This window comes from Archocentrus centrarchus, chromosome 2 (genome assembly GCF_007364275.1).
Source record: "Archocentrus centrarchus isolate MPI-CPG fArcCen1 chromosome 2, fArcCen1, whole genome shotgun sequence".
In the NCBI taxonomy this organism is placed as follows: Eukaryota; Metazoa; Chordata; class Actinopteri; order Cichliformes; family Cichlidae; genus Archocentrus; species Archocentrus centrarchus.
The window spans coordinates 4,318,090-4,462,268 of NC_044347.1; the positions used below are offsets into that span (position 1 = coordinate 4,318,090).

Sequence of the window (144,179 nt, forward strand, 5' to 3'; positions counted from 1 at the left end):
ATGAACAGGAGCAGAAGGCAGTGATTTACAGTTAAAGGTTAAGTACGTGAAGTTAATTTATAGAAAACCTTTAACAGACATAAAGCAACAAAATGCTGTTCAACAAAAGGAGAAAACACTGGAAATAATCACACAAAAACATCAGAAAATAAACACTGTAATAACAAAGGTTCCTCAGCAGGAGGTTAAACTGATGGTTTGGGTGTCACAGACTGAAAGGAGCTAGCTGAGGTGGTTTGAGCATCAGGACGCCTCCTGAGGTGTTTGGGGCATGTCCTACCAGGAGGAGGCTCCGGGGGTCATGGGAGGTCAGTGGCTCTGAGCTCTGGTCTCTGCTCAGTCTGATGTTTTTGGATTATTGTTAACAAAATCTAAGCTCTGAGGTCTTTGATAATCATCCTGCTTGTATTTGCATCAGCACAGGGCTGTTTGATTCAGATCATTCAAACATATTTCTGTATTTCTGTGACATTGTCCCCTCCTCTGAAACTCCATCATCAGGGAACCTACAGCTTTATCTATCTTTCAGTTTGAATAATGCATTTTTAATGTAGGCATTCAACATAATACTGTAACTATCAGCCTGCTTTTCCTTTCTTTCTTCTTTCATTCACTGTTTTATTTCTTTGAATTAGATTTTTGAATAAGATGGTTTGAAGTATTTCTCTGTAATTTTATGTATGATTGTATTAAAAGTGTGACAATGCAGAGAAAACAAACTCGTTTGATGTTCTTTAAGAAATAGTTTCATAATCCTCGGCTTCCTCGGGCTGTGTGGGTGTTTGTTGGTCAACTAATCAGAAAGTTCTCTGATTCTCTGCAAACACCCACAGGTGAGAAACTGTGTACGCTTCCTGTTTTCTGATTATCTTAAGCCCCACCCACCTCCAGCCAGCGCAAAGAGCTCAAGCTGCTCTTGTTCATCTTCATGAGAGGAGCTGAGGTGGAATCAGGAAACGCTGTTACAGAAGTCCTGCAGTTTGTTCGGCTGCAGCGCTGCAAACATAAGCACTGCTGCAGGTTATCTTACAGAGAGCCAAACATTTTCTAATTTTGCTGTGATGAACGTTAGCATTAGCATGCTAACTGAGTTCTATCATACTGAGACTGTCTCTGCACTCCATGTCCCACATGTCTGGCCCGTCACTGTGGGTGTGGATACTGCCCGGCCACGCCCCACAGCTCACCTGTAAAGCACCTGTGCTGATTGTTTGTTCTCCACCTCAGTCAGGTGTGTTCTGGTTATTAGTGTGTTGTATGGGTTACAGCACTGAGTCCTCTGAACTAGCGTGTTGGAGTCTGTCTGTAGACAGCCTTCCAGGACTGCTGTCTGCCTCATCGTTGTCCCGTCCTCTCTGCTCTGTGCACCCTGCACCTCCTCTGTCCTCCACGCACTCGGCTCCAGAGCACAGTCTCTTCACTCAGAGAACCAAGGCTGGAGAGTCAGGATTGGAGTTCTCTTTTTGCATTTTTTCTGCATTTTCTCCATGTTTTTGCTAAATAAATAATGACAGTGTAAAATCTCAGTTTGTTGTTCTTTTTTTTATCCTGACGTGTCAAACTTTACTGTACTTCCTTTGACCCTGACTGCAGGCTGCACTGATGCTTCTGCTGTTAAAGAAACACAGAAACAGCCTTGAGACTTACAGGGTGTTTAAAGCTGACTGTCACATTGGGTGGTGGGGGTGCTGTGGGTGGTGGGGGTGCTGTGGGTGGTGGGTTGCAGCATTCAGAGCTCTGGTTCCTGTTTCTGCAGCAAGCTGCAACAGTCATCGCTGTACAGCATTATATATACAGGACCAGTCAAAGGTTTGGGCACACCCAATCATTTAAATGAATGGGTGAGTGTGTATGTATTTGTGAGGTTTGTTTAATGTGTTTAATAATGCAGAACAACACAGAAAACAACACCAAAGTGACACAGAAGAGTGAAGGTGACCATGAATGTGTGCGTCGCTTCACTCTGAGTCCACGTTATGTTTGATTCTTGAGGTTTTCTCACTTTCTTGGATATTTTTATCACTCTGATATTGGTATTTTACTGTCATTATTCTGTATCATTTATTAGTACCTATATTGTCACACACACTGGAACACTGCATGCTTTAGGTGAGTGGAAAGCACTGAGGGCTGCTCGGCCCAGGGCCTCGATTTTTTCTCTCAGTAAAACCACACTCGAGTCTCACCATTGTGCACTGTGCACTTCTGACACTATCACCAACTCAAGGTCAAGTTGCTTTGAACTGTGTGTCCTGAAGTGGGGGTTGAAGTCCCACCTGGGTTAATGTAATAATGTAAGGGAGTAAATTTGTGTACTAAGATAAGACCGCCCTAAAAGTGTTTCTAGCAGTGGCGGATGCTGGTCTTTCAAGGAGGGGAAGCTCAATTTCGGCCTACATCATAAAATGTGTCGGTTTATTTATACAGCAGCACCCGCTGGACAGAAACTGCGATAGAAGTCAGAAAGAGTGATAGAAGTCAGAAAGAGTGATAGAAGTCAGAAAGAGTGATAGAAGTCAGAAAGAGTGATAGAAGTCAGTCTCCAAACACAAGCAGCTACAAAAAAAACACCAGAAATAGAAGCTCGATTTGTCGCTAGTCGTTTTTAACAAAGAAAATGACGCTAAGAGGTTTAGGAAAGTCTCCGGTTCAACTCAGAACAGAATGAAAATTTTAAAATGCTCTCACGGATGTTTACACCAAAAGATCGCTGATTCGCTCATTTCGCTATCAATCAAAAAGGGATTCAGCCCAGCATTTATCCAATGACTCGTCTCACTCTTTTTTTCGCTATTGAGCTCTGTGAATGCTCAGCGTCCACACTGTTTAAAGCCCTGTGAAGCTGCGGGAATGAGTGAGAGGAAAGCCGCGTCGTTACCAGTGATAAGAAGCTGATTCTGAACAAAAGTTGAGGCGTTGTAGCGCATATTTAGTCAATGACATGTACACACAACAGTATATGTTTGAGCACCTATTTTTTTGACATTTTAGGGGAAGCTGATCTTCCCTTGCAGTCTTAGAGCAATCGCCTCTGGTTTCTAGTAATGAGAAATTATGGACAGCTGGGTGGGGGGGCGCCTCTGTGGGAGGTGTTTTCAGGTGGGAAAGTTGTTTGTTTTGACAGAGAACTGTGTCATGAAGCCTCTGCAAAAGGATCAAACTAGTACGGTTCATGGTGGATTGGGAGCACCACTCTATGCCCACTGGCCCTGATAGCAGCAGGGGGAGGTGTGAGTTTGGGGGCTAAAAGGCGGTGGTAAAGTTGGGAGGGAGCGCTCTTTTTGTTCTTCCTCTATCACCTCTGCAGCGGCTCTGAGGCGCTCACTCCCAGAAGGCCTTTTTGCTTTCTTGTCCTCTGTTTAACTCTGTGCTTCTACTTCTTCTTTCACCCCATTTTACTCACTTTTTTCACTCATTACTTTCTTCCACTCTTTTGTACTTTACTTCTCCCTTCTTACTGTTTAACTTCACTCACAGTCCTGTCCTCTCCTTCTACTCCTCCTGTTCCTGCATGTGTGTGTGTGTGTCTGTGTGTATCTCACTTACACTTACACTGAGCAAACACTGTCTACACAAGACACTGTCTCTGTTTTGTGTAACTAAGATGTCTGATAAACATCCTGCACTGGAACCTGTTCATCCCAGTGATTTATTGGAAACTTTGGATTTAATTGGGTTTGAATTTTCTGCCAAAAGGAACACGGAGACCCTTAAAAATGTTACCAACAACTTTTCTGTTTGTGTCACTTAACGTCAGTTGTCAAACCCACTGGATGTCACATGATGATTGCTCTTTGAGAGGATGAGGGTCGGTGTTTCAGGGCTTCAGTGCAGCCTGTAGACATCAGACCATGATTTCCCATTTTTGCTGTTTCCCTGCTTTAATTAGGAGCCGCTTTGAAAATGTTCACTATAGATATATAGATATAGATATAGATATAGAGATCTATATAGATATAGATATAGATATAGATATAGATATAGATATAGAGATCTATATAGATATAGATATAGATATAGATATAGATATAGAGATCTATATAGATATAGATATAGATATAGATATAGATATAGATATAGAGAGCAGACATTTGTATATTGTGTTAGAGGTGTGTTCAGTGTTTCTGGAGCTATCCTGGTCTGTCTGAGTATCAACAGTTTTATATTCATATTTTCTTGCACCAACTAAGCAGAAATGATAGAAAATGTGATGAATATTAGACTCACAGATCTGACGCCTTCTTCGAGTTTAAAAACAAGACAATGGCCTCAGAGAGGAGCACTCAGGGAAACACTGCACAGAACCTTACTGGTTCTTGCAGCATAGTTTCTTTCTAGAAGGCTTCCTTCATTCTCTCTGAGGACTCTCACTTTAGAGTCTTTCTCACGTGAGGAAGTGTTTGTCGTGTTTGTCGTGTGCTGTGCCCGTCGAGGGCCTTGTGCTAAACTCGAGGTGTCGTGCGGCTCCACTGTAGTAGGGGGGTGTTTGATGCTGGTTGCTCTGCAGTTAGGTGGTGGGAGGAACAACTTCACCTCTGAAGGACAAGCAAGAATCAGCAGCGCTTCATTTAGCCTTTCACACACTGACATTTTCTCAGTGTCATGATTTATTTTAAATCCAGCCTGTTAAAGGGCAGTGTCATCTGTGTATGAACTGACTACATGTGCTGATTAAACCTAAGACAGTAAGTAGACCCTCTGTGCTGCTGAGATGATGAGAGCAGGTTTTTCAGTGGAACTGTGGAGGAAGATGATACGAGCTGCACGCTGGTGTAAACAGCCTTTTCTGTGGACATAGAGAAACACCTAAAATAACCCTCACATATTTCAGTAATACTTCCAGCAGCTGAGTGATGGAGGAAGAGACTGCATGCTTTTACAGCTGAATCATATGGAAACATCACAGTTTAGATGCATTAACCGAAAATCAAACCAGACGACATAAAGGAAACACACTGTTAGATTTTCTGCTAAGTTCAAACACTACAAACAATATCATCACATCAACACCAGCAGTTTCACTCTGTGTTTATCAAGACTCAATAAAAGTCATGAGTTTCAACAATGTTGGGTCACGTTTGACTATCCACCTATCAGGGTCATGGTGTTCATCCATTAGAGTGCATTCCTGGGAAACTTAAGAGTAGAACAGGGGGCAAAGTGCTCGGTGTTAAAGGTCTACAAGCTGACAAAAAGAGAGGAGGCCAAGCTGGAGGTGGCAGAGCTGGAGATGCTGAGACTGCTTCCACACGTGCATGGATATTTTAATAAACAAGCTTTTTCAATCTGTTTTGGTCTTTGGGACACATGTAAACTGTGTTTCTGCATTTCTGTGTGAACAAGCACAATGGAAAAGTCGTTTGACACCATCAAAGTTGTGTCTCTTTTGCTGACACCAGACTGTGTGATTGTGTACTTGTTATTGTTTGTGGGCTTTTTATATTGCCACCTTTTGCTCTGGTATGCTGTTGACAACACTTGAGAGAGTTTTTTTGTGTGTCTGTGTTTTCATGTAGACTACAAACTCAGAAAATACACATTTCAAGATCTACCTGTGTTTGTGTGGACATAGCCTAATATTTTTGCTGGGAGTGCCTAGGAGGGACACACATTTAAAGGCTGAGATGGTTTGGACATGTGCAGAGGAGGGATGCTGATATAGTGGACAAAGATGGTAATATGGAGCTGAGCAAAAAGAGGAAGACCACAGAGGAGGTTCATGGTGTAGTGAAGGAGGAAGGCTGTGACAGAGGGAGATGTAGAGGGTGAGATGGAGGCAGATGATCCGTTGTGGTACCCTTTAAGGGAGCGACCAAAAGAAGAAGACATTGATAACGCTGCTTTCATTCACTGCAGCCTTTTTAAAACTCAAATATCAACACAGTGTCATCTGCATATAAAATGAATCCACATGTTTGGCATTACATCCATTCTCTTCCACTTATCCTGTTCAGTGTTGTGGGGGGCCTGGAGCCTGGAGCCTATCCCAGCTATCATAGGGTGAGAGGCAGGGTACACCTGTACAGGTTGTGAGCCTGTCGCAGGGCTAACACAGCAAGACAGACAGCCATTCACACCTATGGGCAATTTAGAGTGACCAATTAACCTAACCCCAGTAACTGCATGTCTTTGGGAGGGAAACCACCGCGCCACCGTGCACAGAGGAAGAAACCATGGCAGCAAAACTGAGAGATTTTCATGTGACAGGCAGCAGAGGCTGCCTTTGAGCTGCTCTGTGGGAGGAGCTATGATAAAGCTGCTGAGCGGTCAGATGGTGAAAGGTTTCATAGCGATGGGGTTTGGTTTTCAACGTTGGATTACAGCAACACTTTTCTGTGTCTGTCTGGGTCTGAGGTGTAAGTGAGTCAACACTGTGGTCACAGATGAAAAATCATTTTAACACATTTGTGCAGCGCTGCAGAGTTTGTTTGAGCAAAGTTTACAAAGCTCTTCATAAAATGCATTGAGCTTAATTCATTTTACTGATTTTATTCAAAGGTAGCAAATCAGGCAAATGCAACTCTACAAATGAATAGACAGCATAGGTGCACCACTAAAAGCAGTTAAATTTACTGTTTTCTGCAAGTAAAATATTTGCCCTGGGGCACATGTTCATGTTTATTTATCATGCTAATCATTTTACAGTTATTATAACACTGTATATAGTCAAATTACACGCTAGATATTTGTTGTTCGTGGCAAAGTAATCAGTTACAGCAGTATTAGCATCACTGCTTGGACACCACAGCAGCACTGCAGTAAAAATAGTTGAGCAAAATTTATTTACATACGTAATGCTGCTATAGGCCTAGGCTGCTGGGGGGTTCCCATAATGCATTCACCTTATTTACTTTGTTTATACTCCACTCTGCATTTAATCATTAGTTATTATTAATCTCTGGCTCTCCCCCCTCACAGATGACCCCCCCTCCCTGAGCCTGGTTCTGCTGGAGGTTTCTTCCTGTTAAAAGGGAGTTTTTCCTTCCACTGTCACCAAGTGCTGCTCATAGGGGGTCATACTGACTGTTGGGTTTTCTCTGTATTATTGTAGGGTCTTTACCCACAATACAAAGCGCCTTGAGGTGACTGTTTATTATGATTTGACGCTATATAAATAAAATTGAAACTGAATTGAATTGAGGTGTGAATGTCTGTCTCTGTGTTAGCCCTCTGACAGACTGGTGACCTGTCCTGGGTTTACTGAGTGACCCTTAAAAATGATCAGCAGAAGAAAATGGATGGATTGACTTAAATGTTATAAAAATATGTCCCCAAAGCTGCACAGATATTGATAATCCTGCTATCCTCGGCAGTTTATATAACACGTTTCATCCGAACTGATCAAGGGAACAGACTCATTATAGTGAGATGCTCATGTCTGTGGTATTAATGGGAGTTTAAGCTGGTGTACTGTTAGAAGTAATAGTATTACAACAGTAGTAAAAGGAGCAGTAGTATCTGTACCAGCAGTATTAATTTTGGTGTTTCATTTGGAACAGCAGCTAGAGACGCAGTTTTTATCATACTTATAGAAGCACTGATGGTATAAAATACAGCAGAATGTGTAGTAGTTGTGTGCACGTCACAGTACAGTAATAGAAGCATTAGGGAGGACATATTTTTACCATGAAGACTTCCACAGAATAAAAGCAGCGTCTCACTGATGGCACTAAAAGTGAGGCTCATTTCTTTTGTCTGTCATGGACGGGCTTCAGCAGCTTTGGGGAAGTCTTTGTGACCGCAGAGAAGTTCACCAAAAGAAAGAGAAGAAAATCTGACAGATAACTGAGCGCAGAAACACTCTGAAACCACATCCTCTTCCCCCTCTGCCCTGAAGGAGGCTTCAGGAGAGACATCGCCTCATAACGATCATTTTAAACCCATTTTCATCTTTATTATCAGCGTGGATTCAGTCATTCTTTAGCGTCAGTCAGTCTATTAAAGCCCAAAAACAAACTTAGGTTTATGTTTTCATGTGTGAATCTGAAGTTTTTGACGTCATCGTGAAGCACGAGAACTCATGTGTGCTTTTTAACGTACGTACATTATTCCACAGTGACTCATTCTTTAGCCACCTCCTTAGCCAAGGCTAAAATAGCTAAAATATATGATCATTTTCCTGGTGGGGAGGTGGGTCTCTAATAATAGCCTGACTTTTTATAACCAAAAACTCCGACCACATATACATGTTCAGCTGGTGTGAACATGAGACAGATGGTGTGAACACGGTGTTTTCACCACGGTCGTCAAACTTGTGCAAACATCAACTTCTGACGTTTCGAGTGGAGGAGCATCTGTCAAAGGCTGCAGAGTCCAAGCCTGAAGGTGGCGACTGTAATCAGAAACCCTTCATTTACTCAGGGTCAAACCACGTTTGTCTGTTTTTCTATTTTTGCCCTCAGTAAAATAATACTGACGCACCATCAGCCCCACCTGCCAGGACACGGTGGCTTTGCAGTCTTCACCAAAATGAAAGATTTTGAAGGAAACAAGTGCAGGCAAGTCCAAAGAGCCAGAAGAGGACTGCTAACCATCCAAGCAGCGCTGATGGTGTATCCCTGCAGAAGCAGACTACCTTAAAAAAAAACAGGCACTGATATTTTTCCTTTACAGGTGAAGTCTCCAAAGTCTCTGACTGCACTACATATTTAATAACTGCAGTATTTGACCTACTTCTTACCACAAATTGATCTGATAATAAGGTGGTTTGCTTCATGTGATGTGGGTCTTTGTAAAGTGTGTGCCAGCAGATCATGAAACAATAGCCAGTGTTGGGCTTTTACTAAAAAAAAGAAGAGGTGTATTACTTTGAAACATGTTACAGCAACACTCACAATAGCTGATATCACTTTGACAAACTGATTTATGTACATTTACTTCCACGTTTATTCCTCTAACTGTAACCATGAAGTTAACACCAAGCACTCTGACACTCTGTAGGCGTTCTTGTGGGGATGTGGGGGCTCAGCAGTAACAAACTGATTCAACAAAGCTTTCAGACTAACTGTGGGAGTAACTGTTTCCACAGCCTGACAGATGTGGGTGCTGTAACAGGTGCTGGGGTGAGTTTGTAATCCAGCCTCAGGGTGGTTGGATTTGGTGTCAGGTCGTTGGAGAATTTCCTGAAATTCAGCCTGTTGTGTTGTTTCATCCCTTCAGAGGTCAGAGGTCATGTTCAAAGACCACACAAATCTATAACCAACCCTCTGAAGCTACACCCTTACCCTGAAAATGTGAAAATCTTCACACTGATGCTTCACACTGTCACAGTTCCCATAAAGGTCCTCATTGATGGCTTGGAGACCTTCTGAAGAAGGAAATGGTTTATTTCTTTCTCTTCTTCTTTCTGTGGTTAACCTATAACTAACCACCAGTGTGAAAAGGAGGATGAAAGCTTTCAGTAGGAACTAGCACTAGATCTACCTGTTACGACTTCAGCCTGATCAGGGAAGTCAACAGGTCTCAGCCTGAGTGTGTAACTCGCTGGGAGGACTTGGCTCAGGCTAACTTGGGCCCACAAGTCTTAAAAAGGGTTTCTCAGGATTGTAGAGTCCAATGAAAACTAAGTACACCCCATCATACAGCAGCTTGTAGAACCACCCATAGCAGGAATAACGTGAGCTAACTGTTTTCTGTCTCTCACGTCATTGTAGAGGAACTTGGCCGGCTTGGTTTGTGGACATTTGGATCAGGTCTGGACTTTGACTGGGCCATTGCAACACCTTTTCCAGCCATTCTGTTGTAGGTTTGCTGCTGTGACTGAGATCACTGTCCTGCTGCATGACCACATTTTGGCCCAAGCTGTGCTGCCATGTTCTTTTTAGAAAGAAGAGGCTTTCTCCTGGTAACCCTTCCAAACAAGCCCTACTTGATCGGTCTTTCTTCTAATTGTACTGTCATGAACGTCTGAAGAACGTGAGATGTGGCTCTTGGGTTTTGGCTCTTGACCGTGAGGTGAACATTGTGGGACGTCCACTGCACTTAGTTTTTATGAGTGATCCATAGATGTGTTCAGACTTGGACTCTCATCAAGCATGTGGAGTTTGGGACAGACTGGACAATATACATTTGAAATATAACAATTACACGTCCTGCAGTGCAGGATCCAGGATTGGCGTACCATCACGGACACACCCTTAAATGAAAATTCGAAAGCTTTGCAGTTCAGCATGACTTTAGACTGAACTCACCAAAGATCACGGTGATCCAGTTGAAGGAGGAGTCTGTTAAAGTACCAGGTCTGAAAATAACACCACAGTTACATCTTAAATTCAAAATGGCTGACTTCTTTCTGGGTTTGGGGTAAAGCCAAGCCTATTAAAGCACTTCAAAAACAGTAACCACTGACCAAAGTGCTGTACATAAAGCACATCTGGACAAGAGAAGATAAAATTTAAAAAGGTAATTAAAAAAAATTGTTTTTTAAATACTTAAATAGAATAAAAAATAAATAAATAAATGAAACAACAATAAAATACACAGTTTATCCTACAAAATAAATAAATAAAATAAAAAACAAAACAAAACGGCAGCTCATACTAGTCAAAGGCCAAATGAAAAAGATATGTAAAGCTCCAAGAGGGTTTTTTTTTTGCACATCTTGGGACTTTTTACAGGAGGCCACCGAATTTCAGACTTGTGAATGAAATCTAGTGCAAGACCTGCTTCATTGAAATTTTGTATGGAGCCATTTTTTCACATCCACTCATGAGACCCATAAAACATGAAAGCCTTCATCATGTTGGAGACATGACTTCTTAAGCTTTCTACACCAATCAACAGCTACTTCCTTTTTCCTGGTGAATTGACATGCTACCAGGGCATAGCCTACCATTAAATTAAAACTTACAATTACCACAGCAAAGCATCATCAAGGTCTGAAGTTTACTTAGACCCCTTTTATAAGGTGGATGCAGACAACCTGTGAAAAGAACAACATCAACGCCCAAAGTGTAATTTATGGTCCTACAGATGTGTCTGTCTGAGGGGTTTTCAACCACTGCAAACATGCTCCTGTGTAGTCCTCCAAAGTCACAACTGCACATTTTTGGGCACGAATGACCTAAAAATCATTCAGATGTTGGCTGGTTGATAAGTGTGCTGGAATAGGGAGTGACAGCAGAGTTCACCTGGAGTGGGAGAAGCCAAATAAAAATAAAAAAAGTCATCCATCCATCCATCCATCCATCCATCCATCCATCCATCCATCCATCCATCCATCCATCAACCCTCTTAGCAATCAAAAACAGAGCACGAAAAGCACAGACAGTGGTTGCACTATTGGACTATTGTAATTCATTATTATCAGGCTGTCCTAAAAGCTCCCTGAAAAGCCTTCAGCTGATCCAAAATGCTGCAGCTAGAGTACTGACAGGGACTAGAAAGAGAGAGCAGATTTCTCCCATATTGGCTTCTCTTCATTGGCTCCCTGTTAAATCTAGAATAGAATTTAAAATTCTTCTCCTCACCTACAAGGTCTTGAATAATCAGGCCCCATCTTATCTCAAAGACCTCATAGTATCATATCACCCCAACAGAGCACTTCACTCTCAGACTGCTGGCTTACTTGTGGTTCCTCGGATACTTAAGAGTAGAATGGGAGGCAGAGCCTTCAGCTTTCAGGCCCCTCTTCTGTGGAACCAGCTTCCAGCTTGGATTCAGGAGACAGACACCCTCTCTATTTTTAAGATTAGGCTTAAAACTTTCCTTTTTGATCAAGCTTATAGTTAGGGCTGGATCAGGTGACCCTGAACCCTCCCTTAGTTATGCTGCTATAGGCCTAGTCTGCTGGGGGGTTCCCATAATGCACTGTTTCTTTTCATTCACCTTAGTTACTTTGTTTATCCTCCACTCTGCATTTAATCATTAATTATTATTAATCTCTGGCTCTCTCCCCCCTCAGCAGATGACCCCCCCCTCCCTGAGCCTGGTTCTGTTGGAGGTTTCTTCTGTTAAAGGGAGTTTTTCCTTCCCGCTGTCACCAAGTGCTGCTCATAGGGGGTCGTTTTGACTGTTGGGTTTTCTCTGTATTATTGTAGGGTCTTCAAGTAAAAGTAGCCACAACAACAGTATGAGCAGACCAGCTGTACCATATATTTAAACACTGCTCCCATCTGACAATAGAGGCTCTCTCAGCGTAAACAATGTCTGTGACAGCTTGCAGAGTGCCAACCTGCTACCCCCGCTCAAAAATACAACAAGCATGAGACAAGACGTTATCTGTTCCCACTGGTGGCACTCTATCGCCGCCTATTGGCATATAGATGTGTTGAGAACAGGACTCTTATTACTCTGTGTATTAAAAATATGTTACTTATATGTTCAGAATAAAGATATGATGTATCTGCTGTGACCAGTTGGGGCTGAGGGGAGAGAGACAGGACAAAAGACATGCTGTGGGAGAGAGCCAGAGATTAATAATAACTAATGATTAAATGCAGAGAGGAGTATAAACAAAGTAAATAAGGTGAATGAAAAGAAACAGTGCATCATGGGAACCCCCCAGCAGCCTAGGCCTATAGCAGCATAACTAAGGGAGGGTTCAGGGTCACCTGATCCAGCCCTAACTATAAGCTTTATCATAAAGTAAAGTTTTAAGCCTAATCTTAAAAATAGAGAGGGTGTCTGTCTCCTGAATCCAAGCTGGGAGCTGGTTCCACAGAAGAGGGGCCTGAAAGCTGAAGGCTCTGCCTCCCATTCTACTCTTAAGTATCCTAGGAACCACAAGTAAGCCAGCAGTCTGAGAGTGAAGTGCTCTGTTGGGGTGATATGGTACTATGAGGTCTTTGAGATAAGATGGGGCCTGATTATTCAAGACCTTGTAGGTGAGGAGAAGAATTTTAAATTCTATTCTAGATTTAACAGGGAGCCAATGAAATGTGTTCAGGAGCAGAACTTTGGGAATCAAGAGAAGTTGGAGCCAGATTGGACATTGTATGTGTGACTGACAGCAAATTCCAATTTCATGGCAAACAACAACTTAAAATCTTCTCTATCTAGCATGTATTTGATACTGATCAAATATGAAATTGATCTGATAAAATCTCTAGGAGGAGTTGGGGAGGGGGGGCAATACCTGGAAATGGTCAAATCTGTCCCAAAATTTCATCTTCAGTTCAAAGTGGTGGACCTCCTGTTGGGTTTGGGTTAAAGTTCCCGCGGACATCTTTGTAAGTCTTGAGATTTTACACCTGTGCCAAATTTCATTCACAGAGCTCAAAGTATGAGTCTGTAGTTCTTCATTGAAATCCTGAGGGTGGCGCTCTGGAGCCATTTTGCACCACCCGTGTGAGGACACATTACCCCTGAAACCTGTGCAGAATCTGCTGAGTTTAGGAGCGTGCTCAGCCCTCAGGAAGGTGATTCCTGTGCTGATAATAACCAAATAGTGACAGAGCAGGTCCAGCAGGGCCTTGGTAAACTAATGCTGATGTTTTTAAAATAAAGAAACTCAAGCTCTCAGTAAACTCACTGAACTGAGAACAAAGCATTTAAGGTTTTAAATCTGCAGTGTTAGGTTTAGCAGAGGGATTTGAAAACCTCTGCTCTGATTATTTTAGCTGTGACGCAGTTTATGACGTGTGTGAGGTGATTAAAGTGCAAATTAAGTTTTATTTACTAAAAGTTGTGCGGTCCTGTAATGTACTGCAGTATTCTGTGAACCCACTTGGGGGCGCTGTGGTGTTACAAACGAACGACTGTGCCGCTCAGCTGACCACAGCTCCACTAACAGAAGGATAAGAAGGCGCAGTTGGAGTCCTTTTATTTGTATTTGAAGTACAAATGTAGAGTTAAAAGTAGTACTGGCAACAAAAGGCGCAGTACATGTTTTAATTGAAACAAGTACTGCAGAAGTAGCAGTAGCTGAAGTAGTTTTAAGATGGAAATTTCAGCAGTACTTTGTCTTTTCATACTTCTCCAATTATCCAGGAGTACTAGCACTGGGAGCTCACCTTCCTTTAATATCATAAGTGTGCAGCAGCTGAGGACTCACACCAACAGTTTCACATCAGCTCCTGTTGTTGTTTTGTTGTTGTTTCGTCTCCAGATGTTTTTCTGAAGCAACAAAACAACAAAAATGCAAATAAATAAATGAACGGATTAAAGTTGAATTAAAGTGAACAGAAATGCGCCTAACAGGGAGTACAGAGCTGCATCAAGTCCGAGTCCTTCCACACCGATGACAACGGAAGTAACGGTGTGTGCCTTTCAAAATAAAAGCACAGCGCTTCTTCAGTTAAAGGGTTCGTGTTAAACTCAAAGGGCATTCATTTGTTTCCAGAAATAAGCTGTCCCTTCAAAAAAATAAAGTAATGCAGCAGAGCTCTTTGCTCTCAGACTTCCAGAGTCTTTAAAAGTAAAGCGCCTTTGGCCCCGACGCCTCTCTCCTCTGGAACCAGCTCTCAGTTTGGGTTTGGGACTCTGACACTATCGATATTAAAGATTACTTTAGACAGGTACAGCTGGATCAGGTGACCCTGGTCCTGGTTCCTGTTCTGTTCCTTCCTGTTAAACGCAGTTCTTCCTCCTCACCTTCACCAAGTGCTGCTCGCAGGGAATCGTCTGATCGTTCAGGTTTCTCTCTAATACTGCTGGGTCCTTACTCTGCAATATAAAGCACCTGAGGTCACAGCTGTGGTCAAATAGTCTGATATAAATAAAACTAAACTGAATTAGCTGATCATTTTTAAAGCGTTATTTATAGATTTTAATCAGAACAGGAAACCCTGCAATTCCCACCATGCTTTGCTGCACTGATGTATCCAAACGTTTGGTCAGATTTTAGTTAGATTTTCTGTTGCCTTCACTTGTTTTCTTCATCATTCCAGTTCTGGCTCATCACAGGGATCCATGGGTGTCTTCATTAGATACATTTCTGCTGGCAGTAACACCACGACTGCAGATGTTGCTCCATAAAACTCGCTGAACAATGAAACAGAGAAAACTGTCAGGAAAACTGTCACAAAGAATCAAATTCAGATTTAAACCAAAAAAGGAAGCATTATCTAAAATAATAAAATCAGATTTTTGCTGCAGTTTAGGTTGAAAAAATTCAAATCTGTCTGTTTAACAGCTGCACTGAGGAGGAGCTGTTAAATTGCTCCTCCCTTGACGAGTTTGTTTCCAGGATATTTAAAAAGGAGGAGAGGAGGGCACCAAGAGTGACTTTAGCGGGGGGGTGTTCAGAAACCTCTCTTAGAAACAAAATAAAACAAAATTACACATTTTAATAGGCAAGTCATGGAAGGACAATCCAAGATGGCGCCGCGAATGGATGCCCTGGTACTTCGGTGCGCTCTGTTTTGTTTGTTTTTGTGCGTTATTTCTGTGTCTGGACACTCTTCTGGGTATTCTTACACCAGAGAAGAGCTTTTCAACATTAGGTCCACAACACCTTCGGATTTATTTCCTGTTTTTGTCGCATCTGCGGCGGATTTATTACACACTCTGGCCCAGAAAGTGAGACGCCGAAAGAGAGGGAAGCGCGCTGGCGTGCTTGTGAGGCTAAGGAGACGTGGATTACGCACAGCCTTACCTGGGATTTTCCTCTCCAACGTGCATTCACTTAGGAACAAAATGGACGAACTGACACTGATGAGGAGCATGAATAGAGACTTTTCCAAATCCTGTGTGTTATGCTTCACGGAGTCATGGCTGTGTGAGGAGATACCGGACTGCGCGCTCCAGTTGGAGGGATTTCATCTCCTCCGCGCAGACCGGCAAGCTGCGCTTTCCGGCAAGGCTACAGGTGGAGGAGTCTGCTTCTACATAAACAGTGGCTGGTGTACGGATGTGACAGTGATTGCTAAGCACTGCTCTCCCTCACTGGAATATCTTTTCATTCACTGTAAACCGTTTTACTCTCCGCGGGAGTTCGCTTCATTCATACTGGCTGCTGTTTACATCCCGCCGGACGCGGACGTGCACGATCATCGTACTTGGGGACTTTAATAAAGCCAGCCTGAGACAGGAACTTCCCAAATATAAACAATATATCACATGTCCGACCAGAGAGGAGAAGACACTAGACCACTGCTACAGCACGATAAGCGGGGCTTATCACGCAGTGCCCCGCGCTGCACTCGGCCTCTCTGACCACGACATGATCCACCTGATCCCCGCGTACAGACAGAGGCTGAAGCTCTCAAAACCTGTGGTGAGGACAACAAAGCAGTGGACCCGTGAGGCTGTGGAGGAGCTCCGCACATGCTTCGAAACTACAGACTGGGACTCAATGAGGGCTGCCTGTGACAGTCTGGATGACTACACGGACACTGTAACCTCGTATATCCACTTCTGCGAGGACAGCATTGTGCCATCACGCACCAGGGTGAGTTATAACAGTGACAAACCCTGGTTTACTCCCAAACTGAAGCAGCTGTGGATAGAGAAGAGGGAGGCTTTTAAAAGTGGGGACAAAGACTGCTACAAAGAGGCCAAGTACAGGTTTAGCAAGGAAGTGGCCACTGCTAGATCACATCACTCTGAGAATATACAGCAGCAGATCTCAGAGAACGACGCGGCCTCTGTATGGAAAGGTTTTAGGCAGATTACCAACTACAAGCCTAAAACCCCCCACTCCACAGACGACCTACAAACTGCAAATAGACTGAACGAGTTCTATTGTCGTTTTGATGGTCAGTTCAGCAGCCTTCACACCTCCACCAGTCCCAACTACAATACAGCCAACACAAATATTCACCCCCCAACCTCCCCCACTCCCCACACCTCAGAGAAGCCCACATCATCAAGGACTCCCACCCCAGAGTCCCCCTCCTCCCCCACCCCCACAGTCTTTTGTATTCAGGAGGACCAGGTGCTAAAGCAGTTCAGGAGTGTCAAAGCTCGCAAAGCTCCAGGTCCAGATGGTGTCTCACCTGCCACACTGAGACACTGTGCTAACGAGCTTGCCCCATTGTTCACGAACATCTTCAACTCCTCACTGGAGGCTTGCCACGTGCCTGTCTGCTTTAAAACCGCTACCATTGTTCCTGTCCCCAAGAAGCCAAGGATCACTGGACTAAATGACTACAGACCTGTGGCACTGACTTCTGTGGTCATGAAGTCATTTGAGCGTCTGGTGCTGTCCCACCTCAAGTCCCTCACAGCCCCCCTTCTGGACCCCCTGCAGTTTGCCTACAGAGCCAACAGGTCTGTGGACGACGCCATCAACCTGACTCTGCACTTCATCCTACAGCATCTGGACTCCCAGGGAACCTACGCCAGGATCCTGTTTGTGGACTTCAGCTCTGCCTTCAACACCATCATCCCTGATCTCCTCCAAGACAAGCTGTCCCAGATGAACGTGCCAGATCCCATCTGCAGGTGGATCACTGACTTCCTGACGAACAGGAAGCAGCACGTGAGGCTGGGGAAGAATGTCTCGGACTCCCGGACCATCAGCACTGGCACTCCTCAGGGCTGTGTCCTCTCTCCTCTGCTCTTCTCCCTGTATACCAACTGCTGCACCTCTGACCACCAGTCTGTCAAGCTTATTAAGTTTGCAGACGACATGACTCTCATCGGACTCATCTCAGACGGGGACGAGTCGGCCTACAGGATGGAGGTCAAACGTCTGGCGTCCTGGTGCAGCCACAATAACCTGGTACTGAACGCCCAGAAGACAGTGGAGATTATAGTGGACTTTAGGAAGCACACAGCCCCTCTACCCTCCATCATCCTGACTGACACCCCCATCACCACAGTGGACTCTTCTCGCTTCCTGGGAACTACCATCACCCAGGACCTCAAGTGGGAGCCCACCATCACCTCTGTCATCAAAAAGGCCCAGCAGAGGATGTACTTCCTGCGGCAGTTGAAGAAATTCAACTTGCCAGCAAGGACCATGGTGCAGTTCTATACTGCCATCATTGAGTCCATCCTCACCTCCTCCATCACTGTGTGGTATGCTGGAGCCACCACTAGGGACAAACAGAGACTACAGCGCGTTGTGCACTCTGCTGAGAAGGTGATTGGCTGTAACCTCCCATCTCTCCAGGACCTGTACACCTCCAGGACACTGGGGCGTGCGGGTCGGATCACAGCCGACCACTCTCACCCTGGGCACAGACTTTTTGACCCTCTCCCCTCAGGCAGGAGGCTACGGTCCATACGGACCAGAACCTCCCGCCATAAGAACAGTTTCTTCCCCTCTGCTGTTGGACTCATGAACAATTACCCTAAGACTGTTACCACCACCCTCCACAAACGCTGATGACCCTATGTCTATGCACCTGTCTGACTGCACTGATGTACATATTAGTGGAATATAGTCTACATTCTTTTATCTTTTAATTAGTCTCTGCACTGTATATTTTGTAATTTTGTAATATTGTGCTATAGTTATAGCTCTAATATCTCTGTATATTTGCAATTTGTATACTTGTATATTGTCTTATAGTTTTTATACTTATTTGTTTCTTTCTGTAAGCACGAAGTACCGCAGCAATTTCCTAATGCTGTGAACCTGTTCACCCATATGGCAATAAAAACCTTCTGATTCTGATTCTGATTCTGACCTGGAGCAACAGCAGGTGAGTCTGTTTTTAACTTTTCTGCTTCACACTGCTGGAAAAACCGACTGACTCACATCAGGGGCTCTCCAACATGTTCGGGGTGTCAAACCAAACTAGCAGCTCCTCATCTAAATATGATTTCAGCCTACTGCTCATTGCTTCTTATTTTTATGGGTCTTTTCTTGATGTTTATACTGATCTTAACTACGGATTAACTAAACCCCTTTATGCCTTTTTGTTTCGTGATTCTTCTTCTTAATTATTGTATTAAGCTTGATCACGTCTGTTGATTTTGTGTCACATATGGAATAAAATGCTCCTCATGAATAAAGTTTTACCGGTTTACTACAGCGACGGTCAGGGTCTTATTTTGAAGACACTCACCGGAAACGTGTCTGTTAATTTAGGATGATTTGACGGTGGAGCGCGAGACCAGCGGAGAAAGACGTGGAGAAAGGAGAGAGAGAGAGAGAGAGGCCGTCCGCGTGGAGGAAAAAAGAAAAGAGAGCGGCGGGTGGAGAGGAGGAGGAGGAGGATAGCGGGATAAACCCAGCAGACGCGCGGACGACGGGACGGGAAAGAAAGAAAAGAAAGGTGGAATAACCCGCGAGGTGCGCGCGCGGCGCCCGGAGGGATAATTTTCTCCTTTTTCCTGTTTTTGGGGCTCAAAGTGTTTGGATCTGATCCGCTGCTGCTGCCGCTTCCTGCCGGGACTCCGCGGAGGAACACACACACACACACACACGCACGCACACACTCACACACATAAACACACACACGCGCGCGCGCACACACAGAACTCAGCCCGGTACCGGACGGCACGTGTGCAGAAAGGTGCGAGCCCAGGTGTGAGGTCGTGTATGCGTGGTTTTGTGTGTGTGTGTATGTGTGTGTGTGCAGTTCGGGGTTCGGTTTGGCGTTTTTCCAGCGGAGTTGTGCGCACCTCGGGACACCTTGTTTGCGACCTGTGCGTGCGCGTGCGTGCGCCACGCGCGCGCTCTTTTCGTTGATTTTGGGGGCTTTCTTAAATTAATTGTTATTTTTGATTGAATTTTTGGAGGAACCCGAACCCGCTGAGTGTGTGACAGCGTCAGTGTGCACGTGCGCGCCCACGCCCCGTCCTGCGCCGCACGCGGCAGATCGATGAGGAGGATGGATTTGTGGATTTATTTACCTTGATGGGATTTTTTTTTAATCTCACCTGTGCGGAGCGGATGGATGTTCAGACAGAAGTAAGAAAAACTGGATTTTACTGCACAGGCGCAGAAAACGGTGAGTTTTAGATACTTTTAAAATCGAGTCAAGTTTAAATTTAACGCTTCTATTAATCCTCTAATGTTCCACTGAAGACTGGTTAATATGTTTCTAACTTATATCAATAATCAAACGCAAATGAGTCAAATATTCCTGAAGGAACACTTTAACACATTCTTAACAGAGAATTTTCCTCATCAGCTCTGACATCTTTTTCATGGCTCTTATTGTAGTTTTGTAATATTTACAAGCTCATAAAGTATTTTGGTTTTTGTGTTATTTTTGTGTGTCATGTATTTGTCCTGCTGTGTGTTTGATTTTAGGGCTTCAATCCAAACCGTGTGGCAGCTGCTGCTTTTAGAGTTTCCTGAATGGGAGAATTTGCTGCTTTTCTCGCAGCTTTGTTCCAACCTGTTTCAGTGTGCAGCATTTCCACATTAAACCCTCTAACAGTGACACCACGGGTGGGTTTTCTGTGTGCGCGCCGTCATTGCAGATGTCTGTGTTTTTGTGTAATGTAACAGCGTTTTCCATCCAGCCGCCTCTCATCGCTGCTGTTCCCTTGTTACTCCTGGAAGCTGCAGGTAGGTCATAACTGCAAGCCCTCCTGAAACCCTACACGTACCTCACACCAGAACCTGACACACACCTCTCTAGAAACACAGCTACAGTTTGTGTGGAGACTGTTGATCACCGTTCATTCCTCTGCTTCTTGTTCTGCCGCCATTTTTCAAACTGAGTGGAAGAGACTGGATGAGCCTGAAACTCCAGAGCCAACCAGCAACGCAGGGACGTGAATGCTGGTACCATTATCGGCCATGCTGCTTGTAGGCTGCACCGTAGGCTCTACAGAGGAGGATGAGTCATGAATAATGGGGAAATTATCGTTCAGCGGCGATGGCACACGGGCAGCTTCAGACTGCCTGTACCTGCAGGCAGCGTCTGTCAGACGGGGGCAGTGTCAACAGTATGTGATACAAGCATGTTGTCCCTCATCAGCCGGCCGGGAGGAAAAGTGATAACAAAGAAGGAGCAGAAGTGAGCCCGAGTGTTCAAAGAGTGAAACGTGTTCACTGCAGCCGCTGTCTCTGTGTCTCACTTTGTGCTTTTTGATCTTCAGTGGTTTCCTTTGGTTCGGTTGGGTTATTGAGGTGGTTTGCACTTCCAGTCCTCTCAAACTGCATCATCACAACCTTCACTGCTCTGATCAGCGGTTTCCCGACTGCACAGATCGTCCATGTTCAGCACTGTGCAGGTGGGATTATTGCAGGACTGTAGCACATCTGCAGTGGTTGGAAACCCCTCTCTGTAGGCTCTTCATAGGCAAATACCTCCACCAACACACAAGCCCACAGTAGCAAAGATTAATCAAGAATTAACCTTGGAATACCGGAGCACGGCCATGTCACACTGCAGCTGTGACGCAGCTGATAATCACTCAGGCAAAGTTTGCAATTACATCAGATGCATTCCTCATCACGAATCCCGGGCACGTGTCTTTGAAGTGCCATCTTTTTTTATCTGTCCTCTGTACGGCATCAGACCGGGAGCCTTTCAAGAGTGGAGAGTTCAGTCTGCACAGAATTCCACACGGGGAATTTAAGCAGGTTCCTGAATGCTTCTGTCTGTGCAGTTTGTTGTGGATTAAATAAAAAAGTAAACTTGACAGTATTTTGTGTGATGTCGAGCAGAAGGCTACTACTGAAATCTGCACATTTGGTGAAATCACAAGTCCAACCTGTGTTTGTCCCCAAAGACTTGTGAAGCTGCACAAAGCAGATGAGGAGGGCAGGAAGCCAGGTCCAGCACTGGCACTAGAAGTCCAATCAAATATAAGAGAAGCTCTGCAGACTAAATACTCTGCTTCTGAAACATTCCCGGTGTGACGGAAGCGAAGCAAGAAACAGAACAAACCCGAGCTATTCTCAGGGTTCACCAGGCTGAAGCAGGGACTACACTCACCTGCAGATCGTTCTCTGAGGTCCTCCTGAAGGATGAATATGGAGCAGCTGGATTTTAGTGTACAACACAAACGTAGCAGGCACAACGACCTCCACAGAGAACCTCCTGCTCCCTGTTCTGTACTGCACTTTCAGTCACCTGCCCTAAATGGACCCCAGCAGACTGGCTGACGTGGAGCCTGTAACACCCGTGGAACCCTGGGAGTACACTGGGAGTGGGTGCATCAAGTTCTGGAGCTTATCTCAACCGCTCAAGCTAACATTTCCACCACATGCTCCACGACGCAGTTCTACAAGTGGTTCTCTCTTCACATCACTGAAGATAGAACCTCATCTATTTAGCTGCACAGAGCAGGAAGTCAAATAAAGGAACAACATAGAGAATCTGGTGAAATTTCAAAATAAAAGACCCCCATGCAGAATAAGTACTCCACATGTGAAGGACTCCTGGTGTAATTTGAGGGCAAACAAAAGATGAAACAGCTGATGGAACAATTTCTGAGATGATGCACACTTAGAGAGTACCTAAGTGTGCATCCATAGGTTATTTTTAGTGTGTTTATTTTGGCCCATGGTAACAGTACACTTCCTCACGGGGTTGATTAATTGGGCATCCACGGTAATGGATATCACTGCTGGGCTGAGTCGGCTGCCAGTTGGTGTCTTTGCAGATACGTTTGTGTGGTTCTTCTAATTGTGTTTTGCCAATTTAACAGTTCACCTTCTGGACACTGTGAAAATAGTAATGTGAAAAACAGCCAATAGCAGTTTGAGTTGGGCCACGTTACACATGCGCTTCCTGCCCTGATGTGCGTCTCTCTCTGTAGATGTCCTCAGAGGTTTCTGTGCAGTCGATTGGTGCTAAAGATTGAAAACGACAATTTTAAGAATGGACTAAACACTTCAAGTGTGTTTGTGCGCACTTTATTTAAGAGTTACACTTAGTTTATACAGAGACTTCTAACCAAGGCATCGTCTGTGTGTGTGTGTGCATGTGTGTGTGCGTGTGTGTGTGTGTGTGGTTAATCACTGATTGTTGAACTGAACGTGGCTGGGAGGAAATTTGTCTGCAAAAACCAGCTTTTCACCTGATGTGTTTCCCACAGAATCTGATTGGGTGATTATTATTTCAGTACTGAGACCTTGGCTTCAGATATCTGCTGACTCGGAGTATTTGATCAATATCAGTCTGAAATTAACTGATGGTGGAATTTCCACCTGACCTCAGTGTTTGCCACTGGATTAGATTGATTCATGTCAGTGGCTTTAGAGAAGCGTCATCATCATCGGAGTGTTCCAACTCACTTGACCACAGTTCATGATTAACTTTTGTAAACATACAGTACTGTGCAAAAGTATTGAGCCAGCCCTTATTTCCTTATATTTTCCTTCCAAAGAGCCAGATTTTCTTGTCATTTTTAAAGTGGTCTTGATAAAAAAAGGTCTCCAGCCTTTCTGAAGGTCTTTCAAAGTTTTTCATTGGACATTGGATGCTTTTTCAGGCCAGGTCCGTGTACCTGATCATATTCGGAGGAAATCTGTTTGCTGAGCCACTTAACAAACTCATTATTAAGGCTGAATCTGGTGTTGGGGATCTGATTGGCAGCAGCTTAATTTTTTCAGCACGACAATGGTCCCAAACACATTGCCAGTGCAGTAACAGCATACCTGAAAAACACACAGCAGAACTCTAATCAGTCATGGATTGGCCTCCCCAGAGCCCACACCTCAACATTATTGAAGCAGTGTGGGCTCATCCTAACACAGAACTGGACAAAAGGCAGAAACAGCCAAAGAAGAGCTCTGAATGTCCTCCAAGAGGCCTGGAGAACTGTTCCTGAAGACTGCTTAAAGAAGTGGCTGTGCTGAAGAAGAAAGGTGTTCAATACAAGCTGCTGACTTTCAAGCTTGTTATACCATATATGTTTCTACATGTTTCAATAAATCTCTGCATCTATTTCCCATTTTCCTCTCAAAATATAAAGCACTGAGGGCGACTCAAGACTTTTGCACAGCACTATACAATGTAACATTAGCTGGATTAGTTTTGGTGTTAGTCAGCTCATCATATTACGTTAGCTAACATCAGTTCTGGCTCTATAGTTAGAATGAACTATGATGTTAATATAAGTAACGAACTGTAGACGCCATCTGATTTCTTTAGAGGTTTCCAGAACAATAACTCTCATGATCTCATTCTTCTTTAGCTAAACTACATCCTGTATTGTTTGCTTTAGAGACCTCTGGTGGCAGAAATCACACGCTGTTTCATTTTAAATGAGTCAGCACTTCTTTATGTCCCTGTCCGACTCTCTTCAGTGTCACGTTCTTGTAATATTTCTCTCAGCCCAGTGAATTATCTCTTGTTATGTTCCTGCAGTGACTCACTCTTCGTTTGCTGCGACACTTCAGTGCTTCTTCCTAAATCATGTAAAACCCACAAGGCTCCCAGAGTGTAAAAATATCACTTACGTAATGTAGCCAGTCCTCTGCACTCTGATTTCAGTCATAATTACTGTACGAGTCTGTTTTAAAGTATTTTACAGTTTAAACAGGTTTGAAAATGTATTCTAGTCTTTTTTTGTGTGTGTGTGTGTGTGTGTGTGTGTCTGTGTGTATGTGTGTGTGTTTCTTTCATTAACTGATTGTCTTTGTGGGTTTTGTTTTAAAGCTCTAGTTTTCAGGCTCTAAAATTACCTGCACCTCATTGCCATAAGTATTCAGTCACCATCCAAATCACTGAGTTCAGGTGTTCCAGTCACCTCCACAGGTGTATAAATCAGCACCTGGGCATGCAGACTGCTTCTACAAACATCTGTGAAAGAATGGGTCGCTCTTAGGAGCTCAGTGAGTCCAGTACCGTGATAGGATGATACCTGTGCAGGAGGCTAAATGTTCCACAGTCAGCTGTTAGTGGGATTATAACAGAGTATAAGATTTAGAATGACAACAATTCAGCCACAAAGGGGTAGGCCACATAAAATCACAGAGCAGGGTCAGTGGATGCTGAGGGTCGTAGTGCACAGAGGTCACCAACCTTCAGTCACTGCAGACCTCTAACCTTCATGTGACCTTCAGATTAGCTCAGTGGTTTCCATGGCAGCTGCATCCAAGCCTTACATCACCAAGCTCAATGCAGAGTGTTGATGCAGTGGTGTAAAGCACGCCGCCACTGGACTCTAGAGCAGTGGAACCGTGTTCTCTGGAGGGATGAATGTTCTCCATCTGCCAATCTGAGGGAGGAGTCTGGGTTTGGTGGTTGCCAGGAGAACGGTACCTGTCTGACTGCATTGTGCCAAGTGTAAAGTTTGGTGGAGGGGGGGTTATGGTGTGGGGGGTGTTTCTCAGGAGTTGGGCTCGGCCCCTTAGTTCCAGTGAAAGGAACTCTTAATGCTTCAGCATACCAAGACATTTGGAACAGTTTGATGCTCCAACTCTGTGGGAACAGTTTGGGGATGGCCCCTTCCTGTTCCAACATGACTGCACACCAGTGCACAAAGCAGCTCCATAAAGACATGGATGAGCCAGTTTGGTGTGGAAGAACTTGACTGGCCTGCACAGAGTCCTGACCTCAGCCTGATAGAACACCTTTGGGATGGATTAGAGCGGAGACTGTGAGCCAGGCCTTCTCTCCAACATCAGTGTCTGACCTCACAGATGTGCTTCTGGAAGAATGGTCAGAAATTCCCATAAACACTCCTAAACCTGTGGAAAGACTTCCCAGAAGAGTTGAAGCTGTTATAGCTGTGAAGGGAATGGGAGATCACTCTATTCCGTATGTGTGAAGGCAGACGAGTGAATACCTTTGGTAATATAGTGTATATTCTGAAAGCAGAACGGTGCAATCCATTAAATTTTAATGCCATAGTTTTGGCATCAATCGATTAACATGAAACCATTGAGATTTTTGCACCACATTCTATTTTGCATTAATGCTTTAGACTCATTGTTGTCTTTTTACAATTACCTCAACTTAAAAGTCTAAATTCACTCCTCACTGCACTGTGGCAGGTTATTTCAGCTCACAATAATTTGTTTTATTTGTTTACTTCATGGGCAACATGTGGTGTGGTGGTTAGCATTGTTGCCTTCACAGGTCTGGGTTTGATTCCACCTTGGCCCGGGCCTCGCTGTGTGGATGTTCTCCCTGTGTCTGCGTGGGTTTCCTCCCACGCAGACACAGGGAGGGGTTAGGTTAATTGGTGATTCTAAATTGCCCAGAGGTACGAATGGTTGTCTTTCTCTCTGTGTTAGCCCTGCGACAGGCTGGCGACCTGCACAGGGTGTGCCCTGCCTCTGACCCTGTGACAGCTGGGATAGCCCAGCTGTCACATCCCCTTCTGCTCTGATAAGCAAAAGGGGATAGATGGATGGATGGATGGATGGATGGATGGATGGATGGATGGATGTTTAGTTCATTACTTAGTTAATTTTTAATTAACTAGGTCTGTGAGTTGGTTGCAGGATTATGACATATTTTTAAAACATAATCAAGCAACACTATCTGAAAAAACAGTCACCAGGTTTGAGTCAAGTTTTATTCTCCTTTTTTCTTTGTGTCTGGTTGTGCCAACTGAATCTTTTTGTTGATGTATCTCTTTGGGTGTGTAGCTTCTTGAACCTCAAAGTAATTCAAATATTTATCTTGTGTGGAAATTTTCATGCAGGAAGAATAAAATGGGACACTTTCAAATTGAAGTCATTGTGCAACATGTCGCTATGGTTTCTGGGTTAAATTACACGTTCCCTTGAAATGATGATGAAAGAGTTTGGAGTACATTTGCTCTGGTGGATGTGTCAGAAGTAGATGCAGGTCAGCATAACAGGAATTTCCAGCCTTTTCTGTTTGGGTCTCAGGAACACGGGCCTAGATGCGAGTCAGTGAACCCTGGAAATCATCACTCATGAAGGAAAAATGTATTCCCTGACCGACTGGGGAGTGGTTCTCATGGTTGCTGGTTTTCACAAGGTGACATCTGTTGCAAAGATGGTGCTGCACCATAAACCTCCCTGTAATTGCTTAGGTCACTATCAGATTGCCACAGTCACCCGTGCTTTGCATGGAAGATGCAGACTTATCTGCAAACATTCACCGCCGCTCTCCAAGCTGTACTGACACTTGGAAAAGTGTGACACAAACATGAAGAATGTTCATCTTCAAAGTAGAAGTTGGACTTTACTGTTGCGACCAACACATTTCAAATGCTGCAGTTTTTACTCTGAGGACGAATGGTCTCTGTTCTGCTGCTGCTCAGAGAGCAGTTTGTGTGTTTGCAGACAGGTTGTGACCACAGCAACTTCTACCAACCAAAGCGGACCTTTTTTGAGTGCAGCTCAATGTAGTTCTTTGCAACCAATTTTAATAGTGACAGTATCCAACAACCCTGCAGAATACACTTTTTCCATAATGACTGGTGGTTGCCGGGGGTTAGCAATCAGTGGTTAGCAATCAATCTCACAGCTACTGCTACCAATGTCCTGCAACAACATGCCAACTGGTCAGGAAATAAAAACCTATATGTATGAGGATGTGTTTGTTGGTGTTTACAGATGTTTGAACAGCTGTATAATCAGTGACAGCTAAAGTCTTCAGACCCATCCACATGGTTATTGTCATCACTGATTAATCTGACCTTTTTGCTAATGAAAAGATGATGTAGCATATGAACAAATAGACAGAAATTTCCAAAAAGATGTCTTCAAATATGATATTTTGTCAAATGAAAAATCCAAAGCTATTATATTGCTTTTATGTTTGCCAAAGAAAAGCATCAAATTCACACAATTAAGCAGCTGCGATAAGAAATATTCAAGAACATGAATTCCAGCTGTCGTTGAATCAAGAGCTTTAGACTGTGATGACCCGGATGGCTTTTTTCTGTTGGTCTTTTTTGTGGTGGTCCCTGGGTCTCGGACTCAGGAATGTGTGTTTTTTTGGATTATTTGGGGGGTGCCACGTCTTTTGAGGGATTGAATTAGCTTCTCTCTTCCTTTTCTTGTTCCCCCAGTCTCATTGGTATGTTTCAGTTCACCCGTTCTCCCCAGGGGAAAGTCCACTTTCCCCTCATTACCTCTTGTGTGTTTATTGTCTGCGTCCTCCTCCTGTTCTTCGTCGCGTTCTCGTGTTGTATGGATTCCTGGCAGAAAAGCTTCTTTTGTTATTTCGGGCTGATGCCCTTCCCGGTCATGTTTATGTTTGTAATGTAATTTCGTATACTCCAGCAATAAAAGCTGTTTTGAGTGACCTACTGTCCATCGAGTCCTGCATTGGGGTCATGTTCCTGCCTACCATACAGCGGTGTCAGGACATTTTTTTCTTTTTTTATGCTTTCTTGTCCAAGGCTTTACCTTTAGTGATTTTAAGTTAATTGTTTGTGTCAAGAATTTAAAAACACATGAAGTGGAGGGTTTATGTTCTGAGAACTTAACTGAAGTCTCATATTGTGCTGCATCTCCAAAAACATCCAGCAGACCAAATTTTCCTGGGCTTTCAGCTATTTTTTCTGGCCTCACTTCTGAACCAGACTTCAAAGAAATCCAGTTTTTGGGCAGATGTTTGCAGATTCTCATCTAAATCTTGGGCAAAGTAGATTTTTATTTGATTCCATGCGGCCTGCTATTATGCAGCTGTCATGCCTTCTCTCACATTTTTGCATTTCTTCAGTCCTGAAGTCAAAAAAGCTCTTTTTGACTGCTTTGTTTCAGCCATTTAAATCTGTCTTTGGGTTTGTGTGGAAATGACCTTGATCTTCAGATCCCGTTAAAACGGATTAATGAGAATCAATCCTTATATTCCAACATCACCATCAGTTTAAGGTTAAATCAGGAAGGTTAAAGATGATTTTGGTACCCTCCTTTCTCATTACCAGACAGATTTCCCAGCGATCAGCGGGGCAGTCCAGATAAATCCAGGTTAAATAAACAACGTTTTCCCTGCAGGGGTCATTAAAGTTTCATCTCCGTCTCTCGTCTCGTAAAATTAAAACAAAGCCGAGCAGAGAGTGGGAAGGCAATGAACACGTCCAGAAAATTGCAGCTCAGATTGGCCTCGGTGGCCGACAGCACAGCTGGATCATCAGGATTCTGAGAGGAGCGCCACATGCAGCTGGCTGCAAACACAACAACCTGGAGCATCACGTTTAGTCTGTAAAATTACTCTGAATCCTGTACATCTGTGAGGGACGAGAGGCCGGAGAGATATTAGAGCTGTACACAAATGTTTACGCAGCTCAAAGATAGCAACTGAGCAACTCTAAGAGCATCAGCAGCAATTTACATGTTCTTAGTTTGAGAAAAGTAACTGAAAGGAGGAAGTCACTCTTTTATTAGTCAAAAGAGAAAAAAAGCTGTCACATTTAATGTGAAAAGTGCATATTGTTTTCATATGCTGTATTTTCTGGACCTTCTTTAAAAAGTAGTTGCCGTTTAGCTGTAAATATGTTACGTATATTACAGTGGGGAAATAATTATTTGGCTCGAGTTTCTGTGGTTGTTTCATTCTAATGGAGAGAGACAAAATATCCACCAAACATCCAGAAAAACATTATATAAAAATTATAAATTGATTTGCAGGTCAGGGAGCAAAATCAAAGAAGGGTTTCTCCACCATTTACTAAGTCATGTTTTGCTTGAGCATCAAATCCTTATGAAATGGTTTGTATGTCATTGAAATAACTGTAAGTAAAATAACTTTTATGAAATATGTTTTTGGGAAGCTGGGTTCAGTTTCCTGATTATTGTCTGACCTGCTGAATCAAGAAATGACCTAAATCAAACCTGTCTGACAAAGTGAAGCAGGTCTCATAAAGCCACACATCATGCTACGATCTAAAGAAACTCAAGAACAGATGAGAATCAAAGTTACTGACAGGCATCAGTCTGGAAACGGTTACAGAGCTGTTTCTAATGCTTTGGGACTCCAGTGACCCACAGTGAGTGCATCAGTGACTCACCCAGGAGGTCACAAAAGAACCCAGAACAACATCTAAAGAACTGCAGGTCTCACTTGTCTCAGTTAAGGTCAGAGTTCATGAGTTCAACTAGAAAGACTCTGGGCAAAAATGGTTTCAATGGGAGAGTTTCAAGGTGAAAACCACTGCAGACGACACACAACACAAAGGCTCATCTCACATTATCCAAGACTGATGATCCCCAAACCTTTGAGAAAATGTTCTGTAGACTGATGACACAAAATTGACCTTTTTGGAAGGTTTGGGTCCCGTTACATCTGGCATAAAACTAACAACATTTCATAAAAACATCATTCCAACCATGGTGGTGATAGTGGGATGATCTGTGGCTGCTTTGCTGCTTTAAGACCTGAACACTTTGCCATAACTGATGAATAAATTCTGCCATCAAATCCAGACCATCCAGGTTATGTAGCAGTTCAATGATCGAAATCACAACAGAAAGTGCTCCTCTGAGCGGCTCAAAAAAAAGAGAAAGAAAAAGAAGATTTTGGAGGGGCCCTGAAAAAAATTGAAAAGGTTAGAGGGTTACACATGCTCAAAAACCCTCCAGTGTGACTGAATTAAAACAATTCTTCAAAGAAAAGTGCTGTAAAATTCCCTCCACAGTGATGTGAAGACTGATCCCTGGTTAGCTTCTACAACCTATGCCTATACCTGCTAAACCAGGGCTGTCAAACTCATAAAGCCACACGGCATGCAACAATCTAAAAAAATCACATCAATACGTACCATTGACAGAAGGTTTGCACAGCCTCAGAGCATGGAGGAGAATCCAGGAGACAGGCAGTTACTCTAGGAGAGCTGGACAGGGCCGTAGAAGGTCCTTAGGATGGCCTGAGGCCCACATCATCTATAATGGGTCCTGTGCTCACTGCCCGACACTGTGGAGCATGACTGGCATTTGCTATAAAATACCAGAATAGGCAGGTCCACCACTGGTGCCCAGTGGCTTTTCACAGGTTCACCCTGAGCACATGTGATAGACTAACAGGGTTCTGGAGAAGCCGTGGAAAACGTTATACTGCCTGTAACACTGATCAGCATGACCAGTTTGGTTGTGGGTCAGTGATGGTCTCGGGAGGCAAATCCATGGAGGGCTGCACAGACCTCTACAGCCTAGGACCAGCACCCTGCCTGCCGTCAGGTACAGGGAATGAAATTGTTGGAGCCACTGTCTGACCCCATGCTGGTGCAGTGGGTCCTGGGTTCCTCCTGGTGCCCAGACTCATGTGACAAAGAGTATGGAGGTTCCTGGAGGATGAAAGAACTGATAAATGGACTAGCCTGCCCCATCAATTTCACTTTGATTTTCAGGGTGTCTTTGAATTCAGTCCACTGTGGGTTGATAATTTTCATTCCCATCCAGCGATGTGGCTTCCTTTCATTTCTGACACATTACCCAGTCCATGTTAGTGTAGATTTGATGTGATTTTATAGTGTTTCTTTTAAGAGGTTTTTTCAGCATAGTATGTAACATCCAATATTTATTTATTTATTTATTTATATGACAGTTTTCCCAATTATCAGGACATTATTTAAAAAAATCCTCAAGAAATTGTGCAATAATGTGAGTAAGACACTGTCATCTGACATATGAAGAAAAGATTTTAATCTGTTTATTTTCTTCTTAAGGGAACATTAAACATATAAGGTCTCATTGAGACACTCAGATTCAGTTTTATTGAGACAAATAATAATGAACTTTATTTTTTACACTGTAAAAAGTAGCTGAAACTTGAGCTTTTACACACAAACCCAAAATGCAGATCTAAAAAAAAACAAACTCTCCTTTTCTGGAAATTTGGCCCAAATTCTGCCGATAAATTTCCCAGCGAGCCGATCCAGCTGTGTGGGCGACACTTCCACGCTTTTCTGTCTCTGTGAGGTTTCTCACTGACGTAAGGCTTTCCCACTCTAACGTGGACCCTGAATCTGAAGCAGCCACAATGTCCTCACTGTGATGGTTTAGTAGTGAAATGTGTCTGCACAGACATACAAAGACATGAGCACACACCCAGACACACACACATACACGCACACACACACATGCAGACACAGCTGTCCTTCAGCGGTCTGGAGATAAGAGCCGTTATTGAAATCCCAGCTCCCTAACAGCCATCAATTACTCTGTGTGTGTCTGTGTGTGTGGCAGCTCATGAGGCGGCTCTGCGTGTGTGTCAGCCGAGCAGCGCCGACACGTTTTCTCTCTCCGCTGGATTATGAGTTCCTCGGGAAAAGAGGCGACGTGCCTTATCAGTCCTCCGGCTGGGCGATAAAGCACACGCACACACAGATGTCGAGCCTCGTTATGGGGCTGCAGACAGAGAGCCGTGTGTGTGTGTGCATGTGTGTAAGTGTGTGTGTTTCAGTGTGAGTGCTGCTGAAATGAAGTGCAAACCGTTCATCGCCTCCGCTGATTTTCTCTAACTCGTTTACATCTTTTAGCGTTTTTAACCTTTTATGATTGAAACTAAAATCGAGGAATCAGGTGGAGGTGGACTCGCTTTATTCAGCAGACATTTAGGAAACGCTTCAGCCGCGTGAAGGTAACTTAGAGCTGTTTGCAAACTTAACACATTTGTTCTTCAGCACAGTCTGAACTCTCTGAGGCAGCTTAGTGTTCAGGAAAGTTCTCCAGGCTTCCTGAAGGACATTCAAAGCTCTTCTTTGGATGTTTCTGCCTTTTCTTCTGCTCTCTGTCAGGATGATCCCACACTGCTTCAGTAATGTTGAGGTCCGCCCTCTGGGGAGGCCCATCCATGACTGATATTGTTCCATTGTGTGTTTTTACTGCATTGGCAGTGTGTTTGGGATCATTGTCATGCTGGAAAATGAAGCCAATTGGATGGTTTTGTGTGGTGGATCAACATCTGAATGTACTTTTCTTTGTTCATAACAATTTTAACAAGGTCTCCAACACCTGTGGCTGAAGCAGTGTTGGGGATGAATCTGGACTCGTCCCTCTGTCAGACTTGTTGCTGCAGATCTTCAGTCCAGCTCTTGTGGAATGTGGTGCAGCTCAGCCTTTTCTCCCTGTTTCTGGCTCCCTGACAGCCTCACTTCAGCTGAGACATTCCTGATGAGGCTTCAGTGAGCAGCAGATGATCAGCTGAAGGTGCAGATGCAGCTCTCAGGTGCTGTCAGGTCTTTGCTGTTTCTTAAGGACACGACTTTCAGATACTGTTCATCTGCTGCAGATCTTTTGGTGGTTCTGCTCACTGCATTTGGGCTCTGCTTACAATTCACACATTCAGTTCTTTTTATTTCCAGTGAAATATTAATGTTTGAATCCCTCTTGAATAGAATGTGATCCCGGTTCATTCAGAGGAGGCTTCAGCAGATCTTGATCTTTTACTACACCAACCTAATTAACACAAAAGGTTAAAATGGGGTTTCTGGCATTTTAAATGGTTAAAAGTGTGTGTTAAAGTGTGTAAGACATGGCAGCCGGAGTCTGTTCTCTGAAACCTTCGAGCTCTGGTTAAAAAGAAAAAATAAATGCAGTGAAAATGTCAGGGGAAATGATTTGTGTTACTGAGTGAGACGTTTTTCTTCATGTGGTTTCACTCTGACCTGCTCTCATGTGGTTTTTCTCTCCGTCTGCAGACATGGCGGGCTGAGCGGCGTCCTCGAGGCAGACGGTCCCGTCTGAAGCAGAAACCAGAGGAAGGCAGGCCCGCAGCATGGTGAGGTCAAAGTGCAACTTCAAGTTTATTTTTCTCCGAGCTGTCTTCACCTACAGGCTGAGCTTCGGCTGCAGTCGCTCCCTGCAGAACGAAGTGCTCGAACTTTTTAACTTGACGTGAGCTCGTTAGAGAAAGTCAGAATTTAAAGCATAAAAATGGAAACAAAAGTGTGTATTTGGTGTTCATCATAGGCAGAAACAGGAAACATGGAGTATTGTCATGAAATACCAGAGCAAGCACGTTTTCTACTCTAGCTGAGCACTCAAAGTACTTACAGTACACAACATGTTAGCATTCACCCATTAACACCCTCATGCTTCCTTCTACAGCTAAGTGCTTACTATCTAACATTCAGACTCCAACAGTTACATCAGAGAACAACTTGGGGTTAGGTATCTTGCTCAAGGATACTTTGGTATGCAGACTGAAGCAGTCAGGAATTTAACCACCAACCTTCTGATTAGTAGATGCTCTACGTGATTACAGCCACCTCATAACTTAATATGACCCACACACTGGCATGTCTCCACATCCACTCTTTCACTAATCATAGCTGATAAGACTCCATCAGTGGACGTGTTTGAACTCTATTCAATGCAACAACCAGGAAAAGAGGTTCCACATCATTTAGCAGTTTCCTGAGTTGAATTCTGGAGGAAACTGATTCACTCCATTAGCAAAATAAAACTGTAAAAAAGAAACGACTGATGGATTTGAGCAAATGCACAGAAAGTAGACTTCATTCGCTCTGAAATCCACTAAACATGAGCATCCCTGAACTTGGGATTGTTTTGGTTTTAAAGAACTAAATCAGGGGCCTAAATGAGGAAGGAGGGCTGGTAGCTGCTATATGAACAAACAGGTAGGGGTTGTATATGATGCTAAATGATCAGGGCGCACAGCCAGGCAGAAGAGACAACAACACACAGCTAGCTTGTGTAGCGCGACTCTGGGGCAGTTTGTTTGGTTCTTAATTTGGACGCATGAATCGAGATTCTCTACAATGCCGGGTCTTAACAGCAGGACAGCATACAGTCATATATTATATCAGTCATGATATCCTTCAGCGTCTGTGTATAACTCTCCACTAGCACAACACAACAGAAGGGTAAGCAGGCACCCACTTGTGGGTCCATTTATGAGAGGAACTGAGAAGGAGGCAGGCCACAGAAATGGCAAAATAAAACCAAACCATGTTATTACACCATGAAACATCATGTCACAAAATAATAAACTGAACCATAAAATGTGACAGCACATTTAACCGACTGGCTTCAGCAGGTTTTTATGATCATGTTTTTATTGTTCTGCACACTTAATCAAATTTTAATCTCGATCATGATTTGGGCTTTCCACAATTAAAGGAACGTGACTGAGAGATCCTGAAAACGCTCTGCCAACAGAACACAAAGCAAATCAAGCCCTCCCTAAATCACCACTTGACCACGTGCCTGCACCGTTGTTCCCTGCACCGTCCAGCTTAAAGTTTCCTGGATGAGCAACACTACGTTAAAAGATACACAACACAATTCAAATGTCTGCAGAAGGTGGAGAGCTTATCCCTCAAAGAGGATCATCATTAATTGTCTGGAAATACTTTGGTTGTAGGCCAAGTGATGTTAACCAAGAACAAATGATATGCAAATCATATGCTGTACACTTGTGCCTGCACCGCAAAGCAACACAACTGATTTATGCAGCCTCCTGAAAACACACCACACACTGCAGTACAGATGAATGAGTGAAGGCCAAGAAAAACAGTGCAGCGGATTCTAACATGAATCATCCCACATCAACTCAGACATCCATAAAAGGGAACTCGTGCAACACGTCTGCACATCCATCCTACCGAGATGCACTCACCAACCAATCGAATTCCATTTGGCCAAAGATGAATGTCCAATAAACACGGAGAGTAACAAAGGCTTCAGGAAAAAGGTCAACTTACTGGACAGAAGATGTTTTATCCTCTCTGCAGTTATTTTCCAAAACCTGCACTGTACTCAGAACGTCCCAGAGGACACGGAGCTCACGAGTTTTACTCACAGTCATCATGAGCGGGGGTGAAAACTTTAGATTTGGCTTATAGTACTGATCAAAATCATCGTGGTTATCATGTTAGCCACAATCATGCAGGCCTACTTCAAACTACAATAATAATAACTTTATATATACGGATGTATACAGTAGGGCTGTGAATCTTTGGGTATCCCACAATTCGATTCAGAATCGATTCTTGGGGTCACGATTCGATTTTTTTCCGATTCTTTCAAATCCAAACAATTCGATTCAGAAACGGTTATTTTCCGATTCAAAAACGATTCTCGATTCAAAACGATTCTCTGGATCTCAGGATCTACTCCAGTCTGCTGGCATGAAAGCAGAGTACATTTATAAAGATTTTATAATTGTAAAGGTTTTATCATTAATTAATCATGAATTTGAAGCTGTCTCTCACCACTGCGCTGTATGGTCGCAGGTCTTTTGCGATGAAACAAGCGATGGATTTTGTTATCTTCTTTGCCCGTTCACAATTGTGTGGCAGTTTTTCAAAGTGGTGAAGCGTGGGCTGATCAGCTGGTCGTGTTGGCGCTGTCTTCACTGGATTATCCAATTCTACCAACAACTCTGGGTGATGTCTTACCAGGTGAGAACGGGGATTTGAAGTATTCCCAAATACTTCACCGTTGCAATCTCTGCAAATCGCATGAGTTATGTCATGCCCTTTCTTACCCGGGCCGGGTTGCCGGTAAAATCCAAAGTGTTTCCAAATGGTTGCTTTCAAAGACCGCGGAGGCGGTTGGATTTCTTTTTCTTCATCCTCCATACTTTAGCGGCGCAACAACAAACACCGTAACACGACACTACACACCCCTCTGTAGCCTACTAGGCTTGCATGCCTGTACATAGCCCACGCTGCTTCCTTGTTTTGAAGAAGAAGAAGAAGAAAGAGCTTTATTTGTCACATACATATACATGCAGTGAGATTCATTCTCTGCATTTAACCCATCACACACATGGAGTATGTAGTACACACAGCACAGCATGGAGCAGGGGGCAGCCAAGGGGCGCCCGGGGAGCAACCTGGGGGGGTGGGCTTGCTCAGGGACCCACAGTGATGCCAGCCCGAGGATTTGAACCAGGGTCCTCTCAGTGATGAACGCTCTTCTTCTCCCCTAGGCCCCCACTCCCCACTTTTGCCTAGCACTACGGTGGCTGAGAAGGCACCGCCGCACCCGCAAAAAAAAAAATCGATTTTTTAAAAATGAGAATCGATTCTGAATCGTTCAATGTTAGAAACGCGATTCGAGCTCGAAACGATTTTTTTCTGCACCCCTAGTATACAGACACATTCATAAATACACACTTCCACACACGTTTGATGTTGTATTAATGTAAATTAATAGGAGAGAGATTAAGGAAAATAATTTTCAGCAGTTGTTTAAAACAAACCTCAGATTCAGCCATCCTGATTGGCTGAATCTGAAGTTTAGGAGCTACAGCCTCACAATCCTGATCGTCTCTGCTGTTTGTTAGCTGCTGCGTTCTGGATCATGAAGACGGGCTAACGAAGACTTAAAGATGCACCAAGAGAAAGTGACAGGAATCAAGGCAGGAGAAAATTACAATGTGAACTCAAAGCTCCAAATTACTGAATGACACCTGTCCGAGCAGCATGATCTAAACCATCTGAGAGCTGTGCCAGTGATGCCAGCCCACTTCCACAGTGTGTTAATGAGAATCACATGATCACAGGCTGCAGATAAATGAATATTCACCGTTATCCGTTTCAGTGCTGAGGGTTTGTCAGTAACCAGACTGAAATCTATCACAGATATTGTTTCCTCGACCGGCTGAAGGAGCTGATGAGCAGCAACTTTCCCAAGCAGCTCTGAAATGAATGGAAATGTGTCTGTCATTATCTGACTATGACAAACAACTGAAAAATAGTTTCTTGGTTTCATTTTTGTTCCTTGCTGCTTTCTAACCCCAAAATCAAGACTTTAATTTTCCTTCAGCTGCACTTTTCTGTCTCTTCCTCCCTCTTTTCTCGGTGCCTTAAAAAACAGCGAGTGAAGGATCTCTGCCTCCTCCTTCTCATCTCAGGCGGCAACCCAGCTGTCTGGATAATTTCCTAATGGCCCTGCGGCTGATAGCCAATCAGAGATGGTTCACCACACCGTGTGACAGGAAATTCAATTAGGCTGCTTTTTTCTTCAATATTGCTCTCCCTGACTCTCTCTCTCTTTTTCTGCCATGCGTTCCCTTTGTCTCTTGCTCTCTCTTTGTTTATCACGTTTCCTCTTTTTCCCCCCTCTCTCTCTCTCTGGCTCTTCCCTCTCACCCCCTGCATCACCTCTTTTTTTTTTCCATCTCTCCGTTTCCTGGATCTGCTGAGAGAGAGTGAAAGAGTAGCTCCGGGCATTGTATGTCATCCAGGAATACTAAAATAAATAAATAAATAAAAAAAAGAGTGCTCTTATTTTTCTCCGTGACAGGAAAATGAAATCACAGGCTTTATTCCTGCAGTTGGGATCCCCTAAATAGACCAAATTCTTTTTCCTCTCTTCATTCTTGTTTGTCCTTGAAGGGTGAATTTAACCATGTGGAGCTTAACCATTTATTTCAGAGTATGTACTGTACTAAAGGGAGGATCGCATTACCGCACAGGCCACTGATATCCAGCTGACGGATACTTTGTCCTAAAAGAGTTGTATTTAATTTCTGTCAAACAGCAAAAGTCCTGTTATGATTTCATGTAATAAAATGCCACGTCATAAAACATAATCATTAAATGTGTCGCAGAATCTTGTTTTGGAAAATGTCATATCATGAAAAGTTGTATCACAAAATGTCATCAGGAAATATCGTATCAACTAAATGCTTCACACTGCAAAATGTCATATGAAGAAACGTATCGCGAAATATTGTATCGCTAAATGTCATGTCACAAACATGTTTTACTGAAATGTATAGTATTTTAGAAGTGGTATCTTTATGGATTGACTTAATTGCAGAAAAGATTTTAAGAATATTAAATTCTGCACACACAAAGACTGCATGCAGAAATCATTTGTTTTGGTTTGAAAATAGAATTGTTGATTGATAGGAAACGAATTAGCAACTATTCTTTTAATCAGCAATGCCAAAACTTGTTTCTTGGCTCAAATTTAAATATTTTCTCATGTTCTTAAGAGTTTTCAGTATCAGACTGAGGATCAGGATGGACGTCGTCTTGGTTTTTGATGCATGAAAATCATTCTGAGCTTCTGTTGGTCAAAAATAACAGTCTTTCAGTATACTACAAAAGAATGCAATTATTCACTATGTCTTTTGACTCTGTGTTGCAGGTGGATGCCAATGCAGCTCACAAGATGAACCCGTTAGCTGCCCTTAGTATTGACCGCAGTGCCCTGGTGGGGGAAAACCTCCGCCCCCACGGAGGAATGTTTTATCCTGGCATGCATCCTCTTTCTGCTGAAAAGCCCCAGGAGCCTGGTACCTCGCTCCCGCTCGGCTATGATCTCCTGTACAAACCAGATGTATCCTTGCTGGAAGGCCAGAAATCTGCAAATGGATATGTTGGACTGTATAAGAGCCCGACACAAGGACTGCAGAAACCTTTACTTGTCCCTGCTGCAGGAGGTGAGGGCCTGGGGTTGGACCGCAGAGTTGGAGCCAGTGACAAACAGTCAGAACTGGGCTTGAATGGTACCAGTGGCTTCCTTAGACTACCCTGGATCAGCCCCTACGCTGATACTACAATGTACCCCTTCCTGGACATGGCATACAAGGCCTCATTCCTGGCTCAGCAGCCGCCCTTCATCCACCAACAGCTGGCATATCAATCTCTGTGCGCCTCTAGGGTTGGAAGCAGCACACCTGGAGAGGAGAGACTTTTCTACCTGCCTCCTTATGTACCGGCCCATATCACCTCCCCACTGTCCTCCAATAAGGATTTCTACAGCCACTCCAGCTTCTGCTGTACTTTCACCCTTGCCCCACTGCCAGGAGAAGACTTTGCAGAGCCTTGGTCCTCAGGCACATCAAGAACCCTCTGCCTTCAGCACCAGTCCTCAGCTCCACCAGGACCCCAGGCTCAAGTTGTTCACCATACAGAGCGACAACATGACAGCAGCAGTAGCAGTGGTGGAAAGTCCATTCAGACCACTTCCACCAAAAATGCTCTTATCAAAAGCACTGGGGGAAACAGTAGCAGCCACGTTACAAGTTCGCCTGGTACTGCTGTCTTAGAGTCATCCACAGTTACCCATCCTCCTTGCTCAGGTCCAGCACCCCCACCACCTCAGCAATAATACTGCAGAACTCCAGAAGACCCTCAACAGAAGCCCTCCTTATCCTCACCCACTTCAGTGTGTCGACCCCTTTACATGAGCTCTGAGCGCTGCTCCCCTATCCACTCAGGCAGCACCAAAACCAAAGATGCCAGTTCTGACTGCGGTAATAAAGAAAAGTCTGTATCACCTGCCAAGACTCACTGGACAGAGCAGGATCTCAAAAGGCTGCCAAAACTCCCAGAGAAAAACCTTTGGATTTGTCTGCCAAGAGAGTGAAGGATTCCCAGTGGATTTCCAACCAGATTGGAGGCTCTGCCAAGTTGGGGTTATTACCACCATCTCATTACAAGCTGCTAGCCAGTCAGGGACCAGCAGCTCAAGAGGGTCTAACCCTACCTGTTAGATATCGTAAAGTCCCAGATCATCCGAAATGATCAGCACTACACCCTCCAGTTGGGCTGCTCCAGTCCTTCCTCAGCCGTCATCTCTGAGCACAGTAGAGGCTCTCAAGCTATGAAAAACCGAAGTGTGGACAGTACTCTTCACCAACAGCAGTCTCCAGGCTCACCTGGCTCTAAGAGAGTTGAGTTAGCCAGTATTTCCAGTTCTGCCTCTGCTGCAGCATCTCCTTCGTCAAACTCCAAAATTGGATGGCCACAAGTCCGCCCTGCTGACTCTGAAAAACTCCCTCCAAACAGCAAAGGGGAAACTCAATCTGGAAAACAGCTCTTAACTCCTTCGAAGCCAGAGGCTAAAGAGAGCCAGTCTAAGCATCAGCAGCCATTTCGTTTGGAGAATGGAAATGGCTCCGGTCAGATGTATGGTGACTCCTATCTTCCTCCTGGCTTAGGTTACACTAGTCGCTATGTCCCGTACTCGGTTGCAGAAAATGTCCATGCAACAACTGTCAATATCAGGCAAAGGACCTGTGTACCCCCATCCTCTATTACTTGGTAGCAGCAGCTTTTACCCATCTCACATTCCACCAAAACATGGCTTCCCATATGGAGTTCGTTCATATCCAAATTCCCAGGAGATTACTTCAACTCCAGTGTCAACTTATTCAAGTCTTTACCAACAAAGATCAGCTGGAGAACATGTCTAAGTAGCCAGGATAAACTCTGGACTTCAGAAAAGGCAAGATGCTGAACGGCTCTCACAAGCGTGACACAAACCAAACCACAAAGGCTTCAGGTAAAGGCCCAACTGCTGTCAGAGAGGATATAGTTGTATTGACCCTGGTGCATGATGAGGCAGAAGAGTGATTGTTCCACAACAAATTGTGAGTCCACATCTACCAGAACAGAAGACTTCTCCAAACATGCACATGAGCACATCAAAGAAACAGAGCCAGGGCCTCCAAAAAGTCTCCCTTCAACTCAGATACAGAGCAGAGACTAGGTTCAATACCCCACACAACTCCTCATCACAACTCTCCACACCTCCTCCTACTGGTCAAGAAAGCACAGAGGAAATCCCAGAGGAGGCGGAGCAGGAGGCACTTAGTCCATTCCCAGATATCCCAGAAAGGAGGGACGATGCGGTGTGCCCGAACCACGCCACAGCAGTTTTCTAGAAATGTAAAACTGGAGCCTCTGCTGTGCGGGGATTAATGATGAGTGCTGCCAGTTGAAGTTAAATCAGAAGGTTCAAGCAGTAAAAAATGTTCAGTCTCAGCAAAGCCCTTCCAGAAATGTAAGCTTGTGGTTCCTGTTAGCAGAGAAAATAGTTCTGGTGATTGCTCCAGGTTCTAATAACAGCATGGGAGTAGTGTTTACAATGAGCCCACAGAGTCAGCTCATCGGGGCAGCTCTCAGTTAGAAAGTCCCATTTGCAGCAGTATGGACAGAGCGGTAGAGACTTCAGTCCTCAGGTCCCAGCATGCAGAAGTTTTAAACTCCAGGCCTCCACCTGGAGGAGTCGTAAACTCCAGACCTCAGCTGTACATCAGTAACAACCCGAGAGTCCCTGCATGCAATGGGGAAGCAAACACTCAAATGTTAGGAATTTTGTTGGGCCATGCTGCAGAAATCTGACTGTGAGAGCTCCAACTTTTGAACCCAGAATTTTCAGCAGCCCACACGTGGAAGTGGTAACCCTATGCCTCCAAGCTGCAGGAACCAACAGTCCTCGTGGTGAAACTGCAACGCAGTACAACCAGATACCAGTCCCAGAGCTCCTGCATTTGGAAAGTTAGTAGTCAGAGTTGTGGAAGGTCCCTCTTAAGGGCCAGCTTTCTGGAAATAACCAAACAGCCTGTGTAAGCAGCAGCCTCAGGGTTCCTACATATGGAAGTAGGTTTCACCCGGGGCCCAACCTTTCAGCACCTTTCACCAACTAGTGGAGGTTTGAATACGGTGCCAGAGGATCCATCTCTGGAGCCGCCAGTTAACAAAGGACTTTTCCTCTGCTGCCGGCTGTGGGAGATGAGAAGGACTCAACAGTCAGGACTGCATGGATCTGCTGGCAGACGAGGATGACGGCTCCAGCAGATCCGTCGCTCTGGCCTCACCAAGCGCATCGCCAACTCATCTGGCTACGTGGGGGACCGAATCAAATGCGTGACCACAGAGCTTTATGCTGACTCGAGCAAGCTGAGCAGAGAGCAGAAAGCACTCCAGGTAAGGCGTAGGCTTTTGTGTCCTCATCTCTTCATTATTCAGTGATGCTCTGGTGAGACAGAGAGAGCAAATCAGATTTTCTCTGGTGGTCTGGTGTGCTATCATTACACCACTGCTGCCTGTTTGGGCTTGTTTTCTGATATTGATTTTTCAGCTTACTGTTCATTAAGGTAATTTAAGTCACACTCACTGAAAGGAAACAGACTCTCCAGTCACTGTGGTCCAATTCCACTGTGTGAGGCTTCTTTGTAAAGAGGGAAAAGTATTTTAAACCAGGGTTACCTTTAAAAAATGAAGTCCTGATACAGGAAACTGCACAGAAGACTGAGAAGATTTACCAGATATGAAGTCATCCCTGTGAGACAGTATTTTCGTTAACTTCGTGTCATGTTGTAACCTTATGAGAGGTTTTAGTGAACGTTCATATGTGGCTCTGTTTCCTTTGTCATTTTGGCGTTAACCCACAGCTACAATATGTTTGGCACAAGCCTTTTACATCGACTGTGGGTGTTTCTGGGTTCTATTAAAAAATTAACATGAACATATATGTCCGTTTGCTGCTGATGCACAGCAAGGAGATATTGTTAGGAGGAAGGAAGCAGGAATTGGTTTTCTCTGAGGAGATGGTTCCTCACTGGCTTCCCACCTCCAAATTATCTTTGGAAGTTGCAGGAGGAGTAAAAGAGGACGCTGTGATTGTTGTGGTTGCTACGTAGGAGGAGTGAATCTCGGCATATGCTGCAGAGCGCTGATCTTTGAGTTACCGTCTTATCACTGATTGTTCAGTCAGAAAAAAAAATCAACCACAGTCACACACACCCAGAGTTCAGAGTGTCTGCAGTATAAAGCCCAACCATGGAAGTGGTGAACGGACATGAACACACAGTAGCTGTTTGCAGGTGTACGAAGGCGGCGTGTGGAGGATTAGGCTCATTGTGGGCGACTAAAACCCTTGTGATTGACTCTAAAGTTCATTTTTCATTGCTGTTACGTTCTCTGACTTTTCACGCACAGTCAAATCAATCACACCGTGTTTATACAGGACTCAAAGTGACTGAAAAATCACACGACCCGAAGGTGAGTACGGACTGATGACTAATGCGTGAAAGCTGCTCTGCGGGAATTAATTGAATGATGTGGCAATAAAGATGAGGTAAGTAAGACGCAAACAGTGAAATTGTTATTTAAAAGCAATATAAGCCATAACCTTAACAGTCAGGGTCAGCTGATGGATTTTTAGTCTGCATTAAAAGCTTTCAGCTGCGCTCACAGGACCAGAGTGTGGCCGCTAGGGCTTTCATTTTTAGTGTTAATCCCGATCATACACTGTACAGTCTAATCCAGCCCTACAAGACAAAAAACAACCTAAAATACAGCGATGGGCCTGCTGAGTTATCAGAGATAACGTGGGGTTTTAAAAGTAAATCTGGAGGCGAGGTTTGTTTGAGTCTGCGGTGAAGAGTGGTCGGGTATGAGGAGGTATAAGGAGGAGAGCGGCTGCCTCCTCCTCCTCCTCTTTTTCTTTTCTGCTTATTTTTGGGGTCGAGCTGAGGTCGAGTTAGGATAACTCAGCGGCTCTGTGGCTGCAGGCGACTGTTAACCCGATGCTTCTTCCCCAAACTGTGGAGGAAACGGTGGACAGGAAGAAAGAGTCTCTTTTTCTTTTTTCTCTCTCTATTTGTACATGTTTACCTCAGTTTTCTCTATTTTTCTCTTCATCCTTCTCACTGTTATTCTCACTGTTGTTCCTCCTTCACCTCCTCCTCCTCATCCTCCTCTCAGCAGATGGAGGAGGAAGGAATGCAGTTTTTTTAAAGACGTCTTCCTCCCTCAGTCCCAGATTAGCTTTGACTTCTTTAACTTTTTGTTGTTTTTTTGCTTTCCTGATGGAAGCCACTGAATGAATAAATAATGAAACACATTTCCAGACAGACAGCTTTAGAAAGCTTATGAATCCAAACATTACCTTTACATTGTAACTAATGCAGCGCTCTTGAGTTATTTCTGATGTCAAATAAAATATTGTAGTATTAGTAGTATTTTTTTCATTAGTTTATAAGTGTAAATTATCAAATTACTGTGTAGCATTTACATTTTGTATCCACATTTCAGCTTTCTGTTGCACATCTGAATCCAGGCCAGTCGATGGTGAGACCAGAGGTCAAAGGCAAAAAGCACCACACGTCTCCTGACCTGCTCTCAGGCTTTTTGTTGTTTTAGTTTTCTTTATGGTCATTTTACATCTTGTTATGATCATTTTGTGTCTTTTTGTGGTCATGTTACCTCTCTTTGTCATCATTTTGCAGCTCTTATCTTGTTGCCACAACTTTTTGCCATTGTTTTTATCTCTTTATGATCATTTTGTCTCTTGCTGGTCATTTTCTGTCTCTTTGTGCTCATTTTATTGTGGCCTGTTTAGTGTCTCTTTGTTGTCCTTTTGCATCTTTAAATCTCTTTTAACATCTATTTAAAGCTGATTTGCAGCAGTTGTGGTTTGGCTTTTTTTGTGTGTGTGGTCAGTATGTTTTGTGTCTCTTTGTCATTTTTTTATGTGCTTTTTTTGGTGCATTTTTGGTGCAGTTCAGATAATCTTGGTCAGGTTACCTTAACTGATTATCTAGAATTGCTGCTCTGTGTAGGCACAAAAACCATGTAAACTGTAAATGGTCATTTCCTCATTGTTGGTCTGTATAATAATGAAAAAGCTTCGCCTCACATGGTTTTTGTTGATATGAGCTGACACCATTCTGAGTTTAATTTGCTTGAACTTGTAAAAAACTGCAGTGTTGAGTTTAGTGTTAAACAGCAGGTCCAAACAGCGCTTCAAAGTCTCATGTGTTAATAGATCGCAGGTGAGACCAGATGAAGTAATTACACAATATTACATCCCCCATTTGCTGTTGCGGACACAACGCTTGTTGTTACACTGATTCTTCATGTTGGGCTTCATGTTTTCATGTGTTTTCCGGTGTTTCCGTCCGGCTGTTTATTCCTGTGCAAAGCTGTTTGCTCAGTCAGTCGTGGCTCCTGAAGGAGGCGGTGGTGATGCTCAAATTAACTCACATTTTGCTCCTACGCCCCTGGGTGCTCTCAGCGCCGGGCAGCAGCGTGGATGGATCTGTAGATCGTTTCACGGGCCATTAATTTTTAAATGGGTTTGTGGTCAGGGCGAGTGAGGTGAGTGATAATACCAGGATGTCAGGCAGCGGATCAGGGGAGCGGGCACCGTGGTTACAGGGTATAACCAGCCTGGAAAACCCAAAGAGGAAGCTCTCTGTGGTGCATCCTGGGATGAAAGCTGTAAACATGCAGCTTCTCCTTCTTTGAGATAATGACAAAATGTCTTTCAGAGACACGAGTGGAGGAGTTTTCCTGATACTTTGGTTCAGGTTACAGAACGGAAGTGGCAGATATTAAATCCGAAAGAAACTGTCAAGTGGTCACTGCTAAAAGCATCTGAAAAGAAACAGGTACAGGTGAAAACAGGTGAAAGCGATGTTAAAATGAAATGAAACTGGTTTTGAAATGAGCACTGCAGCAAAATTCACTGAGATTTAAGCGATAAATGAGCTGAAGTGATGTTTCTGCGAGCGTTTGCATGTGTGTGCGTGCTTCTGTCTGTAAACACGATAGCTGGGAAGTTTTGAATAAATTCTGATGAACTTTGCAGGGGTGCAGCGTAGGGTCACCTTAACAATCCATTAAAACCTGGCTTATATCCACCGAGGTCTTCAAGGTCAACTTAATGAGCTATAAAAAGCCTCATAACTTAGAACCTCTGATTCTTAAAAGCATGGTGTGTATTATGACACATACCGTATAAAGATTTTACATATCAAGTCACATTTGATCTCTGACCTCTAAGGTCAGCTTGATTTGAAGGTCAAAGGTATAATAATGTTATATAGAACTATTTAAAACTATTTTCCTTTTCTTACTTTTTATCCTGTCTTGTCTGCCAGCTTTTGCACTCAGACTCATGACATGAATGCACAGCTTTGCCAAGATGAGCTCTATAAATCTCTAAAGGCTCCTCTGGTTTTACCACAACCTCCAAGGAGCGCCAACCAGGCCAAAACTGAGAGCCACGTGCTCCAGAACCAACAAGTACCCACATCGAGCGGTAGGGAGGGGCACCCTCCACGACCTTATCCCCAGGAACTATGTACTGCCATTGTTTGTACTGACAACATATTGGGGTGATATATGGGAATTCTAATACCATGCCAGACCTCTGACCTCTTCTTCAAGGTCAAATAAGGTCAAACTTTAATAAAATGTCTTTTATCTATTGCCTGTGTTTGTATTGGCAACATTTAGGAAATGATACTGGTAAATGGGGTTTCTAAATATCACATTATAGTTTGCAGCCAAATATCATCTCACTTTGACCTCTGACCTCACTTTCACGTTTCACATCTGCCTTTCTTTCAAGTTGACCACAAAATGTGTTATTTCTTTAAGAAAGTGAGCTGCCCAGTTAGAAACATGCTGTAGAATATAGAATGTATACAGAATACAACACTATGCCCACAGAGGGAGCTGCCTCACAGGAGGGTTACGCTCTCAGAGTGCTTCTTGTTTTTAAAAATGGTGATGAAATTCTGTCATATAAATAATCTGATGTGGCAAACTGATTCTGAGCACTGAAAAACTGAAGCGATCGGTCTTTAGTGGCATAAGAATTTAGCATTAAAGGAAGCTGAAGTGCGAGTTGATGCAGAACGAACTTGAGGTGAGCACTGCAGCAGTGCATGGACGAAAATAGAAAATCTGATCTTGGAGAGAAACGTAAAAATGCAGTTAAGTACTTAAAGAAGTTGAAGTGTGTTTTAGGCTAGCACTGCAAGAAGCTGACATGTAATATTTATGTTGTGGAACGTGACTTAAGTAACATCCAAAGAATGTGTTTCTGTACAAAACAATATGCATGTGCTAAAAGAAACTAAACCGGCTGTGCTAAAAAGATCACAACATGATCAGTCGATGCCAAAGTAGGATTTGCTGCTGTGGTAGATTTCCAAAATCAAAAACAATGCTGAAGTGGCAGAAAGAACAGAAAGTCAGTTGAAGCACTGCAATAAACATAAGTAGCAGGCAAAATTAAGCACTGAATGAAACTGAAGTGACCATAATTATAGAAAATTAGTTCAGGTGACAAAATAAAGGAGCTCATGAAAAAGTCACAGTGAAATTTGGGCATGAAATAAGTTGAAGTGGCAGATGAGCACTGAAAGTAGCTGAAGAGGCTTCTTGGGGAGTATACGAAAAAGACTCGAGACATCACAGACTGAAAAAGCTGAAGCATCAGCTGAAATCAAATCTCTGAAAAGAGTGCTAACCATTACTGAAGTGGAAGTGGCTGTCACGATTGTGGTGTACGCCCTAAAATATTAAGGAGTGAGAGTTGAAATGGCAATTTAAGGAAGGAAAGCAAATGTAAGCACTGACTGAAGCTCAGTTGGAGTGAAACACTAATAACGGTTAAAAGAAAAAACAAAAGGGGTCAAAGTGCTGAAGCACAATTGCTGATGGGCATTACATGTGAGATGAAAATGCATTAAAATGATAAAAAGATTCATAGTTTATGGTCTGTATATATTTGGGGAAGCTGCTAAATGTGGCCTGCTGTTATTTAGATATTAATGAACTACTTAATTATTTAAATGCTAATGAAGTGATTATTTGATGTTTCAATGGAAACTGTAAAATAAAGAATTATGAAAATAGCAAAAACTCACACTACAGGGTTTGCCAGGCATGCAACACTTTTTCAAATTCTTCAGTCCACATTGATCCACATTGAGTCCATGTTTAGTCCAGTTTAGTCCACATTTAGTCCACATTTAGTCCCATTTAACCCATGTTCAGTCTACGTTTAGTCCACATTGAGTCCATGTTTATTCCACATTTAGTCCACATTTAGTGCACATTTAGTTCATGTTTAGTCCATGTTTAGTCCACGTTTAGTCCACATTTAGTCCACGTTTAGAGCACGTTTAGTTCATGTTTAGTTCATGTTTAGTTTTTTTTTTTTAAACCTTTATTTTACCAGGTAAAATGTTTGAGAACTAATTCTCATTTACAAACATGACCTGGCCATGAAATAAGTTCATGTTTAGTTCATGTTTAGTTCACATTTAGTCCATGTTCATCCACATTTAGTCCATGTTTAGTCCACATTTAGTCCATGTTTAGTCTATGTTAAGTCCACATTTAGTCCAAGTTTAGTCCACATTTAGTTCATGTTTAGTCCACGTTTAGAGCACGTTTAGTTCATGTTTAGTCTACGTTTAGAGCACGTTTAGTCCACGTTTAGTCCATGTTTAGTCCAAGTTAAGTCTACGTTTAGCCCATGTTCAGTCCACGTTTAGACCATGTTTAGTCCAGGCTACACACCAATGTATCCTTGGGCAAGATACTTAACCCCAAGTTGCTCTCCGACGCAACCGTCGGAGTGTGAATGTGTGTGAATGTTAGATAATTAAAAGCAGCTTAATTAATCATGGAAGTGCTTGTATGAATGGGATGTGTATGGGTAAATGTAAAAACCTGTTGTATAAGCACTTTGAGTGCTCAGACTGAGTAGAAAAGCGCTATATAAGAACTAGTCCATTTACCATTACCATTAGTCCACGTTTAGTTCATGTTTAGTTTTTTTTTTAACCTTTATTTACTAGTAAAAATGTTTACAAACATGACCTGGCCATGAAATAAGTTCATGTTTAGTTCACATTTAGTCCACGTTCAGTCCACATTTAGTCCATGTTTAGTCCACATTTAGTTCATGTTTAGTCCACATTTAGTCATGTTTAGGTCCACGTTTAGAGCACGTTTAGTTCATGTTTAGTCCACATTAGAGCATGTTTAGTTCATGTTTAGTTTTTGTTTAAACCTTTATTTTACTAGTAAAAGTGTTTGAGAACTAGTTCTCATTTACAAACATGACCTGGCCATGAAATAAGTTCATGTTTAGTTCACGTTTAGTCCACGTTCAGTCCACATTTAGTTCATGTTAGTCCACGTTTAGTCTACATTTAGTTCATGTTTAGGCCACATTTAGTCCATCTTTAGAGGACGTTTAGTTTATGTTTAGTCCACGTTTAGACCATGTTTAGTCTACGTTTAGTCCACGTTTAGTCCACGTTTAGACCATGTTTAGTCCACGTTTAGTCCATGTCTAGTCCATGTTTAGTCCATGTTAGTGCACATTTAGTCCATGTTTAGTCCACGTTTAGTTCATGTTTAGTCCACATTTAGTTACATTTAGTCCATGTTTAGTTCATGTTTAGTCCACGTTAGTGCACATTTAGTCCATGTTAGTTCATGTTTAGTCCATTTTAGTACATGTTTAGTTCATAGGTCCTCAGCAATTGCTATGGTAAGATTATGTTGAAATAAGCTATTTATCCACAGTTCAAATTAATAATCCAACTGATATGAATCCCTAAATTCAAAGCTGTGCTTTATTAAGCTTGAAAGTGTTAGACATGAAAGGAAACAGATGAAGTCTATCAAACTAAAGAATGGTCAGAAATAGACATGCTGAAAGGAGTTGAGGTGTAAACACTAAAAGTTTCAAACAGACTGCAGTGAAAACACGAGTCTGGCAGATTGTGAGCAGGACTGAGGGAAGTTGTGGTGTTTGAAGTGTTGCTGAAAGGAATTGAAGTGTGAGCTGAAGTCTAAATGGTGATAAGTGATGGGTCGCTATCAGTGCATGAAGTCATTTTACAGAAATGCATTAAATTAGCTGCCTTCGGTGGATTGTGTAGCAGAGAAAGATTCTTCAAAATTCGATGCCGTTTTCTGGACATCATCCCAGCAGCACCTGTTCACTGTTTGTTTGGAGCAGCTTCACATTTTTCTCTCAGTTTGTCTGTTGCAGTGCCAGCAGGGAGTATTTTTTTACCTTTCAAGCAGCAGAGTCGAGGGGTCACAGAGCGACATCTGAGTGTTTAGGTTTTTGGTGTGTTTGTGTTTTGAGGCGGTGAAATCCTGAAGCTTCCCGAGGCTCCAGCTGCCACAGAAAACAGAGGTGAGTACCTCTGGCTGACAGCTGCCGCCGTCTGTGAGGATCACTGAAAGTCCTGAGTTAGAGGCCGAGAAGGGAAGGTGATGTCGACCAAACCGCCGATTCTTTTAAAGGAACAATCTCACAAATATTGACTGAAAAAGGTCAAAAACCAGAACTGAACGGGATCCCGTTCAAAAGCAGAAGTTCTTCTTCACAAGAGGTAGAAGGTAACCTGAAATATAAAAGAGTAAAATAAATAAAATACTTTGCAGGTAAGGTAATGTCAAATAATATACCCAGCATAACCTTAAGTGGGCACACTATTTTACCTGAAAATCATTTACTTTATATTTCTACACTCGGATGCACTTGTTTGCAGTTTCAGGGATATACATTTACTGTGGTACTCAAATGATTTGGAGTTGTCATAACTGAGCAGACGGTGGATTGTTAAAGTGGCTTTCTAGTTTGTATCAGCTCTGGATTTTATTCTTGGACCCCACTAAAGTAGCTCTGCATGATTCACAGTTCAAAATAATCCATATTTATTCCATACTGCTCCGTGCTGTGGTTCACCCTCTGTATGAAATGAGCTGTTTAGATTCCTGTCTTTCATAGGGCCACCCTGCCAGCCCACTTTCTCTGATTGGCCAGCTTGTGGAAGTCTGCCTAGGGGCAGCACTGACTGCTTGTTAGCTGGCTGATATGGAGCGCACCTGAGCTATTGGTCCATAGGGATTACCTTTACATCACCTCATTTGAAACTCTGGCAATAATATTCATTACTGAAAATAAACATGAATGTGCAGGACTTCCTGTTTAGTTTCGTATGGATGGCTCCCATTTTGGCTCCCATTTCACTCAGAGCTCCGTTCTGGTGTCTAGATAACCTTCAAATATATTTATTTCCAAGTCATATATCAGCAGTACCCTTAGTTTTTATGGGTAGTCACTTTAATTGTGTAACTCTAAAAATAGTTTAACTGTGGCCAATCAGTTTTTGTGTTTCCAGCAATTATTTCCCCTGCTGTCAATAGAAATTGTTAAATATCAATTATTTTCTAATGTCTCTGGTTGCCATGTTGCTGCTAGTCACCAGTTACCTGCGAGGGACCTAAAAACTCAGGTATAAACAACCTACTTTCTATAAAGATAAAAATGCTTTTGGACTCCACATTTTGAAGCTTCAACATTAGTGTTTTACTTGCTGCCGTGTTGGTTCTTTGGAGCCATAAGAAAGTTGAGTGCTATGTTTTCCGCTAATGCTAATCAATTTGTTTTGCAAGCTGCATCTACAGACTGTATGAGAACATCACATAATAAAATCCTACAATTTAACTCACAAAACTGGAGCTCAAACTACTTGGACAGTCTGTTAGTACAATTAAGCATGCAGCAGCCACAGTATTGGTCAGATAATTGCATTAAAAATACTCCAAAAGGCTCCAACAGCACAAATGCAGTTCAGCGGTCCAGATCAGGGACAGGGATTAGCTGAGGTGAGGCCTAGCAGACAGCTAACAGCTACAGGTACCTGTGTCACCCTCCAACTATCAGTTAAAGAAGCCACACCCCCAGTAATGCAAACTTTAACCCTTATTGCAGTTTGAACGTGTGGGTTATAAAACCATTCTCCCCCGGACACTTGTTGTGAAGGGGGAAATTAGCTGTAGAGGCTAAAACATTCTTTGTAGCAGCTGTAAACATGTTTATTTCTGGGGATTTTCACATGAGAATCTATTGTCTCTTTTCCACTAACGCAGCTCGACTTTACTCGACTCTACTTGGTTTAGTTCGTTTTATATTGGATTCTGGATTCGGTCGTCGCTCGTTTCCCTCGTTGCCACGTTTCAAAAACTGTGGGTTTGATTCTTGTGAAGGAGTCGCTCCCATGACTCATCTAGTGATGTCACTGCCTGGCCAATCAGTGGCATGCATTATGCTGACATCACACTTTCAGCTCGACTCAGATTGCTTAGAACTGCAGCTGAGTCGGCATTAAAAGCATCTAATACCAGGTACTACCACCTAATAGAAAACCCTAAAAGTCGAGCTGAGTCAAGTCGAGTCGAGCCAAGTAGGTCCTAAAGGAAAAGTGTTATATGAGGACGGGCTCACTATTGGACCCAGCCTCAAGTGGACATTAGAGGAACTGCTGGTTTTGCTGTTTCTGCTCTGGATAAATTTTCGTTAGCTCCTCTGTGGCTGCCTGGTGTCCAACTTCATCAATCTCAAAATTTCAGCTGGTCCTCTGTCCTTCATTTTAGATTTTTATTGATTTTTGGTTGTTTTGTTTGGTTGGTTGGTTGGTTGGTTGGTTGTTTTTGTGTTTGTTTGTTTGTTTGTTTGATTGTTTTTTCCCCCCCACATTGAACACACTACAGTCCATTACCTAAATCAGTTGGAATAAGTGGACTAATTAATGAACTGATCCTTCCAGCTGTAGGAGTGCTGGTTGGTTTCTGGGGAAATAATAAAACTGAAATATGTAATTTATGTCAAGAGGGTCCAATGGCCTCAGGGCCAAAGCAACATGCTGACACTTTGTCGTGTTTCAGACTCGACCGACACAAACTCTCGCGCTTTTCTGTTTTTCTCAGCGTGCCATGCTTCGCTTCTCTGAGCTGGAGCTGAAGGAGAAAGAGGGAGGAAGAGGAGGAGGAGAAGAAGAAGAAGAAGAAGTGGAGAAGGAGCTGGCAGATGGCCAGCAGGGAGAAGAAGAAGAAAAAGAGGTGGAGGGGGGGGGAAGAAAGATGAGGGAGGGTGGGAAGGCTGCCAGCAGAGTGAGGGGAGGCAAGGAGGAGGAGGAAGAACTCCCACTGCAGCCGCTGCCGAAGCTCCGAGAGGTAAGAGGATTTCCGGAGAGTTCTGCAGGATGACGCATCCACACGCACACACACACAGACACGCACATACACATGCACACACACAGACACGCACAGGCATGAAAAGACACACGCAGACAAAGCCATAAAAACACACGCCTTTTTTTCCAGTTGATCTTACTCGCTTGAAGTCGCTCAATTTCTTTGTCTCTTTCTCTCCTTTTTGTGCATTCTCTCCATCTCTGTGTGTGTGTGTGTGTGTGTGCGTGTGTGTGAAAGAGAGAGACACACACACACACACACACACACGCACACACACATTTGAACTCTGGGTGCACTCATCTCCTTTTAAACTGAGTGAACCGCTGCCCTCATTTTCTCTAGGAAGCCAAGCATGCACATTCAGACACACACACACAGACGCGCACACGCACACTCTCAGTGGTTTCTCTTCCGCAATTTTAAAAATGAAAGCTTTAAATGCAGAGTCCTGATTTGTTTTGTTTTGCACTCACTGCACACTAAAAACCAAAAAGCCCCAGCAGGTTACTTCAGGCTCCTTCAGTGGGTGTTTTTGGAGGTGGTCGTTTGGGCTTGTTTCACTGAGGTTTCCAAACTAACCAAACAGGTCTGACTGAGAGGAGGCACTTTGAGTCATTTTTAACTTGAATTTCTGACAGTTCACAGCTACACTGGCTGAAATCTGAGACATTTTAAGGTTCATTTGTTTCAGTGACTGTGGCATCTTTATGTTGGATTCAGGAAACTTTGAGCCACTGGCAGTTTTTTTGCTTAAGATTTCCACAGTTCTTGGTAAGCATCACTTTGTGTTCTCTTGTTTGCAGTATCAAAGTACAGAGGATTTATATTTCTGTGTTAAATCTGTGGTATGTCACAGCCACAAACACCTCTGAAACTCTACGTCGTACCTCACTGAAACTGTAACTACACATCGGTGCAGTCTGAAAATATTGTGATTGGCCTGTTCAGCGTTGTCGAGCTCTCCTCTGCATTTCTGGCTACTTTTTTGCCTCAGTCTTTTTTTTTCATTTATCAGTGACGGAGTAACTGACCAGGATTAATACAGGAAACCTAGAGTTCGTTTGCCTCTGAAAAAACAAAACAAACAAACAAACAAAGAGTGAGTTCATTGGAGGGAAAAGAGTCCCAGCTTGTTTCTATCATGGCTGGCCCTGCATATAAAACAGCAGGACACCACCACATGGTAATTAACACATAAGACAGCTCATATGAATGTTTGCACCAGTGCCGGCCTCTTGTGTAGGATATGTTGTTGGCTCCTCAAAGCTTCACTGTAGAAGTCTAAATCAGCTGTTAGGTTATCTGTAGGGAGGTGTCTCCTGATCCGTGGGGAACGAGTCTGACTTATTATGCAAACCATGCTGTCAGTATGTTTGCACAGGGGATTTATAACTCCTTAAAGCGTGCCCAATATCCCCATTCTCCCAAAGCACACTGTGACAGGATCACCTGAGGGATGTGGTCATATGTAGGCACACAGCTTCAAGTACCCTTGAGAGGGTAAAGAGATAGTTTAGAGTTCCACAACCTAACCCTAACCTCCAAGCAATGTTACAGAGGCCTTAATGTCCCACATCAACCAGAGATTTAAGGAACTTAAATATTATCGACCCTGGGGGCCCTGTCACTGAGGAGTAGTTTGAATACCTCGGTGGTCTCTGCCCTTGCAATGGCCAAGTCTTCTACCGGTCTACCTGTCCCCATACCTGTTCCTTCCACCATCCGATGCCCCCAGCAGCGCTCCCTCCTCACTGCTAACAGTGTGAAGGAAAGCTGCGTGCCCCTCTGAGGCTTGTTGCATGTTTCATGGCCTCATCAAACCTTGTATTTGCTTCAGCTACTCTGTGCGTGGCACGCTGGTCTCGGTCAGCTTCCACCAGAGCCCTGCAAGATAGTTAGGCTTGATAGGATTGATGGCTTTCTTCATTTGTGGTGTCCCTAATCTGGTTTGGGGGTTGCCACCACAGAAAGCACCAACCACCTTGCTACAGTCACCGCAGCCACGTAGGTGCAGAACACGGTCCATTTGGACTTGATGTTCTCGGTCTCCAGTGTTCTGCCAGAGGTTGGATTTGAAGATCTTCTGTGCCAAACATGTGCAGTGTACCCTCACTCGTCAAGCCTGCTCAGCATCCTCCTCCTCTCCTGTTACTTGATCCACGTTACCACCGGGTGGTGATCAGCTGACAGCTCAGCTCCTTTCTTTATCTGATAGTCCAACATATACAGCTGCACGGTCCATGATTCAATTACATGATTGATCACTGATGTGCAGCCATAGGTGTCCTGGTGCCATGTGTATTGATGAACACTGTTATGCTTGAGCACCTTGTTTGTTGTGGACCTCTGTGGTTAGCACAGAAGTCCAGTAACAGAGCAGCACTCATAGATCAGGCAGGCTGCTCCTCCCAGTCACACACTTCCACGTTTCACCGTTGTCACCCATGGCCTCCTTAGATTGTGCGCCTTCCAGTGCCCCACCCAAGGACTACAAGAAGGCCAGGTACTCCTAACTGGTTTTTGACTCATAAGCGGACAATAGTCAGAGCGTGTTACCCGACCCGCAGTGGGGGATGAATTTAAACCTGCTCCTGATGGCTGCTTCTCATCCATGGAGTTCAGCCCCTCTCTGAAAATCACGTTCCTGAATCTGTGACGCACGCTGACCCCTACTATATCTATTATAAACTACATAACACTGTATCTTGTAGGAAATGTGGAGTGTTTTGTTTGTCTTAAACTAAAGAAAGTGTCTCAGAAACAGGCAAAACTTTTTTTGACAGAATTCAAATCAGCAACTGAAAAACTTTTTGGGAAAACCAGAGCTGCTCACATCTGCTGCTGCAGCTCTCGGGGGTGTATGCGTGCTAAGCGGCGGTCTTTAGTGCACGCGGCCAGACAGCAACGTTTCCATGACGATTGCCTTTGATGGCCCGTTGCCATAGCGCATAATGTGGCTGGGAGCAACGGGAAGCAGGGCAAGCCAGATGATGGAGAGAAGGCAGCGCATGGGAATATATGGAGGGAGAGAGACAGAGAGGCGGGATGATTAAAAGAAGAAGAAGGGATGACAGAAGAGGGAAAGAAAGGAATGAGAGGAAGAAGAGAAAATGTGAAGATGAAGGTGGAAAGAGTCAGCAAGAGACATAAAAGATGAGGGAGAGCATAAAGCATCTTTGATCTGCTCGAAAACAGAAAGCAGCTGTGTTTGTATTGCTCACTGTGCCAGGACTCAGCTTCCTTATGGGGACAAAAAGCAAGCAGGTCTCCAAAAAGGTGAATCCGGACAATCGAGGGAGATGAGGAGGTCAGGGCACAGTTTTTCCCAGGTTTTTCAGATGTTCCAGGGAGCCGTCTGGGTTGTGAGGGATGCTGGTCTTTCACTGAAATGAAGCTGCAAAGTGAAAGGCTCATTCTCTTGCACCCTCTGAGTAGAGGAAGTTGCTGTTAAATGATGAGGGTGCACAGCTGGGCAGCTTTTGCTTTACTTTAGTGCAAAAAGGAAACCATATAATATTCCCCAATCAAACCTCCAGTTTCTAGAGCATGGTGTCAGTTTCATTTTGTAGATCAATTATTTACCAAGTTAAATTCCCTGAGTCCCCCCCCCCCCCCCCCCCCCCCCCCCCCCTCCAAAAAAACAAAAGAAAAAAAACAGCTGACAGCAGCTGGCTCCAGCTGACTGGCCTGGATGGGGAACTGAATGGTGTTTCTTCTTCTTGGTATTTTTGAGTTGTGTTAATGGTTCTTCTAGTCAGATTTCCAGGTCTAATGACTTCAAATTATCACAAATTATGCCAAAAATATATTTAGAGTAGTAAATTTCTCCACCCAGTGGAAAAAAGGAGGTCATTTGGTGGGGCCCTGTACCAGAATAGCAGTGCTATAGCAAAATGCAAAAATCTAGCTCCAGAAGTTGATATGTTTTGGGTTTTTTCCCCTTCACCATGCAGGCCATTCCTGTCTTCACAACCACCTTCCCAACTTGCCACTTTGCTGCAACTCTGACAACCTTGCTGTCCCTCCTGTCCCCAAAGAGAAGACTGATGGATCTGTGGAGAAAGAGAAGAAGAATGAGCACGATGGAGGAACTGGTCAGGAGAAGAAGACTGAGAACTCAAGTTTTGTCTCACAGACAGAACAACAACAAAGGTTTTTCCCCCCAGCCAGAGGACTATTTCAGGGAAATGCCTCCACCCTGATGTCCTGCCCAGGCCTCACAGGTTCAAATCCGAACATGGAGATAAATCGGCGGCGCATCTTCAGCCTTGAGCCTTTCCATCAGAGCAGCATCATAAACAGCCGGCTGAAGAGGGGGAGGGAGGAGGAAAGGGAGGATGAGCTGGAGGAGGAGGAGGGGACAGAAAATCCCTGCAAGAAAACCAAATTGATCAACGGTAAGAATTCGTGAAGCCTTCATCTCTGTGATTTTATCCTCTCATGTTTTTATGTTGTCATGCTGGAATAACAATTAAAATTATCTGGAGATTTTCCCCCTGACTCCCTGCTCTTCATTACAGACTCATCCCTGGAGGACGTGAAGAAGCTGAAGGTCTGCATCGAGTTGAATGGCCTTCGGCTCAACAAGCCCCGCCTACCCGGCGAGTTCAGCCAGTGGTTGCCCACTGGCCAGAGGTCAGCGGAGGCCAACAGGAAGTTCAGAGCAGATGTCCCATCTGTCAGGGGGAGGTCAGACATCAGTGAAGGCTGGTGTGAGCCCACATTTACGAGGAGGGATAGCACAAGAGGTAAACCCACAGATTTTTTTCAAACTTTGTTTCTTTTCTTGATTTAGATCTTTAGCTTTTGGATCTATACTTTAGAGTACTGATTGGACATGTACTCAGGATCCAGCTTCAACACCAGTGGAGACATGTCTACAAGCTGACAGTCCATGTCAAGCATGTTGATTGTGACTCGTTTCCCTAATCAAACCACACTTCTAACCCACGCTGTACGATGCACACGTTTCTGTCAGCCAAAGCTCTCTAACAGCTTTTATTCTGAAGGCAGAGCTGTGGGTTCAGAGCAGAAAGCTCTGCTGCTGCTGCTGCTGATGAAATCTCTCTCTCCGTGTCTCTGCTGTCATCAGTCCTCCACCTCTCCATTTCCTCCTCCACCCCCTCTTGTCTCTCCCTCACCGCTCTTTTCCTCTCTCTGTGATTGCCGGAGCACACGAGTGGAATAACACCAACGACGTATGTGTGTGTGTGTGTGTGTGTGTGTGTGTGTGTGTGTGTGTGTGTGTGTGTGTGTGTGTGTGTGTGTGTGTGTGTTCCTGCGTGCATAAATCTGTGTGTGTATGAACCCGTTGCGGCCTCGTGGCGTGCTAATAGCCGTCTAACATCTCCCAGATGGAGCTGTCACACTTGCAGTAATACATAGGGAATGTGTTAGCAGCCTCCTCCTCCTCGCCTTCTTCCTCTGTTTGTTGAAGGCTGCTCGATGTGGCACTCACAGTCGCTGCTTGTTCCCTTCAGGATGTCAAATTCACTTTAACTCAAACTAAATAAATCCAGTTAAATCCAAACCTGCCGTTAGTGGTGGTGGTATAGCTGCATCTAATTTCCAAAGGCAGTGCTGATGTCATCTGCCTCTACAATCTGTAAATTTACTAAATGTTAACGATGCTGATAACGAGGTCTGATAGAGCTGTTACTTTATCAGAAAAACAAGTCTGAATGAATTCAGACCAACACATAATTCATTTAGATAAACTCACATGCAGCCTACAGCACATTAGAATTCTGCACACACTTGATTTGTCAGGATGATCCAAATGAAAGCATCTACTTCATTTTGATCCATTTTAATAAAAACAGCATTGGACCAAATGCAGAGCCCTGTGGTGCACCAGATTTATAAAATAATTTAGGTGTCTGATTTGAACTGTGAGCGGCTGCTTGTGTTTACCTGATGCTTTTTTGGTCTTGGTGGAGATTGCTGTGAACAGTTTGTACAGTACAGAAAATTAACTCTGACTAGTTGTCTAACATCTAACAAAGGATTTCGCTCACACCAATCACGTCTCTGTATGAATGGATTCATTTTTGTTGTCCAAAAGATCATCGTCACCAAGGACTGCCAAGATCACCATCTATGAAAAATGGTGTGGTGACTATTTGGAGACGTGCAAAAAGAGACACATTTTTAGTGATAGAATTCAGTTAAATTAAATTCAGTTTTATTTATTTAGAACCAACTCACAAAACAATCAGCTCAAGGTGCTTTATATTGTAAAGAAAAGAGCCTACAATAAGAAAAACAACTGTGAAAGTAAAAAGCTATGACATAAGAAGCTTCTTTGTTTCTTTTTACTCAAATTTGATGTGGGTTTAAAAACTTTATACTGCATCAAAATTCTGCTTGGAAACAGTAAGCTATTTGTAATTCCTCAAGTCCCATAAACAGACTTCCATTTTTGACAAATTTGTGATTGTGACCTTCATGATTCTTAAACTGTGACCTCTGAGGACATTTGCACATAGCCCCAGTGCTTGCACACTCTCCTAATGACTTTTTTTTTAAAGAAAATGCTGGTCTACAAACCCAGTTCCAAAACTGTTGGGACACTGTGTAAAATGTAAAAAAAAATCGAATGCAATTATTTTCAAATCTCATAAACCCATGTTTTATTCACAATAGTGTATAGAAGACATGACACCCTATATAATGTACCATTTTAAGGAAAAAAAATAAGGTCATTTTGAATTTGATGGCAGAAATACATGTCAATAAACATGGGGCAGGGCCATGTTAATGACTGTGTACTATCACCTCTTTTTTAACAACAGTATAGTAGTCGGAGATCTGAGGAGGACAGTTCCTGGACTTTTGGGAGAGGAATCATGTCTAATGTAGTATTCTAGCTGCTCAACAGTCCTGGGTCTTCTTTGTATATTTCTGTGAAAGGTCTGGGTTGCAGGCAGGCCAGTGCAGCACCCAGACTCTTCTATTATGACACCATAATAGATGGAGTATGCAGTTTAACACTGTCTTACTGAAAAATGCAAGACCTTTCCTGAAAAGGACATTGTCTAGACAGGAGTATATGTTGCTCTAAAACTTGTTTAAACCTCTCAGCACTTTTGGACACTAATACGCCCCCATTTCATCAGAGATGTAAAATTTTGAATTCAGCCCTTGACAGCAAGCCAGATGGTTCCTCTCCTTTTTAGTCCAGAGGATACAGCATCCATGGTTCCCAAAGATAATTCCATCCATCCATTCTCTTCTGCTTATCCGGGACTGGGTCGTGGGGGCAGCAGTCTATGCAGAGAAGCCCAGGCTTCCCTCTCTCCAGCCACATCCACCAGCTCAACCTGGGGGACCCCAAGGCGTTCCCAGGCCAGCTGAGAGATATAATCTCTCCAGCACGTCCTGGGTCTGCCACGGGGCCTCCTCCCGGTGGGACATGCCCGGAACACCTCACCCAAGAGGCGCCCAGGAGGTATCCTAATCAGATGCCCGAGCCACCTCAACCTTTCAATGTGGAGGAGCAGCGGCTCTACTCTGAGCCCCTCCCGAATGGCCGTACTCCTCACCTTATCTCTAAGGGAGAGGCCAGCCACCCTTTGAAGGAAACTCATTTCTGCCGCTTGTATTCGCAATCTTATTCTTTCGGTCACTACCCAAAGCTCGTGACCATAGGTGAGGGTAGGAATGTAGATCGACCGGTAAATTGAGAGCTTCGCTTTTACACTAAGCTCCCTCTTCACCACGACAGACCGGTGCAGCGTCTTCATCACTGCAGAAGCAGCCCCGATCTGTCTGTTGATCTCCCGCTCCCTTCTCCCATCACGTGAACAAGACCCCGAGATACTTGAACTCCTCCACCTGGGGCAGGAACTCATCCCTGAGCCGGAGAGGACACTCCACCTTTTTCCGGCTGAGGACCATGGCCTCAGACTTAGAGGTGCGGATTCGCTTCGCTTCACACTCGGCTGTGAACCCTTTCACCGCAAGCTGGAGGCCATCCCCTGATGAAGCCAGCAGGACCGCATCATCTGCAAAGAGCAGAGATGAGACTCTGAGGCCACCAAGGAGGAAGCCTTCTGCCACCTGGCTACACCTAGAAATTCTGTCCATAAAAATTATGAACAGAATCGTGACAAAAGGCAGCCCTGATGGAGTCCAACACCCACAGGAATAGAGTCCGACTTATTACCAGCTATACGGACCAAGCTCTCACTGCGGTTGTACAGAGATGGAATGTCCTGCAACAACGGGCCAGACACCCCATACTCCTGCAGGACCTCCCACAGGATACCCTGAGGGACACGGCCGAATGCCTTCTCCAAGTCCACAAAGCACATGTAGACTGTTTGGGCAAACTCCCACGCACACTCAAATATCCTCGAGAGGATAAAGAGCTGGTCCAGCGTTCCGCCACCAGGACAAAAACCATATTGTTCCTCTTGGAGCCAAGGTTCGACTAATGGGCGGACCCTCCTTTCAGGCACCCTGGCATAGACCTTACCGGGCAGGCTGAGGAGTGTGATCCCCCAAAAGTTGAAGCAAACCCTCCGGTCTCCCTTTTAAAAGATGGGGACCACCACCCCAGTCTGCCAATCCAGTGGCACTGCCCAAAAATAATTTATAATTTTAATCATTTGACCACAGAACAACTTTCTACTTTTCCTCAGTCTATTTTAAGTGAGATTTGACCCACAGAAAACAATGGTGTTTATGGCTCATGCTCACATATGGCTTCTTCTTTGGATGATAGAGCTTTAACCTGCATTTATGGATGGCACTGTGAACTTTGGTCACAGCAGGGGTGCAGAATTGGGCAGGGACGGTAGGGAGACATCCTCACCAGTATCCAGTGACAGCTGTTACATCACTACCAATACTTCAGATTGGTTCCACAGCTGTAATTAGCACCACACTGGTCCCCCACACCTGGAGCTTGACTCTGCGTAGAGGAGGACACTCCACACCTGAGCTCATGTAGGGATTTCCATGACAGACTCAGGGCTGTTTTTAACACAGTGCCTGGGCAATGTTCAAAGCCTCTATTTCAGACGTAGCCTCTAGGACGGTCATCAGTGCCAGTCTTGGTGATAACCTAAGAAGCCACTGATGGTTCCTGGTGGTGAAGGAAACTATCTGTCATGGCCGGGGAGGAAACAGGCGAGGAATGGCTGACACAAAGGACTCCAGAAGTCAGCGTAACTTAAAAGGGATTTATTTCAACGGGAAAAAACAATACAAAAACCGTTCAGAAGGGAGACGAAGGGGAACCACAGGAACACACGGGCACACAACATCAACGACGCGACAAGGAACACATGGAAACTGAGGGCTTAAATACACACTGGGTAATCAGGGCAAGAGGAAACAGCAGGGAACAACATGTAACACGTGTATAACACGTGTGTAACCCACAAGAGGTTACCTTCAAGTACCCTTGACAGATGTGAAATATGGTAGAGTAAATTACTTCAATAACTAATACCAATACCACACACATAAAGGGATGTTGGCCTAATCAGAAGACTCTGGATTCGTGGGGGAGCCTAGGTGTGAGCAACAACAGAGGAAGATGCACAGTTTATAGAAAGAGTAGAATTTACTGAATGAAATGTCATTAAACCAACACACATATATATATATATACAATTAACAAACTGCGCGCTTTTCCCTTTTTAAACCCAAAGCAAAAACAACACAAGGAAAATAAACAATTAGAAATAAATAATCCAGTCTGTAGTCTTCTTTCCTTTTTAGTCTTTTGTCACAGTGTCCATCAATTGTTCATGCAATGTCTCAGTTATAGTGACCAGTCGGGTCACTATCTACCGGTTTGTCCGATCCTTGGGCTGGGGCTCGCCATCCAGTTCTGGAAATGCAATCCAGTCTTCACAGTAGCACTATGGATCAAATAGTGCACCAACAAAAAACCTGACCTAGAACAAGGCCAGAATAAAGTAGCTTAAAACCTTGTAAACTAATATCCATTAGCTTAAAGCTACAATTTAAAGGGTTTTTCAGTCACTTTTCAAGTTTTTTTCTGTTGTACAGCAATATAGTTCAAGTTATCACTGTCAAATATTACCAACACTTCAATAAAACTAATTATATTAGCTTATATGTGGTAATACAAAAATACTATTCAAATCTTTTAAAGAGCTAATGAAATACATCCATGGTAGTGTAATGATTTCCCATCAGAAGGTGGATTGTAAAAACACATTAGCTTTATCTCAATCAGAACAGTAGCAAAGTGCATTAAAATACTAGCAAGTGCTAATAAAAGGCACTTCACATAGGCAGTAGCACCATGAACAGAATTAGCATCAGTGAAAATGCTAGACAGGTGCTAATAATAAAATACGGCAAATACATTATGAAAAATACAACATACACAACAATAGTTATACAACACCACAAAGCATCAACCTATCTTTAACTGAGTTTAGTGATGACTAAGGATGTTAGCCACTTTTCAGTGCATTGCCTGTGCTAAAATGCTAACTACACACGTGCAATCACTCACCGATGCTATACGAGGCTACACGGAGATTTCCAGCTTCCAACCCGGTCGCATCAGAAGTCTCCAAAGTTTGGCAAACATGACATTACCATTCGGAACCTCCTCATTGGCAAAGCGATTATTTAGGATGTCTCTTTCTAACCAGTTTCCAAGTTTATTCGCTATTTTCCAAGTTTTTTCTTCAGGCTAACCGCAGAAGCAACAGTAGCATGGAGCTGTGTCTGTGTCTGACGCAATCCGAGCAGACTCCCTGCACCGCGCAGCGGGAGGGCGGGACAACCAACCTCATTGGCTGATGTGATACCAGACCATGCCAGCTATTGATTGGTCAAGCCATCACTAAAACTACTATTAAAGGTGTATGGCACAATTTGTAAAGATTTTTAACACTTTTTACATATATTTATAAACTTATTTAAGAACTTGGTTTTAAATATTAACTTATAACTTTTTAACCTCATTGTAGAATAAGCTATTAAATCAATATTCATTCATTCTCGCATGTGTTTTTAACACTGGGTTACACATTCCCCCCTTGGAACATGCAAGTCTCTTTGCATGGGGTGGGTTGCATTGAAATAACAGGAAAACTAGATTCCTTCCAAGTAGCTTCAAGGTCAGTCTCTGTCAAGGCACTGGTAAAAGCAAGGCTTAAACCATGAAATAGGGACTGAGCAATAGTTAAGAGTGGGTTTCCTAACTGGTTATACTGGAGCCTGTTTGGTTGATTTGACGGTCTTTCTGAGCGTCTCACAGGATTTGTAGTGTCATGACTTGGGTGCATTGGAGTATCCTCTGATACCTGTTTGTTACATCCCTTTTCACTGGGTACATTAGTTTCACTCTCACGATCATTGTCCTGGACTACAGGTTCTGTATCTGCTACTGTTTCAAGCTCCTCTTCAGTAGGGACTACTGGGTCACTGCCAGGAGTGTCATCACAATCAGGTAGATTCTTGCATTCTGATACACTTTCACATCCAGGCGTATTGTCACTTCCAGGTGAGTTTTCACATCCAGGTACATCGTCACATTCAGGTAAGTTGTCACATCCAGGTACATTGTCATTTTCAGGTAAGTTTTCACATCCAGGTACATTGTCGCTTTCCGGTAAGTTGTCACATCCAGGTACATTGTCGCTTTCAGGTAAGTTCTCAGGGTATATCTGTCGTGGGAACTCATAGACTTGCATAAATTTGATTGGCTCTGGGACAGGTTGTTCTCTAAGCCGGTAGACATCCTCATTTTCAGGTTCAGAAAGATCACATTCTTCAGTTTGCTTAGGGGACTGTCGTGTTTTAGGTTTGCAGACGCGATTTGGTGGAGTGGGATTCTCTTCTGTGGGAGCAAGGAACCCGCAAGGTAAGAGAAGGTCACGATGGACTGTGCGCACTGGCCCATTTTTGGTTTCAGGCTTGATGGTGTAGACTGGTAGATCACCAGCTTGTTTGACCACAACATAAATGTCTGTCTCCCACCTATCGGCTAGTTTATGCTTGCCCCTAAGGCGAACAGCTCGCACCAAAACTCGGTCCCCTGGTTCTAGTTTGGAAGGTTTTACACGCATGTCAAATCTGGCTTTATTCCTGTCTGCCATTTTGTTAGCATTCTCCGTTGCTAGTTTGTAGCTTTCTTGAAGGGTTGTTTTCAGCTTCTCCACATATTGCGAGTGGGACTTAAAACTTTTGGTTCGGAAAGGTAGGTTGAACGCGAGGTCAACGGGTAACCTTGGTCGGCGACCAAACATCAATTCATAAGGTGCAAATCCGGTTGTGTCATTCTTCGTACAATTGTACGCATGGACCAATGGCTTTACAAAGTTGCGCCACTGCGTTTTGTCTTTCTGTTCCAAAGTCCCAAGCATACTTAACAATGTGCGGTTAAAGCGTTCTACAGGATTTCCCCTGGGGTGATAAGGGGTTGTTCGAATCTTGTGAATGCCCATGATCTTACAAAGTTCCCTTATTATGTGTGACTCAAAATCTGGCCCTTGGTCACTATGCAAACGTTCAGGGATGCCATAATGAACTATGAAGTGATCCCAAAGGCATTTTGCCACGGTCTGGGCTTTTTGGTTAGGAGTAGGAATGGCTATTGCGTACTTGGTAAAATGATCTGTTAGCACAAGCACATCCTTGGTGTTGCTTTGATCAGGCTCAATGGATAAGAAATCCATACAAACCAGTTCGAGTGGTCTGGCGGACTTTATGTTCACAAGCTCTGCAGCTTTTTCTGGAGGGGTCTTTCTCCGTACACAGCGGTTGCATGTTTTGATCCTGTTCTCAATGTCAGCTGCCATACGAGGCCAATAAAACCTTGTTCGGGCAAGATCAAGGGTACGCTCAATGCCTAAATGGCCCATATCATTATGGAGACTGTGGAAAACTGTCTCACGGAGCCCTTCAGGTAAGACAAGCTGATAAGTGACATTGCCGCCATCTTGGCGTCTTCGGTACAGTACTTGGTTGTGCAGTTCAAGACGATTAAGTTCTCGGAGCAACAGGTTTATATCAGGGAGTTCGGTTCTGACTGTAGGTGGAACCTTTTCTCCAGTCTCCAATTGGACAATGACCTCGCGCAAGCAGGGGTCAGCTCTTTGCTCTTGTTTAAGTTGCCCAGCTGACAGATGAGGTACAACTGGAAGACCACCACAGTTATCTTCATTGACAAAGTCATCTGGTAATGCAGTTACAGAGATAGCTAATGAGTGCACTAAAGGAGTAGGTTCATCGGAGAAACTACAACACAAAGGTCTCTCACAGATGGCCGACACCACCTCTGGACTTAAACTGGTCTCTTGCTGTGCCAAATGAGTTTGGGTGAACTGCTGTATTCTGTCAAACTCTTTTTGTGACACAGCATCGTTTAACAACTCACCATGCGGTTGCCTCGAAAGGCCGTCTGCATCAGAGTTGAGTTTGCCTGCTCTATATTGGAGCTTAAAGTCAAAAGTAGACAGGGAAGCTAACCAACGGTAGCTCATTGCATCAAGCTTAGCCTTTGTCAGAACATAAGTGAGGGGGTTACTGTCAGTGATGACAGTAAACTGGTTTCCATAAAGATAATCTGCAAACTTTTCTGTTACAGCCCACTTTAGGGCCAAAAACTCCAATTTGTGGGCGGGGTAACGAGCTTCACTTCTGGACAACCCCCTGCTCGCATAAGCAATGACCCTCGTTTGGCCGTCCTGTTCCTGATAAAGGGCAGCGCCAAGACCTGTAGTACTGGCATCTGTGTGGAGTGAGTACGGCAGCTTAGGGTCAGCAAAAGCCAAGATAGGAGCAGAAGTGAGCTTCTCAATGATGCCTTTGAAAGCTAGGTCACAAGAAGGAGTCCACCGTTCACCAAAGGGTTTTTTAGGGTCATAGTACTCCCTAGGCTTAACTTTGGTTTTCGTGCTCTTACGCAACGGTGGGTATCCTGATGTTAGGTCAGTGAGGGGCTTAACAAGGCTTGAATAGTCCTTGATAAAGCGCCTATAGTACCCTGAAAAGCCTAAGAATGAACGGAGTTGCTTAAGGTCTTTGGGCACAGGCCAGGTACTCAGAGCCCTCACTTTCTCAGGGTCGGTCTCTACCCCTTTCTGGGATACTATGTGTCAAAGGTATCGCACAGAAGTTTGAAAGAACTTGCACTTCTCGGGGGAGAGTTTAAGCCCGTACTCCTTGAGGCGGTTAAGAACCTTCATCAAGCGAGTCTCATGCTCCTCTGGTGTCTTAGAGAAGACTATAATGTCATCAAGAAACACCAGCACTTCTTTCAAATTCATATCACCCATGCATCGCTCCATAAGGCGCTGGAAGGTGCTTGGAGCATTTGTAATGCCCTGTGGCATTCGATTGAACTCCCAAAAACCACTAGGACATACAAATGCGGTTTTTGGTTTGTCAGCTTCCTCTACTTCGATCTGGTAGTAGCCAGATTTTAAATCAAGGACTGAAAACCACTTGGATCCAGTCAAAGTAGAGAATGTTTCCTCCAAGTTTGGGAGTGCATAAGCGTCCTTTACAGTCTGCAGGTTGAGCTTTCTGTAATCAATACAGAGGCGGACTTCGCCGTTCTTCTTCCGCACCACGACAATGGGCGAAGAGAAGGGTGAAGTGGATTCTCGAATCACACCTGCTTGTTGCAGCTCTTGCAAGTGTTTACGAACAGCTTCCAGGTCATTGGGGTGTATGGGTCGTGCTTTGTGTTTGAATGGAGTTTCGTCTATCAGTTTAATAGTGTGCTTGACTTGATCAGTTCGACCGAAATCGAGATCATTTTGTGCGAAAACGTCTGGCATGTTATTGAGTTTTTGCAATATGCGCTCTCTCCACTCAGCGCTGATAGGGGAAGACTCAAAGTTACAGGCCAAGTTGTTTTTGTGACTGACCTCAGACTGGGGAGGCTTCACTGAATGTTCGTGAGAGAGGACTCTCTGGAATGCATGGATCTCTCCAATCACACACTTTTGAGGGATTGTCACGTCGTGTTCAGATTCGTTGGTGAGAACAACTGGTATCAGGTAAGGTGCTCGCTCAGGTAAGCTGATGAGACTTGGTTTTACTAAGACGCCACTAGGCAAGGTTGAAAAGGATGGGTGCTCTAGCAGCACTGACTTCTCAGTGGTATTGGTTGACATAGTTACTGAGCCTTCTAGGACAACTGTTTGGCCTGCTGGGACCAGCTGAGGGCCTCTGTTGTACAGGGTTGCTAGGCCAAGGCTACTGTCTTGGGTCTGTTTGTGTCTTAACTCCAGGACTTTTAGCACTGCCTTATAACCATTTGAAGTGGGGGGCTGCAGTCCGGGACATGCTTCACTATACAACTCATAAAGCACATCTAAGGTGTTGGTCCCAATTAACACTGAGGACTGGGAAGTAGCTCGAATATCTGGTACAACGAGGGCAAGTGTTGACACATCAGCTTCAATGCCAAGGAACTCTTTTGGAAAGGTGACGTTCATCTCAATGTAACCTAAGTAAGGTACTGACTGGCCATTTGCTCCTTCGACTTCGAGCAAGTCAAAAAGTGGTTTGATCTCATGACTGGACAAATGTTGTTCATAATATGACTGAGGGACCGTAGTCACCTGGGAGCCAGAATCTAGTAAACTGTTAACAGTATTACCATTAATCTTCACTTGGGCTGTGCATCTACTGCCAATTAAGCCTTGAGGCAGTTTGAATCTGTCAGTTTTAGTATGCGACTTTATAGTGGCACGTTGTTTTTTTGGCACATTTGGTTTGGTTTCAAAGGGACGTTTCGACTCTGTGTCAGCCTCTGTTTGTCCCACAACAGAGGCAGACTTCAGTTTAAAGAGGGGGAGCCGCTATGCTGACTGTCCCATATTTGTCTTTTCACTTTTAGCTCTCTTCTTTTAGCTCCCACCAAGGCAGGGTTTGGCTCAGAGTCACAGTTGGCAACAATATGTCCATCCTCCCCACAGCGAAAGCAATACCAGGGCTTGGGCCTTGTACTAGAGCGGCTGTGGGAAGGGGAGTTGGGTTCAGGTTTTGCATCGTCAGGTTTTGTTGTTTGGATTTTCTTAGGTACTGTCAGTTTCTTTTGTTTCACTACTGCTGCTAATTGGCTTTTTAAATCAGCAACGTGTTTCTTTAGATCATTTAGGGTACTTGAAACTGTTTCAGAAGAGTTAATTTTTGTTTCAGTGGCCGTTTGTTCATGGGAGACTGCTTTTTGTTTTGCAGCACTAAAGTGTTTTCTCATTCTTGCGTTTTTAACTTCTTGTCTGTTCTCTGCAGTACGGAGAAGGAGTAACAGTTCTGCAAATGTGGGCAGATTTTTATCTTTTAAGTCTAACTGCAGTTCAGTCAGCAGGTTATCATCCCAACAGCCTCTCTGGAACTGCTTTAGGAGTTGTCGGTCTGTTTCTTTGGGGTCTACACCACCCCTGCGCACTGCAAGACTCAGCGCCACCTGCAGGCGATGTAAGTAAGCAGATGGTTTCTCCCCAGGATCCTGCAGGGTGCTCATGAATCGCACTAGCAGTTCCTCACCATCCTCAACGGTGCCAAACGCTGACTCAAGCAGCCTAAGATAGTCAGCATGTGATGCGTCCGGCCCAAGAGGCCGAACAACATCTGAAGCTGGAGCAAGAAGGCTCTCAAGAATTTTTCGAGTTTTTTCCAAGTTGGAAAGCGATGAATCTCCCATCATCAAATCAACATGGGAACGCCATGTCTCATAGTCAACTTCAGTGTATGGTCTAGGATTCTTTCCAGAGAAAGCTCTCAACCTAAGGGTGGAATGATTATTAGGTGTCTTCTCTGTAGTTTTGACAACATGTTCAACCACAATTCTCTGCACCTCAGGTGAGATTAGATCAGTTTGACTTAACATGTGAGGCGTCTGGTTGGGTTTCAAGGCACTTGGATCAGGGCTCTGAAAGAGCTTAGGTGAGTGGGGGGTGTCAATGTGGTGTGTAGGGAAACCAGCACTTAGTGTGGGTTCTGTGTCACTATTTGGACATGGGTTTGCGGCTGCCTCAACAGACCCCATGGACTCTTCAAATTTTGACATCACCTCCCGTAACACCTCTTCAAAATCCTTCCCACTTAGTTTGGCTAAACCCTTTAGTTCAGCGAGGTAAGTGTCGGTAACACTGCCCCCTACAGTTGTTGTGTAAACATCTGTTAAGGCACGGATACAATATTTGACATCCGGATCATCAGCTGATGGGTAGAGGTAAGGCAACGCAGGTGCTAACTGTTGAACAGCTAAACCAGAGGTAAATTCCACAATCTGATTCTGGTAAAACTCAGATGAGCTATCCTCAACGGTTAGTGTCCTATTTATCGAACCACATTGCCGTAAGTATTCAAAAACCTCATTGTCTTTTTCTGATCCTGTTACACCGCTAATAATGACTGCATTTGGTATCTTAATACCTAACTTTGAGATGAAATCCATTGCAGCAATGCGTTTACAAGTTTGTTTCAATCGTTATTCCACTGTTGTTACACAACTCTAGGCTCCTGGCTGGCTCGCCACTTAGTTGTAACACGTGTATAACACGTGTGTAACCCACAAGAGGTTACCTTCAAGTACCCTTGACAGATGTGAAATATGGTAGAGTAAATTACTTCAATAACTAATACCAATACCACACACATAAAGGGATGTTGGCCTAATCAGAAGACTCTGGATTCGTGGGGGAGCCTAGGTGTGAGCAACAACAGAGGAAGATGCACAGTTTATAGAAAGAGTAGAATTTACTGAATGAAATGTCATTAAACCAACACACATATATATATATATACAATTAACAAACTGCGCGCTTTTCCCTTTTTAAACCCAAAGCAAAAACAACACAAGGAAAATAAACAATTAGAAATAAATAATCCAGTCTGTAGTCTTCTTTCCTTTTTAGTCTTTTGTCACAGTGTCCATCAATTGTTCATGCAATGTCTCAGTTATAGTGACCAGTCGGGTCACTATCTACCGGTTTGTCCGATCCTTGGGCTGGGGCTCGCCATCCAGTTCTGGAAATGCAATCCAGTCTTCACAGTAGCACTATGGATCAAATAGTGCACCAACAAAAAACCTGACCTAGAACAAGGCCAGAATAAAGTAGCTTAAAACCTTGTAAACTAATATCCATTAGCTTAAAGCTACAATTTAAAGGGTTTTTCAGTCACTTTTCAAGTTTTTTTCTGTTGTACAGCAATATAGTTCAAGTTATCACTGTCAAATATTACCAACACTTCAATAAAACTAATTATATTAGCTTATATGTGGTAATACAAAAATACTATTCAAATCTTTTAAAGAGCTAATGAAATACATCCATGGTAGTGTAATGATTTCCCATCAGAAGGTGGATTGTAAAAACACATTAGCTTTATCTCAATCAGAACAGTAGCAAAGTGCATTAAAATACTAGCAAGTGCTAATAAAAGGCACTTCACATAGGCAGTAGCACCATGAACAGAATTAGCATCAGTGAAAATGCTAGACAGGTGCTAATAATAAAATACGGCAAATACATTATGAAAAATACAACATACACAACAATAGTTATACAACACCACAAAGCATCAACCTATCTTTAACTGAGTTTAGTGATGACTAAGGATGTTAGCCACTTTTCAGTGCATTGCCTGTGCTAAAATGCTAACTACACACGTGCAATCACTCACCGATGCTATACGAGGCTACACGGAGATTTCCAGCTTCCAACCCGGTCGCATCAGAAGTCTCCAAAGTTTGGCAAACATGACATTACCATTCGGAACCTCCTCATTGGCAAAGCGATTATTTAGGATGTCTCTTTCTAACCAGTTTCCAAGTTTATTCGCTATTTTCCAAGTTTTTTCTTCAGGCTAACCGCAGAAGCAACAGTAGCATGGAGCTGTGTCTGTGTCTGACGCAATCCGAGCAGACTCCCTGCACCGCGCAGCGGGAGGGCGGGACAACCAACCTCATTGGCTGATGTGATACCAGACCATGCCAGCTATTGATTGGTCAAGCCATCACTAAAACTACTATTAAAGGTGTATGGCACAATTTGTAAAGATTTTTAACACTTTTTACATATATTTATAAACTTATTTAAGAACTTGGTTTTAAATATTAACTTATAACTTTTTAACCTCATTGTAGAATAAGCTATTAAATCAATATTCATTCATTCTCGCATGTGTTTTTAACACTGGGTTACAAACAGGTGAGGCAAATGAAACTAATTACACAGGGGAAGCAAAGCTGAACACAAAGCACAGGAAAACCAGACTGTCAAAATAAACAGGAAGTGACAAACCAAGGAACATACTGACTAAACACGGGGAACAGGCACAGACTCAGGACAGAGACGCAGACATATCACAACACTAGGAAACAAGACAAACATACTGGGAGGAGAAGCTCAGGAAATAAACTAAACACAAAACGCTGGGCAAACGGCCCAGGACGTGACAGTACCCCCCCCTTAAAGGCCGGCTCCCGACGGCCAAAACCAGAAAACAAAACCAGACAAGGGCGGGAGGCGGGGGACCAGGAGGGAGGGCCCGAAACAAAAACAAAGACAGGGAGCAAAACAGAAATCACAGGGCGTGAACAAAACAAATCAAACCCGTACAGGAAGAAAACAAAAACACAGGACCAGAACAAAAGGCGACGGCACAAGGCCGGAGACAGTCCAACAGGGGGCATCAAAATGAGGCAGAGCAGAGGCAACACAGTCCAAACAAGAACAAAACACGGGGACGAGAAGCAAAAAAAAACAACCGGATGAAACAAAAAGCGACGGCACAAGGCCGGAGAGCTCCAATGTCCAAAACAGGGGGTCGAAACAAGGAACAGTCCAGGAGCTATGACAAAACAAAAAACAGCAGGGGAAAAAAACAGTCCACAGTTCAGGGGAGTCAGTGGGAAATCCAAAAACAAAAAACACACAGTTCAGGAGGCCGCAGAGGCCAAGGGGCCACAAAGCAAAATCCCAACGAGGGAGGCCGACCGCGCTCCCAGCGGCGGCGGCGACGAGGACGAGAAGGAATCACTGGAGGCCGACCGCGCTCCCAGCGGCGGCGGCGACGACGAGGGGGAGTCACTGGAGGCCGACCGCGCTCCCAGCGGCGGCGGCGACGACGAGGGGGAGTCACTGGAGGCCGACCGCGCTCCCAGCGGCGGCGGCGACGACGAGGGGGAGTCACTGGAGGCCGACCGCGCTCCCAGCGGCGGCGGCGACGGGGAGCAGGCACCGGAGGCTGACCGTGCTTCCAGCGGCGGCGGCGGAGACGCGGAGAAGACACTGGAGGCCGACCGCGCGGCATGCGGCGGCGACGAGGAGGGGTCACTGGAGGCCGACCGCGCTCCCAGCGGTGGCGGCGACGAGGAGGGGTCACTGGAGGCCGACCGCGGGGCGTGCGGCGGCGGCGACGGGGAGCAGACACTGGAGGCCGACCGCGGGGCGTGCGGCGGCGGAGAAGGGCGACCCCGGGCTCTGGTGGGGAACCCTCGGGTGACGTGGAGCGCTCGGACTGAGCAGAGACCCCCACCGGCTCGGACTGAGCGGGACCCCCTGGCTCGGAGCGCTCGGACTGAGCGGAGACCCCCATCGGCTCGGACTGAGCGGGACCCTCGTGCGCGGAGCGCTCGGACTGAGCGGAGACCCCCATCGGCTCGGACTGAGCGGAGACCCCCATCGGCTCGGACTGAGCGGGACCCTCTGGCGCGGAGCGCTCGGACTGAGCGGGACCCTCTGGCGCGGAGCGCTCGGACTGAGCGGAGACCCCCATCGGCTCGGACTGAGCGGAGACCCCCATCGGCTTGGAGTGAGCTGAGCCCATGGGCTGAACGGGGCCTACATAGTGAGGCACCGGATGCGTAGGCTGGGACCGCGGAACAGGGCACACTGCTGCTTTATTGAGCAGCAGGGGCTGCTCGAGGAATAGCCGAGGTGCAGGGGACTGCGTGGAAGCAGGCCGGGAGACGACTGGCTGCGTGGAAGCAGGCCGGGAGACGACTGGCTGCGTGGAAGCAGGCCGGGAGACGACTGGCTGCGTGGAAGCAGGCCGGGAGACGACTGGCTGCGTGGAAGCAGGCCGGGAGACGACTGGCTGCGTGGAAGCAGGCCGGGAGACGACTGGCTGCGTGGAAGCAGGCCGGGAGACGACTGGCTGCGTGGAAGCAGGCCGGGAGACGACTGGCTGCGTGGAAGCAGGCCGGGAGACGACTGGCTGCGTGGAAGCAGGCCGGGAGACGACTGGCTGCGTGGAAGCAGGCCGGGAGACGACTGGCTGCGTGGAAGCAGGCCGGGAGCCAGAGAGAGCGGGCTGTGAGCTAGGGAGATCTGGCTGCGTGGAAACAGACCGCGAGCGAGAGAGAGCAGACTGCGTGGAAGCAGACCGAGAGCTAGGGAGATCTGGCTGCGTGGAAACAGACCGAGAGCTAGGGAGATCTGGCTGCGTGGAAACAGACCGAGAGCTAGCTGACACTGGGGCCTGAGAGGGAGCTGACTGAGAGGGCACTGAAACAGCTGACACTGGGGACCGAGGAAGAGCGACTGGAGCTAGAGCTGACTGAAGGCGAGGGAGAGCGACTGAGGCTGACTGAGACCCTGCTGCTGCAGCTAACGCAAAAAACTGATGCGAAGGCTTGGACCTGGCTGCCCCCACCCGCGGAACAGGTACGGGTGCAGAGGTCAGCCCGTCCGTGGCTGCCCCCACCCGCGGAACAGGTACGGGTGCAGAGGTCAGCCCGTCCGTGGCTGCCCCCACCCGCGGAACAGGTACGGGTGCAGAGGTCAGCCCGTCCGTGGCTGCCCCCACCCGCGGAACAGGTACGGGTGCAGAGGTCAGCCCGTCCGTGGCTGCCCCCACCTGCGGAACAGGTACGGGTGCAGGGGAAGCTGGAGCTAAGGGAGCTGGAGCAGGGTGAGCAGAGGGAGCTGGAGCTAACTGAGGGGTCTGGGACTGCGACTGAGAGGGAGCTGGAGCTAACTGAGGGGTCTGGGACTGCGACTGAGGGGGAGCTGGAGCTACAGCTGACTGGGAACACTGCCACTGAGGGGGAGCTGGAGCTACAGCTGACTGGGAACACTGCCACTGAGGGGGAGCTGGAGCTACAGCTGACTGGGAACACTGCCACTGAGGGGGAGCTGGAGCTACAGCTGACTGGGAACACTGCCACTGAGGGGGAGCTGGAGCTACAGCTGACTGGGAACACTGCCACTGAGGGGGAGCTGGAGCTACAGCTGACTGGGAACACTGCCACTGAGGGGGAGCTGGAGCTACAGCTGACTGGGAACACTGCGACTGAGGGGGAGCTGGAGCTACAGCTGACTGGGAACACTGGGAAGAAGCTAAGGGAACTGACAGGAGTGGCTGAGAGGCTGCAGCAGTGGTCTGTGGTGCTGGTTGTAGGTGAAGGGTGGTGATTACAAAGTCTTTCACTAACCCGTGCAAGGAGTCCAACAGCCAAGGGAAACTGGCAATCAGGTCTTGAAGCCTGGTGGTGATGACTTCCTGTTCCTCCTTACACGGGTCAGATAACAAGTCCAAGCATAATCGGTCCACTCTTCGAATCAGAATTTTCCTGCTCTCCTCTGAGAGGGAGGAAGCAGCAGAGTACATGACGGGCTGAAGTTGCTCTTTCTGCTGCTGAGAGCTAAACTTCCACCCCACGGAAGCGGGCTGTAGACTCGGCTGTGCAGACGGCTGGGATAGCCGCGGCGTTATACCACGCGGCGCCGGAAAAAACTCCTCCCGCAGCTGCCGGGAATCCCTCCCCCTCCCTTGCTGCTCCGTCTGTGAGAGGGAAGAGGGGCGAGCGAACGGAGAGGCAGGTGAGGGAGCGGCCGGCGCCAAAAACAGTCCGCCCACGCGGCAGACCTGCGGTTCAGGCGGGGGCGGTGAGCGGCGTCGCCGGGAACCGTTCAAAAAAGCTGGTCCCCCCAGCGCCAGGCGAGTGCCGTTGTAGCGGCCGGAGCCTGCAGGGTCTTTAGTATGGTCGCGTCGTTCTGTCATGGCCGGGGAGGAAACAGGCGAGGAATGGCTGACACAAAGGACTCCAGAAGTCAGCGTAACTTAAAAGGGATTTATTTCAACGGGAAAAAACAATACAAAAACCGTTCAGAAGGGAGACGAAGGGGAACCACAGGAACACATGGGCACACAACATCAACGACGCGACAAGGAACACATGGAAACTGAGGGCTTAAATACACACTGGGTAATCAGGGCAAGAGGAAACAGCAGGGAACAACAGGTGAGGCAAATGAAACTAATTACACAGGGGAAGCAAAGCTGAACACAAAGCACAGGAAAACCAGACTGTCAAAATAAACAGGAAGTGACAAACCAAGGAACATACTGACTAAACACGGGGAACAGGCACAGACTCAGGACAGAGACGCAGACATATCACAACACTAGGAAACAAGACAAACATACTGGGAGGAGAAGCTCAGGAAATAAACTAAACACAAAACGCTGGGCAAACGGCCCAGGACGTGACACTATCAGGCTGTAGAAAGAGTACCTTCAGGTTTTGTTGGCACATGGGATTCCTGAAACACCACACCAGTACCAGAGTTCCAGAAAGGCTGCTACAGTGGTAGAAGCAAAATCATGGTTGTAGGCGGAATTCTTGTAGGCCATAAACTTTTGGTCCATGGTCTCAAAAAGGCTCAGGCAAATCATCAAGAAACTCGGGAAGGGAAAATAGGGCTTGGCATTTTTGGTCTGGTAGGAGAGATGCTGATGCACACTGTAGATACTGCCATGTGTTGGAAGGGGGATTAAACCTGACTCGGTGGAGGAAGCAGAGTCTGAAAACCCATTGCCCAGGCTGTTTGCTGAGGTAGTTAACTTTGTTCGCAGTGGCAAGGTGCCAAGTGTTGATGAGATTCCCCCTAAAGGCTCTGGAAATTGTTGTACAGTCTTGACTGACACACCTTTTCACTGCTTCGCTGAGGTCTGGGAGAGATAATGGTTCACAGTTACAAAAAAACATTACTGTAACTTGTGATTCAATTGTCATGTATCACACTGTTCAGCCTGTTGGAGAAAGCTGAAAAGGAGGCTTGGTCCCTTTCTTCCTGCTGGAAGAGAGGGTCCAACAAACTGTCAAACAAGAAGAACAATATAAATTGCAGTCTGGCCATGTAACAAGGAACCAGCTCTTTACCCCTACAGGACTTTTGAAGGGATTCCCTGGGTTGCCCCAATTAATGAATGGTGGATTGTTGCTGCATCCGCAGCCACCGGGCATTGTACCAGAGCAGACACCCAGACACCATGTGTTGGATCAGCCCTTGCGATAGGTTGAAGAGCTCATACATCTAGAGGGAACTTGAAGCAGAGTTGCTGCTCCATCCTGTCTCTTCTTCTTCTCTAGTTCAAGAAAAAACTGTACACATAAAACCTGTCACACTTCCCTTAGCACACAATCTAGAGCCTTTGTGGCTCAATTTAATGACTTTTTAGAACCATCCATCCTCAATCTTATGCTTACAAAGACCTAGGGACATTATTTATAGGCCATATTGACCTGTGCTAACCAGCAGGATTGGCATTTAAAGGAAAATTACTATTCAGTGTGTACCTGGAACTATTCTCCACTCCACGCTATAGAGACCGTATATTCAATCCCGATGGAACCGGAGAACATTTTGTTGCAGAATTTCCTTCAGTGATCAATCGATACACACTCGCACCTGAAAGCACCAGGTGTTTACCGAGGGGGGCGTGGCCAGTGATTCCAGATAATGATGTCTCGCTTGAGTAAACAAACGCTGCAGTTTTGATTGATGATTAAAATGAGGAGCTGTTTTACTGCAACACATCCAGAGTGATGCGCACACACATACACACACACACACACACACACGCTCTGTATGTGTGTGTGTGTCTTTACATGTGTCTCTAATTTTGTGTGTCTGTGCAAACTAGCTTCCAGTAAATGATAAATTCCTGTTTAGTAGCTTCACAAACACTCAACGTGCGCCCTCATTATGTGCTGTATATGTTAACAGAGAATGAGTGTGTAGGTGAATAAAATGTGTGTGTGTGTGTGTGTGTGTGTGTGTGTGTGTGTCCAGGCTGATAAATAATTCAGCAGATGGAAGCGGCGTGACTCCCCGCCGGCTCTCAGAAACAACCTCTGGCTCTCTGTGTGTGTGTTTCTGTGTGTGTGTGTGTGTGTGTGTGTGTGTGTGTGTGTGTGTGTGTGTGTGTGTGTGTGTGTTTCTGTGTGCGTGTGTCTGTGTGTGTGTGTCTGTGTACATGGTGGCGTTTACACATTTGTGGTTTTGTGTGTTTGTGTGCGTGTGAGACGGCTCAGCGTGTGTGTGTGTTTTTCTGTGTGAGTGTTTCCTGCAGGCGTCTGCAATGGAAAACATTGCAAACACTCTCTCTCTCCTCCCCTCCCCCACTATTTGCTACCTCGTTCGCCCGCTCGCTCGCACGTCCGCCCGCTCGCTCGCTGCTCCACTCAAGCGAGGAGGCTGTGTGTTTCTTTGTTCCTCTCTCACGCTCTCTCCTGCTCTGTCTCTTATTATCTAACCCGTCCCCGGCTGAAGGACAGACGGCGGCTCATTTCTGGGCGATGAGTAGAGTCGTCGCATAAACGGGAGAATGATGAGAAGCTGCAGGAAAAGTTTCAGTTTGACGCACAAACTGGCGAATAACAACTTACATGAACATCTTTAAAAATGGCCTCCACATTTAGGTTTGACATACGCTGACAAGCAGCAACTTGCATCAGTAATACAGCTAAAGCTTAGAACACACAGCAATGAAACTAATTCTTATATTTGCTGTGATCTGTACTTTAAACTGGACGGATTTTCAGTCATAACTCTGACACACCTCTTCTAAGGGATATCCTCATCTTTGAGGTACATCCAGGCTAAACCTCCATAAATCCATTGAGAGATTGTAGGACAAAGATGTTAGAACATTTTGACGGTACCAGAGTAGCAAAATTCACAGTTCAAAATACTCCATAGTTATCTTATACTGACCCTTGATGTAGATCCTTCACTGTCTGATACATGCTGTTTAAGGTCCTGTATCTTTAAGTCCCATCCGTCCATCTATTATAATCTTCGATTATCCATAGTCAGATTGTGGTGGCAGCAGACTAAGCAGGTATTCCAAACATTGTCCCGAAAGAGAGCCTTCCAGTTTCTCCTAGAGATTCCCAAGGGGTTCCCATGCCAGATGAGATATGTACAGTAATTTCTCCATGGGGTTCTTGGTCTGCCTCAGTTTCTCCTCCCAGTTGAGAGTGCCAAGAAAACCTGCAGATGGAGGCACCCAGGAGGCCTTCTAACCAGAAGCTGAACCCACTTCAGCTGGCTCCTTTAGACATGAGGGAGCAGCCACTCTAGTCTGACCCCTCAGCCTTCCTCTAAGGCTGAGGGGTCAGACACCAAACAGCGTAAACTCCTTTAGGCAGGTTATTCCCAAAGCTGAGGGTTGGCGCGTAGATTGACTGGTAAATTGAACGCTTCGCCTTTCAGCTTCTGTTTCTGGTATCATGCCCACATTACTGCTGACAGTGCAACAATCCACTGGTCAACCTCATGTTCCACCTGGCCATCACTTATGAATAAGACCCTAGGTACTTTACTCCCCTCTCTTGAGGCATACTCTCTCCCCCAGCCCAGAGGGAGTACTCCACTGCTGTCCGTAAATTAAAGTCCCCCTCCCTTAAAGCTCACCTTCTTCTGACTGGCCAACTTGTAGAACCCCACAGAGGGGCCGACACCAGTGCTTTTGAGCTCAGCTTTTATGCGTACATTAACCCCATTATTTCAGACTTTGGCCATGTTTAATATGAACATGACTCTTTATCAGACATTTTGTCTGAAAGAACTGCTGTAGGCTCCCTTTTTTAAAGAAAACAGATCTGTTAGTAATATCACTGGGAGTATACGGGAGTTAATGTTTTACTTTGTGTGTTCATATGGAAAACTCATTGCAGCTCTGTATTTTGGTTCTTGGATTACAGTAGAGTTGTGAGCAGTCTGGTTGCATGCGCCAGAAAAGAACATGTGGAGTGCAAAAAAGGGACTACATCCACCAAAATACATCCACTGAAATATAATCCATAAACTATTACTTTATTATCAACAGCACTTTTTAAGGTCCTCCCCTAAAACCCTTCTTTCTTCTAATTGGTCAAGTTCTGAAAGCCTGTCAAAGGGCCAGCAGAAGATGACCACCAGCCACTCCCAAAAGTACAAAAACAATCTGAAGCTTGAGCTTAAATATCTGACACTATAACAGTATATATACAGACCATATAGAGTATAAGTACTAGGCAAGTAGTCTTCAGGAATAGTTCTCCAGGCTTCTTGAGGGACAGTCAGAGCACTTCTTTGGATGCCTTTTGTTCTGTTCTCTGGTCCAACAGTGCTTCAGTGATGTTGCGGTCCAGCCTCTGGGGAGGTCGATCCATGACCGATAGTGTTGCTTTGTGTGTTTTTCTGTCCAGGGATGCTTTTACTACATTGGCAGTGTGTTTGGGATCATTGTCATGCTGAAAAATGAAGCTGTTACCAATCAGACGCAGCTGTTACTTTTCTACGTTCATAATGTTTTTCAGCTTTAATAAGATCTTCATCACCTCTCTCAGAAATGCAGCCACAAGCCATTAAAGAACCTCCACCATGTTTCACTGGAGACACTCACTGTTGTACGTCTCTCTGATCAGCTGAAGGGAAGAGCTGCATCTCTTCGACTCTGTCCACTTTTGCTGGATTTTTTTTTTCCTATTTCTTAAGGACTCATCTGCTGTAGATCTTTTTTTGTTCTGACATTTCTTTTGTCCTCCTCTTTTCCAGTTTCCTCAATTTTCTTTAGGGACACACTTCACACCATGCCAAAACATGCCAAAGTTTCAGCCAGTAGCTCTTTGGGAATCATCGTGTTGGTGCAAGATACTAGTTCATGTCTGTGAGATTGGGTTATGGGGAAAAATTATATATTTTATGACTGCCTGCTAATAACAAAATGCCAAAAGATACACTTTAAAATGTGTTCTTTGCTCAGTTGTCTGACGTGTAGACACAACACTGGTTCATCCTTGAGCTTAGTGCCTTTTTTCTGATAGCTGCAGAAACAATCCCTCACTTCCTCTCTTTATTACCTGCATGCAGCTTACTTTATTACCATCAACCCGTTGACACCTGATTATTTATTTATTTTTACATATTATTAATATCATTTGTAAATCTGAAGCATTTCTACCAAAACGTATATTTTGGGCAGAAACACCCCATGCCTGATTGGTTTTACTGTGTTTCCTTTCAGTTTTCCACGTGGCCCCCCCGCCCTCCTCTCCCATCCATCTACCCCGGCAACCATGGAGTTCTGTGCCCCGGCAACCAGCTCCCACATCTTTCGCCTCCTTCACTTCCTTCCACCTTCAGGACAAACATCAGAAGCTGAAGGAGAGCCACAAGGTCTCAAATTTCCTTCCTTCCTTGCCTTCTCGTGCTTCCTCTTTCTCTTCATCACCTGACCCCCATCCCTTCCGCTGCCACGATGATGACCCAGAAAAGCCGAAAGGCAAGCGCCCCTGCAAGACAAAGCACACCGGCGGAGAGGCAGCAAAGGAGGACGGGCAAGTCGAGGGCGGGAGTGACGAAGAAGAAAGGAATGGGAAGGTCTGTTATCTTTTTTTTCCCCCACGTTACAAAATGCTACTCATTCATTTATTTAGAATGAATGAATTTTTGAATGGAGCTGCGAGAATCTGAGAGGAAGTGAATGAGGTCATCAGCGTATATGTTTATGTAAAGTTTGTGTGCTTTATTTCTTGCTCTGTGTATGAGAACGGCGCTCAGTGGACACATCAAAACGCACAGAGGACAGGACCTCTGACTCATTTCCTTTGAAAATGTAAAACTATGACTCATTTTATTTTCCCATCATACATAAAAGTAATGAGACAGGCAGGCTACTTTAGATTTAAACTGCCATCAGTAACACCCCTCAAATCCACACAAATGTGGAGAAATTGAGTTTGAGAGCCCTTGTTTTTCTGTTTACTTAATGGCAGAAATGCAAACGCATGCAAATGATGTGACTCAGAATGACTCAAACGCCCACACACACTCACCCGGGGGGATGATGTCGAGAGGGAGCGCTTGTTTCACTCCTTCATACTGGTTTATATCTGCAGTAATGCACCACAGCTGAAGGTAAAAGTGCCTAAATCAGACGCTCCTTAGTGGACCGAAAAGAAAAGGGTGTCTGGAAGAACAATGGCACAAGTCCAGTTTGCAATACCCAGAAAACTCTCTGGACATAATGAAGAAAACCAAATGTGCCCTACAAGGCAGAAGTCAAACGCTGTGAGACATCCTAAACCCTCAAACCAGTAATCAGATGAAGAGACCCACAAACCTGTCCTTAAACAATGGTGACACCTAAACGAGTTCCACGAGACCAAAACAAGATGGCAACAAGTCCAAGTAAACGCATGATCTCTGCTCACAGAGCTGGGACAATTTTCAGCTCTCTGTTTTTCTCTCTTCTTGTTTGTCCTCCCTCTCGTCTCTTTTCCGTCTCTCTCTTAATCGCTGCAATTATTGTCCTGATTGGAGCTCGCTGGGAAGACTCAGCGGGGACGTGTGTGTTTTTACTGTGTGTGTGTGTGTGTGTGTGTGTGTGTGTGTGTGTGTGTGTGTGTGTGTGTAATTCAATTCACTGCAGATTAAACTGAAGGAGAGAGCGAGCGAGGGAAGGAGGGAGGGATGGAGTGATTGAAGGTTATGAAGGAAGAATAATATTCTCCGCATGTACTGCTGGTGTGCGTGTGTGTTCATCCTGTGTGTGTGTGTGTGTGTGTGTGTGTGTGTGTGTGTGTGTGTGTGTGTGTGTGTGCGCGCGCAGGCAGAGGATTGTGTCGTTTTGACAGCTGCTGCACCGGAGATTTCCTCCGGGCAGCGAGGACACAAACACACGCTTACACACACGTGCACACACACTTTCTCTCACTTCTCGCTCGACCCTCCTCCTCCTTGTTTGAGTCTTCTGCGCTGGAAAGCACACACACACACACACACACACACCTCCAGGGCAAAGCTCGCATCCTGTTTGCCGATGCGTGGCGGCGAGCGGCTTCGTTTGACAGACGCCTGCACACACTCACATTACACACTCACACAAACACCCTGACACACACAAACACATTAGCACGCACACGCCGTCTGGCTGCTAAGCGGTGGAGGCTGTTGCGGTGGCGTCAGCAGCTCAGCGATGCAGTTTCATCCACCTCTACCTGCCTGTAATTTAATTAAAAGCATGAAGTAAAATTCTGTTTATTTAGGTTTGATTCAGCTTAAACACAACAGAAAATACTCTTCAGGAGTGGAAAGACATGAAGAAAATGTCCTCCTAATTAGTTTTAATAAAACAACCAAAAAATTATTTTTAATCCAGATAAATTGTGTGGCTGTTTGCTGCTTAGTTTTTGTTTTTGGGGGTGGGGGTTTATATGCTGTTTGGTGATTTGGCCTCAGAGCTGCTGAGCAAGGTTCTGCATCATAAATGGCTCATGAGGCTGCTGAACGCTGCACACCTGTTGAATGCACATTAACTTTAATGTCAGAGTACTTAACTCTTAAATCCTTTCCCACTGCAGGAAACCGTGTCCACTGGTTGACTGAAAATCATGCAGTAGTGTAGCTGAGTCACCCGGCTCTGAGCCCCTTCTTGTTTGCAGTGATGATGGACAGGTTGACAGATGAGGTCAGGCAGGAGTCTCCCTGGACTGTGGTGTTTGCAGATGACACTGTGATCAACGGTGAGAGCAGGGAGCAGGTGGAAGAGAGCCTGAAGAGGTGGAGGTGTGCTCTGGAGAAAAGAGGAATGAGGCAGACCTGGAGGTGCTAAGATTTTCATTGGCAGTGAGCAGAAAGGACAGAATTAGAACATCAGCTCAGGTTGAGCAGTTTAGAGTCAAAGAGGGGTAAGGCTGAGACATGTGCAGAGGAGGGAGAGTGGATATACTGGACTGAGGATGTTCAAGAGGGAGCTGCCAGGCAGGAGGAAAATAGGAAGACCACAGAAAAGATTTATGGATGTAGGGAAGGAGGGCGAAGGATGCCAGGATTAGGATGAAATGGAGGCAGATGATCTGCTGTGGTGACCCCAAAAGGGACCATCCAAAAGAAGAAGATCCAGCTGATTGAATGTCCATGTGTTTACAGAAAGGCTATATATACACTCACCACCTCATGACGGACGTGTTCAATGGCTCATTAATGCAAATATCTTACCAGCCAGTCACATGGTGGCAACTCAGTGCATTTAGACATGTAGACGTGGTCAAGATAACCTGCTGGAGTTCAAACTGAGCATCGTTATGGGGGAAGAAAAGTGCAGAAAAGCATCTCTGAAGCACAATACATTCAGCACTGAAGCAGATGGGCTACAGCAGCAGAAGACCACACCAGGTGCCACTTCAACTAAAAACAGGAAACTGAGGCAGTAATTCACTCACCAAAACTGGACAACAGAAGGAAAAAGGCTGACTGATCTGAGGAGTCCTGATTTCTGCTGCTGATTTCTGACATTTGGATGGCAGAGTCAGAATTTGGTGTAAACAACATGAAAGCATGGATCCATCCAACAGTTAAAGCTGCTGCTGCTGCTGCTGCTGCTGGTGTAATGGGGGGAATATTTACTTAGCAGACTTTGGCCTCTTAGCACCAACCGAGCATCACCGCACAGCCTACCCAAGTGCTGACCGTGTCCACCATACAGCAGGATAACACGCCACATCACAAAGCTCAGATCATCTCAAACTGCATTGTTGTTCACTGTCCTCAAATGGCCTCCACAGTCATCAGATCTCAGTCCAACAGAGCAGCTTTAGGATGTGGTGAAACAGGAGACTCTCATCATGTGACGTGCAGATGTGCAGCTGACCAAGCTGCAGCAGCTGTGTGATTGTATCTGCCAGTATGGACCAAAATCTGGAATTTTACAGCACCTTGTTAAAGCAATAAAGGCAAAAGGGAGTCAAACACAGTGCTAATGAATTAGCCGGTGAGTGTTTGTTCTTTCTAGAAGATTTTAATCTCAATCAGTAAGAATCAAAATACACCCAAAAATGTAACCACTGCCTCGGAACTACTGAGAGGTAGACAAACTAAAAAGTCCACCAAAACACCAACAGTTGTGTGTTTCTTTTAGCAAAATTAACATGAACATCAAACATCCAGAAGCTGGTAGAGGATATCGTGTACAACCAGTCTGAATCTAGCCTGAAAGATGTCAGCAGCCGAGTTCGAATCCAATTCCAGGATAAAATCCACAACCAACCCCAAAACTATCCCAAAACTATTCCAAAAGTAGTGCAAAATCCAAGTGTAAATCCAAGTCCCAAACAAGCCAAAGAGAAATCCAGTGCTGTTTAACCCTTTAACGCCGGATGGTCACCGCTGAGTGACCCTGCCCTTACCTGCTGTAAACAGCTGGTTAACACAGAGTGTATCATCGCTGAGATGTCTGATCAAACACACTTTGAATTACCATAATTACCTGATCGTTTGTCCTATCGGAAAAATTGAAATGGTTTCTGAAAGCTGAGAAATTGTGCTTCATGCTCAATATAGGGTTATTATGGTAATTGTTGTTGAAAGTCCGCAAACACCTGGAAATTTGATGTATGTTGTGTCTCTGACAATGCATTTGACTTTATAGGGTTAAAACAGTCCAAAACCAAACTAAAACTTGTCTAAAATTAGTCCAGTATGTGTCCAGAACCAGTTTGAAACCAGTTTCACAATCAAACCCACAGGCAGCCCAAAACCAGTTCAGAAAATATTCCAAGACTTTTCAAAACCATTCAAAAATTAGTTCCACAATTTGTAAAACAGTTTCAAACCAAATTCAAAATCAAGTTTAAACTAGTCTGAAATGGAGTTCAAAACTGTTTTGAAACCAGTTCAAAGATCAGATCCACAATCAGTCCAAGTCGCACCCTGGAAAACTTCCAAAAAAACTGCAGAACCATCTTAAAACCAGAAACAATTCAAAAAGAGAAATCAGTCTAATACAAGTTCAGAACCAGCTCTAATATTAAATCCAAAACCAGTCTAAAACCCCTTTGAAACAAATTGATGATCAATTTCAAATCTATATAAAAGTTTAAAGCAACATTTTAAAGTTTTTCTGAATTTGGTTGGCATTAAACTTTGTAACCACCACCTTAAAACTAATATTAACCAAATGTGAAGCCAGAGCCCTGATCTCAGATTTTTCCAATTTTATGAGATTATGTGACAAGACAGAAGACAGTGAGACAGACTGGATTCACACAAGAACCGCAGCAGGTTCTCCAGGACCAAAGTCTAAAAAGTTCCACAAACTGCTGAACATCAGGAACACAAGAGGACCTAAAATGACACCCTGTGGAACCCCACACAAGAAAAAAAGATGTTACTAATCCTGCTAAAGCTTTTCTTTGTTATGCATTAGAGTCAAAGTGTGATCCTGAGTGGCAACAACGCGCCTGAGGAAATAAGATAAAGAGGAAACACATGAAGGGGAACAGTGGGAGAGGGGCGAGAGAGGCATGCTGACAATGAGGAGAGAGAGAGAGAGAGAGAATCCTAATTTGTTCCTCCTTTGCTCTGTCTTTTACTTTAAGACAAACCATCACCCCTCCTCCTCTTCCTCCTCCTCCTCCTGAGCTTTCTGTCATCAGCCTCAGGCTTTCTCTCTCTCACACACACACACACACACACGCACACACACTCACACACACTACTTTTACAGGCTCAGTCAAAAATAGCACTGTCACCACCTCTGCTCCCGCGACTCTGTTTTCATGTGATTTATGTGTGTGTGTGTGTGTGTGTGTGTGTGTGTGTGTGTGTGTGTGTGTGTGTGTGTGTGTGTGTGTGTGTGTGTGTGCTTTCAGTGAAAACAAACACAAAGCGTGGCAAAGATAGATGTAGAAAGAGAGCGAGCACGCTTTTGTGTGTTTAATTGTTTTGGTGGTAATAAAACCAGTCCTCAAGCTCATGCTAATCGCTTTAAATGTCTCTCTTTTTTTTATTCAAACACACACACACGCACACACGCGCAGGTCTCCCTGTCAGATTCATCTCGCTCGCCCAGCCATCGACCTCCCTCCCCACAGCTCGCACACTCTGCCCGGCCCATCCCTCCAGAGGTGCGCCGGCTCATTGTGAACAAAAACGCCGGAGAGACCCTGCTGCAGCGAGCCGCTCGGCTGGGATATGAGGTAATAAAACGCGAGCGCACACAGGTGTGCAGACAGGTGGTGTAAATGGTGCTTGAGTGAACAGTTTTAAATTACGGGGTCACAACTGTTGGTTACGTGTGCAGATTTTAGACAAAGTGTGTCAAAAAAGTCTTTTTTTTTTTTACCCTTTAAAAAGTTTTTAGTCAGCTGCTCCCTTCATACACTTTAGTGAGGTTTTCCTCAGGGATACTTTAGTTCAGTTTGTGACATTTTAGTGCCCTTTTTGCCTAGTTTTCCTCAAGGACAATTTAGTCCCTTTTCCCCTTTAGAGGCATTTTAGTCCATTTTCCATCCGTCAGTATGTCAGTGTGCATGAGGTAGGTAAAAACATGTCGTGCAACTTGTAGTGTAAAAAGCACTTTGAGTGCTTGGTAAGAGAAGCACAATATAAATACCAGTCCATTTACCATCTTAGTCCAGGAAACTTCCACTCAGCACTGAAGGGATTCTGGCAAACCACCAGGAAGGGTGACACCTGGAGGGGGGATTAGTTTCCTGTCCACAATGTTTATGGAGGGCAGGGACTGCTGCTGTCCTCAACTGGGGATATGTTGGAAAGGAATCATTTGAGGATCCCCTGATCCTCCTTCCATTGAGGAAGCAGTCTGTGGACGAGGGGATGACTCAAACATTTCCGTGCTTTAGGTCTCTGACACATTTAAAAAGCTTTCATTGGACTGACTGGGGCTGAGGTTTCCCTCTTTAAGACATCAGGAGGCTCACACTCCTTGGCTTCCCTAGGAAGGTCTACACCAGGTCAGATCTCAGGTTCAGGTGGAACAATGCGGTTTTCACCCTGGTTGTGGCCTTGGAGAGGTGTCCTGTGGGGAGTGCTTCAGGGGTATAGAACATCTGGTTTACTATTCAGGCCCTGTACAACCACAGTGGTCAGAGGTCTCAGGGTTACATGCAGATCATGTGGTTTTGGTGGTTTTACCGAGTCATGACCTCTGGCTCACACTGGGCTGGTGTGCAGTCTAGTGTGAAGTGGCTTAGAAGATAATTAGCACCTCCAAGTCTGAGGCCATGGTTCTCAGCTGGAAAAGGATGAAGCCCACTCCAGGGTGGCAATGAGTTTCTGCCTCGAGTGAAGTAGCTCAGGTAACTCAGGGTCAAGCTGTAGATTTACTGGTTGATCTATTCTCACCTATGACCATGTGATCTTATAATGAATGATTTCAAAGGGCATCTGGGCTCAGCCAGACAGATAGGCCAGTCATTTAAAAGGAGACACGCTGGACACACTGGAGCCATTACGCCTCTTGGCTGGCTTGGAAACACCTCTGTGTTCATCCTTCTTTTTTTTTTTTAATGTCAGGCCAAAGCAGAGTCTTCTTGTGGATTTTAGTTTGACATTGTGATCAGAAATTTACACTGAAATGAACCAGAGCATCTCCATCCATTCATCCTCCTCCACAGAGCACCCTCTCAGCTGCATTGTTCTGCCTCGCTCGCTCTTTTACTGAGCGGAGATCATTAATTCACACACTCCTCCTCTAGCCTTCCTTGAACTTTAATCCCCCCGCTTCCAGATGAAAAAGATTAGAGAGAGACTTGCTTCCCATCCGTTCACATCCCCCCTCTCTCTCTCTTTAATTGAATTAGCCCTCGGCTCACCACTCACTCATTCCTCTTTTTCCCTGGTTTGATTCATTTTTCATAAAAATGAAGTCTCACCTTCATTTAAACACAAACTAAAACCTACATTTGTACCAAAACCCAGCAACAATATTTTCAAGTGACAGAAGCAACAATTAGGAACAGACATAATCAGGCACAAGTCGAGTTATTGCAAAGGCAAAAGGAGTGAAAAGGTTTCAAATTGAAGCCAATAAGAAATAAAGATTCTCAGCTTTTTTTTTGCCGTTCAGTACTTCAGAAGTGCAACAGTTGATCAAAATGATGATTGCACTTGATAATCAAAGCAAAGATTTGATACTTTGGTGTTAATGTTTTGGGTTTTTTTTAAAAAATTGTTAATGATGCAAAAATGTAAAAGCCTGACTGTGTTCTGTTGGAACCATGTTAATGCTGTTCAACCAAAATCAAGTCACACACTGTGATATTTTGTTGGGCCATTGGGCAAAAATTCACCATGGCATCATTTTGATAAGCTTATGCAATGTCTCAACAATTCATGTTTTGCTAGGGTGCTGTATAGATGAATGGAGACTCGGACCACTGCATGAAGTCTCCTCCAGAACAACCCTGACATTCTCAGTGGGGTCTGAACTCTGTGGTGGCCAATTCATGTGTGAAAATAGAATCACATGTTCCCTGAACCACTCTTTCACAATTTGAGCGTGATGAATCATGGCATTGTTATCTGGAAGTATGCCCGCACCATCAGGGAAGAAAAACATCCATTGATTATTCAGTATAGTCCGGTAGTCAGCTGACCTCAATTATTAGGCACATAATGTCGCTGAACTTCGGCCTGACCAACTGAAGCAACCCCAGATCATAATGCTTTCCCCTCAGACTTGTACATTAGGCACTAGGCATGATTGGTGCATCACTTCATCCACCCTGATGCACGCATCAATCTGGAACAGGGTAAATCTGAACTCTTCAGAACCCTTGATACTTCCCATTGCTCTAAACTCCAATATTTATGCTATTTTATCTCTATTTTTATATTCACCTTGTGGTAAATGATTATCTTAAGGCTACACCACCAATGTTTATTCCCAGTCCCTTGAGTTCTCCTCAGATTGTGTAGAAATTCTCTCATTTTCACTATCAAACACAGCCGTGAGCTCCACCAAATTCCACCAAATGTTTAAGTCATCTCCAAGGATTTTTTTCCAACCACATTTCATCCTCAGAGATGATGGTTCACCTCAGTCTTTTTGGGTTTTTAATAATGTGTTTTTCTTCACCATCAATATGCCAAAAAACCAAATTAACTCAAAATTAACTCTAAATGATGCTGAACTGATTCTTTCATTGAACATCTGCTTCAGAAAAGCTTGATAAGAATATTTGCATACTAGTAAATCATCATATCTTGTAACCTATGGTAAAAGTGGAAGCAGCCTTATATTTATATGTTGCTTTCCTGGTTGTCATCTCAGGTAACTTCAGCTTGAATCTGCAACTGTCATTATAGCACTCGGTTTCTTTTCTTTTTTTTTTTAGGTTAAAAATCACTAAATGTTTAAAAACACATTCACAGGCAGGATTTTTTTTTTCCAGGATTTGTCAAAACCACACACACACACACACACACACACACACACACACACACACACACACACACACACACACACACACACACACACACACACACACACACACACACGCGCGCGCGCATACTCACATACTGTGAATATTTCATGCTCAGTGTGATGGCTCTTGTCGGGGCTCACAGGTGTCGCCAGCCTCTCGCTCTCTTGCTCTCTCTCTCTCGTTGAGGTGCAGTGGTGAAGCTAACGAGCTCAGTTTGCAAATGAAGCCGTCATCCATCACCATACACACACACACACGAACACACAGATTTCTGAGCTGCAATCATTTTAGAGAGTGCAGGGGCTTCAATTGTGTTCTTAAGGTGGAACTGTTCTTTACCTGTAACATGTTGTTTCCATGTTGCTGTGTTTTTCATAAAGTGTAGGCATACTAAATTCTCCTCTGACAAATATGTTACAATATATTTTAGAGCTACAGTCATTTGGTTGATGTGGCTGGTTTAATTGTTTGTATAGATGATTGTATCATCTGCATATAGACACAACCTCACAATTTATTTGCATATTTTTTCTACATAGATAGATAGATCTCAGTCATTTTTGGAAACGACAATGACAAAATGACACCATTTCCACTGGAAACATTGTCATGTAAATGGGGACTAAGCCCTCCATCACACAGACCTAGAAACCAGTGAGAGATCCCCTGAACACTAGGGGAAAAAAGTTGGTAGGTATTTATTGGAGGTTGCTGGCAGCTGCTAAGTGAAATTGGTCACAAAGTGGTACTTGGTGCCGCACTAAAAACCTCCTTGCAATTGCTTTGTTCACTGGTACATCCCCACAGGTGTTGTCTGCAAACACTTGCCAACTACTTACCAAACAGTAGTGAAACCTGAAAAGTGTAACGCAAACCAGTCGACAAGTCTTTGCAGACAAGTCACCATTTTTGGCGCAGCATCTATTTTAAAACCAATTTCACCAAGTGACTGCCAGCAGCCCCCAGCAACCACTCGCCAACTGGTCAGGGAATACTTTGCTTTTTCCTAGTGGCCTGTGGTTGACAGGCCTGTGTAACTGCAACCTGACACAACTGCTCGCGTGTACAGCCAATTTTGGGGACACTGGGCTGTTGTAAGGGAATACAATCTTAAAAATAATACAAGACACAAAATGTATTCAGATTCTATGTGAGGTTTGGGACAGGAGGGAAAAATCTTCTCTGGTCTCAAAATTGTTTCCACGTTTCCAGGAGGTGGTCTTGTACTGTCTCGAGCGGCGAATCTGTGATGTCAACCATAGAGACAATGCCGGATACTGTGCCCTACATGAGGCTTGCGCCCGTGGCTGGCTGGGCATCGTACGCCATCTGGTGGAACACGGAGCCAATGTCAACTGCAGCGCTCAGGATGGAACCAGGTACCGTTCAAGGAGATTTTTGCTTTTGGTGGATCGTAAGTGCTAAGTGAAAATATGAGTTCTTGCATGGGTTTCCTGGATGTTTGATCAATTACTGGTGATAAATGAAAGATGTGCAAATGGGCACAAAGCTATAACTGACAAGTACAGATAACTGTATCATCTGCATATTTCCATATTTCATAATGTCCCTATTATTTTTACACTCTATTTAGAGAATAAAGGCTATTTTTAAATTTGGGCAGAAGTCATGTCCCATGATGATTTTGGAAATATGGGTGAGTTTTTATTATCTTTGTAGATAATAGTATAATCTGCATATTGGTAAAATCTAGAAAATGCAGCTGGCACTAATAAAAGAATTGTTTGGGGCACATACACTGATAAGGCATAACATTATGACCACTGATAGGTGAAATGAATAACACTTATTATTTCTCCAATATGGCACCTGTTAGTGAATGGGGTACATTAAGAACAAAGTTAACATCTGATGTGTCAGAAGCAGGAAAAAAATGGACAAGCATCAAGATTTTGAGTTTGATAAGGGCCAACTGGATCAGAGCATGTCCAAAACAGCAGCTCTTGTCTGCAGTGGTCAGTATGTATCAAAAGTGGTCTAAGGAAGGAGCAGTGGTGAACCAACAACAGGGTCATGGGTGGCCAAGGCTCACTGATCTATGTGGGGAGTCAAGGCTGTCCAGTGTGGTCCAATCCAATAGACGAGCTAATGTAGCTCAAATTGCTGAAAACGTTCATGCTGGTTCTGATAAAAAAGATGTCAGCAGATTGCAATTTGCTGTGTATGGGGCTGCATAGCTGCAGACCAGTAAGGGTGCCCGTGCTGACCCCTGTCCACCACAAAGAGCGTCAACAATGGGCACATGAGCATCAGAACTGGACCAAAGAGCACAACAAATTTGACGTGTTGACTTGACTTCCAAATTCCCCAGATCTCAATCCAGCTGAGTATCTGTGGGATGTGATGGACAAATAAGTCTGATCCATGGAGGCCCCACCTCACTAGTTACAGTGCTTAAAGGATCTGTTGCTAACATCTTGGTGCCAGATACCACAGCATACTTTGGGCAACAAAAGGGGGACCAACACAATATTAGACAGGTGGTCATAATGTCATCCCTGATCGTTTTATAAGCCCACCATTCTTAAATCGTACTAGTTCAGCTGTATTTTATAACCATATAAACAGAAATGCTGGCAGAATGTCTCTGTAGTCAGTGATGGGCCATCACTGCAAACCACAGTATCTCCCTTGTAATCAGATGGACTTGTAACAAATAAGAGTTTAGCAGGTTCAGTCAGTTTTGAGCCAAACTGAGAAGTGACCGTTTCTCCACGTGAACATTTTGCTATGCAGAGTCAAACGTCTTTTCAAAGCTAGAGTCCAAAGAACTCAAATCCAGCCTTTCTACCAGTATCCAAAATTAGGAGTTTGTAATTGCTGCTGTTGTTTTCTTACCCCTTCAACTTTTATTACAGCTCATAATATCATGTAGACATTAAAATTTAAAGCACTTTTGCACGTCAATCAGAAATCTGATTCTCTGCTGGACAATAAGTATGAGAGTCAGATTTAAAGAAAAACAATGCAAACTGTGCAGTGTATCTAAAACAAATAAGTCATGTGGATGTAACGGGTCATGTGTCTCTTTCTGCTGCGAACATTAATCTTAGAAGCAGTTGAGCCTAATATAAAATAATTTAAAGCCGGGCAGCAACAGCTGCTGTAGAAACAGGTTAAAAATGACCTTCAGGTGATGAGGATAGATTCAGTCCTGCTCTCGTCTTCCTCATCAGGCCACTTCATGATGCTGTGGAAAATGACCACGTGGAGGTGGTACGCTTCCTGTTGGCCTGTGGCGCCGACCCCACTCTCACCTCCTACTCAGGACGAGCACCAATCAACATGACCCACAGTGCTGCCATGGAAACCTTTCTGGAGGGTAGGAAGAAAATTTGTGTGTGCTGCCTGTTAACTGCTGCTGGTTATAACTCATAAATGAAATGCCCTGCTGATGTTCTGACATCGATCATTTGGTCAGACGGGCTTCAGTGGATTATTTTGGAAAGTTTGCCCTCGAGTCTGTGATACACAACGAGCCAGTTATTTGGTGTACATAAGTGGTTCGTTAGTCTCTGTAAACAGATGTGGATATAAGTCTTTCTGGTTTCCATTTGTAGCCCAAATGAAGTTGACCAATAATATTTGAGCAGGCTTTGGTTGCATACAGGTAAACAGTCACTGTGGAGAGCAAAGGAGTGATGGGATTTGCTTAAAATTTGTCTGCATTGGTGAACAGTAACGCATGGATGGAAACAACAATCCTGTTTCAGGATCTGCTTCTCCAGAAGCCCCCAGGAAGTCAGCACACTAAGGAATGTGTTCTCACATTGGTTGACTTTACTGGTAAACAAGCAACAAGTTTCTGTTCAAAAAAAAAAAAAGTGGTATTTTATTCAAATTAATGTTCCATCCACGTAAGCTCTCAGCTGACTGAAGGTTGTTTGGTGGCAGTGACAGTCTCAGGTCTTGCTCTTCTTCCGCCGGTTTGGATAGGGAGCATCGCTGCGTGGCCATTTTCATGTGCTCGGGTCAGGACTCTGGCTGGGTTCAGGTCCAGGACTTTCCCGAGCTCCTGAAGTTACTCCTGGATTTTCTTGTCAGTAAACCTAAAACCTGAGCTCCTTTGCTCTCCTAGAAAGGTTTTTACTCTGCATTTTTCTGAATCCATCTCATCCCAGTCCATCCCCCAAAAAACCACTCCTTCAGCGCGATGCTGCCAACACGTGCTTCACTGTAGAGAGTGAGGAATGTCCTCGTCTTCCTGCACCAATGGTTGACCTGTAAAGGATTATCAAATCATAAATTCTTGGCTGAAAGACATGCCAGAGCTACCGAGTGACATTCAGGAACCACTGTGGACGGGTCAGTGAGAGGACTCTGTAGGCTGTCTCTCCTTGCTTTTTTCTAGTCATGAGCACATAGTGGAAGTCATGGGAATACGTCTCTGAAGGGCTTGAAGGGACTTTATGAGTCATTCAGGGTGTCAGCTGTCAGCCACTCAGGTCAGCAAAGCAGGATCCGCCAACTCCCAGTTTCTGTCCCGACACCCTACAACTGTCCGGCCATAGGGCATTGGACTGTGTTTACAAAAGTCATTCAAATTCACACGTAAAAGTCGTCCAAAGAAGAGAAATGAACAAAAGAAAGTGGAAAAAACAAAGAATTAAACATATCGTGAGAGCGAGAAAAACAGTGGAGTAAACAAGAAGGAAACAGAGAGGAAAGCGATGCAGCCTGAGTGTGTGTGTGTTTGTGTGTGTGTGTGTGTTTGTGTGTGCTTGTGTGTGCACTCGCCAGCCTGTCTGATTACCATTCCCTGCCTCTATTTGTTCTCTCTCTCCCCATCTCTCTTTTTTCCCTTTCTCTCTCTCCAGAGGGGTTTAATGAGGCTTGGCTGCTGAATCCCAGAACAGCTTACTGCTACACACACACACACACACACACACACACACACACTCCTGCCAGCATCCGTCTACTCAGCGCCAAGCGCCACGGCGACGAGCCGGCACCGTCTGAACACAAACACTCATCTTCTTCTTCCCGTCTTTCACTGTGGGTCTGTGTGTGCGCGTCTGTGTGAGTGTGTCTGTGTGTGGCTCTATTGTTTTCATCTCGCTGCCTTCATCCTCTCTGATTGGTCGGCTCTTTGATCAGCCACAAAAGCCACTGACTCTGCCGCTCTCTCTCCCTGCAGACTATCTCTCTGACCTCCAGGGAAGGTCGGAGGGCGATCCGGGAATCTACTGGGAATTTTACGGCAGCTCAGTGTGCGGTTAGTTTACACACAAACGCACACACATATACACACATGTACACACCAATGATATCATCAGAGGGGAAAGGCAGGAAGGCTGGGAAAGATAAATAATTTAGGATTAAAGAAACTGCATGGCCTGCAGCTAAAGACAAAAGTTAGATGAAAAGAAATGCAGCTGTGCTGAAAGAGGCAGGGTTAAACTAGAGCCTGAGAATGACTGACTCAGAGAGAATCAGGACAAAAGGAACCCCTGATAAACCAGATGGGAATGAAGGAACCACAGCAAACCCAGTTAGGACTGATGGGACTATAGCTAAACAGGTTAAAACTAAAGGGGCTCCCTCTAAACCAGTTAAGATTAACGGGACCTTGGGAACTTGGGCCTGCCGAGTGAGGATTAAACAGATTAGGGAATAAGAACAAGGACTGGTGGAACTAGAAGAAACAAATTAGAATGGAAAGAAATTGTGCTATTAGAACAGAACTAAGCAAATAAACAAATACAACTGTGGCTAAAGAAATTAAGACTAAATAAAATGTACCAGAAAGAGAGTGTTCAAAGTAAAACTTGTGCCTTTTGAAAGGTAATGGTTGCAGCAATAAGAAAACTTTTCCTTTGACGACGAATGTTCTCCATTTCCAATATTTGTCATACCTCTTCAGGTTTCACTACTATAGATGACCATGGCAATCTGCTCGCTACCAAAGCAGTCACAAATAAGTCTTCAATGTTGCACCAACTGGTGGTTACCACGAGGTCACCAACTGGTCTCTAGGCCTGTGTGACTGAGGGGCAAGCTTTGCTTTCACTCATTGCAATCCTACTGGATTACAATGAGTGAAAGTAACGGAACTGACAATAAGCAAGGGATTAGTACAAAAACACATTAGGGCTGAAGAAAATACGAACTTCGATTACGATTTTTATGTGTTGCTGTGGACTGTTGTCTGTGTAGAGCCATCCAGTGAAGGCAGTGTATATAATATCCTTGCTGATCCACCGGGACCAGAGGAGGAGGAGGAGGATGAAGAGGAGGATGAGGATGAGGAGCAACGTGCCAGAAGGGAAGTGTTTGAGTTTGAGCTCTCTGACCGACCGTTGCTTCCATGCTACAACATCCAGGTGTCGCTGTCCCAAGGGTGAGTCATTGCTCGTATGTTGCCTTCAGAAACTTTGAGATCCAGAACTTCCATCCATCCATCCATCCATCCATTCTCTTCCACTTAAATGAAAACCAAGTGCAAGGATGCAAGAAATATGAACTTAAACTTAATAATAAAGACATTTAATGGAGCTAGGGGGTTAGGTAGCTTCGTTGTGTTTGATGTGGTAAAGGACCAAGGATCGAGCAGACTAGAATTAGATGTGTTAGGGTCAAAGGCCACATTGGAAGACCACTGAAAGACCAAAAGGGCAAAAAAAAAAAAGAAATAAAAAACAGAAACCAAGGAAAGTATATTAGTCACTAAACAAACTAGAACAAGAAGTGGTACAAAGATCTATCCATTCTCTTCCACTTATCCTGTTCAGGGTTGGGGGGGGCTGGAGCCTATCCCAGCTGTCACAGGGTGAGAGGCAGGGTACACCTGTAAAGGTCGCCAGCCTGTCACAGGACTAACACAGAGAGACAGACAACCATCCACACTCACATTCACACCAGTACATGAAGCACAGTGGTGTGGTGGTTAGCACTGTTGCCTCACAGCTAGAAGACCTGGATTCAAATCCACCTACTATGCAAGCACACCAAGTTAATGCTAAAGTACTGAAGGATATAAACAGAACTGGGAATATGACTACAAGTATTTTGGGGTTGATTAAAGGGACTGCATACACATTTATCATAGTAAATGGTCTTAAATTAACTTCAACTAAAGAAACGAGAGCAAATAGAAGTGGGAGTAACCGTGTTTGCACTGAACACATGGTATAACCAAAGAGACTAGGACTAAAAGAACCACCAATTTTTCGGTTTAAGGACTAAACAGAGTTGTATTAAATGTACAAGGAGTACTGGACTTAACATATCGAGCTAAATTCGTAGCAGGATTATATAAGTCTGACCCAGGACAAAAAAGACCAAAGATTAATATGCTGGCACTGTGGTTCTGGGACAAACACACTGGGACTAAATTAGGGCTAAAGGGGCTAATTCTAAAGTACAAACACTAAAGGAAGTAGTGCAAAATGAATCTGACCAAAGAAAAAGGGACTAACAAAGACCACACCTGCGTACACACTTTGTGTTTCTTATTCACAGTCATTTTATCTTCTTCACACTCACACATTCCTCCTCAGTGTTGTTCTAACACGTCTTTTCACACTCGCACACACTCAGACACCAATTAAGGTGGCGGAAAGCAGCTCCGAAAGGAAAGAAGGGAGCAGCAGCGGAGGGAGAGAGAGTGGATGAAGGGTGGTGTGAGAAGGAAAGAAAAAAGATCCTCAGCGGAGGAGAGGGAGGACAGACGGAGAGGTCGTTAACGAGGATTGCATCGCCGTGGCGACGCGGCTAATTGGCTTCCACTCCGTCTTCCTCCCCTGTCGCTTTTCTCCGCCTCTCTCTTTCTCTTCTTCGCTCGCTCTCTTTTTTCCTGTCTGCCATCTGATGTTGTATTAATGGCTCTTCCTGGATACAAGGCCACCGGGCAGCGACACACATTTCACCGAGCTGTTTAAAATTCAGGCAGCAACTGGCTTTAAAGCAACATGTGGCCTTGTCCACAGCTCTGCGCGCGCGCGTGTGTGTGCGTTAGTTAATCTGCCCTTGACACACGCACGCACATTGACAGACATTGTGAATCAATAACAGCTCCATTGATGTTTTCGGCTGCTACAGCAGAATATATAAAAGAGGAGCTGTCTCCTTCTCTTCTCCTCCCACCTTCCTCTTCTCTCTTTGGCATCTCTGGAAGCCAAATTTAAAATTTTGCCTCTGCTGAATATATAATATATAATCTGTCAGGCACGACTGCAGTCATTATACAGCAGCCCACAGTGTTCAATATTAAATTAAGGCTACAAGCAGTGATGATTGGGTGAGGGGTTTTATTATGGGCAATGTAGATGTCTTCAAACCTGGAATCTTATTTTTTTTTCCAATGTACACTGTAGCAGCAGGAAACACCTGATAATATGTCATGACTGAATTTCTGGTTTCATAAATGGGTGCTATGTATTGGCATATTCTGTCAGTATCATAAATTGCACATAGTGGCATGCTAATATCTATTTATTCAGCTGTAAAAATTGACCTGAAACAAATATTGTACAAATTTAATACATGTAGTTGAAGTCTAATGTGGGGGCTGCAACTCCAAAGTTTTGTAGGGGCTCTGTCAAACCACTTGGCCACACCTTTTCCCAGGACTCATGAATCAAGAACTTTTTCTCTAGTTCTGAAATGAACAATACTGTGGAAGTCTTGAGCCACCCCTCATTTCTTTATATTTTGCTTCCAAGAAGCCAGACTTTCCTGTAATTTTTTTTAAAGTGGCTGTGGCTCAGGAAGGTCACTCCCCGGCTCCTCCAGCCTGCACGTCAGAGAATCCCTGGGCAATTTACTGAACTCAATGTGCTTGGCTTTAGAAAAAAGTGCTTATATGACTGTGTGTGACTGGGGGAATGATGCTTGTAGTAAAAAAACACTTGGAGCACTCAGAGTAGAAAAGCTCTTAGTATCAGACTATTTACCAATAGTTCTCTGAAGGTCTGTCAAAGTTTTTCTTTGGACATTGGCTGCTTTTTCACTCATTTTCAGTCCAGTGTTTGTACCTGATCATTTTCAGAAGAATGTTTTCTGAAGCCACTTAACACTGACCAATGAATCATTCAAGCATAACAAAGGCACCTAACTCATGAAGCAGTGTTGTGTATGCACATAACAAACAGCTTAGCAAAGAACCAGCTTTAAATTGCATTGCATTCTGTTTCCATTTTTTAATTGGATCTATTAAAAATTCTAAAGAGAACACAATCTGACAGGTAAACTAGCATTTTCACACCAACAAGGTGATTCCCAAAAACTACGGGCTGAAACTTGGCATATCTTGACATGGTATGCAGTTTGTTTGAAACACAAGTGGAAGACAAAAAAAAAATTAAGTGGCAGGCCCAAAAAAACTATCTACAGTAGATGAACCATATCTGAAAGGAAAAAAATCCAGCAAAGACCTGACACTGGACATTCAGCTGATTCATCCTCTTTACTGAGGCCTTGTCAGAAATGGTCTAATTGAAAAGTAGCTGTCAAGAAGCCATTCTTAAGGAATGAAAAGGTTCCTTTATACCCAAATACACATGATATTTAACATTGATGAGATCAAATAACCCCAGTAACTGCATCTTTGGACTGTGGGAGGAACCCCATGCAGACACGGGGAGAACATGCAAACTCCACACAGAGAGAGGGGTCTGGGTCAAGGTGGAATCAAACCCAGGCCTTCTAGATGTTATTCCAGCTATGAGAAGCAGTGCGAACCACTGCGCCAACGTGCTCCCCTGCTCAGTCCAAAGACATGCAGACATGCAGTCACTGGGGTTTTTCATGTCACTCTAAATTGCCCATAGGTGTGAATGTGGATGTTGTCTGTCTCTCTGTGTTGGCCCTGCGACAGGCTGGCGACCTGTACAGGGTGTACCCTGCCTCTTACCCTATGACAGCTGGGATAGGCTCCAGCCCCCCACGACCCTCAACAGGATAAGCGGAAGAGAATGGATGGATTAATGGATGGCTGGATGGATGGATGGATGGATGATTAAATAATTTGTTACATTTCTATTATGACTAATTGTTGGCCAACAAGGCATTTCTGGTATAAATGTTGTTTTAAAGCCTCTCACAACAAGTCTTTAAACATAATGGGGTCTGACTTACCACAGAATGAGCCTTTTAAAATAAAATAAATAAATAAAATAACACTGCTTGACATTGATCTATTCATTTGTCCCTCTTGTTTCCTCTAGTCCCAGGAACTGGCTCCTCCTTGCTGATGTCTTGGGTCGTCTTCGGATGACTTCTCGATCTTTCCGCCGCCTCTTCCCACAGCTCAATGTGCAGTCCATCCCTGAGGACGAGTTCTACCGGCAGGCATCCCTGTCACAGCTCCTGACAGGTCCTGATGAGCAGGAGCTGGCTTCCTTCAGGCCAGATGTCAAGGACCCTCTGGAGTTGGTGGAGGCTACTCCTGAGCTGGCCGGCATGCTCGGCTCCTCACTGGAGTTTGTGGACAGTCGCTGGGACTCGCTAGAAGCTTCACCACCACCAACTCCATCTCCACCACCGTCACCAAGACAGCTGCAACGTATTCCACCACCATTATCCTCAGAGCAGTATGGGCCAGAACCTGGTCCTAAGGTGGAAAGTGTGGAGCTGAGCCAGAATGAGTCCAGAGGTCAAGGATTTAAAAATCTGGGATATTCTACTCCTACAGCAAAGGCAGAAACTAAAGTAGATGCCAGCATGTGGGAACCACAAAAGCAAGGAAGTAAAAGTTCTGTGGGTCCTTCTCCTGGTAAGCTAAACGCAACATTGAATGCTAGTTTGTGGGAACCACAAAGACAGCGTTCTAAGAATCCTCAAGTAGCGGATTCTGTTAATCCAGACTGCAAGATGGACTCCAACTTGTGGGAACAACCGCAGCAAGGGAATAAAACTGTGGAAATCACTTCTGTCAAATCCGATGTGATGGCTGGGGCTAGTATGTGGGAACCACAACGACTACGAAGTCGGAATGCTGTGAATTCTGATGCCAAATTGGACACAGTATCAGAACCACCACGACTTCGAAATAAGAACCCTGGGAATACTACTCCCACTCATTCAAATGGGACAGTGGATGCTAACATGTGGAAACGACACAATCAAGGAAACAAGAGTGGCAGGGTTTCAGATTCTACAAACCCAGCTGCTGCAGTTGATTGTGGTATTTGGGAACCACAACGACTGCGAAGCAAGAACGCTGGGATCTCTGGCCCTGCAAAGCCAGATGTCAGGGTGGATGCCAGCACATGGGAATGTCAGGGAATAAAGAGAATGGGTGGCAATAGCACAGCACCAAAAAGAGAAGCTAATCCCTGTGACACCCAAGGTGAAGGCACTAAGTCCATAAGGATGGACCCTGCCTGGCAGAGGAACTTGGCAAATGTCAGAGTTCACATCAGGGATTTGGGAATGAAAGTTGGTGCCATTGCAAGAGACGTGAAGAAGGAGCCGGGGAAAATGATTGGGAAGGGTGCCCGGGTCAAAGGGAAGTCATGAGATGACAAAACACCAGGAAATAAGAAGGAATAAATCTTGGCACAATCATACTGAGAAACATTCAAACATACATGTAAATATGTAAATTCAGATCTGGACGTTGAAAGGACAGTGTCCTCTGTGGCAAGACCAGTAATAAATGTGTGTTATATGTAAACTGTAAATATTGTTTGTTGTTTTTTATTTTATTTATGAGCACAGAATTGACAGATCACCTTTTCTTTGTAAATGCAGTCTGGTGTAAATACAATGCTGTTTCTGTTGACATGTTAAGATTGTTGGTTCACTTCTGGGAAGCTGTTTGTTACCTTTGTGTGTAATTTTGTATTCAGCATCCTGTTGGCTTTTGTCACCAATCTATTACTGTCCAATAAATATGAAGAAGAAGGAAAGAATGGCTACATTGTCTGAATTATGCAGAACTAACTGGCAAGACTTTGTAATGTTACAAACGTACAATCATGTGAAAGTGAAGGTTTTCTCAAGACTCTGCAGTCCTGTGAAAACTAAGTACACCCCATGATTCATTAGATTCATTAGCCTTTAGCAGCAATAACTTGAAGTAATAGTTTTTATCAGTTTCTCACATCATTGTTAAGGAATTTTGACCCAGTCTTCTTTATAGCGTTGCTTCAGTTCATTGAGGTTTGCAGGCATACATTGATGCACAGCTCTCTTAAGGTCCCACCCAGCATTTCAGTCAGGATGAGGTTTGTTCAGATGCAGCTTTGCAAACCTAAGCTGTGCTCCCATGTTCTTTATAGAGAGCATGGCAACACAGCTTATTCAGACTTTTCTCACTGTACTGTCATGAACTTTAACATTTAACACGCTAACTGAGGCCTGTAGAGTCTGAGCTGTGGATCTTGGGTGGAATTTGGATTTAATACTCCAGACTACCAAACTGCCAAATCTTATGCTTCTATAGAGGTGGTCACGCTTGCAGATTATCAGTTAATGGAGTGCCTTGTTTAGCAGCACCTGGCTGCTACTTACCCTCTTAATTCCTGTGAAAACAATAAGGTTGTATTTAGTTTTCATGGGACTGCATAAAGTCCTATGAAAACTTTCTTTTTCACATGTAGCTGCCTGATTAACAGGGCGAGGAGGCCATTTGTTAGTATTTGATATGGTGACTGCTTGCCAATTAAAATTGTTAACAATTCCTTTATTAGCAATATAAGTGTTTTATTTAGTTATTTATTTTTAATCACTGTTAGCATGAAACTAACGGATTATTTTTAGTGGTAGTATAGTGTAAAATTGCAGAGTGTTTTAGGGTAGCTTTGTAGATTTGGAGAAAGAAAAAAACACCTTCAGGGTAGATACGTCTGAGTGACCTCACAAAAGTGAAGAGTGGGGCTACGTGCCAATTGGATAAATATTGTTCCTGTAGTAGAAAGGCGCATGGTATACTATAAAAGAAAGCTAATGAGCTAGCCTGTGTTTTTTCTGGCAAGTCTTTAAAACTCTTAGTGGTACTGCAGCCAAGTCTTTAGCATGTCTAGCAGTCTTGTAATTTTCGAACAAAGTGAACAAATTGGACACATCTTATTTCTAGCTCTGTTTTCTTTCTGAGACTTCATTAATGTATGCAGTTTAAAATTATATTTATTTGTTTACTGGCCTGTTATGCAACCATTCACTTCATTCTTGAAGCAGGCTATTGTAACTCTCCTGATAGTCCCCCTTCCCAAAGGTCCACTTCCTTACGATTGGGCAACTTTTGGAAGCCTCCCACCGGGCAGTACCTAGAGACTGTGAGATGTACTTGGCAGCCATGCTGTGCCTGTGGCACATGTGAAAAAAAAATACTGAAATTTTCCTTGAAATAATTTCATGTAGTTAAAGTAATTCTACCTCAGGTTCTCTAAATAGGAAAATGTTGTTATTAGACACAGAACAGATATGAACACTGAATGAAGTATTGCCAAATTTCTATTGCTCTACTGGATGAAAACAGAAATATGTTGCTTCTCCAGTCATCTACCTGCTCCACAGGAGTAGGTGGGGCCTGCAGTTTGGACATACAGTTTAGCTCACCTGTGGAGGAGCTTCCTGCTGAAGAGACTTGAGTCTGTTTAGAACCACTCTGTGTGACTTCAGATGTCTACACACACTGAGTAGATCCATAATTCACCAGATTTCTCCTTTACAAAATACACTACATTGCCAAAAGTATTCACTCGTCTGCCTTCACACACATATGAACTTGAGTGTCATCCTATTCTTAATCCAGAGGATTTAATATGATGTGGGCCCACCCTTTGCAGCTATAAGAGCTTCAGCTCTTCTGGGAAAGCTTTATGGGAATTTCTGACCATTCTTCCAGAAGCACATCTGTGAGGTCAGACACTGATGTTGGAGAGAAGGCCTGGCTGACAGTCTCCGCTCTAATCCATCCCAAAGGTGTTCTATCAGGCTGAGGTCAGGACTCTGTGCAGGCCAGTCAAGTTCTTCCACACCAAACTGGCTCATCCATGTCTTTATGGAGCTGCTTTGTCAGAATCAGAATCATCAGAATCTTTATTGTCATTGTACACAGAAGTTGCACAACGAAATTTAAAATGCATTCCTTTCTAGGTGCCTCAGACAATAAATAATAAAATAATAAAAATATGAGTGATAAAAATGATTACTAAAATACAGTGCACAATAGTAAATTAAGACGAATCTAGCCCCAATACACACACCAACGCACGCACACAGTCAGCACTACCACCCCACATCACTGTCCAAACCACACAGAGTTCAGTTCAATGATAGCCCTGGCATAAAAGCTGTTCCTCAGTCTGTTTGTTCTGGCCTTCATTGTCCTGAAACGTCTGCCTGATGGCAGTAGCTGAAACAAGGAGTGTCCAGGGTGTGAGGGGTCCTGGAGGATGTTCTGTGCCCTCCTCTGGCAGCGGGCATTGAACAGTTCCTGGAGGGAGGGCAGGGGACAGCCTATGATCTTTTGAGCCGTGTTGATGATTCGCTGGAGTGTTTTCCTGTCTGCTGCTGTGCAGCTGTTGAACCACACGCACAGACAGTAGGTCAGGATGCTCTCTACACAGCAACGGTAGAAGGACACCAGCAGATTCTGGGTCAGATAGTTGCTCCTAAGAACCCTCAGGAAATGCAGTCTCTGTTGGGCCTTCCTGACAATGCTGGTCGTATTGATACTCCAGGTCAAATCATCCTGCAGATGTACTCCCAGGAACCTAAAATCTGAAACCAGCTCCACTTCATCCCCCTCGATGAACAGAGGTTGAATGACATGTGTTGTCCTCCTAAAGTCTACTACCATCTCCTTTGTCTTAGTGGTGTTCAGGATCAAGTTATTCTCACTGCACCACCTTGACAGCCGCTGCACCTCGTCCCGGTATGCTGACTCATCCCCGCCTGATATGAGCCCCACCACAGTGGTGTCATCCGCAAACTTAATGATGCAGTTACTGGCATGTATGGAGGTGCAGTCATGTGTGTAGAGGGTGAAGAGTAGGGGACTCAGCACACAGCCCTGTGGAGAGCCGGTGCTGAGGCTGATGGCTGAAGAGAGGTGGGGACCTACTCTTACCCTCTGGGAACGGTCTGTCAGGAAGTCCTTGATCCAAAGACAGGTGGAGCGTGGTATCCCCAGATCTGACAGTTTAGTCACCAGTCTGCCAGGAAGGATGGTGTTAAACGCCGAGCTGAAGTCCACAAAGAGCAGCCGAGCGTAGTTCCCCCCCCTGCTCCAGGTGAGAGAAGGCAGAGTGGAGGGCCGTGGCAATGGCGTCCTCTGTGGACCGGTTGGCTCTGTAGGCAAACTGGTGGGGGTCTAGTCTGGGAGAGAGACTGGAGATGACGTGAGCCCGGACAAGCTTTTCAAAGCACTTCATAACAATTGGTGTGAGTGCTACTGGCCTGTAGTCATTCAAACCTCTGATAGTGTTCTTCTTGGGGATGGGGACGATAATGGAGGACTTCAGGCAGCAAGGGACAGCAGCCTGGCTCAGGGACTGGTTAAAAATGCTGGTAAAAATACCAGCCAGCTGAGCCGCACAGACCTTCAGTATCCGTCCAGAGACACCATCGGGCCCCACAGCTTTCCTGGGGTTCACAGTTTCCAGCATACGCCTCACCTCTTGCTCTTGCAGCCTGAGGATGCTGCTGCTGCCTGCTGAGGGATGTTGGATGGCTGTCTCTGATTGCTGTACCTCAAAGCGTGCAAAGAAGCTGTTCAGCTCCTCTGCCAGATTGATGTTACGCTGATCAACTAACAGGCTGGGTTTGTAGTTCAAAATATGCCGAACCCCTTGCCACACCTGCCTGAAGTCGTGGCTCTGGAAACAGTCCTTAATCCTCCTCTTATACACAGCCTTGGCCTCCCTGATGCCCCTCTTCAGGTTGACTCTGGCAGCGCTGTAAAGCGCCCCATCACCAGCTCTGAAGGCGATGTTCCTTTCTCTGAGTAAGCTCCGCACCTTTCCATTCATCCATGGCTTTCTATTTGGAAAAACCCGGATATTCTTGTCCACAGTTACAGTGTCGGTGCAGAACTTGATGTAGTCCAGAACAGCCGAGGTATACTGCTCCAGGTCCTGGTGCTTGAATACGTCCCAGTCAGTTGTTTCAAAGCAGTCCTGCAGCTGTTGAGAGGCACCTTCAGGCCAGGTCTGAACAGTCTTAGATGTAGAAAGAGCAGTTTTGCTGAGGGGGGTGTATGCTGGAATCATAAGCAGGGACAGATGGTCTGACTGGCCCAGATGTGGCAGTGGCACAGCCCTGAAACCCAGCTTGATGTTAGAGTAGACTTTATCCAGTGTGTTGTTCCCTCTTGTAGGGCATTTAACATGCTGATGGAACTTGGGTAGAACAGTCTTTAAATCGACATGGTTAAAGTCTCCTGCAATGATGTGTACAGCCTCAGGATATCTGCTCTGTTGACTGCAAACCGTGTCATGTAAGAGACTAACAGCCGAGTTAGCATTAGCATCAGGGGGAAGATAAACAACAGTGATCAAAACAGCTGTAAACTCACGGGGCAGATAGATGGGCCTGCATTTAACAGTCATGTACTCCAGGTCCGGGGAGCAGTGGCTGTTCACAGTCATACTGTCTGTACACCAGCTGTTGTTTACATACAAGCACACACCCCCTCCTCTGCTCTTACCGGAGGTCCGCATTCTGTCATGCCGGTGCGTTGTCCTGCCGGCTAGCTCGATGGCTGCATCAGGAATGGATGAATGAAGCCAGGTCTCAGTGAAGAGCAAAACGCAGCAGTCCTTCACGGTCCTGTTTGTAGCCACCAGCAGTCTCAACTCATCCATTTTATTCGGGAGTGATCTTACATTGGCGAGGAAAACACTGGGTAACGGAGGTCTATGAGGCCGTTTACGTAGCCTCTCCAAAACGCCAGCTCTGCCGCCTCTTTTCTGCCTCCTTTCTCTGCGCCGTCTCCGTCTGCGACCCCCCCTCACAGGGATGATGCACTGTGCACTGGTGTGCAGTCATGTTGGAACAGGAAGGGGCCATCCCCAAACTGTTCCCACAGATTTGGGAGCATCAAACTGTCCCAAATGTCTTGGTATGCTGAAGCATTAAGAGTTCCTTTCACTGGAACTAAGGGGCCGAGCCCAACTCCTGAAAAACACCCCCACACCATAAACCTTCACAACCACCACCACCAAAATTTACACTTGGCACAATGCAGTCAGACAGGTATCGTACTCCTGGCAACCACCAAAACCAGACTGGATCCAGCTCCTCGGCCATGAAAACCCATTCCATGAAGCTCTCTGGTTCTTCAGCTAATCTGAAGGCCACATGAAGTTTGGAGGTCTGTAGAATTCTCCAGAAAGTTGGCGACCTCTGCACACTATGTGCCCCAGCATCTGCTGACCCTGCTCTGTGAATTTAAGTGGACTACCACTTTGTGGCTGAGTTGCTGTCGTTCCCAATCGTTTCTGCTTTGTTATAATATCACTAACAGTTGACTGTGGAATACTTAGTAGTGAGAAAATGTCACAGATGGACTTCTTGCACAGGTGGCATCCTATCCTGTCAAGATACTTTGCTGTAATTTACTGAGTTCCTGAGTGTGACTCATTTACTTGCAAATGTTTGTAGAAGCAATCTGCATGCTTAGGTGTTTGATTTTAAACACCTGTGGGTGGTCATGGAAGCGATTGAAACACCTGAATTCAATAATTTGGATGGGTGAGTGAATATTTTTGGCAATATAGCGTATGTATGAGCAATCAGTTCTGGGGAAAGGAGTATCACCATTCTTGGAAGTTTTCTGTGGACCTTTTAAGTTTTTGCTTTTCCCTGATGAGCATCAGTAAGATACTACCAGCAACTTTATTCTAACATTAGCCTTCCTTTTTTTCTCCAAGCTGTGAGCAATTTTAAAGCAATGTGATTGTCCTTCAGTCCTTAATATAGCAATTTAAGCCTGCAGCAGGGCACCTGAGCCCTGTACTTATTGACCTCATATAAAAGGTCCAATGAGGTTGCTTTCAGGTTGAATTCTGTTTTTATAGTTGGTCTTTACTTGCTATCAGACCTTTAAATAGATTTAACAGTGAAGCCGCTCACCTCGCAGCATGAAGGTACGGGTTCAAACGTCAGCTGGGGCCTTTTTCAGTGGAGTTTGCATGTTCTTCGTGTGCCTGCATGGGTTTCCTCTGGGTACGTCAGCTTTTGCCAACAGTCTACAGAAATTCTCATTAGGTTAATTGATATTCTAAACTGACTGTTTAGAATTGCTTAATGTTAGAATTAAGCACTGTATGAATGTATAAGTAAATGTGACTTGTATTCTACACCATTTTGAGTAGTCAGGAGGACTAGAAAAGGCCTGTATAAATATCAGTCCATTACCAGAGTGAAACTACTGTATGTCCTGGATGTGTCAGACTTGTTTTGTAATACAGGCCCTTAGTTTTAGACTGGTTTAATGCTGAAAGTTTGGGACTTCATGTCCAATTTTTTCTGAAAATTTCCTTTTGTTTCATACTCATTTTTGAGAGTTGTTTCAGACTTAGTGTTAGACTTATTGGTCATGTTTTTGTTTGTTTTTGGAAAAGTTTGGGTTTACGTGAGGTTTCTTCTTGGAGCATTTTCTTGGCGTTACACCAGTTTTGAACTGGTTTAAAATTTGGCGGTCCAATAGCTTAGTCTATTTTTTGTATTTTGATTTCAGACCTTGTCTTGGACTTAAAATCGGGTGTGATCAGATACGTCCTTGTCGTGTTTCTGTGGAAGCTTGTTTCTGCCAATTAAAAAAAAAAAAGAAAATCACCATCTGTAACTCGAAAATTTGAGTTATTTTCTCAAAATTTCGAGTTAATAAGTTGAAATTTCGAGCTACGTATCTCAAATTTTTGCATTAAGAACTCAAAATTTAGACTTAGCACTGCCGATCAGGAAGCTCCATGATCCGTACATTATTTCCTTGTTAACCGGAAGCAGGAAGCTGAAGGTATCAGCTGTCCAAAAGATCTACATGAAAACATTCATTCCTTATCTCTTATGCAGCTGTTTTTTGCTAGAAGACATTTTGACCTTTGACTGTCAAAAAAATGTCGACAATTTGTTCACGTTTGCTAGAAACTGCTAGCTAACTGACCTCTTTCTCAGAGCTTCCTTATTGGTAGAGATAAGCTGAAATTTTGAGCTATTAACACGAAAATTTGAGATATGTAACTCAAAATTTTGAGAACACAACTCGAAAATCGAAAGAGCTACGGATGGCAATTTTTTTTTCTTTTTTTAGTGGCGGAGATGAGCTTCCATCTGTTCCTGTGAAGGATTTAAAGGTTTTGCACAGTAGTTGTTGACTACATTCACTGAATGTGTCCTCAAAACCTCAGACAGCTGAATGCATTTCATTAGGGATGTTTAAAGCTGCATTCGTTGCATTAAAGACCTTCTATGTTAAGTCGTGATGGCCAGACAACAAGGGTCCTCACAAAGACGTGAAAAGTGCAAACGAGGTGACTCACTTGCTTCTCAAAAACTGGGACAAACTATTTTCTCTTATATGAAAGAGAGAGAGTCCATTCATGCATGCTGGATGTTTTCTCCCTCTCTCTGTGTCTGCTGGCCTCGCACAGCCTCGCTCACTCAGTCCTGTCTTCACTTTCGATCGCCCACACCCTATTTATCCTGATAGAGAGAGAAAGACAGAGAGATGAGTCATTCACACATTATTCACTTTTCTCTCAAAAACACACATTTGGACTTCTCTCCTTGTGAGGACCAACAATCAGGACGCCAAGTGTCTGAAACCGCCACGAAAGCCCAAACTGAGGCCCAGACACAATATCCTCACAAAGATAGGTGTACACACAAAACAGGATAAAAAGGTGAGAGTAGAAGAGAGCACATACACACACACACACACACACACACATACGTTTCCCCACTGAGAATACTGATATGCTTCACATTTTTTTAGAATTAACCACAAATATATGGTTTTTTTAAATCATCTTAAATACAAAATAAAGCTCCTGGGTTATAAATGTACTACTTCATCATTTTGTTTTTCAGTTGACAATGAACCCATTGGTGTTTTAAACTGATGTAATTTTGTTGTTTGGTTCAATGTTTGGTTGATCTTGGGGTGATGAATTGGTGGATTTGCTTGTGATAAACATTAATTTGGCTGTTTAATAAATTGGGAAGGGTCTCATTATAAATTAGATGAATGTGCTATTGATGAGCTAGTTTGAATTACAGTCTGGCTGATGCTTGAAAACTGGTTGGTGGGTTGGTGATAATTCAGTCTCAAAAACAGACACCTGCAAATCTGTGGCATGCTGTGACTTTTGCAGAAAGGCAAACAGAGGTGATGACCACACTACTGTCCAGCCTCGTGGACGTCTTTCTGCACTCCTTCCTGATTGGAGAACTGTAAAATACTATAGCTTCTATAGTACTCATCAAATTAGTTACCATTAGCTGAGAATCAGAAGTTGTGGAGGATTTTTTTAGAACCATTCCTTTAGTAAAAGTATCACTAAAAGACAATAAAAAAATCCTCACTACAAATAAATAAATTATCAAAAGTGAAAGTGTATTCCGATGAAAAATTTTCCCCATTGTTACATGAATTAATATTATTACTGCAGATGTTTAAACAAGAGCTCAGATTAAATACTCTGCTCAAAAATTAACACTTTGAAAACACATCAGAGCTCTGTGTGTGTGTGTGTGTGTGTGTGTGTGGGGGGGGGGGGGGGGGGGGGGGGGGTGTCATGCTGGATATCTATACTGATATGGACTGGGTAATGTGGGTAATGCTGTCAATCAATAGGGAGCTGAATTCAAAGGCACCCTGAAAATCAAAGTAAAAAAGTCCTGCGGCAGGCTAGTCCATTTTGACAAGATTTCATTGCACCAGCTCAAAATGGTAACCAGTAGTCTGTATGGCCCCATGTGCTTGTATGCATGTCTGACAGTGAATGAGCTGATGGATGGTGTCCTGGGGGATCTCCTCAGACCAGGGCATCACTGAGCTCCTGAACAGTATGAGGTGCAACCTGGCGGCATCGGATAGACCGAAACATGATGTGACGAAGGTGTTCTACTGGATTTAGGTCAGGTGAGCGCAAGGGCCTGTCAGTGGTATCAATTTCTACATCCTCCAGGAACTGCCTGCATACTCTTGCTACATGAGGCTGGGCATTGTTGTGCACCAGGAGGAACCCAGGACCCACTGCACCAGCGTAGGGTCTGACAATGCCTCCAAGGATTTCATCCCGATACCTAATGGCAGTCAGGGTGCCGTTGCCTAGCCTGTAGAGGTCTCTGCATCCCTCCATAGATGTGCCTCCCCAGACCATCACTGACCCAAACTGGTTATGCTTAACGATGTTCCAGGCAGCATAACATTCTCCATGGTTTCTCCTGACCCTTTCACATCTGTCACATGTACTCAGGGTGAGCCTGCTCTCATCTGTGAAAGCAGAGGGCACCAGTGGTGGGCCTACCTTACCAGTAGCCCACTGGCAGTGTTCATCCTGTTCCTCCCAGCACAAAGGAGCAGACAGCGGTCCTGCTGATGGGTCAAGGACCTATGGCCCTATCTAGCTCTCTTGGAGTAACTGCTTGTCTGCTGTAGTCTCCTCCATACACCAAACCTTCTGGGAATGTCACATACTGATGTGCAACCTCTGTAGGGTCCAGGTATCACTTCATGCTACCAGTAGTGATACTGACCCTAGCCAAATGCAAAACTATCAGAAAAGATAAAAAGATGAGGAGGGAAAACATGTCAGTGGCCTCCACCTGAAAAACCACTCCTGTTTTGAGTGTTCTCATTGTTGGCCCTTTAGATAAAGCCCAGCATAAATCTGCTGTTGCTTGAAGTCAGCAGACAGCTGTTGGATTGCCAGATGGTTGGTTAGTTGGTGTTAAATTGGCTGATCAGTAGTAGTAGTAGTAGTAATAATATTACTTTTAGTGGGTCAGTTGGTAATTTGTTTCTCTGTAATAAACTAATTGTTTTATTGTGCTGAAAACACTCTGATCTTGACTTCAGTTAAATAAGACCTAACCTGCAGGACTAAGAGTTAAGGCCAAAGCTGAAGAGTCAAATACTGTAGCTCCTCTAATGTCCATTTGAGGTTGGCTCCAAAAGTGGGTCCATCCCCATAGACCCTCATGTTTAAGTGTCAGGTTGATGGCGACACAGGCGGCTGTAGCTGCTAGCTGTCTGTGAGTCTCTGAGCTGGACCTCTGTACCATGTTTGTGCTGTTGGAGCCTTTTGGAGCAATTTAGTGCAAACCTGAGGCTATGGTCCTCAGACGATGACCAGGCTTAGAGGTGCTAATTCTCATGCTGGATGGGCAAACTCCCATGCACACTTGAATATGCTCAAGAGTATGAAGAGCTGAGCTGGTCCAGCATTCAACAACCAGGATGAAAACTGCATTGTTCCTCTTGAATCTGAGGTTTGACTAATAGACGGGCCCTCCTTTCTAGCACCCTCATCCCCAGACTCTGCTTCCACTACAGACGGCATGTTGGTGGGATTACGGAGGTCCTCAAGGTATTCCTTCCACCACCTGACTATAGCCTCAGTTGAAGTCAGCAGTGCCCCAGCCACACTATAAACCGTGTGAGCAGAGCACCGCTTTCTTCTCCTGAGTCTCCTGACAGTTTGCCAGAATTGCTTCAAGGCCATTCAAAAGGCTTTTTCCATAGCCTCACCAAACACTCCCCACACCTGAATTTTTGCTTCAGCCACCGCCCGAGCCATGTTCCACTTTGCCTGCCAGTCCCTGTCAGCTGCCTCCGGAGTCCCACAGGCTAACCAAGCCCAATAGGACTCCTCCTTCAGCATGATGGCTACCTTCACCTCTGGTGACCACCATCTGGTTCAGGGATTACCACCATGGCAGGCACCAACCACCTTGCAGTCACAGCTCTGAGCAGCAGCCTCAACAATGGAGGTGTAGAACATGGTCCTTTCGGACTCAGTGTCCTCAGCTTCCCCCTTGGAATGCTGTTGAAGTTCTGCTAGAGGTAGGAATTGAAGATCTCCTGGACTCTGCCAGGCATTCCCACCACACCCTCACTATATGTTTCTGTGCACCACGTGCAATGCCCAACCACCAGACACTCCCCTCCTGAGCTCCCTCCCCAGGCCTGGCTTCAGGGTGGGGCCCCAGATTCCCCTACCCTGGGCAGGGTAAACGGTTCTCTTGATATATTTTCATAAGGGGTCCTTGGAATTGTTCTTTGTCTGGCTCCTCACCCAGGACCAATTTGCTGTGGGAGACCCTACCAGAGGGCAAAGCCTCCAGACAACACAGCTCCTGGGATCACTGGGACATACAAACAGCTCCATGATGATAAGGTGGCAATTCACGGAGGAGGTAATGATGGTCTTTCTTGTGATTATTTAATACTGGTTTAACTGGTTATTGATTAGTTCCTGTATTTAATCAGGGATCTAGTTGACTTGTGAATGAACCTTCATGTGTGTTCCTGTTTTTTAAATTGTGGTACTCAGCAACCCACCAACAATGAACTTAAACATATTTCATTATAGTGAAACTCCATGGCAACAAACTGGGCTTAATTAGCGAGGGAAAAAGAAGTCCTTAAAGACTGAAGGAGTGAAAGAGGTGGGGATGAATACAGAGTGATGTAAAGATGAACCAGCTGTGGTTGTGTGTGTGTGTGTGTGTGTGTGTGTGTGTGTGTGTGTGTGTGTGTGTGTGTGTGTGTGTGTGTGTGTGTGTGTGTGTGTGTGTGTGTGTGCTTGGGCGCCCATCTTGGTGGAAATATGTTGTATGCCTTCAACACTCCGGCTTTAGTTTTCTTGCTGCTTCAAAGTGCTGCTCAAACACATTGCAGTGTTTTTATCAAAGCCTCGTCCTCTCTGGGAACACGGTGACTCCGGCAGTTTCAGCTGTGTCACTAATTCATAATTCTGGGGAAACTTCCTAGCTTGACAGACTGTTCCTTTAAGTGGAGATAAATGAGGCGTCCAGCGGCATTGGGTTTCATCACCCTCACCTCCCCCATCAGAGACACACACTTTCATTCAGCTCTGTCAGAGCCGCCGTTTACTCTCCGGCTTTTTGTGTGGTTTTCTGTGTATGTGTGCATGTGTATGTATAATGAGTGTGTAACTGTGATTGTGTGCCTGTAAACGCCTGTGTGTGTGTGGGTGAATATGTGTGTGGGTGGGTGTGTGTGTGGCTGCCTAACGTGATGCTGAAGACGATAGATTGAATTGCTAATGCGCCTCAGGGAGTGTGTGTGCATGTGTGTTTGTGTGTGTGTGTGTGTGTGTGTGTGTCTGTGCGTGCGTGCGTGTGTGTGTGTGTGTGTGTGCGCGCATGTGTGTGCGTGGTTCGTCTGGCTGGCAAGCATGCGAGGCTGTTTAGCGAGCGAGACGAGCAGCGCTGCCGATGAATATTTAAACAGAGAGAGTGAGAGAGAGAGAGCAGCCATCATTTATTGATGTTGGTGAAGGGAAAGATGAATAGCCTGTCTGTGTACACAGCGCTGAAGAGGACTGTGTGCTGGAAACAGCCGGCATCCGAGCGCAAGTCGACTCTGAGGCTGAATGGGAAGCTGCAGAAGCCCGAATGTGAGGCTATGGGCAAAGATCCATTCTGTGCCCCGAGTTATTTTCAGAACAAAAGTCTTTTTGATCTCTGGAAGAGTCAGTAAAAGTTTCTGAGATCATCTAAGAATTCCTTACGAGCATTGTTTGACTCCAGATTCTCCAGCATGTACCAAAGGTTTGGGACTGATATCGAGAACCTTTCAATCATTCCACTCCTGAAAGTCAGATATTCTAATAAGCAACTTTTGGTTTATTGCTAGGGCTGCTCAATTATCCAGTTATTATCCATTTCTGGGTCCAAATTCTTTTTCAGTTTCCTAAATCAGACAAACACTGAGATTTAGAAATAGACCAGATCCCTTCATCTCCAATGAAATGCTCGGTGTAGCTTTTGTCCCAGGTGTTACAATGAAGCTTAAGGACCAGGTTTCCACAAAAAGAGGATTTATTTTAATTTCACCAAATTAAATGTTAGCAGGAAGTTAGTGTTCTGGATGTGTTCTGACTGAGGCACTTTTCTAAATAAATAAATACAGCGCTGCTATAACTTTGAGTGTGAATGTCCAGGAACTTCCTCAGAAGTGGGAGATCTCCCGGTTTTGTCATGGTTCTGGCAGGTTTGCGGTATCTTTTGTTTTCTTTTTCCCACTGAAGCCTGTCTCAAATTCTCTGGTGGAGTTGTAGGCCAGCAGGAGCCTCTCTTTCCTGGACTTTCCTTCCTGCACCTGCTCCAAGATAACTCAATAGGCTTCTGGTATTTAACGGCTAGTTGGTGCTGCTGTTCTCCACCAGATCATCATCATTGTCACTAATATAGCGTCGATCAGGGCCTAGTGAGTTTTTGTGCTTGTTGTCCTTTAACTCACTCTCTCTGTCTCCTTTTAATCACCTGTTCAAAGCCAGTCTCATGGCTAGAAGTGTTGCAGACCAAGACGCAGAACGCGGAAGTAGAACAAAAAGTGAGCCTTTATTGCCGGCTGAATAAATTGCAAAGAATAAGTTAAAACTAAGGGAGAATTACCAATAGAAAAACAAATACAGAGGAAAACATGGAACAGAGAGGCACTCTACATAGAGGAAATCACTGACGACGACATGACAAAGAACTGAACAGTGAACAGGCGGTATACACACCAGGGGATAACGAGAAGAGAGAGGAAACAGCCGGGGAGAACAGGTGAACACAATAACACTAACAAGACAAAGGAAGCAAAACAGAATACAAAGCTGTGTTTCCATTAGTACCTACTCAGCGCAGCTCGACTCGACTCGGCACGGTTTGAAGGTATTTCCATAGTACCAGGTACCAGGTACTTTCTTAGTACTCACTCAGCCAGCTTTCGAAGTGATCCGAGGCGATCTGAAAATGTGACATGGAAGGACAGCATGCCACTGATTGGCCAGGGAGTGTCATCACTAGTTGAGTCATGAGAGCGACTCCTTCACCAGAATCAACCGTGCCATTTTTAAAACCCGACAGCAAGAAACTGGAGGCACAAAGCACCGGCTGAATCCCCAGACCGACAGTTTGCAGCAGTAGTTTTGCAACATGAGAGCCATCTGAAACACACACAGCATACATATTATAACCCTATACTGCCGGGCGATCACCGCTGAAGCACGTTACCTGCCCCTAATACCATGAACAGCTGGTTAATAGGGCCGATCAATCCATTGCTGTTTAACCCAATCGCCGCTGATGCACCTGTGACCTGCCCTTACCTGCTGTAAACAGCTGGTTAACACAGAGTGTATCCTCGCTGAGATGTCTGATCAAACGCATTTTGAGTTACCGTAATAACACGACCGTTTGTCTTATCGGAAAAATTCAAACCACTTCACAACCACCATAGGGTATTACTATAGTGTTATTACAGTAATTGTTGCCGAAAGTACACGAACGGCGGCACTTTGGTGGTATAGGGTTAATAGTTAATGATAACCTTCATCCATTAAAACATTGTATGGGGGACTTATGTATGATGATGATATTAAACTGGCATTAGCTGTTAGCTTGCCTCTATTTCATCCATTGTTGTGTTGTGTTCTGAGTTGCATACAAATTACTTCAAGAGACTACTGCCCGCGCTGCTATATCGACTCCACCCAAATCCTCAATTGCAATGGAAACAAAACAAGACCGTGCTGAGTCATGTCAACCCGCATTGAGTAGGTACTAACGCAAACCTGGCACAAGACACATGATACAAAGGACTACCAAAGTAAGACAGGAAGAAGATGAGAAACTGAATGCAGATCAAACACAACAAGGGAAAGCAGACAACACAAGGGAACAGGACATGGAGAAGAACACACACAGGAACACAGAGAAAGAGAACGCCAGAAAAAGGGAGTCTAAAATAAATAAACTATGACAAAGAACAATTACTAAAATAAGAAGGCCTGAAAATACTAAACTGTAAAACCCACAAAAAATCTGAGTCATAAGCAAACTAAAAACACAACTGAAGAAATTTAACAAGAACAGAACTTCAAGGATCAGAAGCACAGATTTCCTGTTTCTCTGTTAGTTACCATGTAAACCATGAAAAAAGGTTGTTTTAAAAGGCAAAAGAAAAAGATCTCTTTTGTATGAAGAGGCAGCGAAGATAAAGACGGAGAGTTACAGAAACCATTAAGTTCAACAACAGCTGATGGAAACTAGCCTTGTGACCTGATATCATCAACACAGCCAATCGGCTGTTTTCATTTTACAGAACTCTTCATCTGCTTTAACAGAATTCAAATTTCTTTTGAAATTAATCAAGCTATGCTTTGTGGCACTGGATGGTTTCTTTTAGTAATCAGTGAGGTTAACCTGTTGCAGCAGCTACAATTTCTTGAGAAAGAGAAGCAGGGGCAGCAGTGTTGCAAAAACCCCTGTAGATGGTTCATTACTGAAAGCTGTAAAACCAAGTGTGATGTAATAAAGAAACGGACATGGTCAGCAACAGTACTCAGGACAGCTGTGATGGTTCAATAATGCTCAGTTGGTATTAAGGAGTCCAAAGTGTGCCAGTAAAATATCCCCCACACCATGACACCAGCAGCAGCCTGACCTGCTGACACATGGCAGGATGGATCCGTGCTTTCATTGTTTCCAACCCTACCGTTCTACTGTCACCACAAATGTGTCATCGGTGACACAACATACTTCAAAAGTGCTGCTGTTCGTGGACTTCTGGCAACAATTACCACAATAAACCTATGTTGAGTCCATCCATCCATTCGCTTCCGCTCATCCTGTTCAGGGTCGCAGGGGGGCTGGAGCCTATCCCAGCTGTCATAGGGCGAGAGGCAGGGTACACCCTGAACAGGTCGCCAGCCTGTCGCAGGGCCAACACAGAGAGACAAACAACCTTTCACACTCACGCGTTCATTCGCACCTATGGGCAATTTAGAGTAGCCAATTAACCTAACCCCAGTAAGTGCATGTCTTTGGACTGTGGGAGGAAACCGGAGTACCTGGAGGAAACCCACACAAGCACGGGGAGAACATGCAAACTCCACACAGAGAGAGGGAGAGGCCTGGGCCAAGGTGGAATCGAACCCAGGCCTTCCAGATGGTATCCTAACTGTGAGGAAGCAGTGCTAACCACTTTTCTTTGATCAGCCACCTCAGGCTCGGCGTTAACCAGCTGTTCACGGCTTTTAGGGGCAGGTAACAGGCACTTCAGCAGCAATCACTCTGCGTTATGGGGTCAAACTGGGCAATGTTTTTCCTAATCTTCCATTTTAAATTTTACTATATGTCTTCAGAAGGGTTTTAAAAGTAGACAATAAAGGAGCACTTATAATATGTAATGGCAGATTGTTCCATAATTTGGAAGCAACAACATTAAATGCTCCGTCTCCCCTGAGCTTCAATTTCGACCTGAGCAGCTGATCAGCTGACCCGAGGCAGCGAGCTGGAAGGTATGGGTTAAGCAGCTCAGATAGATAAGATGGAGCAAGACCATGTAAAGATTTAAAAAGAAATAAGAGAATCTTAAACTGAACCCTAAAATGCACTGGCAGCCAGTGTAGTGAAGCCAGGATAGGGCTGATGTGCTCCCTCCTCCTGGCTCCAGTCAGAAGCCGAGCAGCAGCATTCTGGACCAGCTGGAGATGCTCGAGGGAGGACTGACTAACTCCAAGGTAAAGAGCATTACAGTAATCGAGCTCAGTTGTAATAAAGGCATGAATTACTGTTTCAAACTGTTGTCTTAAAAGAACTGGTCTAATCTTTGCCAGCTGCCTAAGACTTAACCACTGCCCTAACCTGGCGATCTAATTTAAGATCACTATGAAATTATAAAACCCAAATTTGAAATGGTCTGCTTTAAATGAGACACCAAGGGCCCAAATCAACAGGGAATATTGCACAAGAGCTGCTCCAAAAAAACACCATTACGTCTGTTTTATCATTAAAATTTTAAAAATTTAAAGCCATCTATGCCTTAATGTCTTCAAGACACAACTGTTGGGGCTTGATTGAAAGAGCGCCTTTTTTCAGAGGTGTGTATATCTGACTGTCGTCTGCATAAAAATGAAAGGAGATCCCATATTTTCTAAGTATTGAGCCCAAAGGAAGCAAATAAAGTGAGAAAAGCAGGGGACCAAGGATTGAGCCCTGCGGAACCCCATAGAGTAAGAGAGCGGATGAGGATTCAAAATCGGCTAGTCTTACAGACATGGTTCTGCCCGACAAGTAAGACCTACACCATTTTAATACGGTACCAACTAAAGCCGAGTTGGGTCTGTAGGCAAGCTAATAAAATACTACTGTTGCCTTCCCCTCAGCTTGAAGCCGTCTGGCCATTCTCCCCTGACCTCTGACACCAATAAGGCATTTCCACCCAGAGAACTGCTGCTCGCTGTAAATTATTTCTTTTTCTGACCATTCTCTGTAAACCCTAGAGATGGTCATGTGGGAAAATCCCAGGAGATCAGCAGTTTCTGAAATATTCAGACCAACCAATAACCATGACACATTCAAAGTCTTTTAAATCACCTTTCTTTCCCATTCTGATGCTCAGTTTGAACACATCTGCATGCCTGAATACATGCAGTATCTGGCATGTGGCTGGCTCATCAGATGTTTATGTTATGCAGCTGAACAGGAGTATCTAACAAAGAAGGATGGTGTGTGCATGAAGATAGATGTACCCCTGTAGCATCTCCTATTGGTTGAAGATTTTGGACTTTTTGAAACCTTGTTAGGTTTCAACCACCAACATATTTTTTGGAATTAGAAGAGACCATATTTGGTGCTAAGTTATCAGTCAGTGTTAGCTAGTTTGGTTAAAAAACTGCATTCACAGACTGTATGGTTAACTCACACAGAGACTGACCCCTGGTAATTACTGCTACACAACATCTAAATAAAGAATTCTTTTAGGTTCTTGAAGGCATCTCACCGCTCATCAGAAAGGTCTCTACGCTTTTTAAAATGAGATTTCCCAGGCATTTCTATGGCGGGATTGTTAACTTAAAGTTAAATACCTGGGCCTCCCCATGGGTTTATAGCCTACATGGCACTACAACTAGGGGGCGCTAAAAATGTTTTGGTTTTAAAGCTACGAAGCAGTAATTTCGTCAGTCTTTATAACCAGTCTCTTGGCTTAACTAACCTAGTAACGTAGCTCATAATGCTACCACGATAACTGCAGACGCTTTGTTTGAGTGTAGCGATTCAAGTTTAAATTCATTCAGCAAAGTAAAATCAGACCTTCGGAGGACTTTCCACATCAATTAAGGGGCTAAATTTGAAGTTAATGGTGCATTAGCCATTAAATAAACCCATTAATCACAGCTTATACAGCTCTGTGAAATGGATGCTGGAGTTTGGCTTTGCGTCATGAAAAACTTCCTCCATCACTTTCACCCTCTGCTTTCGCCTTGCTGGCAGAATAATTGCTGCTTCTCTCAGCTCTCATCTTTCAAAGCGAAGGAAGGAGGGAGGTCGTTTAATGTTTACGCGTCAACAGGAAGGCGAGAGGGCAAAGGTCAGCGGGGCCAACCTCCGAGGCGGTGCTGACAGCAAGAGACAAACAAACACAAAGAGAAAGAAGAAGAAGAAAGAGAGGAAAAAGGTTCGGAGGAATGCACGAGGGCGAGCAAGGCTGTGTCTGCATGTGTGTGGGAGAGAGAGAGAATAATGGAGGAGGGAATCAAGACGGTTTCAAGGTTCCCCCTTTCTATTCGCTCGCTCGCCCTCGCTGTCTCGCTCTCTCTCACACACACACACACGCTGCCAGACAAGGTCACACACACAAACACACACACACGCTTTCATGCTTCACTGCCAAAGCCTTCAACGGTCTCTTTTCCCTCTCTCTCTTTCTCGCTGAAATGCAGACACTAGCTCGCTCGCCCGCCGCTGCACTCGTCTGACCTGCTCTCTCTCTTTCCAGGGAGGGAAAATGAGGAAATCAATTAGACTCCCCCCTCCTCCTCCTCCTCTTTCTCCTCCTCCTCTCCCCTTCAGTCCTTTCTGATGTGGGCGATTTCATCCGGCAGGGACTCGACTCCTCGTCTTTCAGATCTTCCTCTTTCTGGTGTTTTGTTACGTTCAGTTTTAGATGTTCAACTTGAAGCGCTGTGACTGATGCAGGCGCAGGGTTTATGAAGCTTCAACATATTATATTTTGCAAAAGTAATGAAAAATAATGGAAAAATGGAAATAAGAGCACAGGATCGGCCTTTAGCAATAATCCTGAAAGTTTTAATAAAATGTTCACAGACAGGTTCTCCCGCCAACACATCATTTCGTTAAAAACAACATAATTTCAGTGACAGTGAGTTATTTAAATATAAAACAAGGCTTCATTTCAGTTTTTTTTTTTTTTGGCATGTTTTTTTTTAGCTAGTGCCTTCTTCAGGCTGCAGGTTTTACACTGCCATAATAAAACAGTAAATCAGTATACATTCAATTCACTTCAATTTTATTTACATAGCACCAAATCACAACAAACAGTCACGTCAAGGTGCTTTATACTGAAAGGTAAAGATCCTATAATTACAGAGAAAACCCAACAATGCCCCCCTATGAGCAGCACTTGGTGACAGTGGGAAGGAAAAACTCCCTTTTAACAGGAAGAAACCTCCAGCAGAACCAGGCTCAGAGAGGGGGGGTCATCTGCTGAGGGGGGGCTGAGGGGAGAGAAAAGACACACTGTGGAAGAGAGCCAGAGATTAATAACAATTAATGATTAAATACAGAGTGAAGTATAAACAAAGCAAATAAGCTGAATGAAAAGAAACAGTGCATTATGGGAACCCCCCAGCAGCCTAGGCCTATAGCAGCATAACTAAGGGAGGGTTCAGGGTCACCTGATCCAGCCCTAACTATAAGCTTGATCATAAAGGAAAGTTTTAAGCCTAATCTTAAAAATAGAGAGGGTGTCTGTCTCCTGAATCCAAGCTGGGAGCTGGTTCCACAGAAGAGGGGCCTGGAAGCTGAAGGCTCTGCCTCCCATTCTACTCTTAAGTATCCTAGGAACCACAAGTAAGCCAGCAGTCTGAGAGCAAAGTGCTCTGTTGGGGTGATATGGGACTATGAGGTCTTTGAGATAAGATGGGGCCTGATTATTCAAGACCTTGTAGGTGAGGAGAAGGATTTTAAATTCTATTCTAGATTTAACAGGGAGCCAATGAAGAGAAGCCAATATGGGAGAAATCTGCTCTCTCTTTCTAGTCCCTGTCAGTACTCTAGCTGCAGCATTTTGGATCAGCTGAAGACTTTTCAGGGAGCTTCTAGGACAGCCTGATAATAATGAATTACAATAGTCCAGCCTAGAAGTAATAAATGCATGGATTAGCTTTTCAGCATCAGTCTGAGACAGGATTTTTCTAATATTGGAAATAAGTAAATAGCCTCGTCAAAAATGACTCCAAGATTTCTCACAGTGTTACTGGAGGCCAAAGTAATGCCATCCAGAGTAAGTATCTGGTTTGACACCATGTTTCTAAGATTTGTGGGGCCGAGTACAATAATTTCAGTTTTATCTGAATTTAGAAGCAGGAAATTAGAGGTCATCCAGGCCTTAATGTCTATAAGACATCCATGCAGTTTAATTAATTGATGTGTGTCATCTGGTTTCATGGATAGATAAAGCTGGGTGTCATCTGCATAACAATGAAAATATATGCAATGCTTTCTAATAATACTGCCTAAGGGAAGCCTGTGTAGTGTAAATAAAATTGGTCCTAGCACAGAACCCTGTGGAATTCCATAATTAACCTTAGTGTGTGAAGAACACTTCCCATTTACATGAACAAATTGGAGTCTATTAGATAAATTGTGAATCACCACCTTATCGTGGTAGAGGGTTTTATGTGTCCCTTTGATCCAAGGAGCTATGTTGTCCAGGGGCTTGCCCCCCTGGTAGGGTCTCCCATGTGAAACCGGTCCTCGAATCGATTCGAAAGACCCCTATGGAAGAGTCACCAAGGGAACTGCCCGAAGGCAAAAGAAAAGACATGGGCCCGCCCTCCTGTAGGCCCACCAACAGCAGGAGGTGCTGTAGGGGCCAGGTGCAATGTGTGTCGGGCGGTGGCCAAGAGCATAGGCCCTGGTGGACCGATCCCCAGCTATTGAGACTGCCTATTGTGACATGGAATGTCACCACTCTAGTGGGGAAGGAGCCTGAGCTAGTGTATAAGTTTGAGAGATACCAGCTAGATACAGTCGGGCCCGCCTCAAAGCATGGCCTGGGCTCTTTAACCAGTCTCCTGGAGAGAGGCTGGACTCTGTTCCAGTCTGGAGTTGCCCTCAGTGAGATGCGGTGAGCTGGGGTAGGTATTCTTGTATCCCCTTGGCTTGCTGCCTGTACGTTGGAATTTTCACCGGTATACAGGAGGGTTGATTCCCTGCACCTTCGGCCCAGGGAATGGGTCCTGACTGTTGTTTGCATTTATGTGCTGAATGACAGCTCAGAGTACCTACCCTTCTTAGAGTCACTCGGCAGGTGTTCCATCCAGTGACTCCATCATGCTGCTGGGAGACTTCAGTGCTCATGTGGGCAATGACAGTGAGACCTGGAGGGGCATAATTGGGAGTAACAGCCTGCCCAATCTGAACCTGAATGGTGTGTTGTTATTGGACTTCTGTGCAAACCACAGTTTGTCTATAAAGAACACCGTGTTCAAACATAAGGATGTCATAAGTGCACGTGGCACCAGGACACCATAGGTCGCAGATCAATGATCGATTTTGTAATTGTATTATCAGATCTGCAGCCATGTGTTCTGGATGAAAGGAGCTGAGCTGTCAACTGATCACCACCTGGTGGTAAGTTGGATTGGGTGGCGGGGGAGGATGACTCTTGCATCACTGGGGTGAAGTCACTGAGGTGGACGAGATTCGTCCTAAGTTCCTGAAAGCTCTAGATGTTGTAGGGCTGCCTTAGTTAACATGTCTCTGCAACATCGCGTGGAGATCTGGGGTGGTGCCACTGGATGGGCGGACTGGAGTGGTGGTCCCCAAGAAGGGAGACCAGAGGGTGTGCTCCAACTATCAGGGGATCACACGCCTCAGCCTCCCTGGTAAGGCCTATATCAGTGTCTTGGAAAGGACGGCCCATCTGTTAGTTGAACCAAGAGGAACAATGCAGTTTTCATCCTGGTTGCAGAACGCTGGACCAGTTCTTCATACTCTCAAGGATATTCGAGTGTGTGTGGGCGTTTGTCCATCCAGTCTACATGTGTTTTGTAGACTTAGAAAAGGCATTTGTCTGCGTCCCTCGGGGTAATGTGTGGGACGCAGATGAATGCCTATGGGGTGTCTGGCCCATTGTTGCGTGCCATTCAGTCCCGGTACAACTGCAGCGGTACCTTGGGCCGTATTGTTGGCAATAAGTCAAACTCATTTTCTGTGGGTGTTGGACTTCACCAGGGCTGCCCCTTGTCATGATTTCTAGGCGTACCTAAGTGGCGGAAGGGTTCCACCTTGGTGGGCTCAGAATCTCATGTCTGCTCTTTACGGATGATGCGGTCCTGTTGGCTTCATCAGGTGGTGGCCTCCAGTTAGCAGTGGAACGGTTTGCAGCCAAGTGTGAAGCGGCTGGCATTAGAATTAGCACCTCTAAGTCTGAGGCCATGGTCCCCAGCCAGAAAAGGGTGGAGTCCCTCCGGCTCAGGGATGAGTTGCTGCCCCAGGTGGAGGAGTTTAAGTATCTTGGGGTGTTGTTCACGAGTGACAGGAGAAGGGAATGGATGCTTGACTGACGGAGTGGGCCTGCGTCTGCAGTGATGTGAACGCTGCACCAGTCTAGATGGCAGGGAAGTTTCTTTCTTCCACTTGCTCCATTCTCTCAATATGAGAAATAGCAGCAGAAGAAGAAGTAGCTGGAAATACATAGGAGGTACAGAATGATAGAATAAAACAGGCCAATTCGTCATTGCGGGCTGTGTCAACATGTGTACTTTCATTTCTAGGGAGGATTGTGTCAGGGTGCAACACATGGTTTGCGCCCTCTGATGTGTTTTTGGCTGAATTGCAGCCAGTTTGGTACAGTGGAATTAACAGGAAGTGAAATGGAGCTCACTGATCGATTCTGGTAAAAATGCTAACAGCAGACGTCGTTTAGTTCATGTTTATAAAATTCTTGATTTTTTTTTGGACACGTTTCGGCCATGTTAGCATTTTTCTTTTTTTCTGTTTTTGTTTTTTTGGGTTTTTTTGTTTGGTTTTTTTTGTTTGTTTTTTTGGGGGGGGGGTTGGGGGGGTTGATGAACCTTCCATTTAAATGAGCTGTGCCATCTTCATGCAATATTAAACCCATGAGAGCATCATGCTGTAGCGCCCCCTAGCTGTGCGGTATTAAGACATCGCAGGTGGTATTTTAAGCAAACCTGCAGGATTTATTGCTCCTGCTGGTGGGTTTTCTTTTTGTGTGTCGGCTGCTCGCTGGAAGAGAAAAACAGAGCCGAGCTTCGCCTGCAGCTGCAGAGGAAAAAAACATCCGTGTGCGCGCATTAACACACACACACACACACACACACAGATGCATGCAGGCAATCAGGGCGTCACATGGAAGACTAAAAGTGTGTGTGCATGTGTGTGTGCGTGTGTGTGCGTGTCTGTGTGTGTGTGAGTGAGGGAAATTAGACTGCCTCATTATTCAAATTGGCTCGAAGGAGAAACGGCGCACTCGCCTCGTTTACGCCTCAACAGAGAGAGGGGGGGGAGAGAGAGAGGCGGGGGGGGCGAGAGCTCCCCGATCTGTCACTCCCTCCTCCCGCCTTCCACCTCCGTCTCCTCGTTCTGTCATTCACCGTCCCTTTGTCCTCCCCCGCCCCGTCTCCTCTGTCACTCACTATCCCCTCCTCTCCTTCCTCTTCCTCTCCCTCACCCCTCTCTCCATCTCTCTCACCCTTCCTCTCCTCCCCTCCTCCTCCAATCTGTCACTCCTTCCTCCCCCTCGTTCTCTCCTTCTCAAATTACATCCTCGTTGCCGCCTCGTTTCTCATCCCGTCGCCAAGGGCTGTCGCCGAGGACCAGCGAGGGCGCTAAACGATTTCCCACCATGCATCACTCTCCACACACACACGCACGCACGCGCACACACACATTTTTACCTTTTCCATCCCTGTACAAAAATGCACATTGGACCAGTTGGTGAAATGGAGAAAAAGAATTAAAAGGTTTTCTTCCTAACGGTCGTGAATCACACCCACAGCACATATTCGCTCTCTGTGTGCAGGCTAGCATCGACCAAATCATTAATGAGTCATCCACAGGCTGCCCTGTGCTGTTAGGCTGCTCTGCTCTAGGTTCTGAATGTCATGTATGCTCTCCAACAGCTCCAATAGATTTAATCCCAAATACCAGATAATCCCCCTTTGTGTGCAGATGTTGGCCGCAGTTTTACCCTAACAGTTCAATTCCTCTTTGGTATGGGGCGTCCACTCATGAACCAATCCACTCATCATACAACATGCTGTAACCCTCTAATGTATTTACTACCCAGGATCCTTTGCTGTTGTCTGTAATCGCTTCAATCTCTCACCATGAAACAGAGAAAAGTTTAACTAGGGACCCGTCCACTTTGAGTCACCACCAGTGTTAATTTCGTTGACGAAATATTTTCGTCATAGTTTTCGTCGATGAACCTTTTTTTCACGACGATAACGAGACGATAACTAAATAAAAACTACCAAAAATGATAAAAACGAAATTAATTGACACTTTCGTCAACGGATGAAAATGAGACGAAAATGCTTGGCGGGGATGAAATCCAATCAGAACTGATTTAATTTTGTGACAGGGCGGAACAAGTGAGGAAAGCATCCAATCAAATGCACAGATGCACAAATTTGCTCTAAACCTGGGAAGGACAAACTAGCCCAGGGGTGGACAACTCCAGGCCTCGAGGGCCGGTGTCCCGCAGGTTTTAGATGTGTCCCTGATCCAACACACCTGAATCAAATGGCTGAATGACCTCCTCAGTATGCAGTCAAATTCTCCAGAGTCCTGCTAATGACTTCTATGTGTGATTCAGGTGTGTTGGATCAGGGACACATCTAAAACCTGCAGGACACCGGCCCTCAAGGCCTGGATTTGCCCACCCCTGAACTAGCCTGTGATTGGTCGTTCCTTCCGATAGAACTAAGTTATGTAACCAATGTCAGCAGGGAGAAAGAGAGGAGCCGATGTATGGACACATTTGTGACAAACAAAACGATGTGTAAACCATGTGGGGCGACTATCTCGGGTAAAAACACGACAAATCTTAAACGACATCTGCAAACCAGTCACCCAGATCTCCATGCAAAGGTCAGCATTTTAATGTTATGCAGGGTAAAGTGTTTTTCCCAGTTTGTGTTTAGAGAAAATCTCCACACCGCGGTGGATTAGCCTTTATAATCTTAGTCCTGAACACTGCCCTGTACCTTTCAGAGCGTCCTGCTGTAAAACGCTGGATTATCTCAGTAAGGTGGTGTTAATGATCAGGTGTGTGGGAAGCAGGTGAAACACTAATGTTAATATTATTAATAATATTCCATAACTTTGAATAAATGTTTAAGTTTGTGTAAGTGTGTATAATGACTAATTCAAGGGAACTGAAGAAAAAGCATTTACATTTTACACCCTTTATATTTTAGTCGACTAAATCGACTGTAGATTTAGTCGACTGTATTCTTAAGATAATTCTGTGACTAAAACTAAAACTATTCAGATACTAAATTAAGACTAAAATTAAATCAAAATTTGCTGTCAAAATTAACACTGGTCACCAGCATATATATATATATATATATATATATATATATATATAAAACTTTCTGTGGTCATCGTCTTTGGTCATCATGTCACTGCTAATCACTTCCTGTGTGGATAGGGTGTTACACAGGCTTCATTAGCTATAGCTAGCTTTCTTCTAGCTAACATTAGCTGCCTGTGCCTCCTGGTGCCTGCTGGTGCCTCCTGGCAACCATCTGTTGCTAGGTGAATAACGAGTATTCCCCAACTCAAGTGGTTGCTGGCAGTAACTATGAAACTGAGACCCCAGTCAAGTAGGTCTAAAGACCGGTCAGTGAAGCCCACGATAACCACTGATCACAGGAGAAAAATGTATATTCCCAACTAGTTGGTGAGCAGCTGTGGGAAGCTGCTTGCTGTCATTAGGTCAAACTGGTTATAAAGAGGTAGAGTGTGCTGTACCAAAAACGTAGCAAGTTGCTGCAGTAGGTGATAGTTTGTATGGAAGATTCAACTTGTCTGCAAACACTCATTAATGATTGAGTGAGTCCATAATGTCATTAGGAAACTCTTTACTCTTTTCATAGACTTCTACGGTACCGGAAATCTTATTCCAGCCATAGATATCGCCTCCTGGTGGCCACTAGAAAGAATGCAGGTTTAAGGCACTTCTGCCTTGGCTTCATTTTTCAGACTTGGAAGCTACATCCAGCTTTTCTGCTAACACGGGCTTTCATTTAAATGTCATTCTATAGATTTTATATATTTTGTCAAATTTGGAGCAGGCTTCTTTAAGAATATGCTCGTACACAAAAAAAAAACCATCAGAAATGTGCAACATGTCAACACTTTGGTCAGTTTATTGTGTACATTTTCAACATGTTTTGAAAGACTTGTGTTTGCAGTGCGTTTCTTTGTGTTATGAACGTGTTATCAGATTTCATGTGCTACACGAGCTGCAGTGTGATGTCAGTGTCGACTTTCCATCCGAACTTCACTTCACTGTAACTGTGAAAATCTGCTGCTCTGCTGTCATGTTTTTGTGATCTACTGCTGCTCATTTCATTCTGCATCTAATCACCGCTGACGAAGGCGTGAGAAACGGCAGCAGGGCGAGAGAGAGTGATGGAAAGAAAAGGAAAAGAGGCGAGAAGAAAGGAGGAGTGCAGGGAAACAGAAAGAGACGGAGGCTAATGGATGTCTACAGGGTCGCATAAATCACACGCATTCTGTGTGACAAATTGATCGACCTGCTGAAAATTTCCCCCAGTGCTGCAACTGACAGGCACTGTGTGCGTGTTTGAGTGTGTGTGTGTGTGCTTTCAGGACGGCCCGACAGGAAACGACAGCAATCGAAGAAGAAAGAAACCAAAGAAGAAGAAGAAGACGGAGAGCAGACTGCAGTAAAGGTTAACGAGGGCTGATCAAACTCTGTAATGGCTCAGTCACACTAGAGTGAAAATAGGACGGCAACCTGCAAGTAGTTGTAGCAACTGGTTGCCCCGAGGTTTAGTGAGCAATACCCTGAAGCTCTTTCACAATGTACTGTCACAGGTTGCCTGGTGGGAGAATAACTGTGTCCAGAGATTGATGATCTGATTCAGACCGACTACAGTCTGACAGATCGCTGAAGGTTTGCTATTAATTGCCATCTAATTTATAAATGCAGATAGATTGCCAGCACATTGCAATCAATCTCATCTGTGCTTATTGGTGCGGAGTGGAACTCATTCACGACACATCTGTTTGCCACATGGGACTCTGCTCAGCTGGTTGTATTTTGGCCATATTCTAATACAAAAGCAGGCTTACAGAGCGCCTTTGTTATTCTGCAGTTAAATCACCGTCTTGCAGCCACCACGCCACAATCTGTGGAAGAATTTCTGTTTCATATCTGTGAGGTTCTGGCTGGACTTTTTCTATGAGATGGCAATAGTTGTGCAATTTTTTGCCAGTTTATCACAATTTAGTTCTATATTATAATAAACAGAATGCACATAATTGCTAACTTAACCCAGTTCAGTCACTGATACTAAACTGACTGCGTCTTAGCGTTGTTTTATTACCGTCTGGATGCACCAAAATTGCCTTGAAGACGGCAACAGACTGAGCAATTGCAGACCTGACCCCGTCTTAGAAACAAGCATTTTAAAGGTAGCAAGATATCAATATTATTTCTATTTTCCTGCTGGAACTGCAGCATAAATGAGCTGTTTTCTGTTTTTTTATGCGTTACATTTTTTACCTGCAAGCTTTCAACATCTTAATGTTCATATAAGCCACGCCCAGGGGACAGTTTTGGTGGAAACACCTTTTTTTGGTTTCTTTGTTTATTTGTTGTGTAGCTCAGAGCCTCCGTATATCTGACACCTCCTAGAGGACAAACTTGGTACTCCAGCAAGAAATCTAAATCTAAGGGAGGGAAGAAAACGAATCCAAATAAAATGCAATAAAGCCCATTCAGAAATAATTTGATATTAAACATAAAAAAACTTAAAAGTGCAACAAATGCATTAAATAATGTTTGTTAATGTTAGCACGGTCAGCAAATAGACTTATATAACAGACCCTCTAAAGTGACTGTAAACTGAAATTTGGGGTACACGTTACTTCCAGTTCTCGGCAGACAAGTTCATGTCATGTGGTTAGTGGTCACATGACTGCAAGTGCAGGGCCTGATCTCGTTAATGACACTTTCATTAACGAGTTTTGGGACATACTGAATAAAACACACGTAAATGTATTCGGGTTTTGCTCAGTAATGATTGTCAATCATAAGCTTTTACATGCCGATGTCGTTTTATACGCCCATCCACCGCTTCCTCGCCACACCTGGGTTCAAAAATTGATGACAGCAATGATGAGAAAATTCATTCTTCATAGTGGGACTTCACCAACTTCTGTTATTTAGTTCTTAGCAAGTAAACTACTGTTAGCTAAAAGAGCAGAGTTTTATCTAATGAAGCCCGCCTGTAGGAGTGCTCACACAGGAAGTGACTAGCAGCAATGACGGCCCACAGAAGTTCAGCAACTCCACGTGACAACAGGTGAAAAAAATTGCTGGTGACGCAAACTGGATGATTCAAGGTAAATGTTTCTCGAGCTGAAGGCAAGTGCCTGAAGCAACTACTGAGAGTCAAGGATACGGTCGATTGCCATATGAAAATGTTGCTTAGGCAACAAAAGCCTGGAAACACTGCTGGTGATCAACCACTAGCAACAAAGTGATGTTTGATGAACAAATTGCTCATGTGGACCCCCCTTAATGAACAGGAAATTTGATGATCAGGGCTAAAGGATTTATCCATCAATCACTCTAATGGCATAAAAACATTGACTTACTGCAGTCACAGCCAACAGTACGGTGGCTGTCCAGGGGAAACTTGGTGGGGCCGATATTCAAGTAAAACAGCATATAAAGTTGGTTTTGTAATTTTATTTCATACAGTTTTTTATTATCATAAATTATTTGTTGTTAACCTGGCCAATACATAAATAAATAAAATAAAATGTGCTAATTCTTCACTCTTACAAAAACCAGTCCCAGGTTTGGTGCCCCCCAGTGGTCGGATCATGAAAACACTCTGACTGTATGCAGGAACATTTCAGAGAAAATGTGTGAGAGCTGTCATAACAGAGACGTTTGCAGTGTGTGTGTGTCTGTGTGTGTGTGTGTGTGTGTGCACATGCTGTGGAAACCTCCGACTGTCTGTCAAAGCAGCAAGCTGCAGAGGGAGGAGGGAGACACGCACACACACACAGACACACACACAAGCGAGAAACATCGTGTGGGAGAAAGAGAGAGAGCGGCGTGACAGGTGAATAATCAGAGCTGCAGCGCCGGCCGTCACGGAAACGAGGCCTGACAGTGCCGACAACGCCGGAGACACGCACACAAAGACACACACAAAGACACACTCACACACACACACTCACACAGAGTAAGGCTGGGATTAGATTTAAAGTACATGCGCACTCATGCACAAACGCACACACACACTGATCAGGGATCAATCACACAGAAACTTTAAACACCCACTCCTCCACCCCCCACCACTTCTCACCTTTGACCTTTAATTTTCACACTTTGCCTTCATTCCTCTGCACGCAAACATTTACACACAGACTAATGAACACCATTTGTGTGTGTGCGTGCGTGTAGGTGTGTGTTAATTATTCTGAGCCCAACCTCGTCAAACACTAATTGGCACTCCGAAACACACACACACTCTGCTGCAAAGTGATATGAGGTGTGTGCGCGTGCATGAGTGCGTGTGTGTACAATGGTGTTACCACAGCGCCCCCTGCTGCCTTCTTTATTAAAGGCTCTGAACTGAGAACATAAACGAAAAAAACCAAAAGAAATAAACAAAAAAAATAAATGAATTGAAACTGAAACTGTAACATTGTAAGTTTAAATAAAATGTATCAAAATAAAAATATAATTCAAGATAAAAATGAGCACAATGTTCTTCTGAGGTGCTGTGAACGCTGTGATGAAGGCCAAAGGTAAGCCTTACCACCCAGCTGCCATCTCTGACACATAATGAGCTCTGAGCTTTTATTTTGAAGTCTGACTGTATCGTGCACCTGTATCACCTGAACCTGTCACACTGTGGGCTGTTCCCTTCTGCAGTCTGCTCTGTACCATCACACTGAAAAGCACCTTAAAGACAGGTACGCCCCCGTGCTCTGTCACTGCTGCTGTGAGTTGATGTGTGCTTGTATTTTGTATCAAGTTGTGCGGTGTTAGATGTCTTGTGGATATGTAAGCACACCAAGACAAATCAGCTGTGCTGATGAAACTTCACCTGATGAATAAATGTATGAATAATTATTGATTTTGTCCCCAAAATCTTCTTGTTTCCTGCACATTGTACTTCACATGCTCACAGCTCCACAATGGGCCCGATCCAGAAACGCTGATTATTTTCATAACTCAGAGCTCGTGGCCGTTTTCAGATCGATGTTTTCGTTCTGCATGTTTAACAGGTTGTTGTAGACTTCTTAAAAATATTGTTTTCTTTGTTTCCTTATTTGTTTATAATCAGAATTCATTGTGCTGCACCTTTTTATTTTGATCACTGTAAAACATTTTGCATTGTATCTGCCATATTTTCTGCTGATTTTATATGATTTTTCATGATTTATGGACATTATGCTTTGTATTGCTCCCATATTAATTTGCCCTGACTAGTAAATATGCTGTATTAATAAAAGTGACTTAATTTGAGTAAATGTACTCCAGCCTCTAAGCTGCTAACTTAAACAATAAACAATAAAACTTCACAGCATTTTTTAAATAAAATTTTCTGTGAAATTCCCCTGATGGTTTGATCTTTGTGATGTCATGAATGTTTTTCTACATAGTTAAATCATTTTTGTGTATTATTTATCAATGTTAAGATGATTATGAGAAGGACTCCAGCAAACATGAAGGTGTGCTGGTCAGCTGATTATCATTATTGTAACCAGGGTAAAGTCACAGTTACAGACTTAAGTAACTGCAAGTTAATTGTGTCAGAATAATTAGGTCCCATTCAGAATCATTTAAGTCAGACGTTATGACCTCAACACTGCCTATCCTCTACCAAAGACAGTTGCTCTGTCTCACACTTTTACACAAATGCTTCTTTTCCACTAGTATCTACTCGGCTCAGCTCGGCTCGGCTTTGTTCCTTTTCCATCACTATCCAGTACCACCTCAGTGCCGCAGCCTGAAAGTCGCATGGCGTCATCTGTATGTGACAAACGGTCGCTCCGTCTATCTTTGTCTGGATTCTGCCACCAGCCACAAGCACAAAATCGTGTGTGTTTGTTAGTGTGTATCCATTTCACTGCTGGGGTTCAAAAACAGTGGATTTGATTCTTGTGAAGGAGTCGCTCTCATGACTCACCTAGCGATGTCTCTCCCTGGCCAATCAGTGGCGTGCATTCTGTTGGTGTCACATTTTCAGCATGACTCAGATCACTTGGAACCGCAGCTGAGTAGGTACTAAAGAAGTGGTACCTGGTACTACCACCAAACAGAACCCTACTGCTATAGAAACCCTTTGTGAATGAGGGAGCAGCTGTAGCTTCTTAGTTTCTGGTGAATCCTCCACTTTGGCAAACTCCTGGTGGAACCACTGAAACCATCTCTAAAGAGCTGTTTTTGTTGGTCCAAAGACTACACCAAAGAAAGGTCCGAGAGTAGACTGACTAAAAAACAGAAAGGCGTTGCCAGCATCGGTGTCATGGACAGAGTGACATCACTGTGCCCCCTCAGCTGAGCTCTACTGATGCATTTTAACTATAACTTACATTAATTCATGCAGTTTGGTAATGAAAAATGATAAGTTACTGCAGTACAAGCTCGGTTGAATTATTGTGTTCACCATAGTTTAGTGCTTCTGCTGTAATTGTGGTAACAGCATGACTGAGGAGGACCCTGAGCGGATGGGAAGTACCCCCCGTGTCTCTTTGAAACTAAAAAGAGGTCATTCATAAACTTGTGCAGCTAGTTTAAAAACATGGCTGGAAAATTGCAAAGCAAATGGAAATGTGTTGAGGATACTGTGCACTTGTAGTCAGCTGTGCTAGTGTGTGATGATTTCATTGATCCACCCAGAGAACAGTCTTCCCATATTTGTGTCCAGCTTTGTATCTGCAAACCCTGACGGGCTTTTTTTTTGCACTTTTATAACTGTGGCTACATTTCTTTGTGAGTGTGTGGCAGTTGTAGTTGTGGCTTGAGCCGAACTCTGGAAAAAAAAGACTGAAAAGTCTGATGAAAACACATCCAACAAGTGCAGCTCTTAGTGCGAGGCATAAATCACCTACTGGGAAGGATGAAGGTTATGAGTCCAAGCATAAAGGTTGGAGCTGTTTATGTAGCTGGTCGTTCTGCGGGAAGACTGGAAGGCTCTGGCAAAGACCCAGCGTCTTTCTCTGTAGCTCAGCATGTAGGAACCCTTCAGTGGTGTGTTGAGGTTGCTGGTTCGATCCTACTAAAGTTCAAGGAGTGCGTTTAAGTCCAAAGTCACAACTTCAACACACCTAGAAAGCTTGGACAAGAAGTTAAACTGCAAGGTGTTTCAGAGGCCGTGGGCTCTAATGATTTTGAAGGCCAACAGCCAAAGAGAAGACTTCAGTGTGTGCTGAGAAATGCTCTCAGCCCAAAGGGTTCTGGCATAGTGGTAGGTTTGGTGTACCTTAAGGCACCAGGGGTGCAGCCTCTGGTTTGAATCCTGCTGTGGTGGGGTCCTGTGGGTGAAGATGAAGCGGGGGGGGGGGTTCTGAAAAACCATTTCTTGAAACATAACAGACAAGTTTCCTTAGAGAAACCCCGTCACGGGCACTAGTTTAGCTCATAGGTTGAGCAGTGACCATATGCCCCTGGTCTAAATCCAGCAGCACCGGTTCAACTCCCACCCTGCCCTGAAGCCTGTTAGTGAGTTCTTTACCCACCTTGTCTTCTTTTTACTGCACTACAAAAAAAGCCTCAAAATTCTTTAAAAGAACATCACAACTATCTGTACCATGAAAGGCCTGAGTTCAAGTCCTGGTAAGGAACAACCTTGAGTTCAGCATGTCATTTGTTCTCCAACTCTTTCTGTCTGTCCTAATCCATCTGACCTTTGACCTGGACTGATTGGATGGCAGCACATGCAACAAGAGTTTGAAAAAAAAATCTTACACCAGTCAGTGAGAATGAATTTAATCTATTTTTATCAATTTACATTTTCTGTAATGGGCAACACTTGAATAATCACTAATTCCTGGAAAATGTATTAAACATGTTATAGGTAACTTTGTGGACATGTTAAATGTATTTGTAGTGCAGGTTAACAACTCCAAAAAAAAAATACAGCCTGCAAGCTGCAATAATTCATCTCAGAACGTGTCTCAAATCTCACATATCAAGATAAGGTCAGATAATTCATCCAAACTCAAAGAGCTGATCTAACTTAGCTGGCTGTTGTCATTGTGTATTGAACCGTCACAGATTCATGCAGCATAGCCAAGTTACAGCTAGCTGGCTAATGTGGAGCATATATGAGTAGGAATGATACTAACCAACGTCAAAGCACAAAGGTCTGTGAGCTCCTTTAACTCCTCTGTTACCAATTAATGAAACTATACAAACACATTGAGTCTAATTAGTTTCTACATTCAAATTTATCATCTACTTATTTCAAAGTGCAGTTAGCAAAATGCTAGCTCCATGTGCTCCCTTCCAAACGCTTCCAGGCAAAAAAGGCCAGACTGACAAACAGGACGTGGACGTCTCCAATCTGATTTATGGGGTGCTGGACTGTAATAAGTGGGGTAGAGTACAGGGAAAGGAAAATATGTACACTAAAGTCAAAATGTCTTTGACATCATGCATTTGTGGAAACTTATTTCTGCTACTGAAGGGAAAAAAATTGCCTTTAATAAGCCAAAGTTTGAGGTTATCTCAGAAGTTTGAGTTGGTACCTCAGACTCAAACTTGAAATTGAGAAAAGATTTGAAATTAAGTCAAAATTTTGAGACATTTTGAGGCAGCACAGTGGTGTGGTGGTTCGCACTGTTGTCTCACAGCAAGACGGTCCTGGGTTTGAATCCACCTTGGCCGGACCTCCCGGTGTTAACATGGATTTTCTCCATGTACTCAGGTTTCCTCTCTTTGAGTAAGTAATTACAAATTTTGAGTTAATTTACCCCAAATATTGAGGTAATAACCCTAAATTTTGAGATCAACTTTTTGAGAAAGCCCAAATTTCTGACTTTTTCTTTTCAGTGGCAGAAAGAAGCTTCCATATGCATCAGATGGGTCTAAGTCCTCTATGTTTATGGGTTCTGCTTGAACAGCAGACAGAAACCCACATTACCCAGATATCCTTCGGAGCCAGCTGGTTTCCTGCCACTAATCAGTGACTTTTGTATGGGTATTGTAGGCTCGTATGACACCACTATGGGCTTTTACCTGGTTTGGACAATCAAATATATAATATATAGTTTATTCTTTTTGTAATTCATTTCTTTTTTTACTGTGATAACTTTTTATAATTTTTATGTAGCCATTGCTGACCCTGCATGACACCAAGCAGCAGATGGTTTCTGGAGGGTGAGGAGGCGTTCACTGACTCCTCTGTGCTGGAAGGCATCTGGCAGCTGAGTTTAGCCGTTTCAGCTCCGAGGTCAGAGGGATTATGGGAGATTACAGGTGAATGGAGGTGTGAGTGGCTGCAGATGTCCTGATAGTCTTTCCGTGAATTAAACGATCCACAAGATTCACCCGCTGACCTGATACGACCCAGGATAACCCGCTGATGACGGCTTCCTGTGAGTCAGCATTTTTAGAGACCTAAAAAAAAAAGCCAATAACCAAGACAGCATTTGATGCTTTTCTTTGCCACCCAGGACAGTAATGTGAATCTTCTGGGAGTCTGAACTGTTGTTCAGACAAAACAGACAACCTGAAGAAAAAGACCGTCAGGCCTGGGAAACTTTAACAGCTGCAGCTTTAATTATTAAGGTTAACCTGCCACAGGAGGCAAAGTAGATTCTTGTTGCTTGCATGTTAAATTTGGACCAATCTTCTTTGTATTTTCATGATTTATTAGTAATACACCTACATATATCTGTAGTCATGTCTACTTGCTCTTTAAATATAATGGGTCATTACATGGATTTTGTAAAATTTTAGGTCCCTACTAACAATTTAAAGAAAAGAAATAAAGGCAGTGCTGTTTTTAGATGTTTTATCTAGAAAACTACAGAAACTGTATTTCAATGATTCACACTGAGAAAATCAGAAAACACAATCACAAATTTGGAATATTAACACAAACTTGCTTTTTATAAAAATGCTCATTTGGATTGTCCGTGGTGGCGAACTCCAGGGAACATTACACAGAAGTTGGACGTTGGAAATGTGTTTTAATATCTGTGAAACCACTTGGACTGTTTTACAGATATTATTGTATGAGAGTGGCTCCACAGTGGAGTGGTTCACACGTTCACCTAACACCTGAAAAGTCTCTGGTTTGAGGCCAGAGGGACACAATTCCCTTTGGGATGGCCAAATCAAACATATGGAGCTCCTGTGGTGACCAATAAGGATGCAGCTGAAAATACCTTCGATATGAGAAGCTGTGGTTTCCACGTGCCTCCAAATCTGCTGTCACAGATCGCACAGCCACATATTTAACTTGAGCGCCACTCCTACGAGTCCACACTAGCATATTTACCCTAAAACCTTTTAAGGACCTAATTCAAGTTTTCTACTGAGGTTTCCCGTGCACATTGCTCTCACTGGGTGGATTCACATTCAAAGAAGCACCAAAAACCTCCCACTGTTTGTCATGTTTTGGTGGTGGTACAACTTGAAAAAGTGCGACAAACTTGAAATGCAGAAGGCTTAGCTTCAAAGTAAAAGCTTTGCCTCAGCATCACAAGACGCAACTTTCAGATTAAAGTTGCATTAAAGAGTCTCTATTTACGGTTTGTGTTGCATTTTTCACAGCTTCACTACAATCTGGGACTTCCATTCAAATTACAGCCACAGCCATCTTCTTGCAACAAACCAAACAAGGAGGGTTTTGCTAACAGTTTGGAGAATACACATTTTTCCCCAAACAAGCGGCTGCCACGAGGAAACCTGGCTGGTCTGAAGGCCTGCGTGACTCAGACTTTTGCAATTAACATCCAGCAACCAGCTGATGAATTCTTAATTAACAGTAACAACAATTCCCTTATGACCAGTGGTTGCCAAACAGTTGCAGACTAGTCTCTAGGCCTGTGTGACTGGAGTCTTATTCACTTGATCCTACACCGTCACCAGGAGTTCAAAGTGGCAGATAAGTTAATGTCACATGTCAACAGAACCTAAATGTAATGGAATTTTAAAATCAAACCTCAAAAAACAAAAACAAGTAACATCATCTCGACCATCATCCCTTAAAAGTAATTTTCTGAGCAAACCAATGAGTGAAATTTTGCAGATTTTTATTTAAGAAGTGCATCTTCCCACTTGATTTTTTTCACTTTTTTTAATTACCATTAAAATTATCAGGTTAGTGTTGAAGATCATTGTCAGGGTTAAACTACAACAGTTGGCACTTTTTCAAAGCTCCAGGGAGACGCCTGGTTTCAAACGTGGGTACAAAAACTCAAACAGGTTGAAACACAAGAACAAGAAACTTTAAACGCACACCTTTGTTCAGCATGTTAACAAACCATTAGTGTTGTCATGGTAACACACCCTCTGTAGCTGTCGATGGTTGCTGCAGAGGGGGCGGAGCCCAGGAAGGACACGGGAGCTGTTTTTCCCAAACGTGGTCAGCAGGACTAGAAAAGTCAGTTTGTTGGAGGAAAAGACCAAAGTGCTCACCAAAAACCTTTAATGGTCAAACTGGACACAAATAGAAAACAATAAACACCAGTATCTTTACACCAGCATTCTCCACACACACACAGACACACACACACAGTCTCCAAAAGCCTTCAGACGTCATCGGCCAGCAAGCACAGTTTTTTTTTTTTAATTCATTAAATAAAGCTTTGAGACGATATACAATCAAAACATTCACTTCTTTAAATTCAGACCAATCAGGTTGACAAAAATCAGCCACTGAAATCAGTTACAGCTTCAGATGACAAGAAAAACTTCCCTGCTCTCCTTTTATTCTCAGCTGAAACCTCATAAACCCAACCGTTTTCTGCCAAACTTTGGCTTTTTCGCCAAATATTTTTCCAAGAATGAAGGTGCTTTAGTCCTCTATCAAACAGATGAACTCTGGAGTCTTTAAAATGTCAAAACCTCCATGTTTCCGAAGCTAGAACCAAAGAAACGGGAGTTTACTTTCATCGATTATTGAAGTTAACATGCTATTATGGGCCATTCAGCATGAGAACTGCATTTTTTATTCATTGGAAATTTAAGAACTCCTATTTTCTCATTTTTGTGCGTCTACAGCTGTGCTAAAATGTCAAACCAGCCTCTTTTGTGCTTGTGTATTTGCATAGTTTGGATTTTGCAGCAAGAAATGAAGAATGTCAGGAGATAAATAATAATAAAAAAAAGACAGACATGAACCCTGAAAATAGAGTGCAAACAGCCCATCACCCATAGGAAGTCTTCAGGAAAAAAAAATAGAGTCCATAAGCGTGTTTTAGCTCTTTACCTACAAACTGCTGCTGGAGCTCAAAGCAGAGACAAGTTCAAACATTTCAAAGACACTTTGACCCTCTGAGTCTCATCAGGCGTTCATGGCACGCCAGTCAACAATTACTGGAATCAGAGACAGATTTTTGCCTCGGAGGCGTCCCACAGGGATCCTATCTAATCCTCTTTTACTTACATTTGCTTTGTGTGTGTTTTTAACGGTTATATTTGTTTACAATGTTTTGTTTCTAGCACAGTAGTCACTCAGTAAAGGGTCAACCAGCCAAACATTTGAAATGAATCTGCTTTATTTGGCCCTCTCCTGCATACGAGGCTCCCAGCTCTGAAATTTGCTGGTAATCAAACTTAGTCTTAAATTTACAGTATTTAAAGTCAAATTTACTATTAAAGCTACTTTTTGTAATCACATTCCACAAGATTAAACTCCAACTTTCACCAATGAAAGGGCTGTGGTTGAGCTAAAATGTGCTAACGTTGGTTTGTTTTGGAAGATTTGAAGCTAGAGTCCCGACAGATTCTTTACTTTACTGACTTATTGTTTTACAGCACAGATCCAGCTTCATTCAAAATTGAACAGCTGGAATCAGTTTTGTGTCATATTGTACTGCCATGTCTTTTTAAATAGACCAAACCATAATCAAAAAAGTCAGCATCAGTATATTCACCAAAATTAAATCCATTTGAATGCAAAAAAGAGGCATTTAAAATAATTTAAACCCCCTCACATGGACTCTGACTGTTAATTTCAGTGACTGTCATTAGGACTATGGTGCTAATTATTTGGCAAAAATTGCCCAAACTGTTCCAATCACAAGCAAATATCTGCAGATACTTTTATTCACTGTTATTGGGACTGTGCAGTTCATTTAATGGAACGATATCCCCCTCAGTGGGCTGTTTAAAGTGTCAGCAGGTTTCAGGTGTCTGCACAAGCTCCTCTCTTTGCTTGGAGTTAACGAGCTAAAACGCGCAGGGCGCTGCCAGTCTGGACGTTCAGTTTCCACAGCCGATCTCCTCCTTGTAGCGGTTTGTCAGCGTGTTGGCTTTGTGCGTCAGTTTTGACAGAACCGCGTGGAGTCCATTCAGGTGGAAGCGAAACTGCTTCTCCAGGTCGTCCTCCTCCTCCACCCCAGCCACACCCACCTTGTCCTTCCGCAGCTCGTCGCCCTGCACGACACCCCACTCAATGTCATTGCGGATGGATTTGAGCAGGACGTACGAGCTGTACATGTCGGCATCGGGCTGGAAGTAGGCTCTGCCGTTGGTGGCGCTGGGGTTGCCCGTGTCATCGCTGCTGCCCCCATTCTCCGCCACCTTCAGGTCATCCTTGTCGCCCAGGGGGACATCCCGCAGCAGGCTGGGCACCATCACCGTCTGATCCATGTTGTTGACAGCGCCGATGAAGCGGTTCATGGCATTGAAGAGTGAGTTCTTCTGGTTGTAGGAGTCAGGTGTCTGCATGACGGCGGCTCAGTGAGGACCCGTCTTGCCAGCGGTCACAGCGCAGCGCCAAACTTAGCCCGCTAATGCTCTTTAAAGGATTACTGAGAGGCTGTGGGGGCACTCACCGCTCCAAAGTGGGCCAGTTTCACCCTCTGGGGCCCGTGTCCCTGCTGCAGGACTCCCAAGTGACCGTCTCACCCTGGAGGCATAAACCTGAAATAAAAATGCAGAGGTAGAGGCAGCTGGATGAGGCAGCTTCAACAGAAATCTGCGTCCAGGAGAGAAACCTGAAGAAGTCTGCAGGCAGAGCTTCAGGACCTAACTATGGAGCTCAGGGATGGAGAGAATAAACGTTACTGAGTCAGAGCCAGCAGCTCTGCGGGACCAACACTGTAGCCTGCATCCATTATCGGACACCCGGCTTCGCCCCAGCTGCTCCTCACCTCCGTTACCCGCACACGTTCACTTCATATGCAGCCACCTCCGCTGCTGGTCGATTTACACTATTTAAAGCCGTCTGTGCTGCACAGCCGCAGCTTCGCATGTAAATAAGAGACGTGAGAAACAGGAGCTGCTGGCAGCGTTTTTTAAAACGAGCGTGAACACCTGCGGGGTCAGCCCGGGCAGAGGAGGGGGGTGTCTGCGGGACAAAACACGGAAATGAAGCGGAATCATTACAGCCTCCGTTTGCATCATTTGATGCTAAGCCAGGCGGCCTGTGAACAAGACTGGCAACTAAACGATCCAGTGGATCTACGTAAACGTTAATTAGCGAAGAATCTTCGTTTTGAATCTTCATTTTCACCGGAACAAACCACCCTGTGAGCCTCGCCAAGCGGCGGATTCCGGGCACCGTTAGCTCGCTAAGCCCAATTTTAAACCGGGTAAACCCCGGCGGGACTGCTGCCACGTGAGCTCACCGTGTGTCGGATGTGGTTCCTGGATGTTGTGGGCGTCCAAGTCGCTGCTTTCTGCCGGTTGAAGCTGTCCGGGAAGCGGCTGCAGCAGGCGGTCGGCCGGTGGGTTAGTCAGGAAAACCGGAGAGAAGCGGGGCGGAGTGAAAAGATGGGATCACGCTCACGGCCAATCACAGGGGAGCGCTCCGAGGACAGCCAATCAGAGAATGCGTGGCGTCATGAAGAACGTTCGTGAAGCGTTGCATTGTTTATAAACTTACTTGAATATAAACGTTTTTAAACTTTATTTTTTATTTGGAAATAATAAATTTATTTACATCTACAGTTTACAACGAAAATAAAGAGATTAAATTTAAATTTATACATATTTTTATTGATCTAAGTTGTTTTAATGTTTTAGCTGATGCAACACAGTAATCTCCCCTGATTGGAGATCAATAAAGTATTTCTTATTGTTGTTATTCCTATTATATGAACAGATAAACATCAGGCACGAACATCGGTGAATGTTCTCTTATTTTCTCACAGACTGACATCAGTAAATGAGACTGATGTTGATTTAAATTATATTAGTAACAGACGATCAGTAATCATTATCAAATCACATTATAAAAAATAAGGAATGATAATCAAGCTAGATTACATTTTAAAGGAGTCAAGGATGATGTGACAAGTTGATGACTTATTTAAAATGTAACAGTTTTTAAAACTGCTCCAAACTGACTGTAAACTGACCAGAAGCTTCTGATTTCATATCAGGCGCTGAGTAAGAGAGTTCTCATTTTCACTAAGATTATTTTACTAATTATTTTGCACATGTTCTACCCCGGTGTGCACAGGTTCTCTCCGTTCACTCCGGCTTCCTCCCACAGTCTAAAGGCATGCGTGTTAGGTTAACTGGTGGTTCTAAATGAGCCATATGTGTGAATGTGAGTGAGAGTGGCTTTGTGTCCCCGATAAGAGCAGGAAAATAAATGGATGGTGGAGTTTTCCTCTGAAATGAGAATAAACGCTGCTGTTGGTTAAACATCGCCCCCCTCTGGATGAATATTACTACTGCGTTCTTACCCAGCTTTAAAGCTTTTATTTTCTATTTGTACTGCATATTTTGATTTATAATCAGGATTTAAAAAATAATGAACAATTGTTTGTTAATACAAATATCTCATCTGCCAATCACGTGGCAGCAACTCAAAACATTTAGGCATGTAGAAAAGGTCAAGTTCAAACTGAGCATCAGAATATAGAAAGATGATTCATGAGAATCTCAGTGTGG

At 44.3% G+C, this 144,179-nt stretch overlaps 2 protein-coding genes across 2 annotated transcripts; one reads left to right on the plus strand and one right to left on the minus strand.

Annotated features, from left to right (window-relative positions):
• The first annotated feature begins 19,133 nt into the window (after positions 1 to 19,133).
• Positions 19,134 to 102,438, plus strand: LOC115791988 (BCL-6 corepressor-like). Its single transcript, XM_030746307.1, is given in 45 exon segments — positions 19,134 to 19,787; positions 33,310 to 33,389; positions 38,741 to 39,333; positions 39,335 to 39,480; positions 39,483 to 39,685; positions 39,687 to 39,738; positions 39,741 to 39,884; positions 39,887 to 39,965; positions 39,967 to 40,001; positions 40,004 to 40,114; positions 40,117 to 40,152; positions 40,155 to 40,578; positions 40,580 to 40,760; positions 40,762 to 40,794; positions 40,796 to 40,831; positions 40,834 to 40,950; positions 40,952 to 41,069; positions 41,072 to 41,119; positions 41,122 to 41,222; positions 41,224 to 41,260; positions 41,263 to 41,316; positions 41,319 to 41,387; positions 41,390 to 41,433; positions 41,435 to 41,477; positions 41,480 to 41,527; positions 41,530 to 41,582; positions 41,584 to 41,680; positions 41,683 to 41,760; positions 41,763 to 41,879; positions 41,882 to 41,908; positions 41,911 to 41,984; positions 41,986 to 42,081; positions 42,083 to 42,179; positions 42,182 to 42,309; positions 52,927 to 53,068; positions 53,071 to 53,172; positions 57,147 to 57,590; positions 57,714 to 57,941; positions 81,457 to 81,812; positions 87,251 to 87,409; positions 91,874 to 92,040; positions 93,859 to 94,004; positions 95,820 to 95,897; positions 96,839 to 97,022; positions 100,849 to 102,438. Coding segments are annotated over 44 exon segments (6,822 nt in total). The 5' UTR covers positions 19,134 to 19,787; positions 33,310 to 33,386; the 3' UTR covers positions 102,143 to 102,438.
• Positions 102,439 to 139,741: 37,303 nt separating this feature from the next.
• On the minus strand, positions 139,742 to 143,092 carry LOC115793871 (mid1-interacting protein 1-B-like). The gene is made up of 2 exons (XM_030749035.1): positions 142,907 to 143,092; positions 139,742 to 142,199 (listed from the first exon to the last, which is right to left on the minus strand). The coding sequence occupies exon 2, from the start codon at positions 142,002 to 142,004 to the stop codon at positions 141,537 to 141,539; it is 468 nt and encodes a 155-aa protein (XP_030604895.1). The 5' UTR covers positions 142,005 to 142,199; positions 142,907 to 143,092; the 3' UTR covers positions 139,742 to 141,536.
• Between the last annotated feature and the right edge of the window lie 1,087 nt (positions 143,093 to 144,179).

Coding starts and splice junctions, on each gene's coding strand:
- LOC115793871 (XM_030749035.1), bottom strand. CDS start 142,004: ATGCAGACACCTGACTCCTACAACCAGAAGAACTCACTCTTCAATGCC.